General features: G+C 46.4%; 3 protein-coding genes across 3 annotated transcripts in view; all 3 read right to left on the bottom strand.

Annotated features, from left to right (window-relative positions):
• LOC121001443 (mucin-5AC-like) overlaps positions 1 to 6244 on the bottom strand; it is a 22447-nt gene extending 16203 nt beyond the window's left edge. Inside the window, exon 1 of the mRNA XM_040432511.1 lies at positions 4807 to 6244. Within this exon, the coding sequence (XP_040288445.1) occupies positions 4807 to 6184 (1378 nt within the window). The 5' untranslated portion in view covers positions 6185 to 6244. The remainder of the gene's footprint in view (positions 1 to 4806) is intronic.
• Positions 6245 to 27236: 20992 nt separating this feature from the next.
• On the bottom strand, positions 27237 to 38355 carry LOC121002155 (mucin-2-like). The gene is made up of 3 exons (XM_040433486.1): positions 37453 to 38355; positions 28379 to 28458; positions 27237 to 28067 (listed from the first exon to the last, which is right to left on the bottom strand). Exons 1-3 carry the CDS (start codon positions 38132 to 38134, stop codon positions 27960 to 27962), a joined length of 870 nt encoding a protein of 289 aa, XP_040289420.1. The 5' UTR covers positions 38135 to 38355; the 3' UTR covers positions 27237 to 27959.
• On the bottom strand, positions 38266 to 132152 carry LOC121002357 (flocculation protein FLO11-like). The gene is made up of 5 exons (XM_040433822.1): positions 131970 to 132152; positions 89606 to 89649; positions 87422 to 87573; positions 38944 to 40101; positions 38266 to 38270 (listed from the first exon to the last, which is right to left on the bottom strand). The coding sequence occupies exons 1-5, from the start codon at positions 132150 to 132152 to the stop codon at positions 38266 to 38268; spliced, it is 1542 nt and encodes a 513-aa protein (XP_040289756.1).
• Between the last annotated feature and the right edge of the window lie 12027 nt (positions 132153 to 144179).

Here is a 144179-nt window from a genome sequence, read left to right as displayed (position 1 = left end):
GGAGAGGATGACTGTAGGATAAGAGAATACAGTCTATTGCCCCCTGTTATCAGCCATTTCAGGGGACAGGATGACTGTAGGACAGGAGAATACAGTCTATTGCCCCCTGTTATCAGCCATTTCAGGGGAGAGGATGACTGTAGGACAGGAGAATACAGTCTATTGCCCCCTGTTATCAGCCATTTCAGGGGAGAGGATGACTGTAGGACAGGAGAGTACAGTCTATTGCCTCCTGTTATCAGCCATTTCAGAGCAGAGGATGACTGTAGGACAGGAGAATATAATCTATTGCCCCCTGTTATCAGCCATTTCAGGGGAGAGGATGACTGTAGGACAGGAGAATATAATCTACTGCCCCCTGTTATCAGCCATTTCAGTGTAGAGGATGACTGTAGGACATGAGAATACAGTCTATTGCTCCCTGTTATCAGCCATTTCAGGGGAGAGGATGACTGTAGGACAGGAGAATACAGTCTATTGCCCCCTGTTATCAGCCATTTCAGGGGAGAGGATGACTGTAGGACAGGAGAATACAATCTATTGCTCACTGTTATCAGCCATTTCAGGGGAGAGGATGACTGTAGGACAGGAGAATACAATCTATTGCCCCCTGTTATCAGCCATTTCAGGGGAGAGGATGACTGTAGGACAGGAGAATACAGTCTATTGCCCCCTGTTATCAGCCATTTCAGGGGAGAGGATGACTGTAGGACAGGAGAATACAATCTATTGCCCCCTGTTATCAGCCATTTCAGGGGGGAGGATGACTGTAGGACAGGAGAATACAGTCTATTGCCCCCTGTTATCTGCCATTTCAGGGGAGAGGATGACTGTAGGACAGGAGAATACAGTCTATTGCCCCCTGTTATCAGCCATTTCAGGGGAGAGGATGACTGTAGGACAGGAGAATACAGTCTATTGCCCCCTGTTATCAGCCATTTCAGGGGAGAGGATGACTGTAGGACAGGAGAATACAATCTATTGCCCTCTGTTATCAGCCATTTCAGGGGAGAGGATGACTGTAGGACAGGAGAATACAGTCTATTGCCCCCTGTTATCAGCCATTTCAGGGGAGAGGATGACTGTAGGACAGGAGAATACAGTCTATTGCCCCCTGTTATCAGCCATTTCAGGGGAGAGGATGACTGTAGGACAGGAGAATACAGTCTATTGCCCCCTGTTATCAGCCATTTCAGGGGAGAGGATGACTGTAGGACAGGAGAATACAGTCTATTGCTCCCTGTTATCAGCCATTTCAGTGTAGAGGATGACTGTAGGACAGGAGAATACAGTATATTGCCCCCTGTTATCAGCCATTTCAGAGGAGAGGATGACTGTAGGACAGGAGAATACAGTCTATTGCCCCCTGTTATCAGCCATTTCAGGGGAGAGGATGACTGTAGGACAGGAGAATACAGTCTATTGCCCCCTGTTATCAGCCATTTCAGAGGAGAGGATGACTGTAGGACAGGAGAATACAGTCTATTGCCCCCTGTTATCAGCCATTTCAGGGGAGAGGATGACTGTAGGACAGGAGAATACAGTCTATTGCCCCCTGTTATCAGCCATTTCAGGGGAGAGGATGACTGTAGGACAGGAGAATACAATCTATTGCCCCCTGTTATCAGCCATTTCAGGGGGGAGGATGACTGTAGGACAGGAGAATACAGTCTATTGCCCCCTGTTATCTGCCATTTCAGGGGAGAGGATGACTGTAGGACAGGAGAATACAGTCTATTGCCCCCTGTTATCAGCCATTTCAGGGGAGAGGATGACTGTAGGACAGGAGAATACAGTCTATTGCCCCCTGTTATCAGTCATTTCAGGGGAGAGGATGACTGTAGGACAGGAGAATACAGTCTATTGCCCCCTGTTATCACCCATTTCAGGGGAGAGGATGACTGTAGGACAGGAGAATACAGTCTATTGCCCCCTGTTATCACCCATTTCAGTGGAGAGGATGACTGTAGGGCAGGAGAATACAATCTATTGCCCTCTGTTATCAGCCATTTCAGGGGAGAGGATGACTGTAGGACAGGAGAATACAGTCTATTGCCCCCTGTTATCAGCCATTTCAGGGGAGAGGATGACTGTAGGACAGGAGAATACAGTCTATTGCTCCCTGTTATCAGCCATTTCAGGGGAGAGGATGACTGTAGGACAGGAGAATACAGTCTATTGCCCCCTGTTATCAGCCATTTCAGGGGAGAGGATGACTGTAGGACAGGAGAATACAGTCTATTGCCCCCTGTTATCAGCCATTTCAGGGGAGAGGATGACTGTAGGACAGGAGAATACAGTCTATTGCCCCCTGTTATCAGCCATTTCAGGGGAGAGGATGACTGTAGGACAGGAGAATACAGTCTATTGCCCCCTGTTATCAGCCATTTCAGGGGAGAGGATGACTGTAGGACAGGAGAATACAGTCTATTGCCCCCTGTTATCAGCCATTTCAGGCGAGAGGATGACTGTAGGACAGGAGAATACAGTCTATTGCCCCCTGTTATCAGCCATTTCAGGCGAGAGGATGACTGTAGGACAGGAGAATACAATCTATTGCCCTATTGCTCCCTGTTATCAGCCATTTCAGTGGAGTGGATGACTTTAGGACAGGAGAATACAGTCTATTGCCCCCTGTTATCAGCCATTTCAGGGGAGAGGATGACTGTAGGACAAGAGAATACAGTCTATGGCCCCGCTAAATAAATATAACACGTCCTATTCTTGTCCGTGCTTTTTGGACAAGAATAGGCATTTATATTGAAGGCCATGCCGTTCCGTAAATTGCGGAACACGCACGGACGCCATCCGTGTTTTGCGGATCCACGATTTGCGGACCGCAAAACACACCACAGTCCATTAGAGGGAGCTCAGCAAATTACTGGAAACCCATACATACAGCTGTCACTGGGAGAGGGAGGCTACAGATATTTACAACTGCTACAACGGGACACTTAGGAGATTATTGCATACAGATATATACAGACACTACTAGAGGGAGCTCAGATTACTACATACAGATATATACAGCCACCACTAGAGGGAGTTTAGGAGGTTACTGGATACAGATATATACAGCCACCACTGGAGGGAGCTCAGGAGATTACTGCATACAGATATATACAGTCACCACTAGAGGGAGCTCAGGAGATTACTGCATACAGATATATACAGCCACCACTAGAGGGAGCTCAGGAGATTACTGCATACAGATATATACAGCCACCGCTAGGGGGAGCTCAGAAGATTACTGCATACAGATGTATACAGCCACCACTAGAAGGAGCTCAGGAGATTACTGCATACAGATATATACAGCGACCACTAGGGGGAGCTCAGAAGATTACTATATACAGATATATACATCCACCACTAGAGGGAGCTCAGGAGATTACTACATACAGAGATATACAGCCAGCACTAGAGGGAGCTCAGGAGATTACTACATACAGATATATACAGCCACCACTAGAGGGAGCTCAGAAGATTACTATATACAGATATATACATCCACCACTAGAGGGAGCTCAGGAGATTACTACATACAGAGATATATACAGCCACCACTAGAGGGAGCTCAGGAGATTACTACAGACAGAGATATACAGCCAGCACTAGAGGGAGCTCAGGAGATTACTGCATACAGATATATACAGCCTCACCACTAGAGGAAGCTCAGGAGACTACTACATACAGATATATACAGCCACCATTAGAGGGAACTGAGTGGATTACTACATACAGATATATACAGCCACCACTAGAGGAAGCTCAGGAGATTACTGCCTACAGATATATACAGCCACCACTAGAGGGAGCTCAGGAGATTACTACAGATAGCTATATACAGCCACCACTAGAGGGAGCTCAGGAGATTACTACAGATAGATATATACAGCCACCACTAGAGGGAGCTCAGGAGATTACTACATATATATATATATATAAAGCCAATAATAAAGGGAACTCAGGGCCTTACTGCATACAGATATATACAGCCACCACTAGAGGGAGCTCTGGAGATTACTACAGATAGATATATACAGCCACCACTAGAGGGAGCTCAGGAGATTACTACAGATAGATATATACAGCCACCACTAGAGGGAGCTCAGGAGATTACTGTAATACATTTTTCATTGAGGCTTAGAACCTTCATGCTACAGTATGACTCTGGGTATTAGTAGATGTTGCAGTATGCAAAGAAGTATCTCGCTAATGCCATCTTGTGAAAGTGGCTCTTATGAATCAAAGTCTGACTTTTTGACTCCATTTGGACATGATGAGGGAAAATAGCCAAGCCAAATATCCATCTGTAGACAGCTGTTTTGGGGTGTTTGTCCCTTGTCAGTACTGAGTTTTAAGGAGACCTAGCACCCTGCTTAAGCTGGATCCAAGGCATTGCACTCAACCAACCAGAATGGGGCATGCACCCAAAAACAGCTGTCTATGGATTGATATTTAGCTTAGCTAGTTTCCCTTCTCATGTTCCAATGCTTGTTAAAAAGTCAGTTTTACCCATAGAGAGCCACTTCCACAAGTTGGTGTTAGCAAGATGGTTCTCTTTCCTTGGGATATGCCTCTTTGGATATTGTTTTTCCATGGATCATTGCCTATAAGTCTCCATACACAGCTGGTCTTTTTAATAAGACTTAGCAACCTGCCTTTTAGTTAAATGAGGCAGCGAGGACCACAATGGCCCACATTTCTCCAGTTAGTTACTAGTGCTTTAGATGTAACCATCTGATTTGATCAAAAGACATGTAATAAAATGTAGCAAATGTAAGAGATAGTAACATTACTCACTAATTGTATTCCTTCCCGGAGCAGAAGAGTATAACGTGCTACTGGTTTCAGTGGAAAGATTTGGCTTCATGCTACTAGAAGTAAGATTCGATATTGGAGTGGAAGTTTTCCATGTGGTTGTAGTTGGAGTAGTGGGTGATGTTGAGGTCCAAGGTGAAGGGATGGATGATGTTGTGGTCGTGTTAGGTCTTAGAGAAGAAGATAATGTTGAGGTCATTGTTGTACTGCTAGTGGCTGATGTTGATGTTATTACTGGAGTAGTAAATTCTGTAGTGGTATCAGCTGAAGTAGTAGTTGATGTTGATCTAGCTGCTGTAGGAGTAGTAATTATGCTTGTAGTGGTTACTGTTGGTATTATAATTGGATTAGTAGAGTTTGTACTGGTGTCAGGTGAAGTAGTAGTTGTCCCAGTTGCTGTAGGAGTAGTAGGTGTACTGGTAGTGGATGATGTTTGTGTTATGATTGGAGTACTGGCTGATGTTCTAATTGCTGTAGGAGTAGTAGATGTACTTGTAGTGGATGATGTAGGTGTTATACTTGGAGTAGTAGTTGATGTCCCATTTTCTGTAAGAGTAGTAGATGTACTTGTAGTAGATGATGTTGGTGTTATACTTGGAGTAGTAGTTGATGTTGTCCTAGTTGGTGTAGGAGTACTAGATACGCTTGTAGTGGATGATGTTGGTGTTATACTTGGAGTAGTAGATTCTGTTGTATCAGTTGATGTAGTAGTTGATATTTTCTCAGCTACTGTATAAGTAGTAGATGTGGTGGATGATGCCGTCACTGTTGCAGTAGTGGCTAATGTAGATGATTCAAATGTAGGTGTAGAATATGGAGTCATTGATGTTGATGCAGTTATGGTCGACGTTATTGGTTCGGATGTGTTGGTTACATACTCGGCCATTGATATTATAGACTCAGTGATTGCTGTAGACATGTTTTTTGATGTTATAGGTGGCTCTGTAGTTTCATTTGTAGATGTTGCCATAGTATCATATTCTGGTGGTGTTGGAGACTCAGTAGATGCTGTAGATACTATTGTAATTGCTGGTTCACTTGTGAAAGACTCAGGGGTTTCCACTGTTGGTGTATCAGTTGTAGTTGGTGTAAAGGTTGTTAATTTTATTTGTGTAGATTCAGATGCTAATGGCGTTATAGACTCTGAGGTTGGTGTAACAGGTGTATTTGTAGTTGATGAAGCGTGTTCTGATGTAGTAGATATTGTTAGTGTAGTTGATTTTGTAGCTGCTCTTGTAGATTCTGATAAATAACCTGTAGAAGTTATAGGTGCAGCTGTAGTTGATGTTGTTAGTTCAGGTGTAGTAGATATTGTTAGTGTTATTGATGATGTAGATTCTGTCACTGGTGCTGTAGACATGGAGATTGGTATGAAAGGTACAGATATAGTTGATGCTGTTGGTTCAAGTGTAGTAGATATTGTTAGCATTGATGTTGTAGAATCACTCATTGTTCCTGTGGACTGTTCACTTAATGTAGTTGTGGTTTGTTGAATTGATTCTGTAGATGTGGTTGGTATTATAGATGACTCCATACTTGATATTGTTTGTTCAGGTGTAGTCAATGCTGTTGGTTCAGGTGTAGTAGATATTGTTAGTGTTGAGGTTGTAAATTCGTTCATTTGTCCTGTAGACTGTTCACTTAATGTAGTTGTGGTTTGTTGAATTGATACTGTAGACATGGTTGGTATTATAGATGATGCCATAGTTGATATTGTAGGCTCAGTTGTAGTTGATGCTATTGGTTCAGGTGTAGTAGATTTTATTAGTGTTGATGTGGAAAATTCGTTTATTGGTTCTGTAGACTGTTCACTTAATGTAGTTGTGGTTTGTTGAATTGATTCTGTAGATGTGGTTGGTATTACAGTTGAAGTTGATGTTGTTGGTTCAGGTGTAGTAGATATTGTTAGCATTGATGCTGTAGCTTCATCCATTAGTCCTGTAGACTGTTCAATTAATTTAGTTGTGGTTTGTCCAACTGATGCTGTAGACATGGTTGGTATTATAGTTGATGCCATAGTTGATATTGTTGGTTCAGGTGTAGTTGATGCTGTTGGTTCAGGTGTAGTAGATATTGTTAGTGTTGATGTGGTCGATTCGTTCATTTGTCCTGTAGACTGTTCACTTAATGTAGCTGCGGTTTGTTGAATTGATACTGTAGACATGGTTGGTATTATAGATGATGCCATAGTTGATATTGTAGGTTCAGTTGTAGTTGATGCTGTTGGTTCAGGTGTAGTAGATTTTATTAGTGTTGATGTGGTAGATTTGTTTATTGGTTCTGTAGACTGTTCACTTAATGTAGTTGTGGTTTGTTGAATTGATTCTGTAGATGTGGTTGGTATTATAGATGACTCCATACTTGATATTGTTTGTTCAGGTGTAGTCAATGCTGTTGGTTCAGGTGTAGTAGATATTGTTAGTGTTGAGGTTGTAAATTTGTTTATTGCTCCCGTAGACTGTTCACGTAATGTAGTTGTGGTTTGTTGAATTGATGTTGTAGACATGATTGGTATTACAGTTGAAGTTGATGTTGTTGGTTCAGGTGTAGTAGATATTGTTAGCATTGATGTTGTAGCTTCATCCATTAGTCCTGTAGACTGTTCAATTAATTTAGTTGTGGTTTGTCCAACTGATGCTGTAGACATGGTTGGTATTATAGTTGAAGCCATAGTTGATATTGTTGGTTCAGGTATAGTTGATGCTGTTGGTTCAGATGTAGTAGATATTGTTAGTGTTGATGTGGTAGATTCGTTCATTTGTCCTGTAGACTGTTCACGTAATGTAGCTGCGGTTTGTTGAATTGATACTGTAGACATGGTTGGTATTATAGGTAAAGCCATAGTTGATATTGTTGGTTCAGGTGTAGTCAATGCTCTTGGTTCAAATGCAGTAGATATTGTTAGTGTTGATGTTATAGATTCGTTCATTGGTCCTGTAGACTGTTCACTTAATGTAGTTGTGGTTTGTTGAATTGATGTTGTAGACATGATTGGTATTACAGTTGAAGTTGATGTTGTTGGTTCAGGTGTAGTAGATATTGTTAGCATTGATGTTGTAGCTTCATCCATTAGTCCTGTAGACTGTTCAATTAATTTAGTTGTGGTTTGTCCAACTGATGCTGTAGACATGGTTGGTATTATAGTTGAAGCCATAGTTGATATTGTTGGTTCAGGTGTAGTAGATATTGTTAGTGTTGATGTGGTAGATTCGTTCATTTGTCCTGTAGACTGTTCACGTAATGTAGCTGCGGTTTGTTGAATTGATACTGTAGACATGGTTGGTATTATAGGTAAAGCCATAGTTGATATTGTTGGTTCAGTTGTAGTTGATGCTGTTGGTTCAGGTGTAGTAGATTTTATTAGTGTTGATGTGGTAGATTTGTTTATTGGTTCTGTAGACTGTTCACTTAATGTAGTTGTGGTTTGTTGAATTGATTCTGTAGATGTGGTTGGTATTACAGTTGAAGTTGATGCTGTTGGTTCAGGTGTAGTAGATTTTATTAGTGTTGATGTGGTAGATTTGTTTATTGGTTCTGTAGACTGTTCACTTAATGTAGTTATGGTTTGTTGAATTGATTCTGTAGATGTGGTTGGTATTATAGATGACTCCATACTTGATATTGTTTGTTCAGGTGTAGTCAATGCTGTTGGTTCAGGTGTAGTAGATATTGTTAGTGTTGAGGTTGTAAATTCGTTCATTTGTCCTGTAGACTGTTCACTTAATGTAGTTGTGGTTTGTTGAATTGATACTGTAGACATGGTTGGTATTATAGATGATGCCATAGTTGATATTGTAGGCTCAGTTGTAGTTGATGCTATTGGTTCAGGTGTAGTAGATTTTATTAGTGTTGATGTGGAAAATTCGTTTATTGGTTCTGTAGACTGTTCACTTAATGTAGTTGTGGTTTGTTGAATTGATTCTGTAGATGTGGTTGGTATTACAGTTGAAGTTGATGTTGTTGGTTCAGGTGTAGTAGATATTGTTAGCATTGATGTTGTAGCTTCATCCATTAGTCCTGTAGACTGTTCAATTAATTTAGTTGTGGTTTGTCCAACTGATGCTGTAGCCATGGTTGGTATTATAGTTGAAGCTGTAGTCAATATTGTTGGTTCAGGTGTAGTAGATATTGTTAGTGTTGATGTTGTAGATTCGTTCATTGGTCCTGTAGATTGTTCAGTTAATGTAGTTGTAGTTTGTTGAATTAAAGCTGTAGACTTTGTTGGTATTATAGTTGAAGTTGTAGTTGATATTGTTGGTTCAGGTGTAGTTGATATTGTTAGTGTTGTTGATGTTGTAGCACCTCTTGTTGGTCCTGTAGACTGTTCACTAGTTATTTGTTGAATTGATACTGAATACATGGCTGGTATCATAGATGAAGTTGTAGTTGATACTGGTATAGTTATAGATTCTGTTGTTCTGATTGGCTGTTCAGTTGTAGGCCTTGTACTTTGAGTTGATGGTACAGTTGCAGTTTCTGTTATTTCATTCATAGATTTTTCAGACTTTGTTGTTGATGTCAGTGTTACGGTCCCTGTAGTTTTTGAATAATTTGTTGTAGACATAAATGTTGTAAGCTCGTTTGTCAACTGGGAAATTGTTGAGTTTGTAGATGTGGTTGAGGCTGCTGTTGTAGGTTGTTTTATTGTAGGAGTAACTGTTGGTATTGTAGAAGCAGATGTGGTTTCAGCTGTTGTTGTAGACTCTGTTGTCGTCAGTTCAGCTGTTGTAGTAGGTTTAGGTGTTGGTGGATCTGTTACAGATGTGGTTGGAGCTTGAGTTTCTGATGCTGTATATCCAGTTGTCGATGACATGTATCCAGTTGTAGATACTGTGTATCCATTTGTAGGTGACTCAGTTACTGATGGTTGCTGAGGTTTTGTTGCTGCTAAAACTGAAGAAATAATTTAAATATAAAACAAAATAGTTGCAATTTTGATGATTTAAAAAAAAATATAATAATCTGATTAATTTGTGTCCATAACAACAAAAAATCAGTATAGGCAGAACGTGGATACCGATGTGGATGATGGATTGAATCCACAAAAGGTCTCCATGATAACTCTGCACCTCACAGACATCAGCTATTGGCGTGTAATATCAAGATAACATCTTATCATAAAGGTGTTAGAAAAACATGGCTGCTTTCTTCTACAAACAGTGCCATACACACCCACAGGTTGTATCTGGTACTGTAGTTCAGTTCAGTTCATGAATGGTTGTTGACTATCCTGGTACAGAACTGAACTATGCTTTCTGTTTTATTCAAAGTAATAGTTCAAGCACCAGAGGCTGGGGGTGTGGGGTGTGGTATTCCCCACTGATCGGATACATCATCAATAGCAGGAGCCTGGAAAACCCTTTTAAGATGATAATGGCTAAGGACAGTCTGTTTTTAGCATTCTACTGAGACCTGAAGATGACTATGTGCGCATACAGAGGTAAGCTTCTCAACCTGCCTCTTATCTAGCCGCCTATATGGGCCTTAACTATCACTGTGGTGTCTTTGCCAATGTGAACTGCTGTCAGCACTAACTGTTTGCCCTTCATAACTGAGTGCAGAAAAGAGAGAGTGGAATGGATCTGCCAGCGCAGTAAGTGCACATTAACATAGCACACTTATTGTCAGTGCAGAATGCTACAGCCCCGCTCCCCTCCCTGTCTTTCCAGGACTAGGAGACACACAACAGCTGTGCTACCCATGTCAATGGCAGATCCTGTTATTCTAGTTGATCTACCCTTGCTGGAATACCAGACACAGTCCATGGATCAGATCTGACTTTTTATTTTTTTAATCCTAGAAAACATAAAAAAATCTATGCTTGCACCTATACTGTTATGGCTATTGGTGGAGGACTATGCTTTCAGACCTCCACTGGTGGAAACCTTTTCATATCTCACATTTAGGGCTCATGCACACGACCGATGTGTTTTGTGGTCTGCAAATCGCGGATTCACAAAACATGGGTCCCGGCCGTGTGAATGATGCCATTTTTTTTTTTTTTTTCATTCAATAGAAATGTCCTATCCTTGTCTGGAAAATGGACACGAATAGACATGCAGAACAGACGTGCAGATGTGAACATCACACTGTGTTGTCCTCATCTTCTAAGCCACCATTTAAATAAATGGGTCCGAGTCCAATCTGCAAAAAATGTGGACCAAACATACGGCCGTGTGTTTGAGCCCTTTAGGACAGAATTGCCCATCAGGACACCTAAGGATCCTCCAGTGGGCCCCATTTGGAAGAGACTTTGGAGCCAATCACTTGCCACTAGGCATGTTCTGCATAGATGGTGGGTGGACCTTCGAGTCATCTCCTCTTAGGGGACCAAGGAACCTCAGTGTGACACTGCTCTCAGCTTACAATAGGTATAAATAGGAGTTGCCCTTTCTAGAGGTGGAATCATCCATGTCCTGACCCTACAGTGACTATACCAGGCCAAACATGAACTTACCGTGGAAAAGTAAAATCCAAAAAGTAGTCGTGCCTGCTCTGGAAGCCATGGTGCTGGGATGTAGGAGAGTGAATTAGATTCTATGCGTAGTGATGTCTCTGCTGTTCATTGTGTTCTGGAGACAGTTGCTCCTCGTCTCACACTAAAACCTTCCTTCAGGGTGGGACTTGGGGAGTGGAGGGAAGTGTCATTCCTCATCAATTACTGCTATGCAAAAACATGCACAATAACAATGAGGGGATTAAACTGACAACATTCTTGACTCGGAACTAACATGAGTGCAAACATAAAGCCAGAAGACAAGCAATCTATTGTGTCGGCAGCCACGTACTGGAGCATGGACTAAACCAAAACACTTTCAGGAATGATTGTATTTTTTATTTATTTTTACTTTATCAATATTTTGCTCTGTGAGCTCTTTGCCCAGACCGTGCACAAAGCGTCTCTTTCTCCTCCTCCCCCAGTGGGAAGTCACAGCACCATTTCATAAAGCAATCAGATCGTTTTTTTGATGTTTCTGAAGCTAAAGAGACTCCGTCAATGCTGATGATAACCTCTACCACAGATTCTAAAACCCATCTGTTATGGGAAAGTAATCTTTTTTGATTTTGTGATGGACTGGAGCTCGGGGCTGGAATTAAAGGGCGGGCACCCGGGGGCACTCACAATGCGGCCTCCAACACTATACAAGAAGGAGCTCCACAACTAACAGCCGGGGCCGTCATGTGAGGAGAACAAAGAAATCTTATCTTGTAACTGGGACCCACTGGGCCACATTCCTGAGGGGGATTTGCACTTGATTACACAGTTTCACCTGGAAAACATGTCATCAAGGGGATGGGTGGTGGGGGAGGGTGACTAAGAGCAAGGTCACTCAGCCTGACAAGCATAAGGCTAGGGCTACACACCGACGTGCGTCACACGACATTCCATATAATGTATCTCAATGGTGTCGCAATGCTCCATCCAAGTCAGATTTCTTAATGAAATGTCACGCAACAAACGTAGCCATAACCTTTTGTGCGGCACGACTTTGCTGCATCCTGCTGTTGCGCGGCACACATCGCAGTGTAGCCATAACCTAAGAGTATTAAGGCAAGCCCCGCTGTCAGCTTGGGGGAGGGATGAGGGACGTACAGTACCCCAGAGGATGGACTCATCATAGGGACAGATGGGGGTGTCAGGACTACTTTAATGTCCATCCTGACACCCCCATCTGTCCCTATGATGAGTCCGTCCACTGGGGTGCAGATACCTTCCCCTCCCAAAGTGATCCCCGAGACCCAATTCAAAATCCTTGAGGGGACAGACCCCCCACAGTGGTACCTGGAGCTAGTAAAATGTCTGCCGGGCCCCATTAAAGGGTTTCTCTAGGTTTTTGACATTGATGGCCTATGAGATCGGAGGGGGTCCGACTACCAGCACCTCCACCAATCAGTTTTTTGAAGAAGCCTCTTTCTAGGCTAGTAACGTCACATTCATTGGTCACATGACTAAGAGGCTACTTAGTCGATAGGGCCAAACTGCAGTACCAAGCACAGCCACTATCCAATGGACGGCGCTGTGCTTAGAAACATTTCCATTAAACCGTCCATGCAGATGTGAGATGGGGAAACAGCTCTCCTTGTCTGAACTCTGTTTGTATAGATTAAATTAAATAATCTGGGCTGACATTCTGCTGTTTGGCCACAAGATGCTGCTGTTTCAAAAACACAGCTAACAGACTGCATATATTTTCATATTCATGAGAGGTGGAGTTACACAGAGCCTGAAAAAGAAAAGGAAGCAGCCATCTTAGAGGGAGCTGAGACTGAGGAACTGTGTCAGCAGAGAATCCGACGGCATTCTGGTGTGGGCAGTGGTGGATCCAGAACCTGGTCTCGGGAGGGACACTTCCAGATTATTTTCTGTCCGCCATCACAAAACAAGGGTGCTTATAGAACAGACTTCACAGTGTAGCGGTATACTGTATATTGTGTGGCACAGTATAGAGGTATATTGTATATTGTGGGGCACAGTATAGAGGTATACTGTATATTGTGGGACACAGTGTTGAGGTATACTGTATATTGTGGGGCAAAGTGTAGAGGTATACTGTATATTGTGGGGCACAGTATAGAGGTATACTGTATATTGTGGGGCACAGTGTTGAGGCATACTGTATATTGGGTGGCACAGTGTAGAGGTATACTGTATATTGTGGGGCACAGTGTAGAGGTATACTGTATATTGTGGGGCACAGTGTAGAGGTATACTATACATTGTGTGGCACAGTGTAGAGGTATACTGTATATTGTGTGGCACAGTGTAGAGGTATACTGTATATTGTGTGGCACAGTGTAGAGGTATACTGTATATTGTGTGGCACAGTGTAGAGGTATACTGTATATTGTGGGGCACAGTGTAGAGGTATACTGTATATTGTGGGGCACAGTATAGAGGTATACTGTATATTGTGGGGCACAGTGTAGCGGTATACTGTATATTGTGTGGCACAGTGTAGAGGTATACTGTATATTGGGTGGCACAGTGTAGAGGTATACTGTATATTGTGGGGCACAGTGTAGAGGTATACTGTATATTGTGGGGCACAGTGTAGAGGTATACTGTACATTGTGTGTCACAGTGTAGAGGTATAATGTATATTGTGTGGCACAGTGTAGAGGTATACTGTATATTGTGTGGCACAGTGTAGAGGTATACTGTATATTGTGGGGCACAGTGTAGAGGTATACTGCACATTGTGGGGCACAGTGTAGCGGTATACTGTATATTGTGTGGCACAGTGTAGAGGTATACTGTATATTGTGGGGCACAGTGTAGCGGTATACTGTATATTGTGTGGCACAGTGTAGAGGTATACTGTATATTGTGTGGCACAGTGTAGAGGTATACTGTATATTGTGTGGCACAGTGTAGAGGTATACTGTATATTGTGGGGCACAGTGTAGCGGTATACTGTATATTGTGTGGCACAGTGTAGAGGTATACTGTATATTGTGTGGCACAGTGTAGAGGTATACTGTATATTGTGTGGCACAGTGTAAAGGTATACTGTATATTGTGAGGCACAGTGTAGAGGTATACTGTACATTGTGTGGCACAGTGTAGAGGTATACTGTATATTGTGTGGCACAGTGTAGAGGTATACTGTATATTGTGTGGCACAGTGTAGAGGTATACTGTATATTGTGGGGCACAGTGTAGAGGTATACTGTACATTGTGGGGCACAGTGTAGAGGTGTACTGTATATTGTGTGGCACAGTGTAGAGGTATACTGTATATTGTGGGGCACAGTGTAGCGGTATACTGTATATTGTGTGGCACAGTGTTGAGGTATACTGTATATTGTGTGGCACAGTGTAGAGGTATACTGTATATTGTGTGGCACAGTGTAGCGGTATACTGTATATTGTGTGGCACAGTGTAGAGGTATACTGTATATTTTGTGGCACAGTGTAGAGGTATACTGTATATTGTGTGGCACAGTGTAGAGGTATACTGTATATTGTGTGGCACAGTGTAGCGGTATACTGTATATTGTGTGGCACAGTGTAGAGGTATACTGTATATTTTGTGGCACAGTGTAGCGGTATACTGTATATTGTGGGGCACAGTGTAGAGGTATACTGTATATTGTGTGGCACAGTGTAGAGGTATACTGTATATTGTGGGGCACAGTGTAGAGGTATACTGTATATTGTGTGGCACAGTGTAGCAGTATAATGTATATTGTGTGGCACAGTGTAGCGGTATACTGTACATTGTGGGGCACAGTGTAGAGGTATACTGTACATTGTGTGGCACAGTGTAGCGGTATACTGTACATTGTGTGGCACAGTGTAGAGGTATACTGTACATTGTGTGGCACAGTGTAGAGGTATACTGTATATTGTGGGGCACAGTGTAGAGGTATACTGTATATTGTGTGGCACAGTGTAGAGGTATACTGTACTTTGTGTGGCACAGTGTAGAGGTATACTGTATATTGTGGGGCACAGTGTAGAGGTATACTGTACATTGTGTGGCACAGTGTAGAGGTATACTGTATATTGTGTGGCACAGTGTAGCGGTATACTGTATATTGTGTGGCACAGTGTAGAGGTATACTGTACATTGTGTGGCACAGTGTAGAGGTATACTGTACATTGTGTGGGACAGTGTAGAGGTATACTGTATATTGTGTGGCACAGTGTAGAGGTATACTGTACATTGTGTGGCACAGTGTAGAGGTATACTGTACATTGTGTAGCACAGTGTAGCGGTATACTGTATATTGTGGGGCACAGTGTAGAGGTATACTGTATATTGTGGGGCACAGTGTATGCTATATGTGTATAACATAAACATATTTCACATGAAAACTCACAATTACTTGGCTTGACCCTTGGGGATCTCGGACGCCACTTCCACACTTTGGCCGGGGGCTCGGCGGAGCTGATGTTGTGCTTTATCCTTATGAGAAAGATTTCATAATAAGGATTTGGAGAAGGGGCAGAGGGATAGCAGAGCAGGGAGAGGCTGGTGCTGCTACTAGGGGGTCATACCATGGGGGAGTAATAAAGTCCACCATAATGCCCCCCCCAGTAGAAATAATTCTCCTTATAATGTGACAGTGCACAAAATACCCCCTTGTAATGCCCCCAGTTGAGCTAATGTCCCCATAGTGCCCCCATGTGCCAGTATAAAATACCCCTATATAGTGCCCCCAGTAAATGCCCCCATAGTGCTTCTCTCCCCCCTTCCTCCTAGTGCCCCCCATAATGTACCAGTATAAAATGCCCCTATATAGTGCCCCAAATGATGCCCTCAGTGTCCCCCATAATTAGCAAGTATAAAATACCCCTTCTTAGTGCCCCCCGTAGATGACCCCATAGTACTCCTCTCTCCCCTTCCCCATAGTACCCACCATAATGTGTCCCAGTAGAAAAATGCCCCAATACAGAGCCCCCATATAAAATTCCCCTTCTTTGTGGCCTCAGTAGATGCCCTTATAGTGCCACCCAATAATGTGCCAGTAAAAAGTGCCCCCAATAATGTGCCAGTAATAAGTGCTCTCAATAATGTGCCAGTAATAAGTGCCCCCATAGATGCCCCCCAATAATGTTCAGTAAAATGTGCCCCCATAGATGCCCTCCAATCATGTGCCAGTAAAATGTGCCCCCAATCATGTACCAGTAACAAGATCCCCCCATCATGTGCCAGTAACAAGAGCCCCCCATCATGTGCCAGTTACAAGAGCCCCCCATAATATGCCAGTAACAAGAGCCCCCCCATCCTGTGCCAATAACAAGAGCCCCCCCATCATGTGCCAGTAACAAGAGCCCCCCCATCATGTGCCAGTAACAAGAGACCCCCCCATCATGTGCCAATACAAGAGCCCCCCCATCATGTGCCAGTAACAAGAGGCCCCCATCATGTGCCAGTAACAAGAGCCCCCCCATCATGTACCAGTAACAAGAGCCCGCTCATCATGTGCCACTAACAAGAGCCCCCTCATCATGTGCCAGTAACAAGAGCCCCCCCATCATGTGCCAGTAACAAGAGCCCCCATCATGTGCCAGTAACAAGAGCCCCCCCCATCATGTTCCAGTAACAAGAGCCCCCTCATCATGTGCCAGTAACAAGAGCCCCCCCATCATGTGCCAGTAACAAGAGCCCTCATCATGTGCCAGTAACAAGAGCCCCCCCCCCATCATGTTCCAGTAACAAGAGCCCCCTATTCATGTGCCACTAACAAGAGCCCCCTCATCATGTGCCAGTAACAAGAGCCCCCCCATCATGTACCAGTAACAAGAGGCCCCCCCATCATGTGCCAATACAAGAGCCCCCCATCATGTGCCAGTAACAAGAGGCCCCCATCATGTGCCAGTAACAAGAGCCCCCTCATCATGTACCAGTAACAAGAGGCCCCCATCATGTGCCAGTAACAAGAGCCCCCCCCATCATGTACCAGTAACAAGAGCCGGCTCATCATGTGCCACTAACAAGAGCCCCCTCATCATGTGCCAGTAACACAAGAGCCCCCCCATCATGTGCCAGTAACAAGAGCCCCCCTCATGTGCCAGTAACAAGAGCCCCCCCCATCATGTTCCACTAACAAGAGCCCCCTCATCATGTGCCACTAACAAGAGCCCCCTCATCATGTGCCAGTAACAAGAGCCCCCCCATCATGTACCAGTAACAAGAGCCCCCCCCATCATGTTCCAGTAACAAGAGCCCCCTCATCATGTGCCACTAACAAGAGCCCCCTCATCATGTGCCAGTAACAAGAGCCCCCCCATCATGTACCAGTAACAAGAGCCCCCCCATCATGTGCCAGTAACAAGAGCCCCCTCATCATGTGCCAGTAACAAGAGCCCCCTCATCATGTGCCAGTAACAAGAGCCCTCCCATCATGTGCCAGTAACAAGAGCCCCCCCCATCATGTGCCAGTAACAAGAGCCCCCCCCATCATGTGCCAGTAACAAGAACCCCCTCATCATGTGCCAGTAAAAGTATTGTACATATAATACATCATTGCGCCGCCTGCTCCGGCATCTGATAGGCTGCCACAATGGAAGCGCTCATCTCTCTGTTCCCTGCTGCCGCCGCCCCCCACTTTTCACCAAGGCTGCGCCGCCAGCTCGGGGGAGGGGGGGGGGAGGCAATTACCCCGTTGCCCCTTTCCCCCGGATTCGCCAGTTGGTGTGGGAACATACATCAGTGACCAGAGCTGCAGCTAAGTGAAGCTGATCGTGTCCAAGGCCTTGATCCTGTCCAGGGGAACGAGGATTGCTTCCAGGAACACTGATGAGAGCTGAGAGGAGCAAAGATACATACACTGCAGGACCGCATGCTTGTTGGAGAGGTATTTGTTCTGTTCAGAGTCACCAGCGGAGGCAGAGCAGACCCGGGTCGGTAAGATCGTGCACGCACCTCATTACAGTGTTGGCGCCTAGAGACTGAGATCAGGCCTGTAGTTAGTTAGGGTCTCTGTTTGTGTGAGGCCACAAGTGTTGCTAATGTCCATTGCAAAGACTCCACAATTTAAAGGGACATTTCACACCGGAGAGCTGATAAACTTCCCCACAAACTCAAGCCATGCTGGCGTTTTGCTCAGAAGGAATACTCAGGCACGTGCTACAGCACCAGTTAAGGGAGGGGAATACTGTAGATCTGTGTAAGATGGTAAGCAGTTATACTGCACCGCAGGCTAGCCCGCACCACACACCCATACAGTTATTCTTGTTTTTTGCAGGGTAATAACAGGTAAGGTGTGGCAGTTTAGTTGTGCCCGCCAGTAGGTAAGGGTCTCAGCCGTCGGGCTGGGTGTATGTAAATGTATTGTGTGTTCCCAGCATTTGTGGTTGTGTTCACATTTAAGTATTTGTTTGTTTTGGCAAAAGCTGGTGTTGGGGTTGCTTTCCTCGTTCGTGACTTCACTGTATACTGGGGAGCCCACCCCGTTACTAGTGTTAATCACGAATATTCGAATTGCGAATTTTTATCGCGAATATCGGCACTTTGAGAATTTGGATATTAAGAATATAGTGATATATATTCGTAATTTCGAATATTCTAGTTTTTTTTTGTTTAATCAGTACATATGATCCCTCCCTGCTTCTAGCTTGTGGGCCAATGAGAAGACTTTAGGTGTAGTGTTGATTGCGAATTTTTCAATTGCCGATTTCCGCAATCAAGAAAATAATGACTTGGCGATAACGAATTCTTGAATATATGGCGAATATTCACCCAAATATTAGCGAAATATCACGAATTCGAATATTGCTCCTGCCGCTCATCGCTACCCGTTACACGGCTTACACAGAAATGTCCATATGCCAATTGCCCAGATGTATATAGTCAATGGGCAGTCAGCAAGGGGTTAATACGAGCAGGTAGATTTGACATTCAGTAGTCCGCAGTGGGTAGGTTACTGGTGTCCATTTCAGTTGTCACCCAGCTTTCCCAGACTTCCGCTAGCCCCATACCAGTAAATGGAGCGGCGGACCCCGCGCACGCTACGGCTTCAGAGAGGGGACCCCTTGTTCTTGGGATTATGGGGGTCCCAGTGCTTGAACCCCCATCTCAATATTTACCAGGATAGGTTATAAGTAGTTTTCACGGGAGGACATGTTTCCCAGCACAGCTACATCCTGAGTGGACAGCCCCATGTAGCGGTGGAAGACATAGAAGATTAGGCAAAAACAGGCAAAAACATTCTCTGTATGTGGATGTTATCTGTATTACCGTCCTGATGAAGGGGACGTTCCGCCCCCTTGAAACGCGTTGACTGGAAAATAAATCACTATCTGCTTTTACCAATACTTACCTGGTACCGGACTCCTGCTGACAGCCCCGATACAAGGCGGTCCATTTTTTTTCTTCTCCTTTTCTCTGCATCGAAAAAATGGAAAATTGCGAGATCCTGAAGGGGTTAATTTTTACTCTTACCAAGATGAAAAGGGGCGGATTGTAGAGGAAGCCATGCACGTCCTGCCTAGAAGTGAATGGGATGTGGGAATAGGTAAAGAAACGACTAATCCCGAGAGATGTGACCACCTCTTTACCTCCTTCACGGCCCTAGATCACCGGGGATGCTATGATTAACCCCTTCATAACACTAGGCCACAATGGATGCTGTTGATATTAATCCCTTCTCTACACTAAACCACCAGAAATGCTAGCATTAAATCTCTTTACTACGGTTAACCACCAGGGATCCTGGCATTTAACCCCTTCATTGCCCTTGACCACAAAGGATGCTAGCATTAAGCCCTCCTTCAGATGAGACCACCAGGGATGCTAGCATTAAAACCCTTAATTACATTTGACCACCAGGGATGCTAGCATTAAATCCTTTCACCACAGTAGACCACAAGGGTTGCTTGTAGTAAATCCCTGCACTACACTAGACCACCAGGGATACCATTATTAATCCCATCATAACACTAAACCACAATAGATGCTGATATTAATCCTTTCTGTATACTAAACCACAAGGGATGCTAGCATTAACCCCTTCTTCAGATGAGACCACCAGGGATGCTAGCATTAATCATCCCCTTACTAAAACTAGACCACAAGGGTTGCTTGTATCAAATTCCTACACTACACTAGACCACCAGGGATGCAAATCCAAGTACCACTGATTTAAACAAATGGCATGAAGTAAACCTCATGATCATACACAGTGCTAACGGGTGTGGCCCCTGTTAAAAACCCAGTGTGAGCATGGTGCTAGTACTCCCTTGGAGCACCGCAGACTGATAACCTAAGCTCTAGACCACCAGGGATACTGGTAATAATCCCTTCATAACTCTAGGCCACAATGGATGCTGATATTAATCCCTTTTCTACACTAAACCACAAGGGATGCTAGCATTAACCTCTTCCTTACATTAAACCACCAGAAATGCTACCTTTAAATCCCTTTATTACAGTTAACCACCAGGGATCCTGGCATTCAACCCCTTCATTACACTTGACCACAAAGGATGTAGCATTAACCCCTCCTTCAGATGAGACCACCAGGGATGCTAGCATTAAAACCCTTAATTACATTTGACCACCAGGGATGCTAGCATTAAATCCTTTCACTACACTAGACCACCAGGGATGCAAATCCAAGTAGCACTGATTTAAAGGGAACCTGTCACCTCTTAAATACATGTAAGCCCGCCAGCAGTACCTCAGGGTAGCCCGCAGTGTGATCCTAATTATACATTTCATCCTGCAGTCCGATGCTGCATAAGGTCAGAAAACGACCTTTTACCCTCTGTCCGCGCTAATTTGCATGTCAGGTTGAAGTCAGGGGGGCAGCGGCCTCCTTGCTTCAAGTCAAGGTAACCACGCCCCCTCTTGCCTTTGAGTGACAGCCCGCAATTCGGCTTGGCTTTCCCAAGTCTCGCGCATGCGCGGTGCCCTCTGTTTTACTGCGCGATGCCATGTTAAAAGCCCAGCATGAAAACAGTGCCAGTACTCCCTTGGAGCAGATTGGCTGTATAGGGTTAATATGTGCATGATAATGGTGACTCCCAGCTGAATCAGCCTTTGTCCGGCAGGTACTGCATGTGTTTCCTCTATTACCAGAACCTGTTCTACAGGAGGAGTCTCCAGCTGTCTCTCTGTGACATTCACCTGATCCTTTGTTGCAGGTTTATGGCCCTTGTTACACTCAGGTCATAGTGTAAGTGATATAGGGATGGGGGGGGGGGGGGGGGGGGGTAACATTCCTTCACAGATCATATTTCCGGATGTTATGTGATTATTATTATTTTTTTTAAACATTTGCTGCTGATGAAGGAGGCAGAAGGTGCCTCGCGCCTCCCCACTCCTGTGTGTGTTTTGACTGTATTACAAAACTTCCTGAAGTCCTTGTGTCACCGGGTTAGTAAAGACAGAGGGGTGACATGATGGGACGAAGGGACTGACAGACTATGTGATACACAATGGTATCAGCAGTGTCCCCAGCAGCACAGAGGATGTCAGGAGAGGAGTGTGCTGATCTTGAGGAGGTCACAGGCCGAGAGTTACATAGTGGAAGGAGCAGGGCCCCAAGCAGCACAGAGGATTTCAGAGATGATCATAGGTGGTAACACAGTGAGTGATACATAATGGAGAGAATAGGGCTCACAGCAGCACAGAGTGTTTCAGGACATGAGTGTGTTTATTTTTTGGGAAGTCACAGACAGAGTTACATAGTGGAAGGAGCAGGGTACCCAGCAGCACAGAGGATTTCAGGAGAGGAGTGTGCTGATCTTGTGGAGGTCACAGGCCGAGAGTTACATAGTGGAAGGAGCAGGGTACCCAGCAGCACAGAGGATTTCAGGAGAGGAGTGTGCTAATCTTGTGGAGGTCACAGGCCGAGAGTTACATAGTAGAAGGAGCAGGGTCATCCCAGCAGCACAGAGGATGTCAGGAGAGGAGTGTTCTGATCTTGTGGAGGTCACAGGCCGAGAGTTACATATTAGAAGGAGCAGGTTCATCCCAGCAGCACAGAGATTGTCAGGAGAGGAGTGTGCTGATCTTGTGGAGGTCACAGGCCGAGAGTTACATAGTAGAAGGAGCAGGGTCATCCCAGCAGCACAGAGGATGTCAGGAGAGGAGTGTGGAGGTCACAGGCCGAGAGTTACATAGTGGAAGGAGGAGGGTCCCCAGCAGCACAGAGGATGTCAGGAGAGGAGTGTGGAGGTCACAGGCCGAGAGTTACATAGTAGAAGGAGCAGGGTCATCCCAGCAGCACAGAGGATGTCAGGAGAGGAGTGTGCTGATCTTGTGGAGGTCACAGGCCGATAGTTACATAGTAGAAGGAGCAGGGTCATCCCAGCAGCACAGAGGATGTCAGGAGAGGAGTGTGCTGATCTTGTGGAGGTCACAGGCTTAAGTTACATAGTGGAAGGAGCAGGGTCCTCAGCAGCACAGAGGATTTCAGGTGAGGAGTGTGCTGATCTTGTGGAGGTCACAGGCCGAGAGTTACATAGTAGAAGGAGCAGGGTCATCCCAGCAGCACAGAGGATGTCAGGAGAGGAGTGTGGAGGTCACAGGCCGAGAGTTACATAGTAGAAGGAGCAGGGTCATCCCAGCAGCACAGAGGATGTCAGGAGAGGAGTGTGCTGATCTTGTGGAGGTCACAGGCCGATAGTTACATAGTAGAAGGAGCAGGGTCATCCCAGCAGCACAGAGGATGTCAGGAGAGGAGTGTGGAGGTCACAGGTCGAGAGTTACATAGTGTAAGGAGCAGGGTCATCCCAGCAGCACAGAGGATGTCAGGAGAGGAGTGTGCTGATCTTGTGGAGGTCACAGGCTGAAGTTACATAGTGGAAGGAGCAGGGTCCCCAGCAGCACAGAGGATGTCAGGAGAGGAGTGTGCTGATCTTGAGGAGGTCACAGGCCGAGAGTTACATAGTGGAAGGAGCAGGGCCCCCAGCAGCACAGAGGATTTCAGAGATGATCATAGGTGGTAACACAGTGAGTGATACATAATGGAGAGAATAGGGCTCACAGCAGCACAGAGTGTTTCAGGACATGAGTGTGTTTATTTTTTGGGAAGTCACAGACAGAGTTACATAGTGGAAGGAGCAGGGTACCCAGCAGCACAGAGGATTTCAGGAGAGGAGTGTGCTGATCTTGTGGAGGTCACAGGCCGAGAGTTACATAGTAGAAGGAGCAGGGTCATCCCAGCAGCACAGAGGATGTCAGGAGAGGAGTGTGGCGAAACCAACCTCGCCACTGGGTTTTGGAGAGGCCTGTTTATCAACCTCTTGCCTCAGGATTATGGCCCATACTAACTTTTAAACCCCTGAACCTATTCAAGTGAATTTTTGATAGGTTTGTCCCCAAGTTATACTGTTTAAATTGATGTAAGTTATATGTATGGCCAATGTAAACTCACAAAGTTGTAACAATTTATAATAAGTGTAACTTGTCAGCTTGGGAGGAATATGCTGGGTGTGTTAATATTGTGCCATTGTCCCATTGTGTGTTTAAATGGTGATGTCTGTCCTGTTATATCCACATGTGTATTGGTGATTTCTCTTTGTCTTGAGAGATAATTGGATTACTCCTCGGGTGTCTCCAGGGCAGAGAGGAGGAAACCATGATGCATTGTGGGGATGTATTGTCTCTGTGTATCCTACAGTGCTGCATATCTGTCCTATGTCACAGTCTTCATTCTGGTCCCCTAGGAGCGTGTACACCAGATGGGCTTGGTTGTTTTATACCTCCCTGTGGGCGGACCTGTATTTGCAAACAACTGTAATAAAAACCAGGCTGGGTGTGCCAGCACCTCAGACCACTGCTTGACCCTCAACACGGAGCCTTGTCTCGTTATTGGGGGGATCCGCTGTATGCTGTTGGAGACTGATTGCCAGGAGTGTAAGCTGATTCCTGTTCGTCTGCTAGCAGCTATTCGTGAGGTTCCAGTTTGGAGTGCTACTTTGTATCCAGTTCAGGAGTTGGTGTTCTGCAGTAGCTGGGCCTGTCTCTCAGAAAGGGGCATATTGCCTAAACGGATTTTAACCCCTTGTCTGCTGAAACGGTCCGTTACATTGGTGGCAAGCAGCGGGATCGTTCCTACAGCCAGAAGGACAGCTACAGGAGACACCATTTCTTTGGATTTTACAACTTAAGGGCAACGCATGTCTCAGTACAGCGACCCTAAAAGCACCAGGATGGAACCAGCAGTGGAGTACAGATACTCTGTGGAGGAATTTGACCGTATGATGTGGTTGCGGCTGAACTTCTTCGGACCCAATCCAGCTGAGAAATACGTGAAGTTCGTGAGGAGTCTAGTGTTTAAGACCCTACTATACCGGGCAGAAGGTGACGGTCAGCTGCCACGTTGGGTGGACCTTCACCGGAAGTTACAGTTGCGGGACAGAGAGAGCTCAATCTCCCCTCCCCAGCGGCAGAGTGTCCAGCAGGGAATCGGGAGCCTAGTCTCCATTCCCCAGCGGCAGTGTGAAGTGCAGGGAAAGGAGAGCAGCGTCCTCCCTCCCCAGCGGCAGGCTGAGTTACAGGGGGCAGAGGTAGTTGTTCCTGCCCCCCAGCAGCAGAGTGATATGCCGGGAAGGCAGTGTGAAATGCAGGGAAAGGAGAGCAGCGTCCTCCCTCCCCAGCGGCAGGCTGAGTTACAGAAGGCAGAGGTAGTTGTTCCTGCCCCCCCAGCAGCAGAGTGATTTTTTGGGAATTGGGAGCCCAGTCTCCATTCCCCAGCGGCAGAGTGTCCAGCAGGGAATAGAGAGCCCAGTCTCCTTTCCCCAGCAGCAGGACACTGTATTGGGAGCGGAGACGGTCGGTCGCCCTCCCCAGCGGCTGGAAGTATGTATGGGACAGGAGCTCGTTACCCCCTCTCCCAGCGGCAGCTTAACGCACCAGGGGCAGACAGTAACCCCCACAACAGTGCAGATGGGACCGTAGTCTCTGCACTTACAGCACAGGGGGTAGAGACAGTCGGTCTCCCCCTCCAACAACCAGACTCTAAGCCAGGGAGCAACACAGAGACCGGGAGTACCAGTGTCCAACATAACCTTGGTGGACTCACTGGACAGAGACAGGCTACCAAATGCAACAGGTCCAGTATTGGGTTGTGGGTGGGCTGCCAGACTAACTCAGGTACCGACCGGCGTGAGGTCAGGTGTCTGGTTAGTCTTCCCTGGGGGGGGAGGGATGTGTGGCGAAACCAACCTCGCCACTGGGTTTTGGAGAGGCCTGTTTATCAGCCTCTTGCCTCAGGATTATGGCCCATACTAACTTTTAAACCCCTGAACCTATTCAAGTGAATTTTGGATAGGTTTGTCCCCAAGTTATACTGTTTAAATTGATGTAAGTTATATGTATGGCCAATGTAAACTCACAAAGTTGTAACAATTTATAATAAGTGTAACTTGTCAGCTTGGGAGGAATATGCTGGGTGTGTTTCTATTGTGCCATTGTCCCATTGTGTGTTTAAATGGTGATGTCTGTCCTGTTATATCCACATGTGTATTGGCGATTTCTCTTTGTCTTGAGAGATAATTGGATTACGCCTCGGGTGTCTCCAGGGCAGAGAGGAGGAAACCATGATGCATTGTGGGGATGTATTGTCTCTGTGTATCCTACAGTGCTGTATATCTGTCCTATGTCACAGTCTTCATTCTGGTCCCCCAGGGGCATGTACACCAGATGGGCTTGGTTGTTTTATGCCTCCCTGTGGGCGGGCCTGTATTTGCAAACAACTGTAATAAAAACCAGGCTGGGTGTGCCAGCACCTCAGACCACTGCTTGACCCTCAACACGGAGCCTTGTCTCATTATTGGGGGGATCCGCTGTATGCTGTTAGAGACTGATTGCCAGGAGTGTAAGCTGATTCCTGTTCGTCTGCTAGCAGCTATTCGTGAGGTTCCAGTTTGGAGTGCGATTTTGTATCCAGTTCAGGAGTTGGTGTTCTGCAGTAGCTGTTACCTGTCTCTCAGAAAGGGGCATATCGCCTAAACTGATTTTAACCCCTTGTCTGCTGAAACGGTCCGTTACAAGGAGTGTGGAAGTCACAGGCCGAGAGTTACATAGTGGAAGGAGGAGGGTCCCCAGCAGCACAGAGGATGTCAGGAGAGGAGTGTGGATGTCACAGGCCGAGAGTTACATAGTGGAAGGAGCAGGGTCATCCCAGCAGCACAGAGGATGTCAGGAGAGGAGTGTGCTGATCTTGTGGAGGTCACAGGCTGAAGTTACATAGTGGAAGGAGCAGGGTCCCCAGCAGCACAGAGGATTTCAGGAGAGGAGTGTGCTGATCTTGTGGAGGTCACAGGCTGAAAGTTACATAGTGGAAGGAGCAGGGCCCCCAGCAGCACAGAGGATTTCAGAGATTATCATAGGTGGTAACACAGTGAGTGATACATAATGGAGAAAATAGGGCTCACAGCAGCACAGAGTGTTTCAGGACATGAGTGTGTTTATTTTTTGGGAAGTCACAGACAGAGTTACATAGTGGAAGGAGCAGGGTACCCAGCAACACAGAGGATTTCAGGAGAGGAGTGCGCTGATCTTGTGGAGGTCACAGGCCGAGAGTTACATAGTGGAAGGAGGAGGGTCCCCAGCAGCACAGAGAATGTCAGGAGAGGAGTGTGGATGTCACAGGCCGAGAGTTACATAGTGGAAGGAGCAGGGTCATCCCAGCAGCACAGAGGATGTCAGGAGAGGAGTGTGCTGATCTTGTGGAGGTCACAGGCTGAAGTTACATAGTGGAAGGAGCAGGGTCCCCAGCAGCACAGAGGATTTCAGGAGAGGAGTGTGCTGATCTTGTGGAGGTCACAGGCTGAAAGTTACATAGTGGAAGGAGCAGGGCCCCCAGCAGCACAGAGGATTTCAGAGATGATCATAGGTGGTAACACAGTGAGTGATACATAATGGAGAAAATAGGGCTCACAGCAGCACAGAGTGTTTCAGGACATGAGTGTGTTTATTTTTTGGGAAGTCACAGACAGAGTTACATAGTGGAAGGAGCAGGGTACCCAGCAACACAGAGGATTTCAGGAGAGGAGTGCGCTGATCTTGTGGAGGTCACAGGCCGAGAGTTACATAGTGGAAGGAGCAGGGTCCCCAGCAGCACAGAGTGTTTCAGGACAGGAGTGTGCTTTTTTTTGGGATGTCACATACAGAGTTACATAGGGGACGGAGCAGGGTCCTGCCAGCAGCACAGAGATATCCGCAAATATGCCACAAATGTGCAGTCTACAAGCTTTCGGCCATCTACAACTGATCCCAGCTATGGCAGGAGGGGGAGTCCTATCCTCATTCCCAAAACAGCCAAGCGAGCGCCGACAACGGCCTCCATATCTTCCATTCATTTTAGAGGAGCTCTTGGAGATTTCACTTGATGACCCTGAATAGGACAGAGCTGCAGACACCACAGACGTGGAGCTCCAGAGGCTTTGACCCAAAACAACTGGTAATTGGTGGGAGTCCTGAATGTCCATTTAACCTGACCATGTCTCCGTCATGAAGGGGGGCAGATGCCCTCTTCCTCAGTATTGGGGGAGTACCATTGGTCAGATTCCCATAAAGCGGAGATGTGTATAATATTGGAAGCTCTGCAGATAGTAGAAGCCAAGTGAAGGCTCCTTAATGTTCACAATGGTGGCCTCTGTTCATATAAGTCCTCGGCGGTTCAGGACTATTTCTAGACTAGAAGATGAAATATCTGAAATTGTGACCAGTCTAAAACACTGTTCCTGTGATGGAGACGCATGGCAGGAACATCTTATTCTGAGCCCAGGACAAAGTCACATCTTCAACTGGAATATCCTTAGCAAGCCGGAGACAAACCTAAAAATAAGAATACTCCATTATCAATTTCTCAATGCCTGTACTGTAATAAGTTATTATTGTACAGTTGCTGACCACAGCCTTTAACACTACAGTTCACATCTGCGTTGGAGTCTCCGATAGGAACCTTCATCGCAGATTCCTTATCTCGAGGTAGTGCTGCCTCCTGCTGGTCACCAAAATGACTGCAGCTTTAATCTACAGCAGTTATTTCTGCTCAGAACGCACTCAATAAACCGTCATTAACTGTAGAATTTCTGATCTCATCAAATTTCCAGACTTCTATAACAAATCATCATCACTAGACTTACCTGCTGTAAAATTTTTTGCATTGCAATAGCAAAGTTTGTGGTAGGAGAAGTCTCCAATGTCAGCCTTAAGGTTAATGAGCCTGCAGAGAAAAAAGCAAAATTTTAATCATCTCAGATAATAATGAAAAGTAATATCAACAAATAATATAAAGCTATAAAATAAAAACAAATATGTATAATAATACTGCTCCTATGTACAAGAATATGACTACTATAATACTGCTCCTATGTACAAGAATATGACTACTATAATACTGCTCCTATGTACAAGAATATAACTACTATAATACTGCCTCCTATGTACAAGAATATGACTACTATAATACTGCTCCTATGTACAAGAATATGACTACTATAATACTGCTCCTATGTACAAGAATATAACTGCTATAATACTGCTCCTATGTACAAGAATATAACTACTATAATACTGCTCCTATGTACAAGAATATAACTACTATAATACTGCCTCCTATGTACAAGAACATAACTACTATAATACTGCCTCCTATGTACAAGAATATAACTACTATAATACTGCCCCCTATGTACAAGAATATAACTACTATAATACTGCCTCCTATGTACAAGAATATAACTACTATAATACTGCCTCCTATGTACAAGAATATAACTACTATAATACTGCTCCTATGTACAAGAATATAACTGCTATAATACTGCTCCTATGTACAAGAATATAACTACTATAATACTGCTCCTATGTACAAGAATATAACTACTATAATACTGCTCCTATGTACAAGAATATAACTACTATAATACTGCTCCTATGTACAAGAATATAACTACTATAATACTGCTTCTATGTACAAGAATATAACTACTATAATACTGCTCCTATGTACAAGAATATAACTACTATAATACTGCTCCTATGTACAGGAATATAACTACTATAATACTGCCTCCTATGTACAAGAATATAACTACTATAATACTGCCTCCTATGTACAAGAATATAACTACTATAATACTGCTCCTATGTACAAGAATATAACTACTATAATACTGCTCCTATCTACAAGAATATAACTACTATAATACTGCTCCTATGTACAAGAATATAACTATTATAATACTGCCCCTATGTACAAGAATATAACTACTATAATACTGCTCCTATGTACAAGAATATAACTACTATAATACTGCTCCTATGTACAAGAATATAACTATTATAATACTGCCTCCTATGTACAAGAATATAACTACTATAATACTGCCTCCTATGTACAAGAATATAACTACTATAATATCGCTCCTATGTACAAGAATATAACTACTATAATACTGCTCCTATGTACAAGAATATAACTACTATAATACTGCTCCTATGTACAAGAATATAACTACTATAATACTGCTCCTATGTACAAGAATATAACTACTATAATATTGCTCCTATGTACAAGAATATAACTACTATAATACTGCTCTTATGTACAAGAATATAACTACTATAATACTGCCTCCTATGTACAAGAATATAACTACTATAATACTGCTCCTATGTACAATAATATAACTACTATAATACTGCTCCTATGTACAAGAATGTAACTACTATAATACTGCCTCCTATGTACAAGAATATAACTACTATAATACTGCCTCCTATGTACAAGAATATAACTACTATAATACTGCTCCTATGTACAGGATATAACTACTATAATACTGCTCCTATGTACAAGAATATAACTACTATAATACTGCTCCTATGTACAAGAATATAACTACTATAATACTGCTCCTATGTACAGGATATAACTACTATAATACTGCTCCTATGTATAAGAATATATCTACTATAATACTGCTCCTATGTACAAGAATATAACTACTATAATACTGCTCTTATGTACAAGAATATAACTATTATAATACTGCTCCTATGTACAAGAATATAACTATTAAAATACTGCCTCTTATGTACAAGAATATAACTACTATAATACTGCTCCTATGTACAATAATATAACTACTATAATACTGCTCCTATGTACAAGAATATAACTACTATAATACTGCCTCCCATGTACAAGAATATAACTACTATAATACTGCCTCCTATGTACAAGAATATAACTATTATAATACTGCCTCCTATGTACAAGAATATAACTACTATAATACTGCTCCTATGTACAAGAATATAACTACTATAATACTGCTCCTATGTACAAGAATATAACTACTATAATACTGCTCTTATGTACAAGAATATAACGACTATAATACTGCTCTTATGTACAAGAATATAATTACTATAATACTGCCTCCTATGTACAAGAATATAACTACTATAATACTGCTCCTATGTACAAGAATATAATTATTATAATACTGCCTCCTATGTACAAGAATATAACTACTATAATACTGCCTCCTGTGTACATGAATATAACTACTATAATACTGCTCCTATGTACAAGAATATAACTACTATAATACTGCTCCTGTGTACAAGAATATAACTACTATAATACTGCTCCTATGTACAAGAATATAATTACTATAATACTGCCTCCTATGTACAAGAATATAACTACTATAATACTGCCTCCTGTGTACATGAATATAACTACTATAATACTGCTCCTATGTACAAGAATATAACTACTATAATACTGCTCCTGTGTACAAGAATATAACTACTATAATACTGCTCCTATGTACAAGAATATAACTACTATAATATTGCTCCTATGTACAAGAATATAACTACTATAATACTGCTCTTATGTACAAGAATATAACTACTATAATACTGCCTCCTATGTACAAGAATATAACTACTATAATACTGCTCCTATGTACAATAATATAACTACTATAATACTGCTCCTATGTACAAGAATGTAACTACTATAATACTGCCTCCTATGTACAAGAATATAACTACTATAATACTGCCTCCTATGTACAAGAATATAACTACTATAATACTGCTCCTATGTACAGGATATAACTACTATAATACTGCTCCTATGTACAAGAATATAACTACTATAATACTGCTCCTATGTACAAGAATATAACTACTATAATACTGCTCCTATGTACAGGATATAACTACTATAATACTGCTCCTATGTATAAGAATATATCTACTATAATACTGCTCCTATGTACAAGAATATAACTACTATAATACTGCTCTTATGTACAAGAATATAACTATTATAATACTGCTCCTATGTACAAGAATATAACTATTAAAATACTGCCTCTTATGTACAAGAATATAACTACTATAATACTGCTCCTATGTACAATAATATAACTACTATAATACTGCTCCTATGTACAAGAATATAACTACTATAATACTGCCTCCCATGTACAAGAATATAACTACTATAATACTGCCTCCTATGTACAAGAATATAACTATTATAATACTGCCTCCTATGTACAAGAATATAACTACTATAATACTGCTCCTATGTACAAGAATATAACTACTATAATACTGCTCCTATGTACAAGAATATAACTACTATAATACTGCTCTTATGTACAAGAATATAACGACTATAATACTGCTCTTATGTACAAGAATATAATTACTATAATACTGCCTCCTATGTACAAGAATATAACTACTATAATACTGCTCCTATGTACAAGAATATAATTATTATAATACTGCCTCCTATGTACAAGAATATAACTACTATAATACTGCCTCCTGTGTACATGAATATAACTACTATAATACTGCTCCTATGTACAAGAATATAACTACTATAATACTGCTCCTGTGTACAAGAATATAACTACTATAATACTGCTCCTATGTACAAGAATATAATTACTATAATACTGCCTCCTATGTACAAGAATATAACTACTATAATACTGCCTCCTGTGTACATGAATATAACTACTATAATACTGCTCCTATGTACAAGAATATAACTACTATAATACTGCTCCTGTGTACAAGAATATAACTACTATAATACTGCCTCCTATGTACAAGAATATAACTACTATAATACTGCCTCCTATGTACAAGAATATAACTACTATAATACTGCCTCCTATGTACAAGAATATAACTACTATAATACTGCTCCTATGTACAAGAATATAACTACTATAATACTGCTTCTATGTACAAGAATATAACTACTATAATACTGCTTCTATGTACAAGAATATAACTACTATAATACTGCTCCTATGTACAAGAATATAACTACTATAATACTGCTCCTATGTACAAGAATATAACTACTATAATACTGCCTCCTATGTACAAGAATATAACTACTATAATACTGCCTCCTGTGTACATGAATATAACTACTATAATACTGCTCCTATGTACAAGAATATAACTACTATAATACTGCCTCCCATGTACAAGAATATAACTACTATAATACTGCCTCTTATGTACAAGAATATAACTATTATAATACTGCCTCCTATGTACAAGAATATAACTACTATAATACTGCTCCTATGTACAAGAATATAACTACTATAATACTGCTCCTATGTACAAGAATATAACTACTATAATACTGCTCTTATGTACAAGAATATAACGACTATAATACTGCTCTTATGTACAAGAATATAATTACTATAATACTGCCTCCTATGTACAAGAATATAACTACTATAATACTGCTCCTATGTACAAGAATATAATTATTATAATACTGCCTCCTATGTACAAGAATATAACTACTATAATACTGCCTCCTGTGTACATGAATATAACTACTATAATACTGCTCCTATGTACAAGAATATAACTACTATAATACTGCTCCTGTGTACAAGAATATAACTACTATAATACTGCTCCTATGTACAAGAATATAATTACTATAATACTGCCTCCTATGTACAAGAATATAACTACTATAATACTGCCTCCTGTGTACATGAATATAACTACTATAATACTGCTCCTATGTACAAGAATATAACTACTATAATACTGCTCCTGTGTACAAGAATATAACTACTATAATACTGCCTCCTATGTACAAGAATATAACTACTATAATACTGCCTCCTATGTACAAGAATATAACTACTATAATACTGCCTCCTATGTACAAGAATATAACTACTATAATACTGCTCCTATGTACAAGAATATAACTACTATAATACTGCTTCTATGTACAAGAATATAACTACTATAATACTGCTTCTATGTACAAGAATATAACTACTATAATACTGCTCCTATGTACAAGAATATAACTACTATAATACTGCTCCTATGTACAAGAATATAACTACTATAATACTGCTCCTATGTACAAGAATATAACTACTATAATACTGCTCCTATGTACAAGAATATAACTACAATAATACTGCTCCTATGTACAAGAATATAACTACTATAATACTGCCTCCTATGTACAAGAATATAACTACTATAATACTGCCTCCTGTGTTTATGAATATAACTACTATAATACTGCTCCTATGTACAAGAATATAACTACTATAATATTGCCTCCTATGTACAAGAATATAACTACTATAATACTGCCTCCTATGTACAAGAATATAACTACTATAATACTGCCTCCTATGTACAAGAATATAACTACTATAATACTGCCTCCTATGTACAAGAATATAACTACTATAATACTGCCTCCTATGTACAAGAATATAACTACTATAATACTGCTCCTATGTACAAGAATATAACTACTATATTACTGCGTCCTATGTACAAAAATATAACTACTATAATACTGCTCCTATGTACAAGAATATAACTACTATAATACTGCTCCTATGTACAAGAATATAACTACTATAATACTGCTCCTATGTACAAGAATATAACTACTATAATACTGCCTCCTATGTACAAGAATATAACTACTATAATACTGCCTCCTGTGTACATGAATATAACTACTATAATACTGCTCCTATGTACAAGAATATAACTACTATAATACTGCTCCTATGTACAAGAATATAACTACTATAATACTGCCTCCTATGTACAAGAATATAACTACTATAATACTGCCTCCTATGTACAAGAATATAACTACTATAATACTGCTCCTATGTACAATAATATAACTACTATAATACTGCTCCTATGTACAAGAATATAACTACTATAATACTGCCTCCTATGTACAAGAATATAACTACTATAATACTGCTCCTATGTACAATAATATAACTACTATAATACTGCTCCTATGTACAAGAATATAACTACTATAATACTGCCTCCTATGTACAAGAATATATCTACTATAATACTGCTCCTATGTACAGGATATAACTACTATAATACTGCTCCTATGTACAAGAATATAACTACTATAATACTGCTCCTATGTACAAGAATATAACTACTATAATACTGCTTCTATGTACAGGATATAACTACTATAATACTGCTCCTATGTATAAGAATATATCTATTATAATACTGCTCCTATGTACAAGAATATAACTACTATAATACTGCTCTTATGTACAAGAATATAACTATTATAATACTGCTCCTATGTACAAGAATATAACTATTAAAATACTGCCTCTTATGTACAAGAATATAACTACTATAATACTGCTCCTATGTACAATAATATAACTACTATAATACTGCTCCTATGTACAAGAATATAACTACTATAATACTGCCTCCCATGTACAAGAATATAACTACTATAATACTGCCTCCTATGTACAAGAATATAACTATTATAATACTGCCTTCTATGTACAAGAATATAACTACTATAATACTGCTCCTATGTACAAGAATATAACTACTATAATACTGCTACTATGTATAGGAATATAACTACTATAATACTGCTTCCTATGTACAAGAATATAACTATTATAATACTGCTCCTATGTACAAGAATATAACTACTATAATACTGCTCCTATGTATAAGAATATAACTACTATAATACTGCTCCTATGTACAAGAATATAACTACTATAATACTGCTCCTATGTACAAGAATATAACTACTATAATACTGCTCCTATGTACAAGAATATAACTACTATAATACTGCCTCCTATGTACAAGAATATAACTACTATAATACTGCTCCTATGTACAGGAATATAACTACTATAATACTGCTTCCTATGTACAAGAATATAACTACTATAATACTGCCTCATATGTACAAGAATATAACTACTATAATACTGCCTCCTATGTGCAAGAATATAACTACTATAATACTGCTCCTATGTACATGAATATAACTACTATAATACTGCCTCCTATGTACAAGAATATAACTACTATAATACTGCCCCCTATGTACAAGAATATAACTACTATAATACTGCTCCTATGTACAAGAATATAACTACTATAATACTGCCTCTATGTACAAGAATATAACTAGTATAATACTACTCCTATGTACAAGAATATAACTACTATAATACTGCTACTATGTATAGGAATATAACTACTATAATACTGCTTCCTATGTACAAGAATATAACTATTATAATACTGCTCCTATGTACAAGAATATAACTACTATAATACTGCTCCTATGTATAAGAATATAACTACTATAATACTGCTCCTATGTACAAGAATATAACTACTATAATACTGCTCCTATGTACAAGAATATAACTACTATAATACTGCTCCTATGTACAAGAATATAACTACTATAATACTGCCTCCTATGTACAAGAATATAACTACTATAATACTGCTCCTATGTACAGGAATATAACTACTATAATACTGCTTCCTATGTACAAGAATATAACTACTATAATACTGCCTCATATGTACAAGAATATAACTACTATAATACTGCCTCCTATGTGCAAGAATATAACTACTATAATACTGCTCCTATGTACATGAATATAACTACTATAATACTGCCTCCTATGTACAAGAATATAACTACTATAATACTACCTCCTATGTACAAGAATATAACTACTATAATACTGCCTCCTATGTACAAGAATATAACTACTATAATACTGCCCCCTATGTACAAGAATATAACTACTATAATACTGCTCCTATGTACAAGAATATAACTACTATAATACTGCCTCTATGTACAAGAATATAACTAGTATAATACTACTCCTATGTACAAGAATATAACTACTATAATACTGCTCCTATGTACAAGAATATAACTACTATAATACTGCTCCTATGTACAAGAATATAACTACTATAATACTGCCTCCTATGTACAAGAATATAACTACTATAATACTGCTCCTATGTACAGGAATATAACTACTATAATACTGCTTCCTATGTACAAGAATATAACTACTATAATACTGCCTCATATGTACAAGAATATAACTACTATAATACTGCCTCCTATGTGCAAGAATATAACTACTATAATACTGCTCCTATGTACAAGAATATAACTACTATAATACTGCTCCTATGTACAAGAATATAACTACTATAATACTGCTCCTATGTACAAGAATATAAATACTATAATACTGCTCCTATGTACAGGAATATAACTACTATAATACTGCTCCTATGTACAAGAATATAACTACTATAATACTGCTCCTATGTACAAGAATATAACTACTATAATACTGCCTCCTATGTACAAGAATATAACTACTATAATACTGCCTCCTATGTACATGAATATAACTACTATAATACTGCCTCCTATGTACAAGAATATAACTACTATAATACTACCTCCTATGTACAAGAATATAACTACTATAATACTGCCTCCTATGTACAAGAATATAACTACTATAATACTGCCCCCTATGTACAAGAATATAACTACTATAATACTGCTCCTATGTACAAGAATATAACTACTATAATACTGCCTCTATGTACAAGAATATAACTAGTATAATACCGCCTCCTATGTACAAGAATATAACTACAATAGTATGGCCTCCATTAGTTACATATTGACCATTATAGTATATTAATTTCTTTATAAGAGACTAATATGGCTGCTGTTGAGGATGAGGACGCATACTATATGGTTGCAGTGTTTTCTGTTACTTACTGCTGGACTTCCTCTCTGTGATTGTGGGGGGTAAAGTACATGTATTCTCCATGGATGTAGAGTCAGGTGACGTGGTGATGTCCATACTGAATTGTGTAGATTCTGGCAGTTCTGATGTTACACTAGAATGGATGGAATTGTTTGTGGTGCTTGGTGGTGTGGTGATAACCATTTCAGTCGGCATAGATGACGATGGGGTATTTGTCCCAGTTGTGTAGTTTGATGATGTGTTACCAATAATGGTAGAAGACGGTGGGGCAGTTGTGTAATTTGATGAAGTGATTTGTGTCATGGTAGAAGATGGTGGCCTAGTTGTGTAATTTGATGAAGTGGTGCCTGTCATGGTAGAAGATAGTGGCACAGTTGTAGTTGATGGTGGTGAGGTGGTAGAGACACTAGGACGTACAGGATAAGTTGTTGTATCCAGTGATATATTGGATTCCATACTGTATGGTAATGTGATGGGAATTATTGTTGCAGACACTGGTGACATTGTCATAGCTGAGGTAGTGATGGGTGTTTTATCAGAACGTATTGGTGAAGTGGGCAATGGACGTGTCATGTTTGTTATACTGGTAGTAGTATTAGTAGGCTTAATGGGTGGTTTGGTGGCAGTCAAACTGGGAGGCATTAGTGAAGGTGTTATAGCTGGTGGAGTAGTGGCAGACATATTCAATGGCATGGGTGTAGATGTGGTAGAGGTTGGTGCCTCAGTTACTTTAAAAGATATCAATGAAGTTTTGGTAGCTGATGTTCTGGTGATTATACTTGTTGGAATCGGTGACAATGTGTTGGGTGGTGGTACGGTGGTGGTCACTCTAGAAGTTATTGATGCAGCTATGATATCTAATGGAGTGGTAGACACACCAGGAGTTATCAGTGCAGATTTGATATCTAATGGAGTGGTAGACACACCAGGAGTTATCAGTGCAGATTTGATATCTAATGGAGTGGTAGACATACCAGGAGGTATCGGTGCAGATTTGGTATCTAATGGAGTGGTAGACATACCAGTAGTTATCGGTGCAGATTTGATATCTAATGGAGTGGTAGACATACCAGGAGGTATCGGTGCAGATTTGGTATCTAATGGAGTGGTAGACATACCAGTAGGTATCGGTGCAGATTTGGTATCTAATGGAGTGGTAGACATACCAGGAGGTATCGGTGCAGATTTGGTATCTAATGGAGTGGTAGACATACCAGGAGGTATCGGTGCAGATTTGGTATCTAATGGAGTGGTAGACATACCAGGAGGTATCGGTGCAGATTTGGTATCTAATGGAGTGGTAGACATACCAGTAGGTATCGGTGCAGATTTGGTATCTAATGGAGTGGTAGACATACCAGGAGGTATCCGTGCAGATTTGGTATCTAATGGAGTGGTAGACATACCAGGAGGTATCGTTACAGATTTGGTATCTAATGGAGTGGTAGACATACCAGTAGGTATCGGTGCAGATTTGGTATCTAATGGAGTGGTAGACATACCAGTAGGTATCGGTGCAGATTTGGTATCTAATAGAGTGGTAGACATACCAGGAGGTATCGGTGCAGATTTGGTATCTATTGGAGTGGTAGACATACCAGGAGGTATCGGTGCAGATTTGGTATCTAATGGAGTGGTAGACATACCAGGAGGTATCGGTGCAGATTTGGTATCTAATGGAGTGGTAGACATACCAGGAGGTATCGGTGCAGATTTGGTATCTATTGGAGTGGTAGACATACCAGGAGGTATCGGTGCAGATTTGGTATCTAATGGAGTGGTAGACATACCAGGAGGCATTGGGGCAGGTGTCGTCGCTGGGGACTGAGAACTAGTCACATTAAATGTTTTTGGGGAAATTGTCATAGCTGGTAAAATTGTACTAGTGCTATTAGGGCCTATTGATAAAGATATGGTTAAAGGCGTCATGGAGTCAGGGACTTTAGACTTTAGTGGCAAAATTGTGTTGATTGGAATATTGGGTGTCATTCGCACAGTTGTAGTAGCCTCTGGTGCAGTTGTGGTGGTAGTGGTATTACTTGTGAGTGGTGCAGTTGTGTAAAATGGTGATGTAATATTTGGAATAATTGGTGGATTTCCTGTAGATCTAGATGGGGAACCCATTAGCGGAAATGCCTCTTGAGGACTTTCTGCATAAACAGTGGTGCGCGGTACATCGATGACGTTACTGGTGAGCGGTGGTGGAATACTGGTGACATCTGTTGTCATTGATGTGATTATGATGTTAGAGGGCCCTGCTGTAACCAAAGCTGTGGTGGAGCTCGTCTCCTGATGGATAGCTGGCAGTGATGTGTTGGCAGGTGGGTTTGGGGTTGGAGCTAAGGTATTGGTTCTTACAATAGGCTCCATAGTTGAAACACTTCTGAGAGGTTCTACACTGGTGAGTACGGGTGTTGAGGGTTCTTGTATTGACTGGACACCGGTTATTTCCCTCATACGTCTGCTGGTTGGAGGGTCTGACATTTTTGTCGGAAACTGACTTGCATCCATCAGACCATTCTGATAAACTGTGGGAACAGAAGAAAGTCCAGGATTGGCTGGTGCTGGTCCTGCACTGATGTTACTTGACAGGGTGCTCTTTATTGGAGGCATGGAGGTGGCCTCACTGTTGGGGTTGTCTCCATTGCTAAGTGGTGCTCCTGTAGGGGTTAAATCAGAAACACAAACTAAGAAACCAGCGCAGGTGCAGGAGAATTAGGTGCAACTTACACAAATGTCACTCAGTCAACAAAAAAGTTGCTCTGTCAGTATTAAACCTTTTACCATGGTCTTACCTGGCACAGGATGAACAGCAGCTGGCACAGAACACGTGCCACATGCTTGGTAGAGCTGAGACACTTGAGAGGGTGAATGTGTTTGTATAAAACATTTGCATCAATAGCAGCCGGTCCTGACGCGCCAACTGCCTGCAAATTTCCAGGCAGCAGAGACAGAGTCTGCAGTAGCTGTGCCCTCCCACTGTGCATGGCACCACTGCCCTACGTATCTCTGCCAATGAGTCCGCACATGTGTGGTCAGTATCACCGCAAAGTGTATCTCCAAAAGTGCCTCCTACTGGGCGCTGCACACACTGCACCTCTGCTCCAAGGGGAAAAAGGCAAAATCTCACCTCATTTGTGAGTATATATGTATGTGTGCCAAACTATTCCGGGATTACATGTACCCAGTGAGGCTGCCACGCCATCCTTTTCCTATATAATAGATATACACACACACTGTCATGTAGTGTCATTGTATAATACTGTTGTGGGGGTCCTGTCAAAGTCATAACCCTCCTCCCATGCAACCCCCACACTCCTGTGACTATTCAAGATCCCCCCCCATCCCCCCACGCATCCTAGGGGGGCGCAGATAAGGGCCAGGGGCTGCACTGAAAGGGCCAGGGTGGCACACACAGGGACCAGGACCCAGGGGCACAGACAAGTCCCAGAGGGGGGCAAATAAGGGTCAGGGAGGCACAGACAGGGGCCAGGGGCTGCGCTGACACTGCGGCCATAAAGCGGGCAGATTTTTTTTTTTTATATGAAGCCATTGATGTCTGCAGATTGTTATCCCTCTGTGCACAATGGCAGGCGACGGGTAATGAAATGTCCCTGCGGCGGTACCTGTACCCGTCCTCATCACATCCGTTATCTGCCGAGCTCGATCTGATCGCAGCCTTCCTGCCAATATCCGCCCAAAGGCTGCTTGCCGGGGCTTGTGGTTCTCCGCGGAAGCTTCCCCGCCTATTTGTATCTGAGCGCAGGCAGCGCTTAAAGGGTTGACAGCATGCCCGTCACTGCGCAGGAACTCCTTCCCTTAACCCTTTAAGCGCTGCCTGCGCTCAGATACAAATAGGCGGGGAAGCTTCCGCGGAGAACAACAAGCCCCAGCAAGCAGCCTCTGGACGGATATTGGCAGGAAGGCTGCGATCAGATCGAGCTCGTCAGATAACAGAGGTGATGAGGACGGGTACAGGTACCGCCGCAGGGACATTTCATTACCCGCCGCCTGCCATTGTGCACAGAGGGATAACAATCTGCAGACATCAATGGCTTCATATAAAAAAATATCCGCCCGCTTTATGGCCGCAGTGTGCTAGGAAATGCACCCAGTGAAAGTTCTCCCTCCTATTAGCTCCCACGCTGCCTGTGTGCCCCCCTTGCCCTCGTCAGCGCAGCCCCTGGCCCCTGTCTGTGCCTCCCTGGCTCTTTCAGCACAGCCCCTGACCCTTATCTGCCCCCCTCTGGGCCTTGTCTGTGCCCACCCTGGCCTGTGGCCCCCAGGCCACTGTCTGCACCTCCCTGGCCCCTGTCTGCGCCCCTGGGCCCTGGCCCTTATCTGTGCCTCGTCCCTGGCCCTTGTCCGCGCCCCGGCCCTTATCTGCGCCTCCCCCTGGCCCTGGCTTGTGCCCCCCAGGCCACTGTCTGCACCTCCCTGGCCCCTGTCTGCACACCTGGGCCCTGACCCTTATCTGTGCCTCGTCCATTGTCTGCGCCCCTGGCCCTTATCTGCGCCCCCCTGGCCCTGGCTTGTGCCCCCCAGACCACTGTCTGAACCTCCCTGGCCGCTGTCTGCACACCTGGGCCCTGACCCTTATCTGTGCCTCGTCCCTTGTCTGCGCCCCTGACCCTTGTATGCCCCCCCCTGGCCATGGCCTGTGCCCCCCCCTGGCCTCTGTCTGCGCCTCCCTGGCACTTATCTGTGCCCCGTCCCTGGCCTTTGTTTGCGCCCCTGGCCCCTGTGTGTGCCACCCTGGCCCTTTCAGTGCAGCCCCTGGCCCTTATCTGCGCCCCCCTAGGATGCGTGGGGGGGATGGGGGGAATCTTGACTAGTCACAGGAGTATGTGGGTTGCATGGGAGGAGGGTTATGACTTTGACAGGACCCCCACAACAGTATTATACAATGACACTACATGACAGTGTGTGTATATATCTATTATATAGGAAAAGGATGGCGTGGCAGCCAGGTCTGGACTAGATCGTGACTAGCCAAAGGAGTGGAGTTTACACAGGAGGAGGGAGTTGCGAAGAGCGCGCGTGGGCATACAAAAATTTGCTGTGGTGCCCAGTCACTTCTAGCTACGCCCCTGGTGGTGATCGTGCGCATGTCTTACTCATTATATGTAGTGAGCAGAGATGAGCTAATTTTTCAAAAATTTGATTCGCCGAATTTTTTGTAAAAAATTAGGTTCGATCTGAATTTATTTGCGGCGAATTTCATTAAAAAAACGTCTAGTTCCTGGCTGCAGAGAGCCTGTATAGTGGTGTAGAACACTGTGCCTGTATAGTGGTGTAGAACACTGTGCCTGTATAGTGCTGTAGAACACTGTGCCTGTATAGTGGTGTAGAACACTGTGCCTGTATAGTGGTGTAGAACACTGTGCCTGTATAGTGGTGTAGAACACTGTGCCTGTATAGTGGTGTAGAACACTGTGCCTGTATAGTGGTGTAGAACACTGTGCCTGTATAGCGGTGTAGAACACTGTGCCTGTATAGCGGTGTAGAACACTGCGCCTGTATAGTGGTGTAGAACACTGTGCCTGTATAGTGGTGTAGAACACTGTGCCTGTATAGTGGTGTAGAACACTGTGCCTGTATAGCGGTGTAGAACACTGTGCCTGTATAGCGGTGTAGAACACTGTGCTGTATAGTGGTGTAGAACACTGTGCCTGTATAGCGGTGTAGAACACTGTGCCTGTATAGCGGTGTAGAACACTGTGCCTGTATAGCGGTGTAGAACACTGTGCCTGTATAGCGGTGTAGAACACTGTGCCTGTATAGTGGTGTAGAACACTGTGCCTGTATAGTGGTGTAGAACACTGTGCCTGTATAGTGGTGTAGAACACTGTGCCTGTATAGTGGTGTAGAACACTGTGCCTGTATAGTGGTGTAGAACACTGTGCCTGTATAGTGGTGTAGAACACTGTGCCTGTATAGTGGTGTAGAACACTGTGCCTGTATAGTGGTGTAGAACACTATGCCTGTATAGTGGTGTAGAACACTGTGCCTGTATAGTGGTGTAGAACACTGTGCCTGTATAGTGGTGTAGAACACTGTGCCTGTATAGTGGTGTAGAACACTGTGCCTGTATAGTGGTGTAGAGCACTGTGCCTGTATATCGGTGTAGAACACTGTGCCTGTATACTGGTGTAGAACACTGTGCCTGTATAGCGGTGTAGAACACTGTGCCTGTATAGCGGTGTAGAACACTGTGCCTGTATAGCGGTGTAGAACACTGTGCCTGTATAGAGGTGTAGAACACTGTGCCTGTATAGCGGTGTAGAACACTGTGCCTGTATAGCGGTGTAGAACACTGTGCCTGTATAGCGGTGTAGAACACTGTGCCTGTATAGCGGTGTAGAACACTGTGCCTGTATAGCGGTGTACAACACTGTGCCTGTATAGTGGTGTAGAACACTGTGCCTGTATAGTGGTGTAGAACACTGTGCCTGTATAGTGGTGTAGAACACTGTGCCTGTATAGCGGTGTAGAACACTGTGCCTGTATAGCGGTGTAGAACACTGTGCCTGTATAGCGGTGTAGAACACTGTGCCTGTATAGCGGTGTAGAACACTGTGCCTGTATAGGGGTGTAGAACACTGTGCCTGTATAGTGGTGTAGAACACTGTGCCTGTATAGCGGTGTAGAACACTGTGCCTGTATAGCGGTGTAGAACACTGTGCCTGTATAGCGGTGTAGAACACTGTGCCTGTATAGCGGTGTAGAACACTGTGCCTGTATAGTGGTGTAGAACACTGTGCCTGTATAGCGGTGTAGAACACTGTGCCTGTATAGCGGTGTAGAACACTGTGCCTGTATAGCGGTGTAGAACACTGTGCCTGTATAGCGGTGTAGAACACTGTGCCTGTATAGCGGTGTAGAACACTGTGCCTGTATAGCGGTGTAGAACACTGTGCCTGTATAGTGGTGTAGAATAGTGATGTCGCGAACATAAAATTTTCAGTTCGCGAACAGCGAACGCGAACTTCCGCAAATGTTCGCGAACTGGCGAACCGGGCGAACCGCCATAGACTTCAATAGACAGGCGAATTTTAAAACCCACAGGGACTCTTTCTGGCCACAATAGTGATGAGAAAGTTGTTTCAAGGGGTCTAACACCTGGACTGTGGCATGCCGGAGGGGGATCTATGGCAAAACTCCCATGGAAAATTACGTAGTGGACGCAGAGTCGGGTTTTAATCCATAAAGGGCATAAATCAACTAACATTCCTAAATTGTTTGGAATAACGTGCTTTAAAACATCCAGTGTGTGTATACGATCAGGTATGATGTTGTATCGATCAGGTAGTGTAAGGGTTACGCCCGCATCACAGACATTGACAGACCAAACTCCCCTTTTAATGCACCGCAAACAGTTCATTTGCACAACCGCAAACTCCCCATTTGCACAAGGTTGGATACCAAGCTAGCCACGTCCCGGTGATGTCATTGAAGGTTTCTTCCTCCACCCAGCCACGTACAACACCAAGGGTCCCCGAAAGGTCAATTGAATTGATTTTTCGAACGGGGAGATGGTTAAAAAAACGCTGGCTCCCTCCCCTTTGTTTTTATCCACGGTGACTGCGTCTGCGCCGTGCAATTTACTGTCACACCCGATATGAGTGGTATTTTCTGTAGTACTATTCTCATCAGTTTAATCCCTCTAACGTCCCCAATCTGGGTGCCATTTATTGAATAGATTTTTCGAACGGGGAGATGGTATCAGTGGTTGGCACTGGCAGTGGGCACACTACAGTCAGTAGAAGCGGGCCTGACACACACTGGCAGCAGGCAAGCAACTGAAATTACACTAAAGTGTAAAAATTAAATGCCTTATTTATCGGCAAGCTACTGTGCCACCCGGTATGAGTGGTTGGCACTGGCAGTGGGCACACTACAGTCAGTGGAAGAGGGCCTGACACACACTGGCAGCAGGCAAGCAACTGAATTTAGACTACTGTCTAAAAATTAAATGCCTTATTTATCGGCAAGCTACTGTGCCACCCGGTATCAGTGGTTGGCACTGGCAGTGGGCACACTACAGTCAGTTGAAGTCGGCCTGACACACACTGGCAGCAGGCAAGCAACTGAAATTACACTAAAGTGTAAAAATTAAATGCCTTATTTATCGGCAAGCTACTGTGCCACCCGGTATGAGTGGTTGGCACTGGCAGTGGGCACACTACAGTCAGTGGAAGAGGGCCTGACACACTGACTGGCAGCAGGCAAGCAACTGAATTTAGACTACTGTCTAAAAATTAAATGCCTTATTTATCGGCAAGCTACTGTGCCACCCGGTATCAGTGGTTGGCACTGGCAGTGGGCACACTACAGTCAGTTGAAGTCGGCCTGACACACACTAGCAGCAGGCAAGCAGCTGAAATTACACTAAAGTGTAAAAATTAAATGCCTTTTTTAAGCAAAGTCCTGTGCCACTCGGGATGACAGGGGTGGGCACTGGCAGTGGGCACACTACAGTCAGTTGAAGTCGGCCTGACACACACTGGCAGGCAACTAACCTTAGATTAAAGTGTAAAAATGAAGTGCCTTTTTTTTAAGCAAAGTCCTGTGCCACACGGGATGACAGGGGTGGGCACTGGCAGTGGGCACACTACAGTCAGTTGAAGTCGGCCTGACACACACTGGCAGGCAACTAACCTTAGATTAAAGTGTAAAAATGAAGTGCCTTTTTTTTAAGCAAAGTCCTGTGCCACACGGGATGACAGGGGTGGGCACTGGCAGTGGGCACACTACAGTCAGTTGAAGTCGGCCTGACACACACTGGCAGGCAACTAACCTTAGATTAAAGTGTAAAAATGAAGTGCCTTTTTTTTAAGCAAAGTCCTGTGCCACACGGGATGACAGGGGTGAGCACTGGCAGTGGGCACACTACAGTCAGTTGAAGTCGGCCTGACACACACTAGCAGCAGGCAAGCAGCTGAAATTACACTAAAGTGTAAAAATTAAATGCCTTTTTTATGCAAAGTCCTGTGCCAGCCGGTATGAGTGGTGGGCACTGGCAGTGGGCACACTACAGTCAGTGGAAGTCAGCCTGACACACACTGGCAGGCAACTAACCTTAGATTAAAGTGTAAAAATTAAGTGCCTTTTTTTAAGCAAAGTCCTGTGCCACACGGGATGACAGGGGTGGGCACTGGCAGTGGGCACACTACAGTCAGTTGAAGTCGGCCTGACACACACTAGCAGCAGGCAAGCAGCTGAAATTACACTAAAGTGTAAAAATTAAATGCCTTTTTTATGCAAAGTCCTGTGCCAGCCGGTATGAGTGGTGGGCACTGGCAGTGGGCACACTACAGTCAGTGGAAGTCAGGCTGACACACACTGGCAGGCAACTAACCTTAGATTAAAGTGTAAAAATTAAGTGCCTTTTTTTAAGCAAAGTCCTGTGCCACACGGAATGACAGGGGTGAGCACTGGCAGTGGGCACACTACAGTCTGTGGGCCTGCAGCTCCTCACACACAGGCAGGCCAGGCAACTGCAATATGTATATAAAGGAAAAAAAAAGAAGCAGACTAATGTTGCAGCCCTAAAAAGGGCTTTTTGGGGTGCTGTCAGGACGCTGTCCTTACAGCAGAGATCAGATGAGTCTTTCAGGACTGGAGTGGACACTGAATTCACTAGCCTAGCTATCGATTTCCCAATTAAATCAGCAGCAGTTACAGTCTCCCTCCTCTCACTAAGACTGCAGCTTCAGAATGAATCTAAAATGGATGCTGTGCAGGAGGTGGGAGGGTCTGGGAGGGAGGGTATGCTGCTGATTGGCTGGAATGTGTCTGCTGACTGTGAGGTACAGGGTCAAAGTTTGCTCAATGATGATGTATAGGGGGCGGACCGAACATCGCATGTGTTCGCCCGGCAGAGGCGAACGCGAACAAGCTATGTTCGCCGGGAACTGTTCGCCGTCGGATAGTTCGGGCCATCTCTAGTGTAGAACACTGTGCCTGTATAGCGGTGTAGAACACTGTGCCTGTATAGTGGTGTAGAACACTGTGCCTGTATAGCGGTGTAGAACACTGTGCCTTACAGTAACACACACAGGGAGTCTGCTGTGGTAGTGAAACAATACTGTGAGTCCGTATGACATGCAGATGACAGGCGTCGCTCTTAGAATCACTGGCTGGTGTAGTGAGCTGCATTTATATTTATATAAGCAGATATATAACGCGAGTTTGACCGCGACGCGTGGTTGATTAAGTGCGGTTGCGTAAGTGTGTGACTTAAGATTAAGTGACTTTAGATTCAGGGACTTCAGTGGGGACTGCAATTAGCCAGTTTCTTAGTACTACATTATATTGTATTTTTCACTTTTGTGGTGTAATCCCCATTTAGTATGTGTTGCACAATTGACAGCGCCGTCCAGTGCACATCTTGCATGATGTATGCAGTCCTGGAACAGGCGTTTGAGGGTGTATATCTTTGTTCAAGATGTGAGCAAATTACCCGTTTGGAATCGCTGATCGAGTCTCTAAACGGGCAAGTTGCAACACTGAGAGGCATTGACAATTTGCAAAAGAGTTGGCTTCTCACCGAGCAAGCACTCTATGGGGTAGATGAGGGGGAGGGTGACAGAGAGGAGGCTGAGGAAAGTGAGGTAGCTAGCTGGGTAACAGTTAGAAAGCGGGGTAGAGGGAAGAGGGCCATGGAGGCTAGCCCTGATCTGACACACCCCAACAAGTTTGCACGTTTGGCAGAGGAGGGGATGTCAGTCCAGGGACGGCACTGCCGCAGCCGGACCCTTCCTCTGCCAGTCAGGGGAATGTCAGGTCCACTAAGCAGGGGACCAGGAGAGCAGGGCAGGACAGACAGGTGCTGGTAGTGGGAGACTCAATTAATAGGGGAACAGATATGGAAATCTGTCACAAAGACCGGGATCGCCGAACAGTGTGCTGTCTTCCTGGCGCTAGAGTTCGAAACATCGCGGATCGGGTTGACAGATTACTGGGAGGGGCTGGAGAAGATCCAGCGGTCATCGTCCATATCGGAACCAATGACAAAGTTAGAGGTAGGTGGAGAGTCCTTAAAAATGATTTCAGGGATTTAGGTCAAAAGCTTAGGGCAAGGACCTCAAAGGTAGTGTTTTCCGAAATACTACCTGTACCGCGAGCCACAAAAGAAAGGCAGCGGGAGATTAGGGAAATTAACAAGTGGCTCAAGAACTGGTGTAGGAAGGAGGGGTTTGGGTTCCTGGAGAACTGGGCCTCTGTTGGCTACAGGCTCTATCGTAGGGACGGGCTGCACCTCAATGGGGAAGGGGCAGCTGTGCTGGGGAGAAAGATGGCTAGAAGGTTGGAGGAGTGTTTAAACTAGGGACTGGGGGAGGGAAATTACATTATAGGAGGGGAAGATAGTGCAGATAGAGACCGGGGGCAGGTAGTGGGACTGGGGGAGGAGTGGAAGGAGGGACTAGAGCAGTTCAGAAGGAAAGGTGTAGGGTAAAAAATATACATAAACCTCTCAAATGTACAGTACAGACCAAAAGTTTGGACACACCTTCTCATTCAAAGAGTTTTCTTTATTTTCATGACTATGAAAATTGTAGATTCACACTGAAGGCATCAAAACTATGAATTAACACATGTGGAATTATATACATAACAAACAAGTGTGAAACAACTGAAAATATGTCATATTCTAGGTTCTTCAAAGTAGCCACCTTTTGCTTTGATTACTGCTTTGCACACTCTTGGCATTCTCTTGATGAGCTTCAAGAGGTAGTCCCCTAAAATTGTTTTCACTTCACAGGTGTGCCCTGTCAGGTTTAATAAGTGGGATTTCTTGCCTTATAAATGGGGTTGGGAACATCAGTTGCGTTGAGGAGAATTCAGGTGGATACACAGCTTATATTCAGTCCTACTGAATAGACTGTTAGAATTGGTATTATGGCAAGAAAAAAGCAGCTAAGTAAAGAAAAACGAGTGGCCATCATTACTTTAAGAAATGAAGTCATGCGGTCATGGGGTGCTGCGCCAGATGACCTGGCCTCCACAGTCACCGGACCTGAACCCAATCGAGATGGTTTGGGGTGAGCTGGACCGCAGAGTGAAGGCAAAAGGGCCAACAAGTGCTAAGCATCTCTGGAAACTCCTTCAAGACTGTTGGAAGACCATTTCAGGGGACTACCTCTTGAAGCTTATCAAGAGAATGCCAAGAGTGTGCAAAGCAGTAATCAAAGCAAAAGGTGGCTACTTTAAAGAACCTAGAATATGACATATTTTCAGTTGTTTCACACTTGTTTGTTATGTATATAATTCCACATGTGTTAATTCATAGTTTTGATGCCTTCATAGTCATGTAAATAAAGAAAACTCTTTGAATAAGAAGGTGTGTCCAAACTTTTGGTCTGTACTGTATGTATATTAATGCCAAAAGCCTGACTAATAAAACTGGGGAACTGGAATTAGTGATGTGTGAGGAGGACTATGACATAGTGGGAATAACTGAGACATGGCTGGATGATAGCTATGACAGTGGGAATAACTGAGACATGGCTGGATGATAGCTATGACAGTGGGAATAACTGAGACATGGCTGGATGATAGCTATGACTGGGCAGTTAATGTACAAGGTTACAGTCTGTTTAGAAAAGATCGTCAAATCCAGAGAGGGGGAGGGGTCTGCCTTTATGTAAAGTCCTGTCTAAAGCCCACAGTCCGTGAAGAAATAAGTGAGGGACATGAACATGTGGAGTCACTGTGGGTAGAGATACATGGAGCTAAAAACAACAATAAATTACTAATAGGAGTCTACTATAAACCACCTAATATACCAGAGTCCACAGAAAATCTACTAGTAAATGAGATAGACAAGGCGGCAAATCATAATGAGGTGGTTATTATGGGGGACTTCAACTACCCAGATATAGACTGGGAAACTGAAACTTGTACATCTCATAAAGGAAACAGGTTTTTGGCAATAATCAAAGACAATTACCTCTCCCAACTGGTTCAGGACCCGACTAGAGGAACGGTCATACTGGACTTAGTATTAACCAATAGGCCTGACAGAACAACAGACGTGCAGGTCGGGGGACACCTGGGAAATAGTGACCATAAAGTAATAACCTTCCAATTATCATTCAAAAGAGCGTTTCTACAGGGAGGAACAAAAATACCAAACTTCAAAAAAGCTAAATTTAGCCAACTAAGAGAGGCCATAGGCCTAACTAACTGGCACAAAGTCCTTGTCACGAGGGTGTCGAGGACCACGCCTGACTCCGTTATACCCGGGGTCAGGAAGTCGCAGCGGTTGGCTGCACGCTCTATTTAAGATAGGGCTGTTTTCCTTATGGTAGCTTTCTGGGTTTGCTTAGCAAACCCTTTTGGCTCACTCAGGGATCCGTAGCTCCTTCTCCTCAGCTGTTCCTTGTCCAGCACTCCCAGACCTCCTTAGATTTCTCTCTCACACTTCTCTGGTTGCCAGAGATAGAGCTTCCTGCCTGGACATCTATTCTGACCTTCTGGAGCTGTGTTGCTGCGTTCGCAGTTGGTCCAGTACGTAGTTGGTCCAGTACGCTACCCTCCAGATCCCTGTTGGACCTTTTTGGTTTATTGTGGTCGCCCACCTGGGTGTATGTGTTTGTATGTTTTGTCTGTCCTCTCCCTGGTGTTTCCCTCTTAGTGATAGTGGTGTGGACTAGCGATCCCACCGGCCTGTTCACTATCCAGGGCTCATATTAGGGAAAGCCAGGGTTTAGGCACGCGATCGCCGCACGGGTGAGGAACCCGTCTAGGGACGTCAGGGCAGTCAGGTGCCAGCCGCAAGGTGAGTTAGGGGTCACCACCTTTCCCTCTCCCTTGGGCAGGGCTTTCCCTGTTTTCCTCCCTGTGCGTGTCGTCGGTCGTTACAGTCCTCAAAAATAAAAATACAGCCACAAAATGGGATATCTATAAAAGCATCCTAAAATATCATTGTGAGAGGTACTGTCACGGATGTAGTAGGGGAGAACACCAAAAGACAACAAGAAGGAAGGGAAAAAGACACTAGGCCTCACCACTAGGGAAGGAAAAGGGTCACCACCTATAAAACCCTGCTCCTGGCCCTAACTCCTATCCATATGGGCACCTCTCGATGGTAGAGATGCCCATGCACAGGAACCTAGAAAACCCTGGTGGCCCTCGGATGCCCTAATGTTAATGACAGGGCAGAGACTACCTGCTCCTTCCCTGGTGAAGGAACCAGCGTCTCGCTGAGGCCTAGTAAACAACAAAGTTGGGGGGAAATACAAAATACAACAAATGGAACACTTAACTTCTGAGGCTGATGGATGATGGATGAACAGGACTTGAACTAGAACCACACTCCAGCTCTTCCAAAAACCAAATGAAGCTATCCAGAGCAAGGAGTGATGGGTAAAGTCAAACTAAGTAGGGGGAGGTGAAGGCCACATGATCCACACCTGAACAGGAGGTGTGGACATACAAGCAACACACAGACAAAGTGAAACCAAAACCAAAAGAGGCTGTCAGATCACTAATGTGCAGATAATCTTTCAGACCTTCTAAAACCTGTCACCGGTGTGACAGTACCCCCCCCTTCTACGGGTGACCTCCGGGCACCCAGGACCGACCTTATCAGGATGAGCTCTGTGGAATGCTCTCACCAGGCGACTAGCATTAACATCGGTCGCTGGAACCCACATCCTCTCCTCTGGTCCGTACCCTCTCCAATGAACGAGATACTGGAGGGATCTCCGGAGAACTCGGGAGTCTAGACATGGTCTCAGGGTACCATCCTTTTTCTTTACAAAGAAAAATCCAGCAGCCACTGGGGACTTGGATGGTCTAATATGTCCCTTTGCCAAACTCTCTGTGATATACTCTCGCATAGCCTTTCTTTTGGGTTCCGAAAGATTATACAACCGAGATTTGGGCAATTTAGCTCCGGTAATAAGATTGACGGGACAGTCATACTCCCGGTGCGGAGGCAACTCCTGATTACCACTCTCAGAAAACACATCAGAAAATTCAGAAATGAATGAGGGTACAGTTTTAGTGGTAACCATAGAGAACGATGCATTAAGACAGTTGTCCATGCAAAAATCACTCCAAACGAGAATCTGTCTCGTTTGCCAATCGATGTTAGGGTTATGTTTGTTTAACCATAATAAGCCCAACACCAACGGAGCAGGCAGACCCTCCAACACATAACAGGAGATAGATTACTGATGCAAATCACCCACTCTTAAATGAATGTCATTCACTACCTGCGACAGGCATTCATGGGCAAGAGGTGCTGAGTCAATTGCAAAGACAGAAATACTATTCTCTAATGCATTAGTAGTCAACCCGTGAATGCGTACAAACTGTCCATCAATCAAGTTAACTCCTGCCCCACTGGCGATAAATGCTTAGATTTTCACAGTTTTGGACTCTAGCGCTACCTCGGCAGACAGGAGAAAACGGGTACTACCAGTAAAAGACAAAAGTAGGTTTTCTTGTTCCCCACCCACACTACCAATAGTAATTTGGGGATTAAACTTTTTTTTCTTTTTGTTTACACCTTGATGCTGCAAGTACGGACAAATATTCACAAAATGTCCCTTCTTGCCACAACAAAAGCAGACTCCTTTCACATGACCCAAGATTTTGCCAGTAGTTCCAGGAGTAGCTCCTCCTAACTGCATAGGCTCATCACAAGGCACAACCACCCGTGTCTCTCCACCATAAGTGTCAAAGGAAGCAGTACCCTTATTGGACAGTACGTCCTGAAGGTGAGGACCCCTAGATCTCTCCCTCAGGCGTCTATCAAGACATACAGCAAGGGAGATAGCTGCTTCCAATGACTCAGGATTTTCATGAAAAGCCAATGCGTCCTGCAGTCTCTCAGAGAGACCCTGGCAGAATTTGCTACGGAGAGCAGAATCGTTCCACTCTGTATCCGTAGCCCATCTCCTAAATTCAGAGCAATAGGTCTCCGCAGAACGTTCTCCCTGCCGCAAACCCCGTTACTTGGTCTCGGCCTGAGATATCCGATCCGGGTCATCATAGATAAGACCCAAGGCTCTAAAGAATTCATCTACCGACCGGAGGGATGGTGATCCAGTCGGCAGAGAAAAAGCCCAAGATTGGGCGTCCTCTTTAAGCAATGAAATAATCATACCCACACGTTGACACTCATCACCAGAAGAGTATGGACGCAGCCTAAAGTATAATTTACATGACTCCCTGAATGAAATTGTCACTACCCCTGGAAAACCTGTCCGGGAGAGTTGAATTCGGTTCAGGGCAGGCCTGGAACCCACCACCGGAACCAGCAGCTTGTGGATTCAGAATCTGCAAAACCATCAAACGGAGGTCTGCTACCTCCAAAGTCAGATTCTGCAGCTGTTCGACCAGTGCAGTCATAGCATCCATAGCTGCACAGATCAGAACAAAAAATGGTGGTATGGGCTCTGGTTAATGTCATAGATGTAGTAGGGGAGAACACCAAAAGACAACAAGAAGGAAGGGAAAAAGACACTAGGCCTCACCGCTAGGGAAGGAAAAGGGTCACCACCTATAAAACCCTGCTCCTGGCCCTAACTCCTATCCGTATGGGCACCTCTCGATGGTAGAGATGCCCATACACAGGATCCTAGAAAACCCTGGTGACCCTCGGATGCCCTAATGTTAATGACAGGGCAGAGACTACCTGCTCCTTCCCTGGTGAAGGAACCAGCGTCTCGCTGAGGCCTAGTAAACAACAAAGGTGAGGGGGAATACAAAATACAACAAACGGAACACTTAACTTCTGAGGCTGATGGATGATGGATGTACAGGACTTGAACTAGAACCACACTCCAGCTCTTCCAAAAACCAAATGAAGCTATCCAGAGCAAGGAGTGAAGGGTAGAGTCAAACTAAATAGGGGGAGGTGAAGGTCACATGATCCACACCTGAACAGGAGGTGTGGACATACAAGCAACACACAGACAAAGTGAAACCAAAACCAAAAGAGGCTGTCAGATCACTAATGTGCAGATAATCTTTCAGACCTTCTAAAACCTGTCACTGGTGTGAGAGGTACATACCATATGGGAATAAAAGGTTAAGGAACAGAAAGAAACCAATGTGGATAAACAGAACTCTAAAGAAAGCAATAAATGACAAAAAGAAAGCATATAAAACACAAAAACAGGAGGGTAGCACGGAAGCACTGAAAAGCTATAAGGAAAAAGATAGAACATGTAAAAAACAAATAAAAGCGGACAAACTAGAGACCGAGAGATTAATTGCCAAAGAGAGTAAAACTAACCCTAAAATGTTCTTCAATTATATAAATGTTAAAAAGTATAAATCTGAAGGTGTCAGCCCTTTAAAGAGTAATGAGGGGGGATTCGCAGAGAGCGACGAGGAGAAAGCAAAGCTGTTAAATATTTTTTTCTCCAATGTATTCACTGAGGAAAATAAACTGTCAGATGAAATGCTGAATGTAAAAATAAATTCCCCATTAAAAGTGTCCTGTCTGACCCAGGAAGAAGTACAACAGCGACTTAAAAAGATTAAAATAGACAAATCGCCAGGGGTGGATGGCATACACCCCCGTATCCTAAGGGAATTAAGTAATGTCATTGCCAGACCCTTATTTCTGATATTTGCAGACTCTATACTAACAGGGAATGTCCCACAGGATTGGCGCATAGAAAATGTGGTGCCAATATTCAAAATGGGTCCAAAAACAGAGCCTGGAAACTATAGGCCGGTAAGTTTAACTGTTGTGGGTAAACTGTTTGAAGGTTTTCTGAGAGATGCTATCTTAGAGCATCTTAACGGAAATAAGCAAATAACGCCATATCAGCATGGCTTCATGAGGGATCGGTCATGCCAAACTAATTTAATCAGTTTCTATGAGGAGGTAAGTTCTAGACTTGTCAGCGGCGAATCAATGGATGTTGTATATCTGGACTTCTCCTAAGCATTTGACACTGTACCACATAAAAGGTTAGTATAGAAAATGTGAATGCTCGGACTGGGAGAAAACGTCTGTAAGTGGGTAAGTAACTGGCTGAGGGATAGAAAACAGAGGGTGGTTATTAGTGGTACACACTCAGATTGGGTCACTGTCACTAGTGGAGTACCTCAGGGGTCAGTATTGGGCCCTATTCTCTTCAATATATTTATTAATGATCTTGTAGAAGGTTTGCATAGTAAAATATACATTTTCGCAGATGACACTAAACTGTGTAAAGTAATTAACACTGAAGAGGACAGTATACTACTACAGAGGGATCTGGATAGACTGGAGGCTTGGGCAGATAAGTGGCAGATGAGGTTTAACACTGACAAATGTAAAGTTATGCACATGGAAAGGAATAATGCAAGTCACCCGTACATACTAAATGGTAAAACACTCGGTAACTCTGACATGGAAAAGGATCTAGGAATTTTAATAAACAGCAAACTAAGCTGCAAAAACCAGTGTCAGGCAGCTGCTGCCAAGGCCAATAAGATAATGGGTTGCATCAGAAGGGGCATAGATGCCCGTGATAAGAACATAGTCCTACCACTTTACAAATCATTAGTCAGACCACACATGGAGTACTGTGTACAGTTCTGGGCTCCTGTGAACAAGGCAGACATAGCAGAGCTGGAGAAGGTCCAGAGGAGGGCAACTAAAGTAATAACTGGAATGGGGCAACTGAAAGATTATCAAAATTAGGGTTATTCACTTTAGAAAAAAGACGAGGGGAGATCTAATTACTATGTATAAATATATCAGGGGTTAGTACAGAGATCTATCCCATCATCTATTTATCCCCAGGACTGTGACTGTGACGAGGGGACATCCTCTGCGTCTGGAGGAAAGAAGGTTTGTACACAAACATAGAAGAGGATTCTTTACGGTAAGAGCAGTGAGACTATGGAACTCTCTGCCTGAGGAGGTGGTGATGGTGAGTACAATAAAGGAAATCAAGAGGGGCCTGGATGTATTTCTAGAGCGTAATAATATTACAGGCTATAGCTACTAGAGAGGGGTCGTTGATCCAGGGAGTTATTCTGATTGCCTGATTGGAGTCGGGAAGGAATTTTTTATTCCCCTAAGGTGGGGAAAATTGGCTTCTACCTCACTTTTTTTTTTTTTGCCTTCCTCTGGATCAACTTGCAGGATGACAGGCCGAACTGGATGGACAAATGTCTTTTTTCGGCCTTATGTACTATGTTACTATTTTACTAGGGCCCCCCCCCCCCCGACAGAGTGGAGAGAATGTCAGCAGTAAGTTTGTGTTGACGTCACCTATTTATTTTGCCCTTCCTCTTCTCCGTCAGAACAATAACCCCCCAAAAAACGGATCCTGTCTGTGGAGCATCCGCCTTCACTCGGCCAGCATTTGGTCAGTAATCCATGTCTTCTTTGTTTTGTACCCACTCCTGCTTTTGGCTACCAAATCATAAGCCAATTCTGATGGGACCATACAAGCCTTACAGCTGCTACACAGACAGGATCCGTTGTGCGTCTCATTTTCCCTTCCTTCTGACAGCTCAGAAGAAAGGTCAAATAAATAATGATGTCAGCCAGGCCGAAAGGCAAAATAGTGGCCCAGTCATGAAGTGAGAAGGGTGGGAACAGCATGAGAAGTCCACAGAGTGGACCTATGACATAGTGATGAGGTGGAAGCACCATGAGGAGACCACAGAGTGGCCCAATGACAGAGTCTGGAGGTGGCGGCAGCATCAGGAGGTGGCCACAGAGTGGCAAGGTGTCATAGTGTGAGGTGGCAGCAGCATGAGGAGACCACAGAGTGGAAAGGTGACATAGTATGGAGGTGGCAGCAGCATGAGGAGACCACAGAGTGGCAAGGTGTCATAGTGTGAGGTGGCAGCAGCATGAGGAGACCACAGAGTGGCAAGGTGACATAGTGTGGAGGTGGCAGCAGCATGAGGAGACCACAGAGTAGCCCAATGACAGAGTCTGGAGGTGGCGGCAGCATCAGGAGAAGGCCACAGAGTGGTAAGGTGACATAGTGTGGAGGTGGCAGCAGCATGAGGAGGCCACAGAGTGGCAAGGTGACATAGTGTAGAGGTGGCAGCAGCATGAGGAGGCCACAGAATGGCAAGATGACATAGTGTGGAGTTGACAGCAGCATGAGGAGACCACAGAGTGGCAAGGTGACATAGTGTCGAGTTGGCAGCAGCATGAGGAGACCACAGAGTGGCAAGGTGACATAGTGTGGAGGTGGCAGCAGCATCAGGAGGCCACAGAGTGGCAAGTTGACATAGTGTGGAGGTGGCAGCAGCATAAGGAAGCCACAGAGTGGCAAGGTGACATAGTGTGGAGGTGGGCAGAGTCTGGAGGTGGTGGCAGCATCAGGAGGAGTCCACAGAGTGGCAAGGTAACATAGTGTGAGGTGGCAGCAGCTTGAGGAGACCACAGAGTGGCAAGGTGACATAGTGTGGAGGTGTCAGCAGCATGAGGAGACCACAGAGTGGCAAGGTGACATAGTGTGGAGGTGGTAGCAGCATTAGGAGGCCACAGAGTGGCAAGGTGACATAGTGTGGAGGTGGCAGCAGCATCAGGAGGCCACAGAGTTGGCAAGGTGGCAGCAGCATGAGGAGACCACAGAGTGGCAATGTGACATAGTGTGGAGGTGGCAGCAGCATGAGGAGGCCACAGAGTGGCAAGGTGACATAGTGTGGAGGTGGCAGCAGCATGAGGAGGCCACTGAGTGGCAAGGTGACATAGTGTGGAGGTGGGTGGCAATACCAGTACCCGCTGAAGATGGTGGGTAAAAGAAGGAGCAGTTGGCATCAGATGTGTGGCATCAGGTGGGTGGCAGCATCAGAATAGTAGCTGAGGCAGGTAGCCAGAAGAAACCGGTCTCTTTTGTCAAAGTGTTGGTGTGGCACCATGGATGATCTAGTCTGAAGCACCAGGCATTGGTGGATGGAAATCCTGGCTGATCCATGCCTGATTCATCTTGACAAAGGTCAGTCTCTCCACATTTTGGGTGGACAGGCAAGTTCTTCTTGGGGTAACTATGGCCGCCGCCGCACTAAACACCCTCTCTGATGCCACACTACTGGCCGGGCAGGACAGCTTTTCCAGGGCAAACTCTGCCAGTTGTGTCCACAAACCCAGTTTGGCTGCCCAGTAGTCCAGCGGATCTTCAATGACGACTGGCAGGGTGCACTCCAAGCATGCCACCACCTGCTGGTTCAGGTCCTGCTCCAGGTCTACCTGCTGCTGCTGGTGAGTAGTTTCTTCACTAGGCGGGCGAAGAAAGCTGCTCATCAGCAACTGTAGACTCAGGCTGCTGCTGATAGAACTAGTACTGATCCTGCCACCCCACCCCTCCCTAGCAGCAATGGCAGTGGAACGTGAACGCAGAGGGCCCCCCCGGTCAGACCTGCGAGAGGATGGACGGTGGCGCAGATAGGCAGCGGCCAACTGATTACATAGGATGTCTCTATAGTAGTTCAGTTTGTCTTCCCTCGCAGCGGGTGTAAAAAAGGCAGCCATTTTGGACCGGTAGCGAGGGTCCAACAAGGTGGAGAGCCAGAAGTCATCCGTCTGCCGAATGGTGACAATTCGGCTGTTACTATGCAAGCAAGTGAGCATGCATCAGGCCATTTGTGCAAGTGACTAAAAGGGTCTCCCTGCCTCCATCTCCACTGCATACTGCCATGGTGTGTATGGGTCCTCTGCCTCCTCTTCCTCATCGTTCTGTAGCTCCTCTGGCTGCCTGCTGCTCCTCCTCTCCTGTCACCTGTGTTGCAAAACCACCCATTTCGCTACACATTGCTTGTGCTCCAATGTCCTCCTCCTCCAGTTCAGCCCCCACAGGTCTCATGTGGCCGTGAGATCTAGGAGCCACGTCTCCAGTCCCCTGACCAGCCAGATTTACCAGCATCTGTTCCAGGACCTGAAGCAGTGGAATGACGTTGTTCATCCCGTAGTCCTGGCGACTGACAAATAACGTGGCAGGTGTCACACATGATCTGCCACTGGCTGACATCAAAGTTACACAGGGGAGTACTCCTGTCCAATTGGATCATCAAGAAATCGTTTATGACCTTTTCCTGTTTGTACAGTCGGTCCAACAAATGGAGGGTGGAATTCCAAAGGGTGGAAACGTTGCATATCAGCCTATGTTGGGTGATGCCGGTCTGCCGCTGCAGCTCAAGGAGGGTGTGCATTGCGGTCTACAAGTGGCTGAAGTGCATGCAAAGTTTCCTGGCCACTTTTAGGATGTCTTGCAGTTGGGTGGAAGACTTCAGGAACCGCTTGACAACCAGATTGAACACGTGTGTCATGCAGGGCGCATGGCTCAGCCCTCCTTGACACAGTGCCAACACCATGTTCTTCCCGTTGTTGGTCACTATGGTTTCGATTTTAAGTTGTCGCAGAGAAAGCCAGGATTCGATTTCTTGATGAAGAACATGGAGCAGTTCCTCCCCTGTGTGACTCCATTCGCCCAGGCAAACGAGGTGTAGAACAGACTGACACCGCCGTGCCCTGCACATGTGGTATGCTGGAGGGGCACTGTGAATTTTCCCTGGAGTGGAGGCTGAGGACACGGTGGAGGATGAGGAGGCGGAGGCAGACATTGTCGCAGGACCAACAGCGTGAGAACGTGGAGGCGGATGCAGCGTCACCTGGCCAAGTTGCTGGTGTGGCTGTGCAGGAACCACATTCAACTAGTGGGCCGTAAATGACATGTATTGTCCCTGACCGTAGCCACAGCTCCATACGTCGGCGCTGCCGTGTACTTTGGCAGACACCGCTCAAGGACTGGCCCACCTTCTGTTCTACATACGTGTGCAGGGCTGGTACTGCCATTTTGGCAAAGAAATGATGGCTTGGGACTCTCCACCTCGGCTCGGCACAAACCATCAGTTCTCTGAAAGGTGAAGTGTCCACCACTTGGAAAGGAAGGGACTGCAGCACCAGCAACTTGGACAGGAGCACGTTTAGCTTCTGCGCCGTTGGATGAGTGCACACATACTGTTGTCTCTTGGCAAATGCTACGGTGATTGATTGCTGACGGAATGACTGATGAGGAGTAGGAGTGTGAGGAGCAGGAGCATCAGGACCAGCAGATGATGGGCAGGACAGACTTTCGGCTGAGGTGGTGGAGCCTTGACTGTCTGAAATCAGCTGCGTGCCACTGGGTGATGCTGTGGCAGGCTGGACCACCACATCGGAGCCACAGTTCTCCCAGGCCACTGTCACGGCTGAGGATGGGGGAAATCCTCAGCTGTGCGGTGAAGGAAGATGTCCAGTCGCTACTCGCCAGGAACACAGAATCAGGGCGCAGGTCACCTCCTATTGCGTCCCTAACGCTGACCCTGTCTCCTACCTGCATGGGCCGACCTTGATGGTAGGAGGACCCATGCGCAGGAACCTCGGATCCCTGACTTACCCTCCGACCGGTCCCTGGGCTAAGGAGCAGGGTAAGACAACCCACTCCTCCTAGGCACGGAGGAGCAGGAGTCTCACTGACCAAGCAGCAAGAAGAAGGGGATACATAAACAGGACTATGGATAAGACAGGTGAACCAAACAGTTCCACACAAACCTGTCTCAGCCTTGCTGACTGGAACCTGTGCTAAGGAAAAGGCTGTCCACACAGACAAATGTAAACAGCACACACATGAAGACACACAGGGACCAGGACATCCATAGCTGCACAAAAACCAAAGACACAAGACATCAATAACACATCACGGTATTAGAACTTATGACCGGAAGGGTGGCCCTTACAAGAAGATGGAAAACACAGGAGGCTGCTACAGCAAAGCATGACTGAAGCAACCTACTGAGCCATGCCAAAGTGAGAGGCTTTATAGGCCTAAGAGGCCACACTTAACGGTCAGACACACCCAGTGACATCACACACACTGGGAAGGGAGTTAACCCTTCCAGCACCACCGGAAAGGGAAAACACCAACTTAAAGGGAAAGTGTCCAACACAACAAACACACTGTGGTTGTTGCCGCAGGCAACGACATGGGTGGCAACCGTGTCCTGGGAGTCAGCCCCAAGGCCGGGACACTGCCACCACATGTACACAACGACAAACGTTGCCACGGGCAACCACAGTGCAGGAAAGGTGTCCGTGCACACCACACACTACACAGAGTGCACACAGACAAACGACAGTGCATAGATACACGCACACAAACTCCAAAGGGACCGCACACATACCTGTTGTCCGCGGCAACCGCACTTGAGGCATACAACATCAAGCCTCAAGCTGTGGTTGAAACAACAACCCAAACCGCGGGCAACTGTATGCGGCTCCCAAGGAGTCACGGCCAAAACCATGGCCGTGACAGCCACTTTATGGTGACGCGCCAGATGTTGACGTAGGGCTGTGGTGCCAACATTGGTGCCAAGATTCTACATATGGCCATGTTCACCTCCTCCGGCGGCTTAACAAAAAACTGCCACACCGACGAGTAGGTGATTTTACTACTTACTGACTGACTGCTACCTCCGCTGCCTTCGCGAACCCATGCACCCCTACTTCCCGGGCAGGTAGGCTCCTGTAAAGCGGGTGGTCTACCCCGGGAACGTTTTGTTCCCGACCTCCCACTGCTGCCACCCTGCTGACTCCCGGCCATGCTAGCGACTTTCTGGCTCACGGGCAAGCTGCCACCCTCTTCTCCCAATGATGAAGAAGCCCCTTCGTCACCCGACTCCCAAGTGCGATCAGCTACATCATCATCATTGAGTACTGTCTGCACGTCACTGATTTCCTCCTCAACCGTATCTGGGTCAGGAGCCTGACCCCTCGCAATACCAGCTCCCACGCCACTGTCCTCAGCACTACTAGCCCGCCTAGCAGAGGAAGCGACGGATGTCTCCTCCAGATCTTGGCTTGGCAGTAGCTGCTGACTGTCCTCTAGTAGCTCGTTCTCACTGTATAGTGGAGCTGAGCCCACAGCATACAGTACTTCTCTGGCTGAGGGAACAGAAAAGGAGAGAGGCATGTTGAGGTCAGGTGAGGGTACAGGGCCATGCTAACTTGTGTCTGACGAACCCACCGACTCTTGGCTGGGTTGCTGGTCAAGACTCGACCGCTAGATGACACCGGGAGCTCAGGCCTCTCTCTGCGACTCCTGCTGCCACGCCCCCTTACTCTGCTGTGACCTGTGCCTGCACTAGAAACATTTAGGCCCTTTTCTGACTGACATACTGTTAGATCAAATAAATAAATAGGAAATTAAAACACCCCAAAAAAGTCTGTAATTTTCTCACTTCCCCACACAACGTCAAACACTATTTTGTGCCACTAAGGCCTCCTGCACACGACCGTTGTGTGCACCCGTGGCCGTTGTGCCGTTTTCCGTTTTTTTTCACGGACCCATTGACTTTCAATGGGTCCGTGAAAAAAACGGAAAATGCACCGTTTTGCAGCCGCATCCGTGAGCCGTGTTTCCTGGCCGTGAAAAAAATATGACCTGTCCTATTTTTTTCACGGCCAACGGTTCACGGACCCATTCAAGTCAATGGGTCCGTGAAAGAACACGGATGCACACAAGATTGGCATCCGTGTTCGTGATCCGTGGCCGTAGGTTAGTTTTTATACAGACGGATCCGAAGATCCGTCTGCATAAAAGCTTTTTCATAGCTGAGTTTTCACTTCGTGAAAACTCAGAACCGACAGTATATTCTAACACAGAGGCGTCCCCATGGTGATGGGGACGCTTCTAGTTAGAATACACTACAAACTGTGTACAAGACTGCCCCCTGCTGCCTGGCAGCACCCGATCTCTTACAGGGGGCCGTGATCAGCACAATTAACCCCTTCAGGTGCGGCACCTGAAGGGGTTAATTGTACTATCATATCCCCCTGTAAGAGATCAGGGCTGCCAGGCAGCAGGGGGCAGACCCTCCCCCCCTCCCCAGTTTGAATATCATTGGTGGCCAGTGCGGCCCCCCCCCATCTATTGTAATAATAGGTTGGTGGCCAGTGCGGCCCCCCCCTCCCTCTATTGTAATTATTCGTTTGTGGCACAGTGTGCGCGCCCCCCCTCCCTCCCTCTATTGTAATAATTCGTTGGTGGCACAGTGTGCGCCCCCCATCGGCCCCCCCTCCCTCTATAGCATTATCAACATTGGTGGCCAGTGTGCGGCCTCCCATCCCCCCCCCCATCATTGGTGGCAGCGGAGTTCCGATCGGAGTCCCAGTTTAATCGCTGGGGCTCCGATCGGTAACCATGGCAACCAGGACGCTACTACAGTCCTGGTTGCCATGGTTACTTAGCAATAGTACAATAGTAGAAGATTCATACTTACCTGCTGCTGCGATGTTCGTGTCCGGCCGGGAGCTCCACCTACTGGTAAGTGACAGGTCTGTGCGGCGCATTGCTAAATGAACTGTCACTTACCAGTAGGAGGAGCTCCCGGCTGGACGCAGACATCGCAGCTCCCAGGTAAGTATGAATCTTTTACTATTGTACTATTTCTAGTAACCCGCTGCCACCAATGATCGGGGGGGGGGGGAGATGGGAGGCCGCACACTGGCCACCAATGTTGTTAATGCTATAGAGGGAGGGGGGGCCGATGGGGGGCGCACACTGTGCCACCAACGATTTATTACAATAGAGGGAGGAAGGGGGGGGGCGCACACTGTGCCACCAACGAATTATTACAATAGAGGGAGGAAGGGGGGGGGGCGCACACTGTGCCACCAACTAATTATTACAATAGAGGGAGGAAGGGGGGGGCGCACACTGTGCCACCAACGAATTATTACAATAGAGGTAGGAAGGGGGGGGGCCGCACTGGCCACCAATGATATTCAAACTGGGGAGGGGGGGGTCTGCCCCCTGCTGCCTGGCAGCCCTGATCTCTTACAGGGGGATATGATAGTACAATTAACCCCTTCAGGTGCGGCACCTGAGGGGTTAATTGTGCTGATCACGGCCCCCTGTAAGAGATCGGATGTTGCTAGGCAGCAGGGGGCAGTCATGTACACAGTTTGTAGTATATTCTAACTAGAAGCGTCCCCGTCACCATGGGAACGCCTCTGTGTTAGAATATACTGTCGGAAATGAGGTTTCACGATCTAACTCATATCCGACAGTATATTCTAACATAGAGGCGTTCCCATGGTGATGGGGACGCTTCAAGTTAAAATATACCATCGGATTGGAGAAAACTCCGATCCGATGGTATAAAAGGGACTCCAGACTTTACATTGAAAGTCAATGGGGGACGGATCCGTTTGAAATGGCACCATATTGTGTCAACGTCAAACGGATCCGTCCCCATTGACTTGCATTGTAATTCAGGACGGATCCGTTTAGCTCCGCACGGCCAGGCGGACACCAAAACGATTTTTTTTTCATGTCCGTGGATCCTCCAAAAATCAAGGAAGACCCACGGACGAAAAAACGGTCACGGATCACGGAAAAACGGGACCCGTTTTTGCGGACCGCAAAAAAATATGTTCGTGTGCAGGAGGCCTAATACATGAAAAAAAGAGCTTTAAAACATATAACTGCACCACTGAACAGCAAATATATTTTTCTTTTGCCACTAATACATGCAAAAAAGGGCTTTAGAGCATATAACTGCACCGCTGAACGGACATAAATAGTTTTCTTTTGCCACTAACACACACAAAAAAGGGCTTTAGGACATATAATTGCACCGCTGAGCTGCAAATATATTTTTTCTTTTTCTACTAATACACGCCACAAAAGGCTTTAGATCAGAAAACTGCACCACTGAACGGCAAATATATTTTTTCTTTTTCCACTAATACACGCCACAAAAGGCTTTACAACAGATAACTGCACCGCTGAGTGGCAAATATATTTTTTATTTTTCTACTAATACACGCCACAAAAGGCTTTAGAACAGATAACTGCACCACTGAGCGGCAAATATATTTTACTTTTGCCACTAATACAAAACAAAAAGGGGTGTAATTTTAGCACTTCACCACACAACGGCTAATAAGCCCTTTTTTCCCACTAATACAAGCCAAAAAATGTTTTAGAACATACAGTTGCAAGAAAAAGTATGTGAACCCTTTGGAATGATATGGATTTCTGCACAAATTGGTCATAAAATGTGATCTGATCTTCATCTAAGTCACAACAATGGACAATCACAGTCTGCTTAAACTTATAACACACAAAGAATTAAATGTTACCATGTTTTTATTGAACACACCATGTAAACATTCATAGTGCGGGTGGAAAAAGTATGTGAACCCTTGGATTTCATAACTGGTTGAACCTCTTTTGGCAGCAATAACTTCAACCAAACGTTTCCTGTAGTTGCAGATCAGACGTGCACAACGGTCAGGAGTAATTCTTGACCATTCCTCTTTACAGAACTGTTTCAGTTCAGCAATATTTTTGGGATGTCTGGTGTGAATCGCTTTCTTGAGGTCATGCCACAGCATCTTAATCGGGTTGAGGTCAGGACTCTGACTGGGCCACTCCAGAAGGCATATTTTCTTCTGTTTAAGTTATTCTGTTGTTGATTTACTTCTATGTTTTGGGTCGTTGTCCTGTTGCAACACCCATCTTCTGTTGAGCTTCAGCTGGTGGACAGATGGCCTTAAGTTCTCCTGCAAAATGTCTTGATAAACTTGGGAATTCATTTTTCCTTTGATGATAGCAATCAGTCCAGGCCCTGACGCAGCAAAGCAGCCCCAAACCATGATGCCCCCCCCACCATACTTCACAGTTGGGATGAGGTTTTGATGTTGGTGTGCTGTGCCTCTTTTTCTCCACACATAGTGTTGTGTGTTTCTTCCAAACAACTCAACTTTGGTTTCATCTGTCCACAGAATATTTTGCCAGTACTGCTGTGGAACATCCAGGTGCTCTTGTGCAAACTGTAAACGTGCAGCAATGTTTTTTTTGGACAGCAGTGGCTTCCTCTGTGGTATCCTCCCATAAAATCCATTCTTGTTTAGTGTTTTACATATCGTAGATTCGCTAACAGGGATGTTAGCATATGCCAGAGACTTTTGTAAGTCTTTAGCTGACACTCTAGGATTCTTCTTCACCTCATTGAGCAGTCTGCGCTGTGCTCTTGCAGTCATCTTTACAGGACGGCCACTCCTAGGGAGAGTAGCAGAAGTGCTGAACTTTCTCCATTTATAGACAATTTGTCTTACCGTGGACTGATGAACAGCAAGGCTTTTGAGATACTTTTATAACCCTTTCCAGCTTTATGCAAGTCATCAATTCTTAATCGTAGGTCTTCTGAGAGCTCTTTTGTGCGAGGCATCATTCACATCAGGCAATGCTTCTTGTGAAAAGCAAACCCAGAACTGGTGTGTGTTTTTTATAGGGCAGGGCAGCTGTAACCAACACCTCCAATCTCATCTCATTGATTGGACTCCAGTTGGCTGACACCTCACTCCAATTAGCTCTTGGAGATGTCATTAGTCTAGGGGTTCACATACTTTTTCCACCTACACTGTGAGTGTTTACATGGTGTGTTCAATAAAAACATGGTAACATTTAATTCTTTGTGTGTTATTAGTTTAAGCAGACTGTGATTGTCTATTGTTGTGACTTAGATGAAGATCAGATCACATTTTATGACCAATTTGTGCAGAAATCCATATCATTCCAAAGGGTTCACATACTTTTTCTTGCAACTGTATAACTGCACCGCACAAGGGCAAATAAGACATAGAAATATTTCCTTGTAATAACCCCTGTTAATAGCCGTATCACACAGCACTTGCACCCCAATAACAAGAACGGTTTGCTGGAATTACAGAGCTGTATAATGGCAATTTGGATCCGCAGTCAGTGCAGCAAGGTATAATAGGATTGTTCCTATCACCCAGGCTGTAACCTCCCCTACTGAACCCTGTTCAACATAAATACTGTGGAATGATTCCTCCCTATCCTTTCCCTGCACTTGTAAATAGCTTTTTTTAGCACAATGAAGTCTTTCCTAGCACTGTCCCTAGCGCCTGCTGACGTCTCTCCGTGCACTAACTACACTGGAAAATGTCAGAATCTAAGATGGCTGAGGCTATTTATAGGGCTGTGACATCACAGGGCTGGCTGGCTGATGATTGGCTGCATGCATGGCATTGTGGGTGATCCTGCCTTCCCAGAGGTCCTTTCTCCATGTCCTCACACGTGCAGCAGCCATTTTAGGAAAAAATGTGATTCGTCACCATGAATTGCGAGGAAATTGAATTTTTCCTAAAATTCGGATCGAATTCCACTTCGTCAGCTTCGATTCGCTCATATCTAGTAGTGAGCATGCACATGTATTATGCCTCATTTACACGTCAGTGTTCGGTCAGTGATTTCCATCAGTGATTTTGATCCAAAACCAGGTGCGGCTCTATACACAGAACAGGTGCAGATCTTTCCCTTATACCTTATGTCTGTGGAGGCTCCAGTCCTTCTTTTGGCTCAAAATCACTGATAAAAATCACAGACCAAAACACTGACGTGTGAATGAGGCTTTACTGATTATATGTAGTGAGTGTGCATGCAGCGCCCCACATATGTGTGTAAAAGGGACACTTTAAACATCTGCCTATTTATTTAATGTATTTGCAATGTATGGTAATTCCTATTATGAGACTGGCAATGTCATTACACCCATTCGCCCCTAGGTGGTGCTGGCGACACTCATTTATATAGCTTGGGGTGTGTTAAGAACAGGAAGTGAATTCAGTTAGTTCAGATTGTAGTGATTCCTAGGAAAGCAAGTGTATGGAGGAGAGAAACAGGCCTTATCCACTATGTAGCTGCAATTTCTTTCCTCTGGGACCTGATCAATCCTGGAGAGGACAAAATAAGAGTAGTTACAGCAGCTTAGCACTGGACAGTAAGTCTACAGCCTAGTGAAGGTTAGAGCTGAGTCCTGCCTATGGACTTCACAAGCACAAGTGACCAAGAGTAACTTTCCAAGTTCCTGGACACGACTGGATGATTGAAGGCCATAATTATCCTTATTCACTAGAAGCCTTCCGGGATATAGTGAACCTGAATAGTTCAGGAGAGCATCCTGCAAATAATGTCACAGAGAGTTTGCCTGCCACGAGGGAGAAACGCCCTTATTGGATAGCTCAAGATAAGTAGAAAACAGTATATTTAGTACCTGAGTGCTATGGAAAGTGGTCTTAAAGTAAAACTAATTATTCTTCGCCTGTAAAGCTAAAGTACTAGAAAACTCCCTAACTGACAATTGCCTAAACCTAATAAAAGGAATAATACTGAACCTATTTCTGAGTCATCACTCATGCCATACAAATGAACTGTATCTGTACTGACTACCTGAAGACAATTGATTCAGTAAATGTTCAACTGTTTGATTACAACCGACCCCTTTATAATTTCTACTACTACACTCAACATTTGCACCTTATGGTGCTGGCGTCACAAACACAGAGGCCCAGCCACCAAGGCACCTTAAACACATACACCATCAAGGGCACCTCAACTTCCATCTGGCTGGTGTTCCCTGCAATAGAGAGTTCCCCGGTGGATTTAGTGCTGTCTTCCCATCCACTGCACTGCCGACCCAGGGAGGCTCTGCTACCGTGAGTACAACCAACTACTACCCCCATCGGCCCACAGTCACCTCAATTGTATCCCATGCGGTCCGTCTCGTTGCATGAATTGGCGTCACGAACAGGATACAAAATCCTCTGCACCTTATGCTAATAAGCCCCACTCATTTACCATGCATGTGCTTTAATACTGTGGATTACAAATGGCATGGGCATACTATACAGGATCCCTACTATTGAATCACTGTGTTTAAAGTGGAAAAACTGCATGTTGCTGTGTCACTATCACTGTTTGCTGTCAGTGAATAGACTGTAGCTCTTAAACCTAAAATGGCAGCCGGAGGCCTCTTGATTAATTTGCTTCGCCATTACTTTGAGCTACACCCCGTTCAGAGCGGGAAAATCTATTGTGCCACCCCTTTATGCAAAGTAATTAATAATGTGCCTACCTCCAATGTTGTACTGCCCAAGAGCCGGCACCTCCCCTATGCAAAGCGGACCCAGGGGGAGGGTTGCTCATCAGAAGAGCGTGACGTACGCGTGCACGCTGAACACGTCAGTAGACGCAGCGCACACTGAGAACTGGGACACCATGGAAAGAGACCGCACGGCTGAAGAAGAGCTAGCACCGGGAGCTGTACCCAAGGGAGCGGGGAGTGCCCACTCTACTGCGCAGATGACGACCCGTGCATTGGAGGCTCGCATCCAGGACCTTTTGGACCGCCATTGGAGGGAGAATGGTGTGGACCCACCATCCAGACCGATTATCACTGCAGGTCAGAGCACCCCTGAACAGGGTATTGCACCCGATGTAGCCGAAAAGGTCCGATTCGGACCCGGTTGCATGTGATCTTATGTGGCCAGCTGTTTCCCATACAGAGCTCTGGTCAAAACTGTTGGCCGAAATTAAAATGGCACGACTATCCAGAACGCATAAATGTAAGCGATACGATGAGGCTATTACTTGCAAAATGTTGGAGAAGCCCGTGGACAATTTCCCAGCCCCGTGAGAAGGCTGGGCCGGGTTCTCTCATTCTGCAAAGAACACGGATTTGGCTTCATACACGATTTGGAAACTAACAGAGACTATTATGTAAATAGCTCCCCAGTTGGCTACAAGGCCTGTATGCCAATGAGACTATAGAATTCACCCCCGTAGAGGTCACACGTGGCCCCTATGCCACAGCAGTGATTCGCCCGGGACAGCCCTGTAATCAGGGAAATATAAAAGATCCCGAAGCCTGGGAACCTGCTGAGGATCCAGAGGTTGAAGAGGAGCTAGAACCAGAACCCCCTGCCACCTCTGTGAGGCCTGATGCGAGATACTCACCCCGTTCTTTACCAAGCCGGAACCAGTATGCTACTGGCTTTGCAGGCACTAATATTTTGTGGCAACCTGCCAATGCCACCAGTTTTTCCCTCCAAACCTAAGCAGAAGCGTCCAAGGGCCAAGCTGAAATCCGCATTTACAAGTGAAGACTATGCACATCTCCTGCAGCAGCTTACTCTGCCACACTGCCAGGAGATTCCTGTCCAACCTCCTGTACTGAGGCCATTTATTCATCCTCCTACAGAGATCGTTCCTGTTACCAACCAAAGACCCACAGTTACAGTCGTACCAGCTCTTGTTGAAACAGAGCACCTTATTGCCGAAAAACCCGTTGGTGGACTAGAGCCCATTGTCATCAAGGGAACAAAGGAACCCTCCATTTTTGATGAGGTCAGAAAGAAACTGGGTCTGCCTTTTGCATCTGTTAAGCGCCTGCCAGAAGGAGTACCTGAAGGTTCTTCCCCAGATGAGTGGGAATCGGGATCTCCCCTGGACACTGATGTCCCCTCCAGTCCAGATCCATATCCCTAAGTAGGCCGGTTGGCCAATATTAAAATGGAGCAAGACACTGTTGCAAAATGGACTCTGATGTTTGTTGTTTTGGTGGCAGTTCCTCCTTCTAAAGACTCTATTATGGACTCCACTATTCAGAAAAATTCCCAGTTGCACCTTGAGTTTTTATGCCTTTTTATTCCCTTTTTACCCCCTTCTCAGGTTGTCTGGGACTTTGAATAAAATGGTTTTATGCAACATTCAGCTGTACCCAGAAAGAGATGTTTCTGTGCCTTATCCTATGCAACGCACAGCCTCTTAAATCAGAAACTTTTGCACTTTAACCTATTGGGTTACAAATTATTTATACCCCAAATCAGGGATGGACTTTGTCTCAGGAATATGTCATAGACTTCATTCCCCCAAATGTGAGATCACCGCCCATTTTGTCCCCGTAAAGTAAAGAAGAAGAACCAAGCCCATTTTTCCTTTTTGCTATCTTGTGCAAAACCTTTATGCACCGGAATTAACTCCCTGCTGACCCAGGGAGGCTCTGCTAACCGTGACTACAACCAACTACTACCCCCATTAGCCCACTGTCACCTCCCGTGTATCCCCTGCGGTCCGGCTCATCGCATGCACACGTTGTACTGATTATATGTAGTGAGTGTGCACACGTTGTACTGATTATATGTAGTCAGCATGCACACATTGTACTGATTATATGTAGTGAGCATGCACACATTGTACTGATTATATGTAGTGAGCGTGCACACGTTGTACTGATTATATGTAGTGAGCGTGCACACATTGTACTGATTATATGTAGTAAGTGTTCACACGTTGTACTGATTATATGTAGTGAGTGTGCACACGTTGTACTGATTATATGTAGTGAGCGTGCACACGTTGTACTGATTATATGTAGTGAGCATGCACACGTTGTACTGATTATATGTAGTAAGTGTGCACACGTTGTACTGATTATATGTAGTGAGCGTGCACACATTGTACTGATTATATGTAGTAAGCATGCACACGATTTACGGATTATATGTAGTGAGCGTGCACACGTTGTACTGATTATATGTAGTGAGTGTGCACACGTTGTACTGATTATATGTAGTGAGCATGCACACGATTTACTGATTATATGTAGTGAGCGTGCACACGTTGTACTGATTATATGTAGTGAGTGTGCACACGTTGTACTGATTATATGTAGTGAGCGTGCACACGTTGTACTGATTATATGTAGTAAGTGTGCACACGTTGTACTGATTATATGTAGTGAGCGTGCACACGATTTACTGATTATATGTAGTGAGCGTGCACACGTTGTACTGATTATATGTAGTGAGCGTGCACACGTTGTACTGATTATATGTAGTGAGCGTGCACACGTTGTACTGATTATATGTAGTGAGTGTGCACACATTGTACTGATTATATGTAGTGAGCGTGCACACGTTGTACTGATTATATGTAGTGAGCGTGCACACATTGTACTGATTATATGTAGTAAGTGTTCACACGTTGTACTGATTATATGTAGTGAGTGTGCACACGTTGTACTGATTATATGTAGTGAGCGTGCACACGTTGTACTGATTATATGTAGTGAGCATGCACACGTTGTACTGATTATATGTAGTAAGTGTGCACACGTTGTACTGATTATATGTAGTGAGCGTGCACACATTGTACTGATTATATGTAGTAAGCATGCACACGATTTACGGATTATATGTAGTGAGCGTGCACACGTTGTACTGATTATATGTAGTGAGTGTGCACACGTTGTACTGATTATATGTAGTGAGCATGCACACGATTTACTGATTATATGTAGTGAGCGTGCACACGTTGTACTGATTATATGTAGTGAGTGTGCACACGTTGTACTGATTATATGTAGTGAGCGTGCACACGTTGTACTGATTATATGTAGTAAGTGTGCACACGTTGTACTGATTATATGTAGTGAGCGTGCACACGATTTACTGATTATATGTAGTGAGCGTGCACACGTTGTACTGATTATATGTAGTGAGCGTGCACACGTTGTACTGATTATATGTAGTGAGCGTGCACACGTTGTACTGATTATATGTAGTGAGTGTGCACACGTTGTACTGATTATATGTAGTGAGCGTGCACACGTTGTACTGATTATATGTAGTGAGTGTGCACATGTTGTACTGATTATATGTAGTGAGTGTGCACACGTTGTACTGATTATATGTAGTGAACATGCACACGTTGTACTGATTATATGTAGTGAGCGTGCACACGTTGTACTGATTACATGTAGTGAGTGTGCACACGTTGTACTGATTATATGTAGTGAGTGTGCACACGTTGTACTGATTATATGTAGTGAGTGTGCACACGTTGTACTGATTATATGTAGTGAGTGTGCACACGTTGTACTGATTATATGTAGTCAGCATGCACACATTGTACTGATTATATGTAGTGAGCATGCACACATTGTACTGATTATATGTAGTGAGCGTGCACACGTTGTACTGATTATATGTAGTGAGCGTGCACACATTGTACTGATTATATGTAGTAAGTGTTCACACGTTGTACTGATTATATGTAGTGAGTGTGCACACGTTGTACTGATTATATGTAGTGAGCGTGCACACGTTGTACTGATTATATGTAGTGAGCATGCACACGTTGTACTGATTATATGTAGTAAGTGTGCACACGTTGTACTGATTATATGTAGTGAGCGTGCACACATTGTACTGATTATATGTAGTAAGCATGCACACGATTTACGGATTATATGTAGTGAGCGTGCACACGTTGTACTGATTATATGTAGTGAGTGTGCACACGTTGTACTGATTATATGTAGTGAGCATGCACACGATTTACTGATTATATGTAGTGAGCGTGCACACGTTGTACTGATTATATGTAGTAAGTGTGCACACGTTGTACTGATTATATGTAGTGAGCGTGCACACGATTTACTGATTATATGTAGTGAGCGTGCACACGTTGTACTGATTATATGTAGTGAGCGTGCACACGTTGTACTGATTATATGTAGTGAGCGTGCACACGTTGTACTGATTATATGTAGTGAGTGTGCACACATTGTACTGATTATATGTAGTGAGCGTGCACACGTTGTACTGATTATATGTAGTGAGCGTGCACACATTGTACTGATTATATGTAGTAAGTGTTCACACGTTGTACTGATTATATGTAGTGAGTGTGCACACGTTGTACTGATTATATGTAGTGAGCGTGCACACGTTGTACTGATTATATGTAGTGAGCATGCACACGTTGTACTGATTATATGTAGTAAGTGTGCACACGTTGTACTGATTATATGTAGTGAGCGTGCACACATTGTACTGATTATATGTAGTAAGCATGCACACGATTTACGGATTATATGTAGTGAGCGTGCACACGTTGTACTGATTATATGTAGTGAGTGTGCACACGTTGTACTGATTATATGTAGTGAGCATGCACACGATTTACTGATTATATGTAGTGAGCGTGCACACGTTGTACTGATTATATGTAGTGAGTGTGCACACGTTGTACTGATTATATGTAGTGAGCGTGCACACGTTGTACTGATTATATGTAGTAAGTGTGCACACGTTGTACTGATTATATGTAGTGAGCGTGCACACGATTTACTGATTATATGTAGTGAGCGTGCACACGTTGTACTGATTATATGTAGTGAGCGTGCACACGTTGTACTGATTATATGTAGTGAGCGTGCACACGTTGTACTGATTATATGTAGTGAGTGTGCACATGTTGTACTGATTATATGTAGTGAGTGTGCACACGTTGTACTGATTATATGTAGTGAACATGCACACGTTGTACTGATTATATGTAGTGAGCGTGCACACGTTGTACTGATTACATGTAGTGAGTGTGCACACGTTGTACTGATTATATGTAGTGAGTGTGCACACGTTGTACTGATTATATGTAGTGAGTGTGCACACGTTGTACTGATTATATGTAGTGAGTGTGCACACGTTGTACTGATTATATGTAGTGAACATGCACACGTTGTACTGATTATATGTAGTGAGTGTGCACGCGTTGTACTGATTATATGTAGTGAGCGTGCACACGTTGTACTGATTATATGTAGTGAGTGTGCACGCGTTGTACTGATTATATGTAGTGAGTGTGCACACGTTGTACTGATTATATGTAGTGAGTGTGCACACGTTGTACTGATTATATGTAGTGAGTGTGCACACGTTGTACTGATTATATGTAGTAAGTGTGCACGCGTTGTACTGATTATATGTAGTGAGTGTGCACACGTTGTACTGATTATATGTAGTGAGTGTGCACACGTTGTACTGATTATATGTAGTGAGTGTGCACACGTTGTACTGATTATATGTAGTGAGCGTGCACACGTTGTACTGATTATATGTAGTGAGTGTGCACATGTTGTACTGATTATATGTAGTGAGTGTGCACACGTTGTACTGATTATATGTAGTGAACATGCACACGTTGTACTGATTATATGTAGTGAGCGTGCACACGTTGTACTGATTACATGTAGTGAGTGTGCACACGTTGTACTGATTATATGTAGTGAGTGTGCACACGTTGTACTGATTATATGTAGTGAGTGTGCACACGTTGTACTGATTATATGTAGTGAGTGTGCACACGTTGTACTGATTATATGTAGTGAACATGCACACGTTGTACTGATTATATGTAGTGAGTGTGCACGCGTTGTACTGATTATATGTAGTGAGCGTGCACACGTTGTACTGATTATATGTAGTGAGTGTGCACGCGTTGTACTGATTATATGTAGTGAGTGTGCACACGTTGTACTGATTATATGTAGTGAGTGTGCACACGTTGTACTGATTATATGTAGTGAGTGTGCACACGTTGTACTGATTATATGTAGTAAGTGTGCACGCGTTGTACTGATTATATGTAGTGAGTGTGCACACGTTGTACTGATTATATGTAGTGAGTGTGCACACGTTGTACTGATTATATGTAGTGAGTGTGCACACGTTGTACTGATTATATGTAGTGAGCGTGCACACGTTGTACTGATTATATGTAGTGAGTGTGCACACGTTGTACTGATTATATGTAGTGAGTGTGCACACGTTGTACTGATTATATGTAGTGAGCGTGCACACGTTGTACTGATTATATGTAGTGAGTGTGCACACATTGTACTCATTATATGTAGTGAGCGTGCACACGTTGTACTGATTACATGTAGTGAGTGTGCACGCGTTGTACTGATTATATGTAGTGAGCGTGCACACGTTGTACTGATTATATGTAGTGAGTGTGCACACGTTGTACTGATTATATGTAGTGAGCGTGCACACGTTGTACTGATTATATGTAGTGAGTGTGCACGCGTTGTACTGATTATATGTAGTGAGCGTGCACACGTTGTACTGATTATATGTAGTGAGTGTGCACACGTTGTACTGATTATATGTAGTGAGTGTGCACACGTTGTACTGATTACATGTAGTGAGTGTGCACACGTTGTACTGATTATATGTAGTGAGTGTGCACACGTTGTACTGATTATATGTAGTGAGTGTGCACACGTTGTACTGATTATATGTAGTGAGCGTGCACACGTTGTACTGATTATATGTAGTGAGCGTGCACACGTTGTACTGATTATATGTAGTGAGCATGCACACGTTGTACTGATTATATGTAGTGAGTGTGCACACGTTGTACTGATTATATGTAGTGAGCGCGCACACGTTGTACTGATTATATGTAGTGAGCGTGCACGCGTTGTACTGATTATATGTAGTGAGCGTGCACACGTTGTACTGATTATATGTAGTGAGTGTGCACGCGTTGTACTGATTATATGTAGTGAGCGTGCACACGTTGTACTGATTATATGTAGTGAGTGTGCACACATTGTACTGATTATATGTAGTAAGTGTGCACACGTTGTACTGATTATATGTAGTGAGTGTGCACACGTTGTACTGATTATATGTAGTGAGTGTGCACACGTTGTACTGATTATATGTAGTGAGCATGCACACGTTGTACTGATTATATGTAGTAAGTGTGCACACGTTGTACTGATTATATGTAGTGAGCGTGCACACATTGTACTGATTATATGTAGTAAGCATGCACACGATTTACGGATTATATGTAGTGAGCGTGCACACGTTGTACTGATTATATGTAGTGAGTGTGCACACGTTGTACTGATTATATGTAGTGAGCATGCACACATTGTACTCATTATATGTAGTGAGCGTGCACACGTTGTACTGATTACATGTAGTGAGTGTGCACGCGTTGTACTGATTATATGTAGTGAGCGTGCACACGTTGTACTGATTATATGTAGTGAGTGTGCACACGTTGTACTGATTAGATGTAGTGAGCGTGCACACGTTGTACTGATTATATGTAGTGAGTGTGCACGCGTTGTACTGATTATATGTAGTGAGCGTGCACACGTTGTACTGATTATATGTAGTGAGTGTGCACACGTTGTACTGATTATATGTAGTGAGTGTGCACACGTTGTACTGATTACATGTAGTGAGTGTGCACACGTTGTACTGATTATATGTAGTGAGTGTGCACACGTTGTACTGATTATATGTAGTGAGTGTGCACACGTTGTACTGATTATATGTAGTGAGCGTGCACACGTTGTACTGATTATATGTAGTGAGCGTGCACACGTTGTACTGATTATATGTAGTGAGCATGCACACGTTGTACTGATTATATGTAGTGAGTGTGCACACGTTGTACTGATTATATGTAGTGAGCGCGCACACGTTGTACTGATTATATGTAGTGAGTGTGCACGCGTTGTACTGATTATATGTAGTGAGCGTGCACACGTTGTACTGATGACTTAATAGGATGGAAGAATCTCCTCCGTCCGTACCACTAACCTGCTCTTCAATAAACCACACCGACACCGACTTGATTGGAGAAATTGACCGTGATGGCCGAACTTTATTATTCACATATAATAATAATAAATAATCACAACAATAATGACAATAATAATAACAACCGACACATTAACACAACCTTCAATGTTATGACCCACTGCACCGTAACAAAAAGGATCCTGGAGGGCAACCCAAACCAGCGCCATCTTCCTTAACCGTCTCACCTTGTACTTCAAGCTTACCCTCGGCCGCACTCACCGACCCAAGAGCACCAACTGCTTGAAGTAACCAAGTATCTCCTCCTGTAGGCCTTTTAGCCCAGACAGGAGCCCCCATCCTCGGCATTCAGAAACCACATGAGATGCAGGCTCCAACATGTCCCGCATCTCTTAACCATTGAATCGCTCCCCCAGGATCCCCTAACAATCAGCCACGAGAAGACCACCGGTGACACCTCACCTGTGGGCGTCCCGCCAAACCCTCAGGGCCGTCTCCAAACCCTCCTGAATGCTCAAAGCCCACATGTCAATACCGACATCATTAAGGTGCACACCATCCGCTCTCAAGAACTGAGGCGATGCCGCCTCCAATTCCCGATGGCGCACCACTATACCACCTTGCCTGCGAACAAAGCGCCCCACCTCCTTGTTCAATTTCGCCCGCGCCTTATTGATCCGCTCAACCGACCTGGCGAACCTCCAACTACTTCTCGCCACCACCTCCGACCAAACCAGCAAAATCTCAGGAAAATCCGCCAGCAAACGCAACACATCCAACTTAATATCCCGGATCACATCCCGGGACCGACGTACCCCCAAATCATTCCCGCCGACATGAAGAACCAACACGTCCGGCGGCCGATCCAACTGTACATTCAAATAGATCTCCGGCAAGACTCTCCCCCAAAGAAGCCCCCGCAAACCAATCCACCTAATCCGCATGTCCTCCGCCGAAAAACCCAACTGGCGTCCGTTCCGCCTGACGTCCGCTCGCAAGGCCCCCCAATGAACATACGAGTGCCCAAAAATCCAAGTCAAACAAGGAGCCGACCCTGCAACAAAACAAACACAGTTAAAACACACCCAAGATTGTCAGGTACTTTAACAACTTCCCCACCTCAGAACCCTCACTAGCCATTCACAGCAAATGGGGCCGGATATATGACCGGAAACAATCCGACTCCCAACGTCCTATACGCCGAATGACCTCCTCACCTAGGCCCCACCTAGCCGCCTCTGTCGCGGCACCTATCCGAAAAGAGTGAGAAGCGTACTCCATAGCGGGCAAACCAGCAGCCACCAAGCACTTCCTGAAAACAGCGACAAATTGGAAACGAGACAACCGCGACCCATCCTGGTGAATCAACAACGTCCCCTTCCCACTCGGCCGCACCTAAAAGAAATCCTCCATACAACGCACAGGACAAAGCACAGACCCTACCAACGGCCTCAGCCATAAAACAACCCCTTTACCCTCCTGGTCCGTCTTAGACCTGCGAATGCAACACCGCAAAACACCATCCACCAAACCAACATCTTCCCATAACAAACCCCCAGTGCTCGTGCGACTCGCTGCCACCAACTCTGAGATGCGAAACGCTCCAAAAAATGCCAGAGAAAAAGCCGCCCTAAACAAGCACACTTCATATGCCGACATACACACCGATCCCGCCTCTGACCATAACTTCTGCAACACCGCAAATGAAACCGGCCTGCGAGTGTCCCTCCGTACCCCGCAACGGCGGTATCCCTTCAAAGCCTGCCGTACCATAAAACACTTAGACACATCGGCCATACCTCGCAACCGCAACCAAAAGGCGACAGCCGCTAACCTCTTTGACGCCACTGAAAAAGATAAACCTGCCGCATAAAACGTTCCTAACCAGAAAACCAATAACGTTCGAAATTCCTCCAGCGAGCTACAACCCCCAACTTGCTCAATCAATTCCTCCCACAAAGACCACACCGAAGAATAAGCAGCCCACGTACCGTTACTAAGTGACCGCCTAATCAGGCCCGCTGACACCCCAAGGCCACGCTCCAGAGCCACTGAGGACAGGGCAACCCCCGAATTTCGGCACCCGGCGCCAAGCCGCGGAAACGCTCCCACTGAAAACGAGAAAGGGAATCAGCCAATGAGTTATCCACTCCTGGGACATGCTCCGCCACAAAACAAGCATTCAATCGCAAACCCCTCAGCACAAAGTACCTCAGCAAATTCAACACAGGCGGTGAATTAGCCGACTGACTATTAATTGCTTGCACAACTCCCATGTTATCGCAGTAAAAACGCACCCGCCGATTCCTCAGCCAGTCCCCCCACAACTCAGTGGCCAAGACAATAGGAAAAAGTTCCAACAACACCAAGTTTGAAAGTAAGCCAGCCTGCCTCCATTCCGCCGGCCAACCACCTGCACTCCATTGTCCCTTACAAAATACACCATAACCACAAGAACCAGACGCATCCGAAAACAACTCCAAATCCACATTGCTAACCACCGCTTCCATCCACACCGACCTACCATTATAATCCAACAAAAAATTCTCCCATACCGCCAAATCATCCTTCACAGCCCCTGGCAACCGTAAATAATGAAAAGGCGCAGTAATGCCCGCAGTGGCTAACGCCAAGCGACGGCAAAAAACCCGCCCCATTGGCAAGATGCGACAAGCAAAATTCAATTTTCCCAAAACTGATTGAACCCGCTTAAGTTGCACCTTCCTAGCCTTCCTCAAAACCCCGACCTCCTGCAAGAGATCACGCACCTTATCCTCAGGCAAACGACACTCCATAGCCAAACTGTCAATCTCAATACCTAAGAACTTAATGACCGTGGCAGGGCCTTCCGTCTTATCCGCCGCCAACGGAATTCCGAAACGCGCCGCAACCCTCTCCATCGTATGCAGCAGCACTGCGCACACCCTAGATCCAGCCGGACCCAGAAACAAAAAATCATCCAGGTAGTGCAAAACCGAGCTCCATCCCGCCTCCTGTTTCACCACCCATTCTAAAAAACAACTAAACGACTCAAACAAGGAGCACGAGATCGCGCACCCCATCGGTAAACAACAATCAACATAAAAACAACCATCCCACTTAAAACCTAACAAATGCAAACTGTCAGGGTGAATGGGCAACAACCGAAAAGCAGCCTCAATATCAGTCTTAGCAAGCAGGGCGCCCTGCCCGAAACGCCGCACCCACCGCACTGCCTCATCAAAAGACGTGTATGACACTGAACATAACTCGTCCGCTATCCCATCATTCACCGATCCACCAAGCGGATAGGACAAATGATGAATGAGCCTGAACTTATTGGGCTCCTTCTTAGGAACCAAACCCAATGGGGATACCCATAACTCCGGCAAAGGACACTCTGAAAAGGGGCCTACAACTCTGCCAGCCGCAACCTCCTTCACAATTTTATCCCTCACCACATCAGGGTAGCGCAAAGCTGAAATCAAATTCCGGGAAGCAACCCGCTTCTCCACCAAACTACACGGGATAACAAACCCCGCGGTAAACCCCTTCAACAACAACCGAGCCGCCTCCCTATTTGGGTACATCCTTAAATACGGCTCCATCTCTTCCACCCTCACCGGTGTCACCCCTCTTTTGCATAACCTCGGATCCCTTACCTTTCCCCCTCCGGAAACACCTGGACAAGCTATGGGAACCTCCGCAACCGGAGCACTCATGCTTAAACCTGCAGTCGGACAAGAACCGGCAATGTCCTTCATTGAATTGCCAGCAATAACCCTTTTTTCCCCCAACCTGAGACTCCGCAGCCGAGGCACCCCCGGCCGCTCCACGAAAGGGCTGAGACCCTCCACCCCGAGGTGCTGCCATCAAACGCATCCACAGACCAATATCCTTATGGTCCCAACGAATGCTAGGCCTGACCGCCTTCCGCTGCCGGAACTGCTCGTCGTACCTAAGCCAAGCCACACCCCCATACGTCCGATGAGCCTCCCCAATAGCATCCATATAGCAGAAAAGAGCCGAGCAGTGCTCTGGCGTCTTTTCCCCAATGACGCTGGCCAAAATTGCAAAAGCCTGCAACCAATTCTGAAAAGTACGCGGAATCAACCTAAACCTCCTCCTTTCTTCCTCCTCCTTCTTGCTCTCATCCAGTTTACCCCTATCCAAATTAAATTTCTCCAAAGGGAGCATAGAGAAGATCTCCACATATTCATCCTTCCATATCTTCTCCCTGACCTCCGGCTTCAAATGAGCCCCCAGCGGCCCCTCAAAACATACGTAAATCTCACCCTTTGCTGAATCCGCCAACCTAACACCGTCAACCACATCACCTTTCTCCCCAGCTACCCGCCCAGAACCACAGGCCTGGCCACCGGCCACCGCACCCCCACTCTCACTCAGTAAACCCTGCGCCGCCCCCGGAACCACCGCCAAATCAGCCGCAGGGGACCACACAGCCGCCGGATTCCCCACTGCACCCGGGCCCAACCGTGATAACAAAGCAAGCATACCCGATAATACATCCCTCACCAAAGCTTCAGAACCCCCCCCACTATGCAACCCTGAATTCCCGACCCCCCCAACATGCATTTGACACGCCGCTCTCTCACCTGGCCGTCCCCGGGCGGTGTCCCCGGCAGCCGCAGACCTCCCTTCTGATACCACGCACGAGACGTCACCTCCAGATGGCCCAGCGTCGTCCATACCACCAGCCGCAGACTCTTCTCCAGGATCCACCTCGCCTTCCTCCAACTGGAACGACTCCTCCTCTGACTCCTGTTGCAAAGGGCCAACGTCCGCAGCCCCTTGTGAAGAAGAGGCCCTCACTCCTGGCCGCACACCTCTCATCACGGCGACTCCCAGTGAAGCTGGCTCCACAGCACCGGCACTGTGAGCCGCGGTCCCATGCAGCCGTTCCGGGGGCTCATCCTCTACCGCATCTCCTGAGAAGGCGCCATGTCGCCGACCCACCACCAGGGGTCGCGACGCGCTTCCTCTCCCAGCATCATCGCTCTGCACCTCAGGCCCTCCCTGATGACGTCGCCGATCAGCAGAGACTGACCGCGACGCAGGGCAACTCCTCACACCGACATCCAAGAGGCCCAGGCCGTGGAGCGACCCGGCCGCAGCAACACCGCCGCCGCCTGCAGGTAATTCAGACCCGGCTCGTCTCCCCTGCACCGCCTCTCGCGGGGAGACAGCCGCACGCGCCTGCCTTCTTCCTCTCGTCGGCCGGGAGACGGGACCCGCACCAGACCGTCCCTCTCCCGCTGGCCTGCCATCTCTCCTCGCCGTCCTCCCGCTGCGTCTGCGAGCCGAATCAGCCACCGGCATCGCAGGCTGCAGCGGAGGGTTGCTAATGGGGCTCCGCATTCGCCGACGCAGTCTCGGAGTCGTCTCAGGGCTCAGGCGCTCAGGGGGAACAGAGCGCCTAGCCCGTCCGGAACGCACCGCCTCACCGGTCGCAGACGGGGGGTTCAGGACCGACTGCATGGTCGCTTGTAAACGGGCCGCACCATGTACCTGTACAGCCGCCCTAACCGCCTCCATTAGCTCTTCCAGCGACGACATCTTGGCCCTGCAAACGCGCTTCACTATGCCAGCCACTGACTGACGCCCCTCCTCCAGCCTACATATACTGCCCGCCAAACTGCACGTCCTCCCCTTCCTTCCTTAGGCCCACCCCTACCCCACAACATTAACCCCTTACTGTCCTACGGTCTTCCCCCCAAGTCAATTCGCACTACATTATGGCTGCGCCCCATTCCGTCGCTTTCATTATATGTAGTGAGTGTGCACGCGTTGTACTGATTATATGTAGTGAGTGTGCACACATTGTACTGATTATATGTAGTTGAGCGTGTACTGATTATATGTAGTGAGCGTGCACACGTTGTACTGATTATATGTAGTGAGTGTGCACACGTTGTACTGATTATATGTAGTGAGTGTGCACACGTTGTACTGATTACATGTAGTGAGTGTGCACACGTTGTACTGATTATATGTAGTGAGTGTGCACACGTTGTACTGATTATATGTAGTGAGTGTGCACACGTTGTACTGATTATATGTAGTGAGCGTGCACACGTTGTACTGATTATATGTAGTGAGTGTGCACGCGTTTTACTGATTATATGTAGTGAGCGTGCACACGTTGTACTGATTATATGTAGTGAGTGTGCACGCGTTGTACTGATTATATGTAGTGAGCGTGCACACGTTGTACTGATTATATGTAGTGAGTGTGCACGCGTTGTACTGATTATATGTAGTGAGCGTGCACACGTTGTACTGATTATATGTAGTGAGTGTGCACGCGTTGTACTGATTATATGTAGTGAGCGTGCACACGTTGTACTGATTATATGTAGTGAGTGTGCACACATTGTACTGATTATATGTAGTAAGTGTGCACACGTTGTACTGATTATATGTAGTGAGTGTGCACACGTTGTACTGATTATATGTAGTGAGTGTGCACACGTTGTACTGATTATATGTAGTGAGCATGCACACGTTGTACTGATTATATGTAGTAAGTGTGCACACGTTGTACTGATTATATGTAGTGAGCGTGCACACATTGTACTGATTATATGTAGTGAGCGTGCACACGATTTACACGATTTATATGTAGTGAGTGTGCACACATTGTACTCATTATATGTAGTGAGCGTGCACACGATTTACACGATTTACACGATTTATATGTAGTGAGTGTGCACACGTTGTACTGATTATATGTAGTGAGTGTGCACGCGTTGTACTGATTATATGTAGTGAGCGTGCACACGTTGTACTGATTACATGTAGTGAGTGTGCACGCGTTGTACTGATTATATGTAGTGAGCGTGCACACGTTGTACTGATTATATGTAGTGAGTGTGCACACGTTGTACTGATTATATGTAGTGAGCGTGCACACGTTGTACTGATTATATGTAGTGAGTGTGCACGCGTTGTACTGATTATATGTAGTGAGCGTGCACACGTTGTACTGATTATATGTAGTGAGTGTGCACACGTTGTACTGATTATATGTAGTGAGTGTGCACACGTTGTACTGATTACATGTAGTGAGTGTGCACACGTTGTACTGATTATATGTAGTGAGTGTGCACACGTTGTACTGATTATATGTAGTGAGTGTGCACACGTTGTACTGATTATATGTAGTGAGCGTGCACACGTTGTACTGATTATATGTAGTGAGCGTGCACACGTTGTACTGATTATATGTAGTGAGCATGCACACGTTGTACTGATTATATGTAGTGAGTGTGCACACGTTGTACTGATTATATGTAGTGAGCGCGCACACGTTGTACTGATTATATGTAGTGAGTGTGCACGCGTTGTACTGATTATATGTAGTGAGCGTGCACACGTTGTACTGATTATATGTAGTGAGTGTGCACGCGTTGTACTGATTATATGTAGTGAGCGTGCACACGTTGTACTGATTATATGTAGTGAGTGTGCACACATTGTACTGATTATATGTAGTAAGTGTGCACACGTTGTACTGATTATATGTAGTGAGTGTGCACACGTTGTACTGATTATATGTAGTGAGTGTGCACACGTTGTACTGATTATATGTAGTGAGCATGCACACGTTGTACTGATTATATGTAGTAAGTGTGCACACGTTGTACTGATTATATGTAGTGAGCGTGCACACATTGTACTGATTATATGTAGTAAGCATGCACACGATTTACGGATTATATGTAGTGAGCGTGCACACGTTGTACTGATTATATGTAGTGAGTGTGCACACGTTGTACTGATTATATGTAGTGAGCATGCACACGATTTACTGATTATATGTAGTGAGCGTGCACACGTTGTACTGATTATATGTAGTGAGTGTGCACACGTTGTACTGATTATATGTAGTGAGCGTGCACACGTTGTACTGATTATATGTAGTGAGCGTGCACACGTTGTACTGATTATATGTAGTGAGCGTGCACACGTTGTACTGATTATATGTAGTGAGTGTGCACACGTTGTACTGATTATATGTAGTGAGCGTGCACACGTTGTACTGATTTATATGTAGTGAGCGTGCACACGTTGTACTGATTATATGTAGTGAGCGTGCACACGTTGTACTGATTATATGTAGTGAGCGTGCACACGTTGTACTGATTATATGTAGTGAGCGTGCACACGTTGTACTGATTATATGTAGTGAGTGTGCACACGTTGTACTGATTATATGTAGTGAGCGTGCACACGTTGTACTGATTATATGTAGTGAGCGTGCACACATTGTACTGATTATATGTAGTGAGTGTGCACACGTTGTACTGATTATATGTAGTGAGTGTGCACACGTTGTACTGATTATATGTAGTGAGTGTGCACACGTTGTACTGATTATATGTAGTGAGTGTGCACACGTTGTACTGATTATATGTAGTGAGCGTGCACACGTTGTACTGATTATATGTAGTGAGCGTGCACACGTTGTACTGATTATATGTATTCAGCTCTTGTTTATTGTACTTTTCTATTGTGTTCATATAAAGCACTGCACCAATAAGACTCCACATGTTACTGCAACTATAACCCCTATTATCCCAGGACTGATCTCATTCCTCTGCAGAAAGCCAGCAGGTGATTCCCAGCAGCTCCATACACTGCCGGCACAGGAGCTCCACACACTGCCGGCACAGGAGCTCCATACACTGCCGTCACAGGAGCTCCATACACTGCCGGCACAGGAGCTCCATACACTGCCGGTACAGGAGCTCCATACACTGCCGGCACAGGAGCTCCATACACTGCCGGCACAGGAGCTCCATACACTGCCGGCACAGGAGCTCCATACACTGCCGGTACAGGAGCTCCATACACTGCCGGCACAGGAGCTCCACACACTGCCGGCACAGGAGCTCCACACACTGCCGGCACAGGAGCTCCATACACTGCCGGCACAGGAGCTCCATACACTGCCGGCACAGGAGCTCCATACACTGCCGGCACAGGAGCTCCATACACTGCCGGTACAGGAGCTCCATACACTGCCGGTACAGGAGCTCCATACACTGCCGGCACAGGAGCTCCACACACTGCCGGCACAGGAGCTCCACACACTGCCGGCACAGGAGCTCCATACACTGCCGGCACAGGAGCTCCATACACTGCCGGCACAGGAGCTCCATACACTGCCGGCACAGGAGCTCCATACACTGCCGGCACAGGAGCTCCATACACTGCCGGTACAGGAGCTCCATACACTGCCGGCACAGGAGCTCCACACACTGCCGGCACAGGAGCTCCACACACTGCCGGCACAGGAGCTCCATACACTGCCGGCACAGGAGCTCCATACACTGCCGGTACAGGAGCTCGTAGAGCAGCCCACGCCCAGCTGAGGAGGAAGGGATTCTGGTCAGAAAGGGAATTGTTATTTGTCCGATCTCCTTGTTCTTACCTTTTGGTTATTTTCAAGTTGATCTTTGATATGTTCTGCTCTAGTCACATCCCAAGTGAAATCAGATTCTGCTGCTCTTTCTTGGAAGCATTATCCACCTTAGATTTGGCGCTCATCTGGTAAACTTTGCACCATTTTGGCTAAGAAAAGGGAATCTTTTTCTGAATGTGAACCCACATACTGGTGGCATAAGGGCTGCCGCATAACTTTCTACGCCGGGCGCCCCCAGGGTCGTGGCAGAGCACGCAGCATGTGCCGGAGGGAAAACAGACAGAGAAGCAGCTATACTCACCGCAGAGCAGCAGGGCCAGGAATGGCGGCATGTAGAGCAACATGGCGCTGGTGGCAGATCCTGCGATAGACGGGATGGAAGCGTGTCCGCAGCTCCTGCCATGTGCAGCCTCCCGGAGATCTGTGTCTGGGTGTGACCCTCGGATGACACAACTTCATACAATAGACAAAGAATAAAGGACATATAAAACGAGACCAGGAAGCAGCACAAGATCCAGCGCTCCTCCGATTTCTCTGCTTCCTCCTTGGATTTCACATAGAAATGGCAAACAATTGCGTTGTCACTGGCATCGTCCACCATTTTTTTGTGTCCCCCAAATTTTTCCCCTGCAGCTGTTTAACCCTTTCACTGCCAACTGCCGATCTGACACCTCTCAGCTATTTAGCCCCTTCATAGTTCTGCATTGTAAAGACTCTATGTGATCCTGTTTAACCCTTGAAATTCCCACTGATCCCTCTTAGGAATGCCCCCTAATCGCCTGCTGTTCAGTTCACTGACCGGCAGCCTGGACACACTGCTACCCCAGCAAATCTGAAGCCCTGTGTCTCACTTGGGCCCCTTCCTTATTCTCGTCTTATTTTATATCTTTCCTAGGGGTGATTCACACAACCGTGATCCGTCCGGGAAACATGGTCCATGCGTCGTGCACTGGAGCAAGGGAACTATGGACGCTTGTGGAAATTTGCCCTTATTGCTACTACACAAAGCCATCAACTCCCTACTTTATTGCACGTTGAAGGGTTAACGTGCGCTGTGATTTCTGCTGTTGTGTGCACTTATACTGTTTCATTTAGTTGAACTGCATTTAGACGTTTATCTTAGATGTTTATGTCTGCAGACATGTTTATGTCTGGAAAAGCTGTTTAGTCATTCCTATAGACTTGCATAGTAACTCCATATACACTCACCTAAAGAATTATTAGGAACACCTGTTCTATTTCTCATTAATGCAATTATCTAGTCAACCAATCACATGGCAGTTGCTTCAATGCATTTAGGGGGGTGGTCCTGGTCAAGACAATCTCCTGAACTCCAAACTGAATGTCAGAATGGGAAAGAAAGGTGATTTAAGCAATTTTGAGCGTGGCATGGTTGTTGGTGCCAGACGGGCCGATCTGAGTATTTCACAATCTGCTCAGTTACTGGGATTTTCACGCACAACCATTTCTAGGGTTTACAAAGAATGGTGTGAAAAGGGAAAAACATCCAGTATGCGGCAGTCCTGTGGGCGAAAATGCCTTGTGGATGCTAGAGGTCAGAGGAGAATGGGCCGACTGATTCAAGCTGATGGAAGAGCAACGTTGACTGAAATAACCACTCGTTACAACCGAGGTCTGCAGCAAAGCATTTGTGAAGCCACAACACGCACAACCTTGAGGCGGATGGGCTACAACAGCAGAAGACCCCACCGGGTACCACTCATCTCCACTACAAATAGGAAAAAGAGGCTTCAATTTGCACGAGCTCACCAAAATTGGACTGTTGAAGACTGGAAAAATGTTGCCTGGTCTGATGAGTCTCGATTTCTGTTGAGACATTCAAATGGTAAAGTCCGAATTTGGCGTAAACAGAATGAGAACATGTATCCATCCTCTGATGGCTACTTCCAGCAGGATAATGCACCATGTCACAAAGCTCCAATCATTTCAAATTGGTTTCTTGAACATGACAATGAGTTCACTGTACTAAAATGGCCCCCACAGTCACCAGATCTCAACCCAATAGAGCATCTTTGGGATGTGGTGGAACGGGAGCTTCGTGCCCTGGATGTGCATCCCTCAAATCTCCATCAACTGCAAGATGCTATCCTATCAATATGGGCCAACATTTCTAAAGAATGCTATCAGCACCTTGTGGAATCAATGCCACGTAGAATTAAGGCAGTTCTGAAGGCAAAAGGGGGTCCAACACCGTATTAGTATGGTGGCACTAATAATTCTTTAGGTGAGTGTAAGTCTACGATAGACAGAAATTGTAACATTTTTCTGTTTAGGCTGTGCTTCTCCACTTCATCCCTCCCACTATAAGGTTCTAGTTCAGCTAGAGACTGTATATAAGGAGAGCAGTCAGAGACCTTTGTTGTCTGTGAAAAAGGACCAGTGCTTAGTAGCAGAGATTCTGCCAGACTGACCAAAAGAAGATGGGGATACACAGACCCTGTGATTAGAGAGCCAGCCGGATAACTGTGCCACAGACACTGGGGCACCACCTTTTTCCAGGGTACCAGCCTTCAGAGAGAAAGAGAGCAAGAGAGAGAGAGGGACAGCTAGCTCAGACCTTTTCATATTTACCATTGGGTGCACCTCGCCTTACCATCCCTTCCAGAGAGCAGAAACACATGGTGACACTTCAATGGTGTCTGGGGGATCCAGCATAGACCACCCCAAACCCGGCCACTGCAGATGTGTCAGCCACATCTCCTTCAGATACAAACTGGCTGTATCATAAATCTCTGTGACGCATTCAGCTTGGATCAGGGGAGCCGCGGTTGGTCCGGCAGATGCAGTTTACGTATGAACTGTGTTTCCCAGGCTGATCATTAATGGTCATATTTTTGGATTTGCGCCCATATTTAGGGGTTTTATAATATAATTTATGGAAGGGGATGATACTGCTTGGATTTGTCCCATTTGGTGAGTTGGTTTTAAACTTCTTGGTCTGATTGTTACCCATTTATAGGACTGTGTGATTTGATCCTAGCGCTGTTTTTTATGACAGTCTTTTTGGCATCATTTAGTGCACCCCTTTTTCAAACGGCTTACTGGGTGACTAAAGGGTGTTGCCTGACTAACATCTATGCCGATGCTCCAAGCAGAACGCAGTGCAAATTTACTGCGCTAAATGCAGCATAATTCTGGCTTAATTTGCACAAAAATTTTTGCTCTGCACCATGTTTTTAGATGGGTTTAAGACACTTTTTGCATCACAATCAAGGGGCATGGTTTATGTGGAAAAGGGCTTGGCTTCAGATGTGCCAACATGTACCAAAAGATGGTACAAAGTTAGACTAAGGATGAACCGACTGTATCATCCACCCCGAGCCACTGTGGCAAATTTGCCCCATCTGTAGTTGACATATTAGATAAGATTCGGAAATCTTCTGCAGTTTTTCAGCTTTGGCCTAAATGTTCCCTTAAAGGGGTTTTCCACTTTTATAGTAATGATAGTTAATCCTCAGGATAGGTCATCAATATCTGATCAGTGGGGGTCCGAAGATAAAGCTTGGAGCAGCGCTGCAGTAACCAGCTTCATGCTCCAGCATTTTCTGTGGTCCCAGGAGGGCCGATGTATGTCCCGCTCTCAACCCCTCTGGACGCAGAGACAGTTTACTGGAATGGTGAAGCAGGAAGCTGTCTACTCGCTTGTTCACCACTCAAATCCAGTGCTGGCGGTCCCCAGCAGACAGGACTGTGCGGGGGGAGCGTGCGGCCGGGAATCAACATGTGTGCTCCTCCTACACAGCCCAGCAGTGGTAAGATGTGACTGCATGGTGCCTGCTGGGGTGCGCAGGAGGTGCTCCGATCACTGGGGGAACAGGTGAATATTTATTGTTTTTATTGTATTAATGGAGGTGGAGCTTAACTACTGTGAGGTCACAATGTAGGTATGACTTCTGTGTGTGGGGGTACTAAGGGGTCCGGGCAGGATTGGGCGTGGATAGATATGCAGTGGGTGGAGTTAGAGGCGTGGCTTAGCATAAAAAAACTTGCTATTGTCCCCTTTGCGATTTTCAAATGTTGGGATGTATGCAGATAGCGCTACTTCAGAACAGCAGGGGTGCGGGGAGTCAGACCCCTGCCGATCAGATACTCATGGCCTATTAGTATTAAAATCCAGAAAAATCCCTTTGTGATTACATTCCATAGGATGAGGCTACACCTAGACTTTTTCGTTACATTACATGAAAATCGCTTCCAAATGGCTGCAGTAGTAGTTTGCGATTTCCAAGCTTTAATAGAGTAACATGAAACTCTCTAGCTTAAAGGGAACCTGTCACCATGAAAACGCAACGTAATCTGCAGGCGGCAGGTTAAAGAGCCGGAGGAGCTGAGTACATTGATATTTAGTTTTATGGGAAAAGATTTAGAAAAACTTGAATTTCATTCACTTAAATTCCTGCTCATTGTGGGCTTTGTAAGTCCAGGTGGCGGTCCTATCAGTTATTGACAGCTCTCTCTATGAGGAGGTGGTCCTATCAGTGATTGACAGCTCTCTCTATGAGGAGGCTGTCCTATCAGTGATTGACAGCTCTCTCTATGAGGAGGCTGTCCTATCAGTGATTGACAGCTCTCTCTATGAGGAGGCTGTCCTATCAGTGATTGACAGCTCTCTCTATGAGGAGGCGGTCCTATCAGTGATTGACAGTTCTTTCTATGAGGAGGCGGTCCTATTAGTGATTGACAGCTCTCTCTATGAGGAGGAGGTCCTATCAGTGATTGACAGCTCTCTCTATGAGGAGGCTGTCCTATCAGTGATTGACAGCTCTCTCTATGAGGAGGCGGTCCTATCAGTGATTGACAGCTCTCTCTATGAGGAGGAGGTCCTATCAGTGACCAGGGGCAATAGTGCCCCTCAAGCCACACCTTGTCACGGCGGACAGGATACAAGATACACAGAATATCAACAAACAAGTGTCTAAGCAAGAAGTTGGGGATAAAGATGACCTCCTGACAAATCCCTACCAGCTCTCCCTAGACTTCTATGCCCACTATCAGACCCTGAAGGTGGGAATAAACGTGACAGACAACCACAAGATAAACAAAACCAACTTATCTTTACTGAGCAGGAACAGCAAATCCTTCCTTCCTCTGAGCCAGACAGAAGCTATAACCCGCACAGAACACTGGGAGTGGGCGTAATTTAAACTCAAACCAACGACCCCACCCAGTGCACCTAAAGGGAGGCGGATATAGCTCTACTCCAAAACAAAAACAACAGGCTACAGACGTGCTGCTAACCTGGCAGACCTCCGCACATAGCTTGAGCAGAGCATGACAGTACCCCCCCTTCTACGGGTGACTCCGGACACCCAGGCCCAACTTTATCCGGGTGGGATCTGTGAATAGCCCTCACCAGTCGGCTGGCACTAACATCCACAGCTGGAACCCACATCCTCTCCTCAGGGCCGTATCCCCTCCAGTGTACCAGGTACTGAAGGGAACCCCGAAGAACTCTTGAGTCGAGAACCCTGGAGATCTCGAACTCAAAATTTCTACCAACCAGAACAGGGGGAGGAGGCAATGGCGATGGTTCCACCGGTTTCACATATTTCTTCAGTAAAGACTTGTGGAACACATCATGGTTCCTCCAAGTTTGCGGAAGATCCAGACAAAATGCTACTGGATTGACCCCACGCAGATATTTTGTAAGGTCCAATAAATCTTGGACCCAGTTTCCAAGATGGTACTCTCAGTTTAATATTTTTTGTAGATAACCACACCAGATCACCCACACACAGGTCCGGACCAGTCATACATCTCTTGTCAGCCATTCGCTTATATCTCTCACCCATCTTCTCCAAATTCACTTGGATCCTCCGCAAGATAGAAGACAAGGCAGAAGAAAATCTCTGGCATCCCAGAGGAACTAGTCCCAGAAAAGGTACCAAACTGAGGGTGAAAACCGTATACGCAAAAAAATAGCGACTTACCCGTGGACTCCTACCTACAGTTATTCAAAGCAAACTCTGCTAGGGACAAGAATGAGGACCAGTCCTCCTGATTCTCAGCCACAAAGCACCTCAAGTAGGTCTCCGGGTTTTGATTAGTACGCTCTGTCTGCCCATTCGACTGCGTATGAAAAGCCGAAGAGAACAAAAGTTGCATGCCAAGCCGAGAGCAGATCGCCCTCCAAAACCTGGAAACAAACTGCGTGCCCCTATCAGAAACCACATCCGAGGGAATGCCATGCAATTTCACGATATTATCAACAAAAATCTGAGCAAGAGTCTTGGCATTGGGCAGACTGGCTAACGATACAAAGTGAGCCATTTTACTAAAACGGTCAACAACCACTAAAATTACTGTTTTCCCGGAGGAACTCGGCAGATCCGTAATAAAGTCCATAGACAAGTGCGTCCAAGGACGAGACGAAATAGACAAAGGAAGAAGTGAACCAGCAGGTCGAGTATGAGCAACCTTTGACCGTGCACAGGTTTCACAAGCTGCTACGTAATCCTCAACACTCTTACGTAACCCGGGCCACCAGAACCTCCGGGACACAAGATCAAAGGAGGACTTACCACCAGGATGTCCAGCAAGGACAGTATCGTGATGTTCCTTGAATACCTTGTATCGCAGTCCATCAGGAACAAACAACCTCCCTGGGGGACAAGAACCAGGAGCCCCCTCCTGGGCTCCCAACACCTCCATCTCCAATTCGGGGTACAGAGAGGAGACCACCACCCCATCAGCCAAAATCGGAGCAGGATCCTCTGAATCACATCCCCCAGTAAAACTGCGGGTCACAACGCATCTGCCTTGACCTTTTTAACCCCCGGGCGAAAAGTAACCACAAAATTGAACCTGGTAAAGAACAATGACCATCTGGCCTGTTTAGGATTCAGACGCTTGGCAGATTGCAGGTAAGCCAAATTCTTATGATCCGTATATACAGTAACGGGATGAGACGCCCCCTCCAACCAGTGACGCCATTCCTCAAAGGCCAATTTGATGGCCAGCAATTTCCTATCTCCTACATCATAATTCCTCTCGGCGACCGAGAGCTTCTTGGAAAAAAAAGCACAAGGGACCCATTTGCCAGGAGATGAACCCTGCGACAGCACTGCTCCAACCCCCACTTCTGATGCATCAACCTCCACCACGAATGGCTGAGACACATCGGGCTGCACCAGAATGGGAGCAGACGCAAAACATTCCTTAATAGTCGAAAAAGCCTGCAATGCCTCATCCGACCAGACAGAGACGTCGGCACCCTTCTTAGTCATATCGGTCAGAGGTTTTACAATGGTAGAATAGTTCAAGATAAATTTTCTAGAATAATTAGTAAACCCCAAAAACCGCATCAAAGCTTTCTGATTCTCCGGTCGGTCCCATTCCAGAAACGCCCGGACTTTTTCGGGGTCCATTCGAAAACCGGAGTCAGAAAGCAGATATGCCAGAAACGGAAGCTCCTGCACAGAAAACACACATTTCTCCAATTTGGCATATTATTTATTCTCCCGAAGGATCGTCAAAACCTGTCTCACGTGATCCTGATGGACTGCGATACAAGGTATTCAAGGAACATCACGATACTGTCCTTGCTGGACATCCTGGTGGTAAGTCCACCTTTGATCTTGTGGCCCGGGTTACGTAAGAGTGTTGAGGATTACGTAGCAGCTTGTGAAACCTGTGCACGGTCAAAGGTTGCTCATACTCGACCTGCTGGTTCACTTCTTCCTTTGTCTATTCCGTCTCGTCCTTGGACGCACTTGTCTATGGACTTTATTACGGATCTGCCGAGTTCCTCCGGGAAAACAGTAATTTTAGTGGTTGTTGACCGTTTTAGTAAAATGGCTCACTTTGTATCGTTAGCCAGTCTGCCCAATGCCAAGACTCTTGCTCAGATTTTTGTTGATAATATCGTGAAATTGCATGGCATTCCCTCGGATGTGGTTTCTGATAGGAGCACGCAGTTTGTCTCCAGGTTTTGGAGTGCATTCCGCTCTCGGCTTGGCATGCAACTTTCGTTCTCTTCGGCTTTTCATCCGCAGTCGAATGGACAGACAGAGCGTACTAATCAAAACCCGGAGACCTACTTAAGGTGCTTTGTGGCTGAGAATCAGGAGGACTGGTCCTCATTCTTGTCCCTAGCAGAGTTTGCATTGAATAACCGTAGGCAGGAGTCCACGGGTAAGTCGCCATTTTTTGGCGCATACGGTTTTCACCCTCAGTTTGGTACCTTTTCTGGGACTAGTTCCTCTGGGAAGCCAGAGGAGGAGAGATTTTCTTCTGCCTTGTCTTCTATCTGGCGGAGGATCCAAGTGATTTTGGAGAAGATGGGTGAGAGATATAAGCGAATGGCTGACAAGAGACGTATGACTAGTCCGGACCTGTGTGTTGGTGATCTGGTGTGGTTATCTACAAAAAATATTAAACTGAGAGTACCATCTTGGAAACTGGGTCCAAGATTTATTGGATCTTACAAAATATCTGCGGTGGTTAATCCAGTAGCGTTTCGTCTGGATCTTCCGCAGACTTGGAGGATCCATGATGTGTTCCACAAGTCTTTACTGAAGAAATATGTGAAACTGGTGGAACCATCGCCATTGCCTCCTCCCCCTGTTCTGGTTAATGGAAATTTAGAGTTCGAGATCTCCAGGGTTCTCGACTCAAGAGTTCTTCGGGGTTCCCTTCAGTACCTGGTACACTGGAGGGGATACGGCCCTGAGGAGAGGATGTAGGTTCCGGCTGTGGAGGTCACCCGTAGAAGGGGGGGTACTGTCATGCCCTGCTCAGGATATGTGTGGAGGTCTGCCAGGTTAGCAGCACGTGTGTAGCCTATTTTTGTTTTTTTTCTTTAAGTAAACCTCTTTGTGATTCTTTCACATCAACATGCGGTTTAACAAAAGGACAAGCAAAAATAAAATGAGTATCACTAAATCAGTAATAACATAGTTTATGCAACCTCCTAAAGTTCCTACTACCAGAACGGAAAGATACCTGACCCAGCTGCATGGGTTCCTCCCCTACCCCAGAGTTACATGTCATATCACCCTGGGGGGCAGGTGAGATGAAGCCACTCACAGAAGGGATCCCTTGCGCGGAGGGAACCTTACACCTCTCTCTAATCCGTCTATCTAACCGTACTGCCAAAGACATAGAATTCTCCAATGTATCCGGGTACTCATGAAAAGCAAGGCCATCTTTCAATCTCTCAGATAACCCCTGACAAAACTGACTACGTAACGCGGGGTCATTCCACTCTGACTCGGTAGCCCATCTCCTAAACTCAATGCAGTAAGCCTCTGCAGTATGTTCACCTTGTAATAAATTACGCAATTTATATTCCGCCATCGAGACCCGATCTGGATCATCATAAATTAATCCCAAAAATTCTTCCACCGACTGGAGGGCCAGAGAACCAGACGGCAGAGAAAAGGCCCAGGATTGCGCGTCCCCTTTAAGCAGGGAAATGATTATCCCTACCCTCTGACTCTCATCACCAGACGAAGATGGACGTAGCCGAAAAAACAACTTGCATGACTCTTTAAAGCGGATAAAGTCATCCACACCCCCTGCAAATCTATCAGGGAGAGCGACTTTAGGCTCCCCATAAATTTGGCTTCCTCCTATTACACCTGATACCAGAGCATTCTGACACCGTGTGACCAAATTACGCAGATTCGCAACCTCTAGGGATAATCCCTGCATGCGATCAACTAGCGCATCAATTGACTCCATCTGAAAACAGCTGAGAAATGGCAGTTAAAGTATGGCGAGTTATAATGTCACGGCGGACAGAATACAAGATACACAGAATTTCAACAAACAAGTGTCTAAGCAAGAAGCTGGGGATAAAGGTGACCTCCTGACAAATTCCTACCAGCTCTCCCTAGACTTCTATGCCCATGTTCAGACCCTGAAGGTGGGAATAAACGTGTCCTCGTGCCTAGGCTGAAGATTCCCTAGAATCCCTAAGATGGTGAAAGGGGGAAAGAGGCAGCCTGCCCCCTCCAGGTCTAACAGCCTAGACAGACAACCACAAGATAAACAAAACCAACTTATCTTTACTGAGTAGGAACAGCAAATCCTTCCTTCCTCTGAGCCAAACAGAAGCTATTACCTGCACAGGACACTGGGAGTGGGCGTAATTTAAACTCAAACCAACGACCCCACCCAGTGCACCTGAAGGGAGGCGGATATAGCTCAACTCCAAAACAAAAACAACAGGCTACACACGTGCTGCTACCCTGGCAGACCTCCGCACATATCCTGAACAGGGCATGACACACCCACACACAGCCCCACCCACATATCGCACCGCCCACACAGTGGCGGATCCAGAGCTTGGTCTCGGGAGGGGCACTTACAGATTATTTTCTGTCCGCCACAAAACAATGGTGCTTATAGAACAGACTAGTAAAAAAAGGGGGTCAGTCAGCACATCCCATAGCACCGCAATATTGCAAATGCTATAGCAGCCAGTTAGAGATGTTTGGCAAATCATTTTGTACAAAATTATCTGAGCCCGTCTGCCGAACGTCAAGGCAATCTCTAGTTAGACGGGTTCCTAACACTATATACCTGTCATGTGCCATGGCGGCTGACATGCAATTCAGAAGGTGTAGGTTCCACTCACATGCTGGGCTCACCTGGATTTCTGTCATTTCCGGTGCCAAAATGGCCTCCATTGGATCCAGGGAAGACAAGAACCAGCATGCAAGCTGGGCCCACTCCACCCCACCCCCGGCGCCACACGGTCACCAAGGACTGCAATGAGAGTCCACACACTATCTCTCTCCTGGTGCCATATGGTTTCAGTGAGTGAGGGGGAGTGGGCCAAGCTATATACTAACACTAATTAAAATCACCCTGTGAGACAAACAAGCTGGTCAGGAGTGCACGACTGGGGAGGCAGCCACGCCTCCTAGGCAAACTGTGAAGTAAAAAAAGGGGGTCAGTCAGCACATCCCATAGCACCGCAATATTGCAAATGCTATAGCAGCCAGTTAGAGATGTTTGGCAAATCATTTTGTACAAAATTATCTGAGCCCGTCTGCCGAACGTCAAGGCAATCTCTAGTTAGACGGGTTCCTAACACTATATACCTGTCATGTGCCATGGCGGCTGACATGCAATTCAGAAGGTGTAGGTTCCACTCACATGCTGGGCTCACCTGGATTTCTGTCATTTCCGGTGCCAAAATGGCCTCCATTGGATCCAGGGAAGACAAGAACCAGCATGCAAGCTGGGCCCACTCCACCCCACCCCCGGCGCCAGGGAGGCGGATATAGCTCAACTCCAAAACAAAAACAACAGGCTACACACGTGCTGCTACCCTGGCAGACCTCCGCACATATCCTGAACAGGGCATGACACACCCACACACAGCCCCACCCACATATCGCACCGCCCACACAGTGGCGGATCCAGAGCTTGGTCTCGGGAGGGGCACTTACAGATTATTTTCTGTCCGCCACAAAACAATGGTGCTTATAGAACAGACTACACAGTGTAGAGGTAGAGCAGGGAGAGGCTGGTGCTGCTACTAGGGGGTGATACCATGTGGGAGTAATAAAGGCCACCATAATGCCACCCCAGTAGTAATAATTCTCCTTATATTAGACAGTGTAAAAAATACCCACTTATAATGCCCCCAGTTGAGCTAATGTCCCCATAATGCCCCCATAATGTGCCAGTATAAAATACCCCTATATAGTGCCCCCAGTAAATGTTCCCATAGTGATCCTCTCCCCCCTTCCTCCTAGTGCCCCTATAATGTACCAGTTTAAAATGCCCCTATATAGTGCCCCAGTAGATGCCCTCAGTGTCCCCCATAATTTGCAAGTATAAAATACCCCTTCTTAGTGCCCCCCGTAGATGACCCCATAGTACTCCTCTCCCCCACAGTACTCACCATAATGTGTCCCAGTATGAAATGTAATGCTACTGTACAGAGCCACCCATATAACATACTCCTTCTTTGTGGCCTGAGTAGATGCCCCTATAGTGCCCAACAATAATGTGCCAGTAAAAGTGCCCCCAATAATGTGCCAGTAAAATGTGCCCCCATAGATGCCCCCCAATCATGTGCCAGTAATATAAGCCCCCCCAATCATGGGCCAGTAACAAGAGCCCCCCCCCCCCCAATCATGTGCTAGGAACAAGAGCACCCCCCCAGGCCTTCAATCTTGTGCCAGGAACAAGAGCACCCCCCAATCATGTGCCAGAAACAAGAGCACCCCCCCCCCCCAATCATGTGCCAGGAACAAGAGAACCCCCCAATCATGTGCCAGGAACAAGAGCACCCCCATCATGTGCCAGGAACAAGAGCCCCCCATCATGTGCCAGTAACAAGAGCCCCCCCCATCATGTGCCAGTAACAAGAGCCCCCCATCATGTGCCAGGAACAAGAGGCCCCCATCATGTGCCAGTAACAAGAGCCCCCCCATCATGTGTCAGTAACAAGAGCCCCCATCATGTGCCAGTAACAAGAGGCCACCCAATCATGTGCCAGTAACAAGAGCCCCCCATCATGTGCCAGTAACAAGAGGCCCCCCCATCATGTGCCAGTAACAAGAGCCCCCCCATCATGTACCAGTAACATGAGCCCCCATCATGTGCCAGGAACAAGAGGCCCCCATCATGTGCCAGTAACAAGAGCCCCCCCATCATGTGTCAGTAACAAGAGCCCCCATCATGTGCCAGTAACAGGAGCCCCCCCATCATGTGCCAGTAACAAGAGGCCACCCAATCATGTGCCAGTAACAAGAGCCCCCCCATCATGTGCCAGTAACAGGAGCCCCCCCATCATGTGCCAGTAACAAGAGCCCCCCATCATGTGCCAGTAACAAGAGACCCCCATCATGTGCCAGTAACAAGAGACCCCCCCCCATCATGTGCCAGTAACAAGAGGCCCCCCAATCATGTGCCAGTAACAAGAGCCCCCCCATCATGTGCCAGTAACAGGAGCCCCCCCCATCATGTGCCAGTAACAAGAGCCCCCCATCATGTGCCAGTAACAAGAGCCCCCCATCATGTGCCAGTAACAAGAGACCCCCCCATCATGTGCCAGTAACAAGAGGCCTCTTCATCATGTGCCAGTAACAAGAGCCCCCCATCATGTGCCAGTAACAAGAGCCCCCCCATCATGTGCCAGTAACAAATGCCCCCCATCATGTGCCAGTAACAAGATCCCCCCATCATGTGCCAGTAACAAGATCCCTCCCATCATGTGCCAGTAACAAGATCCCCCCCATCATGTGCCAGTAACAAGAGCCCCCCATCATGTGCCAGTAACAAGAGGACCCCCCATCATGTGCAGTAACAAGAGGACCCCCCATCATATGCCAGTAACAAAAGCCCCCCCAATCATGTGTCAGTAACAAGAGCCCCCCCCCCCCCAATCATGGGCCAGTAACAAGAGCCCCTCCCCCCCAAGCATGTGCCAGGAACAAGAGCACCCCCCAATCATGTGCCAGGAACAAGAGCACCCCCCAATCATGTGCCAGGAACAAAAGCACCCCCCAATCATGTGCCAGGAACAAGAGCCCCCCAATCATGTGCCAGTAATAAGAGCCCCCCATCATGTGCCAGAAACAAGAGCCCCCCATCATGTGCCAGTAACAAGAGGCCCCCTCATAATGTGCCAGTAACAAGACCCCCCCCCATCATGTACCAGTAACAGGAGCCCCCCATCATGTGCCAGGAACAAGAGGCCCCCCCATCATGTGCCAGTAACAAGAGCCCCCCATCATGTGCCAGTAACAAGAGCCCCCCATCATGTGCCAGTAACAAGAGCCCCCCCATCATGTGCCAGTAACAGGAGCCCCCCATCATGTGCCAGTAACAAGAGCCCTCCCATCATGTGCCAGTAACAAGAGCCCCCCCCATGTGCCAGTAACAAGAGCCCCCCCCATCATGTGCCAGTAACAAGAGGCTCCCCATCATGTGCCAGTAACAAGAGGCTCCCCCATCATGTGCCAGTAACAAGAGCCCCCCCCCCCATGTGCCAGTAAAAGTATTGTAATTGTACATATAAAAAATATATATATAAACACTTATACTTACCTCCATGGAAGCGCTCATCTCCCTGTGCCCTGCCGCCCCCTATTTTTCACCAGGGCCCCGCCACAATTGCCCCGTTGCTCCCCCCCCCCCTGGATCCACCAGTGCGCCCACATCACCTACACTTGGTACAGAAGGGAGAAGTTTTCTGAAAACAATGGGAGAATTGTTGTAGTCAGTTAAAGAGGAACTTTTATGTGTCCGGACTTTGTTAACTATTTATCAGGACACGTAGAACGGCGCCCAGGGATGTCCCTGCACTTACTATTATATCTGGGTGCCGCTCTACATGTCCGGACCCATGAAAGTTCCTCTTTAACTGACTACAACAATTCTCCCATAGTTTTCAGAAAACTTGCATTCTTCAAAACAGCCACAAGAGGGCAGCAGAGCTCAAACACGCCAGTAAGTTTCTACAATAGGCGGCAAGGCCGCAGATCATGTCCTCCTCTGGACTGCAGCTGCAGCACTATTTCAAAGATGGAAAGCTGGCGCTGCTGCTCTACAAAATGTCTGTAGCCCCAGCCTGACCTGTAGCCATTAACTATAGAACATATCACCCGATTCAGCGTTCATGTATTGTGACTATTGTCACACACACCTTGGTGACCTTCACCAGGGTGTGTGTGTGACAATACATGGGCCGCTGACCATGCCCCCGGACAGGAGATGGCACAGGTGGATATGTATTACCCTAGTTAGTATTAACATAACAGTTACTGCTTCAATGCACAGATGAAATCACAAGGACACAAGCCTCATGTATCGGGTGATGACATGTCTGTTTTGATTTTCAATGATTTAATTCATTTTTACTGAGTATTGCTCTAGTACTCACTCTCACGCAGTACTATTAGTGTTGGCGTAATGGCGTTACGAACTTGCGTAGCAGCAGGCAGGCCGGACGGCAGCGTAAGCGTAAGTTCGTCACTCACTGCGTCACCCGCCTCCTGCTCCTCCCACTTATGGAGCATGCGCGTGACGAAGTGAGTGACGTTACGCTTACGCTGCCGTCCGGCCAGGCCTGCCTGCTGCGCCTGCGCTACTTTGATAGTGACTCGTCACGTCATGAATGAGTATTCAAGACCAAGAAAAATCCAGCTTCCAAGATGCAAAAGGTGGAATCTTTATTGTACGTTTAAAATCCAATTCAAGACATCACAGGTTACAGTAACGCGTTTCAGACCACAAGTAAATCATGGTCCTTCATCATGACCATTGATCATGGATTTTTCTTGGTCTTGAATATTCACAGCAATCAAGTCCGCAGGTTGCCATCTGTGCTCCAGGCAGGTGGACGGTGGGTGAGAGCTCTCTCTATGTGATTGACAGCTCTCTCTATGAGGAGGCGGTCCTATCAGTGATTGTCAGCTCTCTCTATGAGGAGGCGGTCCTATCAGTGATTGACAGCTCTCTCTATGAGGAGGCGGTCCTATCAGTGATTGTCAGCTCTCTCTATGAGGAGGCAGTCCTATCGGTGATTGACAGCTCTCTCTATGAGGAGGCAGTCCTATCGGTGATTGACAGCTCTCTCTATAAGGAGGCGGTCCTATCGGTGATTGACAGCTCTCTCTATGAAGAGGCAGTCCTATCGGTGATTGACAGCTCTCTCTATGAGGAGGAGGTCCTATCAGTGATTGACAGCTCTCTCTATGAGGAGGCGGTCCTATTAGTGATTGACAGCTCTCTCTGTGAGGAGGTGGTCCTATCAGTGATTGTCAGCTCTCTCTATGAGGAGGCAGTCCTATCGGTGATTGACAGCTCTCTCTATGAGGAGGTGGTCCTATCAGTGATTGTCAGCTCTCTCTATGAGGAGGCAGTCCTATCGGTGATTGACAGCTCTCTCTATAAGGAGGCGGTCCTATCGGTGATTGACAGCTCTCTCTATGAGGAGGAGGTCCTATCAGTGATTGACAGCTCTCTCTATGAGGAGGCTGTCCTATCGGTGATTGACAGCTCTCTCTATGAGGAGGAGGTCCTATCAGTGATTGACAGCTCTCTCTATGAGGAGGCGGTCCTATTAGTGATTGACAGCTCTCTCTGTGAGGAGGTGGTCCTATCAGTGATTGTCAGCTCTCTCTATGAGGAGGCAGTCCTATCGGTGATTGACAGCTCTCTCTATGAAGAGGCAGTCCTATCGGTGATTGACAGCTCTCTCTATGAGGAGGAGGTCCTATCAGTGATTGACAGCTCTCTCTATGAGGAGGCGGTCCTATTAGTGATTGACAGCTCTCTCTGTGAGGAGGTGGTCCTATCAGTGATTGACAGCTCTCTCTATGTGGAGGCGGTCCTATCAGTGATTGACAGCTCTCTCTATCAGGAGGCGGTCCTATCAGTGATTGACAGCTCTCTATGAGGAGGCAGTCCTATCAGTGATTGACAGCTCTCTCTATGAGGAGGCGGTCCTATCAGTGATTGACAGCTCTCTCTATGAGGAGGAGGTCCTATCAGTGATTGACAGCTCTCTCTATGAGGAGGCGGTCCTATCAGTGACTGACAGCTCTCTCTATGAGGAGGAGGTCCTATCAGTTATTGTCAGCTCTCTCTATGAGGAGGCGGTCCTATCAGTGATTGACAGCTCTCTCTATGAGGCGGTCCTATCAGTGATTGACAGCTCTCTCTGTGAGGAGGCGGTCCTATCAGTGATTGACAGCTCTCTCTATGAGGAGGCGGTCCTATCAGTGATTGACAGTTCTCTCTATGAGGAGGCGGTCCTATCAGTGATTGACAGCTCTCTCTATGAGGAGGCGGTCCTATCAGTGATTGACAGCTCTCTCTATGAGGAGGCGGTCCTAATAAGTGATTGACAGCTCTCTCTATGAGGAGGCGGTCCTATCAGTGATTGACAGCTCTCTCTATGAGGAGGCGGTCCTATCAGTGATTGACAGCTCTCTCTCAATATCACAGCCATTTTCTCTTAAATATCCAAGAAATACACCAGGTCTGACAAGTGCAGGCGGCTCTAACACCCTTTAAGTGAGACCATGGTGAGGATGTACAGTGATGAGGTCACGGTCAGTGGCAATAGCGGGATTATGCAGCCACCTACTGGCCAGTCACATTATTGTTGGATGATATGTGTGGGTTCAGAGACCTTTTGAAATGCGTGATAGTTGCATAAGGCCCTTAAACTTTCCTTAAAGGGACTTCAGGGACTCCATGATTTGGCCTCCTTTTACTTGAAGGGGTTATCCAGGAACTTGATATTGATGACCTGTCCTCAAGATAGATCATCAATATCAGGCCGGCAGGGGTCCGTCTCCCGGAAACCCCACGATCAGCTGTTTGAGCTCCAGTGAAAATAGCAGTAGCTTCAAAGCTTACCAAGCACAGTGCCATACCTTGGATAGTGGCCGCAGCTCAGCTTCATTCACTTGAAAGGGACTGAGCTGCACCAGGTTATGTGACCAAAGTATGGTGACATCACTGGCCACCAGCTGATCAGCGGTGGTCCTGGAAGTCAAATTCTCAGATAAACCCCTTAAGCTTTCTAGTAGGTGGTACCCAAGCCAAGAATCCATTTGGTGAATTACAGGCCTCAGCGGTAACATGTCCCCAAGCAGCACGTTACTGCAGCACGTTACTCCCAGCTGAGGATTATGTCCAGTTTCGGCCACTTCAAAGGACAGAGTATCATTAAAGATCCTCTGCCCTCGCTGCCGGAGATGTTTTGCATAACAGGGACAGGGGAACAAAAAGCTCCCCCGCCCCTGTATGCCGCATATCTCCACAGGCGGGAGGATGAAAGGATCCTTTGGGTTTCAAGGTGTCCAGACGAAAAATCCATCTGAGCTCCGTTTTTTTTTTTAAATAGTCAACCTATCTCCTCCTCTATCTAATGGTTTCACATGGTCCAAGATCATAAATCTCAGATCATTTTCCCTATGTTTTTTTTCACAAAAATGCTTAGACACCGGCAGGTCTTTTCTTTTATTTCTGATGGATTGTCTGTGATTGTTTTAACCTAGTTTTCATATCGCACGTGGTTTCACCCACATAGAGCATTTTGCACGGGCACCAAAACCTTAGGGAAAATGATCTGAGATTTATGATCTTGGACCATGTGAAACCGTTAGATAGAGGAGGAGATAGGTTGACTATTTTAAAAAAAACGGAGCTCAGATGGATTTTTCGTCTGGACACCTTGAAACCCAAAGGGTTAAATGTCGAATTCAAGGTAACAGGGGGAATGGTTAGTTAATATCCCTTCGTAGGGCCCATGCTTCGGTGTATCCAGCTTGCAGTACAGGGTGGAAGTAATAGAATGTTACGTGAAGATGTTCTCATGTGATTTCGAATCAGGCGCTTTACCTATGCGGGGAGGGTTACTGTAACTAAGAGGAAGCAATAGAGTCAGAAAGATGATGGATATTGTCATTGCCCAAAAGTTTGCCCTAATGTAAAATGGCGGAAGGAACAAATGAAGTGACGCCGGTGACTGGGATTTCGGGCGCACGGGCACGTGATGTGCGTAATGCGCGCCGGATCGCAGTAAACCGGACGTCATGACGCATGGTCTCCGCCAGTCAGTGACGTAAAGCGGTTATGTACCGCCTAACAGGAGTGGCAAGAGACAGACACATGCGCACTGACCAAGAGTAGACGCGGAGGAACGGCGTGCTTCCATAGAAGTTAACATGCCATCTCCTTCTACTCCACAAGGTATTAGATGTTTTTAGAGCACCGTGCACTTTAATGTATCACTGATGAAAACTATAAGCGATATTGGGGTTATAAATACACAGCATATATGTACGACAGCTGACACGTTGATGTTTATGTGAACATGTGTCGTCAAGGAAGGAATTGTAACATGTCTATAAAAGGGGAGTGCACTTTATTTGTATTGGTTGATGAAATAATTGGTAACAACCTGATGATGTATTTATACTGGCACCACTGCACTTTATGTTTCACCCGACTTGAGAAAGGTTCTGTGAGAGACCGAAACGTTGTCAACATTTGATATGTGTGAATAAAGAGCACATTTTATCTTTCAAGGAGTGCTGCGGATCTTCTTCTTTATATATATATTAAGGCAGATTGCCTGGATTTGTGGGAGGGGCTGAGGTCCGCCTCCAGCCTATTTAGGACACTCCCCTTACCTGGCTCCTGCACCGTCTGGGGTCTGAGCTTTGAGAGAGGAAGTCGCTTGTGGAGTTTCTGGAGAGTTACCTGCGAGCCGCTGAATTTCTGAGAGTTTTTCGTCGCCGTCTGTTTCTGGATTTGGAGCATTTCTGTTCTATTTTTCCGGCTTCACTCGGTTCACTGTGGGTCGCGTTTGCCCGTTGAACTGTGAGTCATTCATACGGTGCAGCCGGGGCCTCACGGTTGCCCCCTGTACCGGTTCATTTCATTTCACCAAACGCTGCACCAATGTCACGGTTTCTCGTACAAGTCACCAGTATTCATTTCTGTCACGCCTTGTTCATGCACAATTTGTCCACACGTACCACTATTCCGGTCAACACCCCTGCAGCATGCGGGCAATGGTTTTCTGGGCTAATCCCACATTTCTGTTCATTTCATTTCATAAACGCTGCACTAATGTCACGGCTTTCTCGCATAAGTCACCGGCATCTCATTTCTGTCATGTCTTGTTCAGGCAATCTTCCCACACAGTACCAACACTCCGGTCAGCACCCCTGTGGTTCCAGGCTCGTTCCCCATTTCTTGTTCAGTCCATATCACCCCACAATCATCCACATTCATGCCCCCCCCTCCTCATGTTCATGTGCACGGCTGCAGGAGCACAGATGCGGTGCACACGGTACATGTCCGCCTCCACTGGGCATACCGCGGCCACAAGCATCCCCTCCCCACCGCCTCCGGCCTGTTCAGCCGCTCCTCCTGCCGCGCGGCCGATGGCGCCCGGCCTCGTCCCGGTGCCTGGTCTGTGCACGCGCGGCCGGGATACTGCGCATGCGCGGCGATACGTCGGCGCATTCGCGGTGTCCCGGCGGCCGTTCGCGGCGCATCTGATGCGGGGGGCCACCGTTGGGCGGTCCGGCTCGGCTGGCCGGCGGAACTCCAGGGCGCGCCGGTCCCACAGCAGGCCCCCTCCTGCGCAGGCTGCAGCAAGGGGGGCATCCAGCACGCCCCAACTAAGCACCCTCCAGATAAAAATCACCCCAGCAGCCCCACATTAAACGAATAAAAAAAAAAAAAAGGGGCAAGGGAAGGGATGTCAATTGGTCTTCTGCTGCATGAAAAAAAAAAAAAGTGAACAGAGAATGGAGGCTATTGGTATTCCGCCTCATGTTAAAAAAACAAAAAAAAACAAAAAAAAAACATTTGATTGCAAACCGCACGCTCCCACGTTCTGCATAGGCAAACGGTCACGCCGCAGGTCTCTTTTTCACACCAGGCGCAAGCTGTCATTTCACTGACAACCGTCATGATCCTCGGGTCATGCTATATGTACCAAATGCATTTCACATTTCATCATACTATTTTATGTCTACCCTCCCCCTTTTTCAGGCGGTCAACCTATAATATATTTTGCACTACTGTGTATCCGGAGAATATTTTCTTACTACCAGGTACGTTCACCTGCTCATTAACAAGGTCTTCCTTACATTTCGGATGGTCCCGTTAGGGTCAGCGTGCTGGCTTTAGGGGCACCATCATCCCACTAGGTTACCCCCTTCTTGGCTTCGCCATCAGTTAGTGGTCCCGCGAGGCCGACACCCCGCCTCAAACGTTCAGAGGCAACCGCCCATCGCGCCACTCGTTAGTAAGCCGCCTCGCGTGTTGCATAGAGAGGGCCTCACCTGTCACTCCCTTCCCCTAGTCCTGTCTTACAGTCACCGAGAGGCCAACACTCCTGCCACTACGACAAGTGGCCTCATTAACCCCTCGCGCCAACTCATAGATAGAGCCTCTCAAGCCGCTTGGCAAATTAGCAGGGCCTCATCTGTCACCATGCAAGTGTAATTTTTCGCCATCCGGCCTAGCTAGCTTGCCAGCACGATCCTGTGTTTCCTCAAGATAATCAACTGTTCTATTTTAGTATGTCTCTGGATGGGTTAGAAAACTTCTCCCTGCCTGGCACCCCTGCTAGATCCGTCACTGCTACCCTGGGAGACGATCTAGCCAGTCCAGCATCCATCAGATCCTGGACAATTCCGTGCATTACGGCGGAGTTGAGGAAACGGCATGTTCCCTTGCCCGCCACGGCAAGGAAAGCGGAGCTGTTCCGGCTGCTGCGCGCATCAACCGATAATAGGGATGCAGGGGAAGGACCCAGCCAGTCCGGCACCGGGGACATCCATGCCATGCTGGCCTCTCTGATGACATCCATGTCGACAGTCAACGCCAGGTTGGAGAGGCTGGAATCGGTCACCACGACCCTTTCCTTGGCAGGTCCGCCACCGGCGGCATCACCGGCACCGGCTGGATTACCGGTGATCACGCCGTCCGTTAGCCTGGAGGACCAGGAAGTCAACCCGGCGCATATGATACCAGAGCACTTAAAAAGGGATATCCTGGAAGGTAAGGATGTAAACCTGGCCTCCCTTCTGATTGCCTCCCAGGATGTGGTCGAGAACACGACTTATGCCTATGACGAGGTTTCAGTTGTGGTCAAGTCCAGGGATGCCCGGCTCTATAGGAAATTGAAGATTCCCGAATTCGTTTTGGCTTTCGGAATCTATAAAGAGGTCATCTGTGCGGTCTACCCCAACAGAAGGGAGGAATTTGACCTCTACATGCACAAACTGGTGGACCTGGGCAACAAATACGGAGGATCAGCGTTTTATGACTATCACAGGTCTTTTTCGGCGAAAGTGGCGGGGGCTTTCTCCCAGTACGGAGTCCGCTCCAAGTGGGCGAGGATCGACACGGTCATATTCTGTCGCCACTTCGCAGGCCTTAGGACCCCAGCCTGTGCGCACTGCTCCTCCACGGCCCACACCACCAATTTCTGCCCGAACACGTCGCACAGACAGGGCCTCTCCCAGGCAGCTGGTCCCTCCGGGGTCCCGGAAAGATCAGCCCGGGACAAGCTGGGTCGGCCGATCAAATTTCTGGGCAAATCCCAGATTTGCAATAATTTCAATGAGGGGTCCTGTAATTACAGCGGGTGCAAGTTGTTACATATATGTACCAAATGTTTCCGGGCGCATGCCAAATCCATGTGCCCAAATAAAATGTTTGCAAAACCGTATCTAACAACCATCAACATGCCAGTTTTTACCGCGTTCATGTCACAACACCCATCCAGGCATCTCTCAGATTTCCTTGTTTCAGGGTTGACAGAAGGCTTCCACACGGGCATCCTGTACATGCCAACTGGCACCCTGGAGTGTCCCAATCTTTTATCCGCTCTACACAACCCCACCGCCATTGACGCCCTCATAGCCCAAGAAGTAACGGAGGGCTTTGTGTTAGGGCCTTTCAAAACCCCCCCATTTGCCACATGGCAAACCAACCCCATTGGCATCGTCACTGGGAAATCTTCCCAGAAACAGAGGCTCATCATCGGCCTATCGGCGCCACACGGTTCAGCCAACCCCAGTCTCAACTCCCTCATTCCCTCGGAGGAATTCTCTCTGCAATACACCACCATAGATCACGCCATCACCGCCATCATACAAGCAGGGGTGGGGGCATGGCTCAGCAAAACCGACATCGCCAACGCCTTCAAATTGCTACCAATTCACCCTACACTGTGGCACCTTCACGGCATCAAGTGGTCCGGGGACTATTATTTTTTCTCCCGGCTGACTTTCGGTTCCAAGAGTAGCCCGGCCATCTTCGACATATTTGCAGAAGCATTATGTTGGTTGCTTTTGAATGTAGCAAGGTGCCCGTTGGTTTTACATTACCTTGATGATTTCCTATTGGTGGAGGAAAACACTTACCCCCCCTCCAGCCTCAGAGCCACCATCGAGCTGTTCAAGGAACTGGGGGTACCCCTCTCCACCAAGAAGACAGAGGGGCCAGACACGATCATCACCTTCCTGGGTATCCAGTTGGATTCAGCCTCAATGCAAGCCAGTTTGCCATCCGGGAAGATCCAGGATATTCTCACCCACATAAACAACTACCTTCAACTCGGCACCTGCAACCGCAAAGAACTACAGTCCCTGCTGGGCTCCCTGAACTTTGCCATGCGCATCATACCCCAGGGACGCTCATTCATATCACGGCTTCTGCACCTCTTCCCCTTGTTCCTACATGACTCGCACAGATTGTCCCTGGATTCCCACGCTGCGGCGGATCTGGGCATGTGGAGGAGGTTTCTGTCCACCTGGAATGGCGGGAGCTTGTTTCGCCCTCAGCTGTCGGACTCTTCCCCCTCTATCTGGTCAGATGCGGCATCTACCACAGGCTTTGCGGCCATATTTGGGAACGATTGGCTGTGGGGCAGCTGGCCTCCTGCGGTCCGGGGTCTGGAAGGATTCTCCACTACCTCAGCGCTTTTTGAGATCTATCCCATCGTAGCGGCTGCCGTGGCGTGGGGTCATTTATGGGCGAACATGTCGGTCCGGTGCTACTCAGACAACCAAGCAACCTGCCAGATCATCAACAAAGGTCGTTCTAAATCCCTCACGATCATGAGGTTTATGCGAAGACTTACTTGGCTGGCCGCCTGCAATAATTTCTTCTTGCATTGTTTCCATGTCCCGGGGGTGTGCAATTCGGCAGCTGACAATTTGTCTCGCTTCAAATTTCAGGCATTTCATCAGGCTCTCCCATCAGCATCACCCACGGCCTCCATCACTCCAGCATTTCAACAACTCATTCTGGACTAGAGGTCATCATGCGGCAAAGCCAGTCTTTGTCCCGCTTAGCACTGTCAGACAATACACATAGAACATACAACAGAGCATTCACACTATTCAACAAGTTCATGTTGGAACACAACATCACGCACCCTTTCGTCATGATGTCTCTTTTGGGCTTTGCTTCTTTCTGCCACCTCAAACTCAAAATGTCATACAATACCATCAAACTATATCTTACTGGCATTCAACATCATATGCTAATCATGCATCCCAACAACATCAGCTTCATGGCCTCACACCAGATAAAAACCATACTCAGAGGCATTCAGAAGACGGAACCCGCACGTCCAGCTCAGAGGCTACCCATCAACAGTCATATCTTCAAGGCATTATCCGACTTTTGGAACAGATACCAACTCCGTCATCAAAACTGCAATTTACTTAGCCTTCTACGGGTTCCTGAGACCCGGGGAATTTACTACAACCTCCACGACCCAAACCTCACCTTGTCTTCTTGTCTCCCACTTGACGAAACACCTGGACCATTACATCCTGACCATACCTCACTCCAAGAATAGTCAGCATTCACCCGTCTACATTTCATATTACCCCACGCACAACAAATGGTGTCCAGTAAGGGTTCTGGACACCTACAGTCAGCTTCACAAGTGGCTACCCTCGCAACCACTACTTCAACTTCATGGGTCGGTACTCACCACCACCACCACCTTCATGACCCATGTCAGATCATTTCTCACCCAACTGGGCCTCAACGCAGCCAACTACTCAGGGCACTCCTTTCGCATCGGAGCTGCATCCACGGCCTCCAGTGCCAACATCCCTACTCATGTCATCAAGAAATTGGGGCGCTGGAAGTCATCCGCTTACGCACGATACATTCCCAATCCAGCACAGGAGTTGAGGGTGGCTTTCCAAAACATGTCAGGTTGAGCTATTCATGTATTAATTGGTTACAATAAACTGGTTTATTTCCATTTTTGCCCTCTTCTTTCTCAGGCCTACCTCATCCTCGGTTTCGGCACACCACAACCGACTGCATTTCTTTCCCTGCATCCCAGGGCTCTTCACTGTACTACCGTAAGCGCCTAACACAAGTATTAAGGCATTTGCCTGGATTTGTGGGAGGGGCTGAGGTCCGCCTCCAGTCTATTTAGGGCACCCCCCTTACCTGGCTCCTGCACCGTCTGAGGTCTGAGCTTTGTCCCTCCCACCACTCCACTCATTTACAACTCATTTCTTCTATGTCTTTTCCTTGGGTGGGCCCTCTTCTTTCTCAGGCCTACCTCATCCTCGGTTTCGGCACACCACAACCGACTGCATTTCTTTCCCTGTATCCCAGGGCTCTTCACTGTACTACCGTAAGCGCCTAACACAAATGTATATATATATATATATATATATATATCAATCAAGATATAGATATTTAGAGAGGGCTCACCTGTATACTCAAGAATGGAAATGGGTGCACCTACCAAGAGGATTCACCCAATCCTCAAAAAACAATAGTATAATCAAAAACGAGAAATGGTAGGGCACACCAAATATTCGGTACCACACGGATGATTAATATACCAATATTTTATTTATTAGTGATATATACTGTTGAATAAACATACATTAAAACACAGAAAAATGTGACAATCTTAAAAATAATAAAATGGTAAAATGGTAAAATTATTGAATACAATAAAACCCAATATAATTGTATAAATTAGCGGTATTGGATATTTGTGTCTGTAAAGTTTCAATAATTCGACTGTATATGCACAAAAAATCTTTGAGTGGTAAATAATGTCCTTCCAGATGGGTTCTTAACCCAATTAATGCCCCAAGAGATGAAGTGGGGACTGAATCTGCTTAATTGAATAAAGTCTTTTTGAATAGTCACTGTGGCTGTTACGACTCAATAGTCGCTATGTATATTAAATCGGTACAATGTTGCTGCTTGTTAATACAGGAAAGCCGAAGCTGATTATACTCACAATTTGTAGTGCAGTAATGTCGGCTTTTCGCTACATCACAGGTGGCGTCCCACGTGTGGTAAGCAGTGGTTACACAAATTGCAGCAAATAGGGATAATGCGGCTTTGGGATCCTCGGTGCTTTTATATAGCCGTGCTGTATTGGAGATCAGTCAGCGATGTGTTCCTTCTGTATTTAGACAGATGCTTTACAGAGATGGACTCTGCCACAAGGTCGACTCTCCAAACGAACTGATATCCGGCTTGTCTTGGATTTCTCAAGGTAGAATAATCACCGATCCCTTGTTTCTTTGATTCCTTTTCCTTTTAGCGCTTTGAATCCTCCGGTGAAGGCTTTATTCCATGGGGTAGTTACCAAACATGTTTCGGAGTTAGCTACGACTCCTTCATCAGTGGCTAAACTACCCATGGAAATGACTGGCTTTTATACACCTAGAGCAGGTGCTGATTAAATTAATTAACTTTAAGTCGGAAGTGACGTTCATTTTTTTCCCGATCAAAGGTGCAAGTACATAGCTTACACATACAATATAAGAGCAATAAAAATAAATTAAATATATAGAGTAAGTATATCACATTCGAACTAAAAGTTGTGGTAGTACATGCTTAAACAATTCACATATATATATATGTATATATATACGCGTGCATATGACACCGCAACACCCTCATGGATAATAGTCCATTTCTTGTTATTCGCTCCTACTAATAAAGGTAGGGTAATAAATAGACAATAAAAAATCATTAAATAATGTCAACAGCCGCACAGATTTTTTGTGCAGTTAAACGATACAATTTTTTATGTGTTGCGGTTTCATTGCGTTTTTATTTTTTTTTTTTTTTATATTTTAATTCAACATTATTTCAATGTCAATCCTATATCGGTAATTCTATTTACTACTTAAATATAGAGTCGGTATATAAAATGATTATGTTAGATTAAAAAATGTAAAATCTAAAAATATAAAATGCATATATTATCAATAATTATATATATCACCAAAATTAGGTAGGACAGATAGATATTTCGTATTAATTGATTTTTAGTTTGTTTCATAATTTATTTAGACGAGGAAGGGCTTCAACATTTATTTCTACCTTTGTAGATAGTGAGAGGGGAGTCCATCACCGGGGGAAGACCCAGGAAGTGTAAATACTCACGGGTCTCTCCCCGGTCAAGGACCCCCCCCCCCCCCTGGAAGGTGGCTATAGAAATCCATATATTTCAATTTCAGCGTTTAATCCGCATAGCGAAACATATTTCCAATATAAAGAAAGGGTTATCCCCGGGCGCCGCTCCGCTCTCCCGCTATGCCCTCCGGTATCTTCGCTCACAAAGTTATGGTAGGCGGAGTCTGCCCTTGTTCTTCTGTATCGCTGGCCAATCGCAGCGCAGAGCTCACAGCCTGGGAAAAAATAACCTTATATGTATATTATAGAGGACCAGGCATCCTCTTTGGAACCTAGCACTCCGCGCCCATCCCCCACCCCTTGGTGTTTTTAATCAGAGTAACAATGGAGCTGGACCCTCCGTGTTAGAGTAGGTTCCACCTGATAAGAAGCTACCTTGTCGTCTGGTAGGTGGGCTCGACATATTATTGATCAATAATATGCGCTAAGAGCTTCATCACTGCTTTGCAGTAAATAAAGGGTTAGTTCACAATGTCATAATGGGTGAAAGGTCCTCTTTAAGTGACAGTTAGATAACACATTTTACAGAGAAAGAAGCCTTTTATATTATTATTATTATTATTAATAATAATGGTCTCCTCCCTAGTTTAATGATGTATCTTTATAGGGGGGGCATCAGGTTAACCAAATTTTGAGCCCAATTTCATCTTCATTGGTGGCACTCTGAGAGCAGAGTTCAGGGAGATGGGTGCAACTCAAACCAGAGGGAGAGTTGTTACCTCTTAAAGGGACAGTGTCATATTTGTTTCCTCAGAAACAGTGTACCAAATAAACCTGTTGCCTCTGAGCCTTTGCCTTCACTAAGCCTGCAGACTGTTGTAACCAATACCCACATGAGTCAAGTAAAGACCCCCTTGTTTAAGTTATAACTGTGTCCGCTTGATTCGTTCCATCATCTTGGAGTGGGGAGACATGTATACCCCTCAGGTCCAAAAACATTGCGACACCAATGCAGGATTGGTAGTGGAAGGAAGGAATATTTCTCAAAGAGTCCTCTCCTATGTGAAGTAGCACCTGTGAGGTAATGAATGAATCAGCACAGATGGTGGGGATATAACAGAACCAGAAGGTCAGTCACTGCCTGGGGACACAGAAAGTCTGTCTGAGCCAAAAGTGAGTGGGAGGTTGCTGAAAGCCTTATTTTATGAGCTGACAGGGAGAAGCCCTCTAGCTTGTAGACAGGGAGAATCCCTCCAGCTGGTAGACAGGGAGAAGCCCTCCAGCTGGTAGACAGAGAGAAGCCCTCCAGCTTGTAGACAGGGTGAAGCCCTCCAGCTGGTAGATGGGAAGAAGCCCCCAGCAGGTAGAAGGGGAGAAGCCCTCCAGTTAGTAGACAGGGAGAAGCAGTCCAGCAGATAGACAGGGTGAAGCCATCCAGCTGGTAGACAGGGAGAAGCCATCCAGCTGGTAGACAGGGAGAAGCCCTCCAGCTGGTAGACAGGGAGAAGCCCTCCAGCTGTTAGACAGGGAGAAGCCCTCCAGCTGGTAGACAGGGAGAAGCCCTTCAGCAGGTAGACAAGGAGAAGCCCTTCAGCAGGTAGACAGGGAGAAGGCCTTCAGCAGGTAGACAGGGAGAAGCCCTCCAGCAGGTAGACAGGGTGAAGCCCTCCAGCTGGTAGATGGGAAGAAGCCCCCAGCAGGTAGAAGGGGAGAAGCCCTCCAGTTAGTAGACAGGGAGAAGCAGTCCAGCAGATAGACAGGGAGAAGCCATCCAGCTGGTAGACAGGGAGAAGCCCTCCGGCTGGTAGACAGGGAGAAGCCCTCCAGCTGGTAGACAGGGAGAAGCCCTTCAGCAGGTAGAAAAGGAAATGCCCTTCAGCAGGTAGACAGGGAGAAGGCCTTCAGCAGGTAGACAGGGAGAAGCACTCCAGCAGGTAGAAAGGGAGAAGCCTTCCAGCAGGTAGACGGAGAGAAGCCCTCCAGCAGGTAGACTGGGAGAATCCCTCCAGCACGTAGACAGGGAGGAGCCCTTCAGCAGGTAGACAGGGAGGAGCCCTTCAGCAGGTAGACAGGGAAAAGCCCTCCAGCAGGTAGACAGGGAGAAGCCTTCCAGCCGGTAGACAGGGAGAAGCCCTCCAGCAGGTAGACGGGGAGAAGCTCCCCAGCAGGTAGACAGGGAGAAGACCTCCAGCTGGTAGACAGGGAGAAGCCCTCCAGCAGGTAGACAGGGTGAAGCCCTCCAGCTGGTAGATGGGAAGAAGCCCCCAGCAGGTAGAAGGGGAGAAGCCCTCCAGTTAGTAGACAGGGAGAAGCAGTCCAGCAGATAGACAGGGAGAAGCCATCCAGCTGGTAGACAGGGAGAAGCCCTCCGGCTGGTAGACAGGGAGAAGCCCTCCAGCTGGTAGACAGGGAGAAGCCCTTCAGCAGGTAGAAAAGGAAATGCCCTTCAGCAGGTAGACAGGGAGAAGGCCTTCAGCAGGTAGACAGGGAGAAGCACTCCAGCAGGTAGAAAGGGAGAAGCCTTCCAGCAGGTAGACGGAGAGAAGCCCTCCAGCAGGTAGACTGGGAGAATCCCTCCAGCACGTAGACAGGGAGGAGCCCTTCAGCAGGTAGACAGGGAGGAGCCCTTCAGCAGGTAGACAGGGAAAAGCCCTCCAGCAGGTAGACAGGGAGAAGCCTTCCAGCCGGTAGACAGGGAGAAGCCCTCCAGCAGGTAGACGGGGAGAAGCTCCCCAGCAGGTAGACAGGGAGAAGACCTCCAGCTGGTAGACAGGGAGAAGACCTCCAGCTGGTAGACAGGGAGAAGACCTTCAGCTGGTAGACAGGGAGAAGACCTCCAGCTGGTAGACAGGGAGAAGACCTCCAGCTGGTAGACAGGGAGAAGACCTCCAGCTGGTAGACAGGGAGAAGACCTCCAGCTGGTAGACAGGGAGAAGACCTCCAGCTGGTAGACAGGGAGAAGACCTCCGGCTGGTAGACAGAGAGAAGCACTCCAGCAGGTAGACAGAGAGATGCCCTCCAGCAGGTAGACGGGGAGAAGCCCCTCAGCAGGTAGACGGGGAGAAGCCCCTCAGCAGGTAGACGGGGAGAAGCCCTCCAGCTGGTAGACGGGGAGAATCCCTCTAGCTGGTAGACAGGGAGAATACCTCCAGCTGGTAGACAGGGAGAAGCCCTCCGGCGGTTAGACAGGGAGAAGCCCTCCAGCTGGTAGACAGGGAGAAGCCCTTCAACTGGTAGACAGGGAGAAGCCCTCCAGCAAGTAGACAGGGAGGTTATAGTCAGACCACACATGGAGTACTGTGTACAGTTCTGGGCTCCTGTGAACAAGGCAGACATAGCAGAGCTGGAGAGGGTTCAGAGGAGGGCAACTAAAGTAATAACTGGAATGGGGCAACTACAGGACCCTGAAAGATTATCAACATTAGGGTTATTCACTTTAGAAAAAAGACGACTGAGGGGAGATCTAATAACTATGTATACATTTATCAGGGGTCAGTACAGAGATCTATCCCATCATCTATTTATCCCCAGGACTGTGACTGTGACGAGGGGACATCCTCTGCGTCTGGAGGAAAGAAGGTTTGTACACAAACATAGAAGAGGATTCTTTACGGTAAGAGCAGTGAGACTATGGAGCTCTCTGCCTGAGGAGGTGGTGATGGTGAGTACAATAAAGGAATTCAAGAGGGGCCCTGATGTATTTCTGGAGTGTAATAATATTACAGGCTATAGCCACTAGAGAGGGGTCGTTGACCCAGGGAGTTAGTCTGATGCCTGATTTGAGTCGGGAAGGATTTTTTTCCCCTAAAGTGAGGAAAATTGGCTTCAACCTAACAGTTTTTTTTTTGGCCTTCCTCTGAACCAACCTGTAGGATAACAGGCTGAACTGGATGGACAGATGGCTTTTTTCAGCCTTATAAACTATGTTACTATGTGTATAGTAAGTGACGGACAGGCTAGGTTTTCTTTTGCTGTTTTTTATTTTATCTGCAACCTTATCAATAAACCTGGCTACAATCAGCTTAAAACTTCTTCCCCAGCGTTTGGTCTGAATTGGATGAAACAGACAAGTGTCCTTTGACCCCAGCAAAGGCGATCCCAAGCATAACCCCTCACAACATCCATTCTGTAAGAACTCGCCCTCTTACAGATTCACTAAGGATTTGTTGCACCAGAAAAACTCTCCTATGTGTGCCCTTTTTGTCATATGCTGTCAGTATTCTCTTTGTGCACCATGTGCTACAGGAAGCCCTAAAACAGCCCCATGCTAGTAATGGATTCAGTGTGCAGGGCTGCAGGCTAAACTGGCCATAATTTAGGTTAATGGTTTCCATTGACAAAAGCTACAACCTACTGTATGTAATGTGTGGACAGCACATCTGATTCTTAGTTTCGGCTACATTATTGTTGGCTGAATCTGTATGGCTTGTTTCATTCTCTAGATCTTCTCTGATGTGTTTGTGCAGGTCCAGACTACAGTGCATCTTCTCTGCTTGTGCAGGTCCAGACTTCAGTGGGCTTTCTTTACTTGTGCAGCTTCAGGTTAAGATTTCAGTGGGTATTCTCTGCTTATGCAGCTTCAGAATTAAACTTCAGTGGGTGTTCTTTGCTAATACAGGTTCAGACTTCAGTGGCTGTTCTCTGCTTGTGCAGCTTCAGGTTCAGATTTAGTGGGTGTTCTCTGCTTGTGCAGCTTCAGGTCCAGACTTCAGTGGGTGTTCTCTGCTTGTGCAGCTTCAGGTCCAGACTTCAGTGGGTGTTCTCTGCTTGTGCAGCTTCAGGTCCAGACTTCAGTGAGTATTCTCTGCTTGTACAGCTTCAAGTCCAGACTTCAGTGGGTGCTCTCTGCTTATGCAGCTTCAGATTTAGACTTGAGTGGGTGTTCTCTGCATATACAGCTTCAGATTTCAGGGCGTATTCTCTGTGCAGATTGAGATTTCATTGGGAATTCTCTGATTGTGCAGGCTCAGGTCAGTAGGTGTTCCCTGCCTATTGAGCCGCAGGTTCAGGCATCAGTGGGTGTTCTCTACTTGTTCAGACTTAGGGCTTGTTCACACGACTGTGCCGTGTTTTGCGGTCCGCAAATTGCGTATCCGCAAATCACAGATGCCGCCCGTGTGCCTTCTGCAATTTGCGGAACGGAACGGATGGCCCTTTATAGAAATGCCTATTCTTGTCCGCAAAATGGACAAGAATAGGACATGACAGGAGCAACGGATGCAGACAGAACACGAAGTGCCGTTCGCATCTTTTGCGCCCCATTGAAGTGAATGGGTCCGCACCCGAGCCGCAAAAAATGCGGAACCAAACCTTGGTCGTGTGAATGAGCCCTTATGTGGATGTTTTCTACCCGTGGAGTTGCAGAGTCAGATGTCAGTGGATGTTTACTAGTTGTGCAGCTTCAGATTCAGACTTAGGGCTCATGCACACGAACATATTTTCTTTCCGCATCTGTTCTGTTTTTTTTGTGGACCGTATACGGAACCATTCATTTCAATAGGTCCGAAAAAAAAAAAAAAAAGGTTACTCTGTGTGCATTTCGTTTCCGTATGTCCGTATTTCCGTCCCGCAAAAAAATAGAATATGTCCTATTATTGTCCGCATTATGGACAAGGATTGTACTGTTCTATCAGGGGCCAGCTGTTCTGTTCCGCAAAATACGGAATGCACATGGACGCCAATTGTATTTTTTGCGGATGCGTTTTTTGAGGACCGCAAAATACATACATGTGCATGAGCCCTTACATAGTTGTTTTCCCTATGAAGATGACATGACACCCCCCCCCCATCTCTATATTTTCCTAATTATATGATTTCCTGTGTTTTCTCTCAGGGTTTGTGAACTGTCTTCAACTATGAGATCTGCATAACAGCTGCCAAAGATAAAAGATTTTTAATTCAGTATGTTTCAAATTGCATCATTTTTCTATTCCTATAGGTGCATTGAACAATAATACCATATTTATTGCAAAAGTATTCACTACCTGTTAGAGCTTGTCTTGCCAGTCTCTATTGCAGGATCAGCAGCAGTTTCTTCTGCTATATCGTTTGATATGCAAAATATATGCCTGTCCCTTTAATATGACATTCTGATAGTTCCCATCCATTGTAAGATTGATAATAACTTGATAAATTAAGTAATAAGGTTGTCATGAGATATAATCCACCTGAGTCACTTGAGACCTCCCACCTCACACATTGCATTCACATGGTATATAGACATGATAGTGCGAGCAGTATTTAGAAAATAATCGGCTGCACAGTGAACGAGTTCCACCGCATTCCATCATTTACGGCTTATCGTAACTATTTACAGTCATCCGGGGCTGGCCCAGGGCTATACAGCTCATTAGTAATGTGTGCATATACTGATTGCAGGACAAGGAGTGGTTCTGTGCAGTGTCCATATATACAGAATAAGAGCAGATACTGAGGAACTCTTTTTTAATTTTATACAAAAATACAAAAACGTTGCCATAAAATTTTCCAAACAAGGTATAAAGTATATACACTTACCCTACTGGCCCAGCTACATGCATACTATCTCATTCATACCTACTAAAAAAAGGAGAAAATGAAACCTAGCCTAACGTAAACATCCGATCCGGCTGAGCCCCGACTATATACAAATTTATACAAATTGCTCAGAACAGAAAATAAATTACAACTTCTTACAATAAAAAAATTATAAACATAAAATAATCACAATACAAATATCAAATAACTATAATAATTTTTATTTTATTTTTATATATATATATTTTTAATATATATATATTTTTTATATTACACACATATATGAGAAAACACAAACCTATACTAACCCTACCAATCTATCTATCCCATCACCTTCACCCAGGGCCAACCTCCGCCTCTTGTCCCTCCATGAGGCCAGCCCTTCCACCACCACCCACACCCAGCCTCTCGCCTCATGTCCTCCTATGTCCGCATAGTCCAGGACTGGATGCAGGCCTCCCCACACAAAAATGTGAACCTCCCCACCCCATCCCACCCAACCTAACTACACCCCACTTACCCTATCATACAATATATATAACTTATAACAACCAAATCAATCTTTACAAACCAATATTAAAATACACCCGAAGGCCCAAGTTCAGTCATTTGCAAATTTTTCTTCAAAAACTCATCTTAAATACAAAACAAAAACCTAATGTGAAAGCCTCAGCCCAACACCAGGAAAAGTGCTACTGAGGTTAAGGCACATCAAAGGTGAAGCCTCTCCAGAGGTAAGAGACCCCATCCGTACCCACCTTCTCGCACTCAAAAGAGCGAACCTTCGCCAGGTCACCTAGAATGTTCCTACACACCTCTTCCACAGGGAGGACTTTCTGCTGGGTTGAAACTAAACACAGTGCGTTCCATGTGAAGTACCTGATCACTATGCTAACTATAAAAGCTGTGCATGGGTCCCTTCTTCCCAAACCTTTGAATGCTCCATAAGCCCATTCCGCATAGGAAAGGTTGGCTAGCCTAGGCCAGCCAATGGATGCACCCACCCGTTTGTATACCTCTGTATTAAAGGGACACTGAAGCAGGAAGTGCTCCATACTTTCCAGTATGTTGCCACACTCCTCCCGGGGACAACCCCTTTCATCAGAGTTCCTGTACTTCAAGTTGTCCCTTACATACAGCTTCCTGTGAAAGCAGCGCCAAGCCAAGTCCCAAAACTTCAAGGGGATCCTTGCAGAATTTAACAACTGTAACCCCTTGTCTAGATCCCGGCTTGGGCAATCCTTAAGGGCCAGGGGCTTCTGGAAGTGGGTCAACAAGACCCTCTCGTCAAGGGATCTCCTTCACTGGGTCTTGATTTCCCTCACTCCCAAACCCCACCGGCGGATCACCTTCAGAATCGGGGTGACATAAGCCGGAAGATATCCGTGAGGTGTACGCAAATCCTTCACTTGCCCTCCTGTCTCCCACTCCTGGAAGAGGCCGAAACCAACCCCTGCAAGAGACTACCCACAGAGGAGCCCTCTATTTCCAGAGGTTTGCCAGGTTGATCTGAACAAAGGTGTTCACAAGGAACACCACGGGCTTGACCATATCCAACCCCCCTAATCCCCTCGTACGGTATGTCACCTCTCTCTTGATTAGGTTCAGCCTATTCCCCCATAACATTTGGAAGAACAGACTGTAAACCTGAGTCCAGAGAGGTTCTGGCAAGACACATACACTGGCTAAATAGATAAGCAAATGGAGAAGGTAAGTCTTGATCAGGTTCACCCTTTCCCTGAAGGTCAAAGACCAACCCTTCCACTGGTCAACCTTCTGAGCGGTGATCGTGAGCCTGCTGTCCCAATTTTGGGTGGGATAATCCCCATGGCCGAATTGAACGCCTAGGACTTTGGCTGATGACTGGGGCTCTGGGAGGGTGTCCGGGAGACCGAAAGATGGATCACCCCCTCCCAGCCAGAGACTCTCACACTTATCCCGGTTAATCACGGACCCGGAGACTTCCGAGTAGCGTTCTACCTCCGAAATCACGTATTCCACCTCCCCTCCCGAGGACACGAAAACAGTGACGTCATCAGCATACGCCACCACCCTCAGAGTGGCTTCTGGCTCCTCCAGACTCATCCTGACTTCCGCTAACGGTCCTCGATCAATCCTCTTAATAAAAGGATCAATCGAAAACACGTATAAGAGCGGGCTCAATGGACAACCCTGGCGGACTCCAGACCCAACCTCAAAAGGGCTGCCAGACCAACCGTTCACCAGCGGGAAACTCTCTGCCCCTGCATACAAGATCTTTAACCAATCGACAGACCCTCCTGGCAGGCCATATTTCAGAAGGACTGCCCAGAGGTACTCGTGGTTAACCCGATTAAAAGCCTTTGCCTGATCTAAGGCCAGCATGTACCCCTTCCAGTTACCCGCCCTACTCCGTTCCACTGCCTCTCGGACACCGAGCACAGCACTAAACGTGCTTCGGCCTGGAACCGAGCAATGTTGGGTCTCCGAAAGGAGCCGGGGCGCAAACTGCACCAACCGATTAAACAGTATCTTGGCCAGGATCTTTCTGTCCGTACTGAGAAGCGCTATGGGACGCCATTTCTCAATACGGCTAAGATCTTTACCCTTTGATATAAGGATCAGAGCTGACCTCCTCATTGACTTCGGCAGAGCACCCGAGGAAAGGCACTCATTGAATACCTTAGTCAAGAAGGGAACCAAGGAGTCCTTAAAGGTCTTATAAAACTCAGATGTTAAGCCATCCGGGCCTGGCGACTTCTTTAGGGCAAGCCCTTCGATCTCCAGGCTGACTTCCTCTTCTGTGATTTCTTCTATCAAAATGTCAAGAGAGCGGTCTACTCTTGACTCAGGGATGGTTTCAGCCAGGAAAGCCGAAATCCTGTCCCGATTCAGATCCTTCTTCCTCAAGAGGCACGAGTAGAAGGACTTGACGATTTCCAAGATCCCTGATCTGGACCTATCCAGAGATCCCGTACCATCGACCAGTCCCATCTCCAACTTACTTTTCATCTTACAGTTTCTGTAAGGGTCTGGCGAGCGGTACTTCCCGAAATCCCTCTCAAAAACCAAACATGTGTGCCTATCGTACTGGCACCTCTTAAGCAAAGATTTCACCCTGGAGATATCCTCTCGGCTACCTCCATTCGAGACCAGTTGTTCGAGTTTCCTCCTCAGACCCTGATACAAGCGGTACCTGTCCAGGGACCTGAGGCTCGAGAACTGGCGGAAGAATTTTGCCACCCGATCTTTGAATATCTCCCACCACTCTGACTTAGTGTCACAAAGATCTAGCAACTCTACCTGACTCTGAAGGAAGTCCTCAAAGGATTGTCTCAACTCTGCTTCCTCCAGGAGGGCCGAATTTAGCTTCCAATAGCCTCTTCCCATTTGGGGGGATTCTGCAACATTCAAAGAGAACATAATCATACAGTGATCAGAGAATTCCACCTCTACCACCTCTAAGGGTGAAAAAGTAGTCTCCTCCTTTAATTAAAACCTGTCTATTCTAGACCTAATCTGACTACCTCTATAATAAGTGAAACCACCGTGGCCTGGGGTGTGCCTAATGTGGACATCCACCAGGCGAGCCTCGCTAGCTATGCTATTCAGGGATACACTATCATAAGCCAGCTGGTCTCTGGCGCCTCCCCGGTCTTGGGACCTTGTGACTGTATTAAAGTCCCCGCCAAAGACCACCTGCCGACTCGTAAAAAGGAAAGGTTTGATCCTCATAAAGAGACGCTTCCGATCCCACCTGGTTTGGGGACCATAGATGTTTATCAGGCGAAGCTCTTGACCCTTCATGAGGACATCTAAAATCAAACACCTCCCCATTTCTAACTCAATCACTCGTCGGCTTTCTACTGGTGCGGTAAAAAGAACCGCCACTCCGCTATACGGCTCAGCCGCAAGAGACCAATATAATGGACCACACCTCCACTCCTTTTTTGCTTTATATACAGCCGCCAAATCTGGCAGCCTGGTCTCTTGCAAAAATAAAATGTCAGCTTCAACCTGCCTGAGAAAATCAAAGGCTGCAAACCTAGCCGCATCCAATTTAATACTGGCGACATTAATGGTCGCCAGCGTCAACGGAGTGAGTGCCGCCATACAGAGTGATTAAGTTAGAAGGCCTTCTTCCTTCCCTTCCCCTTCTTCTTCTTACCCCTCTTGGGGCTACCCCCTAAGGTGGCACGATTTCTTTTGAGAGAGACAGTGGTGTCCATCTCATTAGTCACCACCGCCTCCCCCTTCGCACCACCCTTGTTATTCCCATTCCCAGTGTCTGGACCCGCCACACCTCCCGAGGACCTTGCATCCTCACCGGAGGGAGGCGCGGGCCCTTCCAGAGGCTCCTTCTCTTGCCCCTCCGGCTCCCCACCTTCATCCTCCTCCCCGGAAGAAGAGGAGGCGGAGATCTCATCCAAGGTGAGGTACCGGTTGGAAAGATCCAGGGGAAGAGAGTCAGGATTAGAGAGGTCCAGGGGGGAGCTGGCTTTGCCTTCCACAGGCACTGTAGTCGGGCTAGATCTTTTTTTGGTCAGACGTTTCCTTCTTATTCTTTTAGACTCTGTCTCACTCCCCTCTGTTGCACTCTCGTAGCAAGAGGACAGAGTCACCTCGGAACGGTCTAGTCTCCTGAGTTCCTCATTCACCTCGATATCCCCCAGGGTCTCAGCTCTAGGAGAGGCATTCTCTTGGGAGGGCACAGGCATCACCCCAGAACGGGGTTCCACCTGCCCCCTCTCCATTTGACGCCTCTCCCTCCGCCTCTCCGGGGCGAGCCGTCTTTTTGTAGTGTACGGGGACTGTAATGCCCGTCACTACAAAGTGTCACTTGGTGTGCTGTCGTCCCTCCTTAATTATGGGGAAGTTGGTATATGTCAGTTTTATAAAATGTCATTTAATGTAATGCTATGTATTTCCCTGTTACTGTGAAACTTGCATGTACAGGCCTGCTAGGGGTGTCATTCCAGCTCTTAGTCACTTGGAGAAAATTCGCTATATTCCAGGATCAGACAGAAATAGAGTGCAAGCTCCTGTACTGCAAGTCCTGTGTTTAACACTCTGTAATCACCTTGCTCAAGCCGTATTGCCTGCATCAACCGTATTGAAAAATCGACTGTATGCTAAGGAACTGCGATTCCGTAAATGTCTCTATGAAACCTACTAAAGTTGGAGTTCTGTTTTAAGATCACGTGGTCCCTCATTTATTCCTGCTATCCGCAAACGGCGTGCCACCGTTTACTTGGCACTGGCGTCACAAACAATTTCCATCATCACCTGCCTTTGCAGAGAGTCAGCCGTACCAGGTTAGTGTCTATTGCACTACATCACCCAGAACACTTCTAAACACAACTTGCGTATGCTGCACCTCTCTTTTGGCGTCACGAACAGGATTCGCACGCTTTCTAGTGCAAGAAGCGTGAACTTTGTGCCTTATACAGTTGCCCTGTGACCAAAGTGACAAATTACCTGTTTTATTAGAGTGGACTTTGTGGACTGAAAAACATACCCAAAGTGTGCCTAAAATCTCCAGAAAGCGCTGTGCAGTGTTGCGCTACCCAGAGGAAGAAAATCGCCACATTGGAGTGTGGTTTTATAGACTTTTTATCATCCTGCTTGCTGTCAGTGAATAGACAGCGTTTCTTGCTAAAGATGGCCGCTGGGCTTGCTGAATTTACTGCTGCGTCATCTTCATCCCGAAAAGGCGGGAAGGAGTTCAAGGTCAGGCGCCACTGCTTATCTGGACATTTGCATGTCTGCCAGCATGGACACCGCCTTCCATATACTGGAATACCTGGGGGGCGGCCTCCCAGTGCAATGGGAGGAGCTGGCTGCTTTAATTGACGCGACCCTATCGCTCTCCTCAGAAGGATCGAGCATGTTGGAAACTGAGCAGAGCGTTGCTGCAGCGTCCGCACCTGAGATTGCAAAAATGACTGACATCGGTGTCGAGCCAGAGGAGGCTCCACCGGCCTACTCTCCGGGACCGGAGAAACCCGCCTGCCGCCCAAGGGAAAAAGAACCAGAGCCCTACTATGGCTCGTGGAGGGACTTCTTTCAGCCCTCTTTCAAATGGTCCTCACTAATGGCGGAGATCCGGGAGGCCGCTATAAAGCGGAATACCAAGACCAAAATCGTTTATGAAGAATTGACTAAAACAATCCATGAAAAGCACACTAACACCCAACCCCGCCTGGAAAGGAGAAAGGGAGTGGTGGTGTCCTTCGACAAAATCCGTGGCTACGGGTTTATCCAAGACTATCTGACTGGCAGAGACCTATATGTGAATAGAAGGTCTGTCAAAAGAGACTACCTCCCGTCTTATCAGCACAGCCTCCGTGAGGGAGAGGAAGTGGAGTACACCCCTGCCGAGAGCCTGCGAGGCCCTTATGCCACTGCCGTGACCCGTCCCAAACGAGCACCTGAGGACTGGGAGGCAGAAGAAGGAGAAGACTACTCTGGCTGTGAGCGGGAACTTGAACGCTCTCCAGAGCCGGCCCATCACGCCTTTCAGGAGCGGAGCTCCTTCATTGGGCCTAACGTCTTCTGGCAGCCAACCGTGTTGGAGAAATGGGTGAGCCCCTACCCTTCCCCCGAGCTGCCTCGTCGGGAGAAGACCATACAGGAACTGGAGAATTTAAAAGGACTTCAAAATACCTTTAAGAACATCCGGACGGGTCGGAGACCAGACGCATCGCCAGAACCTGCAAAGGCCGAGTCCGCGCCATCGGTGACTGTACCTGCGCCGGCGGCGCCAGCAGATGACAGCGACTCCGACACAGAGAGCATCGGTGAGCAGATTGTCCGGCTGGAGGAGAAGTTGCGGGAGCTGCGCAAGATCGCGACCGCCAGGATCCAGACGCCGCCAAAGAAGGACGAGGTAAGGGTGCCTGTCACCACCCGTAGACCACCTTCTGCTGTCACCGCTCCGTCAGTGCCCCAAAGGAGACCCCCGGTTGTTGTGAATAGCTGCGCAGAGCCTACCGGACCGCTTGAGACGGCGGTAACCACACCATTCCACCCCACAATCATTATGCCGGGACCGGTACGGTCCACCCAAGGGTTTACCCCTAGGCCCATGGGGCCAATACCTATTAGGGGCCCCTTCACCTTGCAACTGCCCCCCAATACAGTTATGTGGGCCCATCCTCCTGTAGAGGACTACTACAGGCCGTACTTGCCAGCAGAGCCAAGTGGTTATGATATGCCACTGTGAATCAGCCTGCTAGGCCTTTGATTTGTTTCACCGCAGAAATATGGTGTTAACCCTTCCAGGACAGGAGTCCTATGTTTCCTGGTCCTTTGTTGCGGCTGCCAGTTCATCCACGGCTCAGTGGTAGGTGTTGACCACTGAAATCACAAAGTCAGCAAGGCCAAGTTTGTTTCCAGGATCTCCTGCCTGCTTTTGCTACCCCACGCCAAGTTGTGCCTGTTCCTTTGTTGCACCTTTTACCCTTCACCCCCTTTTCAGGTTGATCAGGGGTATTACAGCACTTGTCTTTGCTGTCCTTTTATTGTGCAACTTGATACTAAGGAACCGTGCCCGGAGACAGACTCAAAAGAACCTGAGCCTCTGAGATTTTTGCTCTTTTAAAAGGAAATGTGCCCAGAGATGGACTCCACCGCATGAGAGCCTCTGTGATTTAATATGAAAATAACCTGGGTACGGACTCATGTTTGTTCTTTGAGCCTCCAAGAACTTTTATACTGTTTTATCTATTTCACTGTTCTAATATGGACTTATTCATTGTCATGGACTATCCTGGTTATAATGTTACGCTGTGCCAGGTCAGCGCCCCCGTTCCATTCACTATCCTGAGAGAAGAGAACGACGCCCCTTGTCACTACCCTTCACCTTTGCCAATTGGACCTGATGTAAATGTAAATGCAGATGAATTACATGAGTGTATGCCTGCATGTCTCTTTTTCTATTTCAGGTAGAGATTCCAGTTGGGCGACCCATGATGGAGTACGAGGTCGTACTCAGCTTAAAGCAGTGGGGTATGTAGTGTACGGGGACTGTAATGCCCGTCACTACAAAGTGTCACTTGGTGTGCTGTCGTCCCTCCTTAATTATGGGGAAGTTGGTATATGTCAGTTTTATAAAATGTCATTTAATGTAATGCTATGTATTTCCCTGTTACTGTGAAACTTGCATGTACAGGCCTGCTAGGGGTGTCATTCCAGCTCTTAGTCACTAGAGGGAGCTGGGGAGCCCTAGTTTATATAAGGCCCAGTCAGGGAAGGGAAAGTCAGTCTAAGGAAGGAGTCTAGTCTAAGTGCCTGTCTAAAGCTGCAGCCTGTAGTCTGAAGCTGGAGCTTAGACTATGTCAGAGACAAGTCCAGGCCTGAAGCCTGCGGACCAGGAGAGGGTATTGCAGTCCCTGTAACCGGGTTCCAGATCTCAAGAGAAGGTTCCCCTCCTGAATATGTCTATATGCAGAAGCAGGAAGACCACGGTGCAGAAGTTTCTAGAGCCTAAGGGAGCTGAGAGGGACAGAGGCAAAGTGCAGAAAAGCAAGAGGTACTCAAAATAACAGAGGAGGTACTTTATAAAGCTACAGCCAAGGATATAAAGCCAGAACTAGGTTATTGGGCCTTGGAGAAAATTCGCTATATTCCAGGATCAGACAGAAATAGAGTGCAAGCTCCTGTACTGCAAGTCCTGTGTTTAACACTCTGTAATCACCTTGCTCAAGCCGTATTGCCTGCATCAACCGTATTGAAAAATCGACTGTATGCTAAGGAACTGCGATTCCGTAAATGTCTCTATGAAACCTACTAAAGTTGGAGTTCTGTTTTAAGATCACGTGGTCCCTCATTTATTCCTGCTATCCGCAAACGGCGTGCCACCGTTTACTTGGCACTGGCGTCACAAACAATTTCCATCATCACCTGCCTTTGCAGAGAGTCAGCCGTACCAGGTTAGTGTCTATTGCACTACATCACCCAGAACACTTCTAAACACAACTTGCGTACGCTGCATTTTCTCTTCATCGACCCCACTGCCCTGTCGCCTTCGCCAGCACTCGCCTCGGCGGTGGGGGCCTCCCGGCTCGCCTCCGCGCACGCACGAGCCACGTTGGCGACAGAGCAAAGGCAACGACTGAACAGGTGCCCTAGCTCACCACACAGGTTGCATCTAATCTGCCCACAAGATGCAGCTAGATGGCCTTCACCCCCGCACAACGCGCACCTCTGCACTTGGCAGCTGGCGCTGAAGTGCGAAGGGCTGCCGCACTTGTAACACAGCTTAGGCTGCCCCCTGTAGAACACCATGATCCTATCCCGACCAAGGAAAGCAGATGATGGTATGTGGGAAACCGACCCCCCTGAATGTTTCAACTTAATCTGAAACGTCCAGGCACCCGACCAGATGCCAAACTCATCCATGTTCTTGCTAGGAAGACCCTGGACGTCCCCGTACCTGCTCAACCAGGTCAAGATGTCAACACAAGAAAGTGACTCATTACGGGTGAGAACGGTCACTTTCTTGACCTCATTCTGGCGGGTTATCGCTTGCACAAAAAACCCCTGCCAGTCCGGCTGGTCTTTTGCCAGTTCATACCCAGACCAGAAAAGTTCAAGACCCTCTGGCCGGGCAAAACTGACATCAAACTCCCGGGTGCCATACGGATGTATCAGGGCAAAGATGTCACATGCCCTGATGCCCATCCGAAAGAGAAGCTCTGCCACCCTCTTCCTGGTAGGGCACACTTCATTGCCTCTCCATTTCAGACAGACAACATTCCGTCTGGTTGACCCGGGGCCGGTTGTGGGTGAGGACCAGGTGGTCTCGCCCCCGCCTTGCTCTCGGAAGGCACGCAGGCCATGCCTGTCTATCCAGAAGGATAGATCCACCTGCTGCCCCCCTACTGTAATGGAATTCTCCCCTCTCCTAAGAGCCTCTAAAAGTTGCCGCTGCAAGTTACCATCACCAGACATTGGTAATGGGGAGGACAATGGGGACCGCCGCCCCCCCCCCCCCCCCCCCGCGCGCCGGCAACCACACCAGCATAACTTCTGCCAGGCGTAACCGACGCAGGAGGGGCAGCCGGACCGGGCCCACCCCCACCCCCCCCAGACCTATCTACAGCAGGTGCCACTCCAGACCTCTCTGAAGGGGCTACATGAGGTGCACCGGCCACTTGTACAGTGGGCGGCCGACCTCCAACATTCACCCCTCCATCAGGGCCCGGGGCAACACCACTAACAGAAACTGTATTTACACTACTAGAAGTGACCACTTCTTCAGTGGCCACTACCACACTTTTTCCTCCCCCCACACACACTGCTGGGCCAGAGGGGACAGAGGTCTCATTATTCATTTTGTCCAGCATCTCCTTGCTGGACACATTTTTAACAGTCTTTCCTGATTTTTCGGGCCGGCGGGCTGTAGAACCACTGGTCCCAGCCACGCTGGCCTTATCCACTTGACGGACAGTGCAGGAGGGAGGGGCGGTGCACACCACACTCGCATCAGGACCGCCCCCTCCCTCTCTGCCTACAGACACACTGCTTTGAACTCCTTTCTGAATATCCAAAGCCCCACCCCCTCCACCCCCGACCACTCCCACTGCGCCTCCACTCCCCGCCGCCACAACAATACCAGCTGAAGGGACTGAAGCGGAGCAGACCGGGGCAGAGGAGACCGGAACCCCGGCAAGGACTTGAGCATACAAATTGGGAGGGGCGGAGGCAGTCACCTCGAACCCTCCACCTGCAACTCCGGATCGGGACACTGCTGTACCCGCGGAAACACCCCCTCCACCCACAGTTGCCCCCACTACCCCCACCCCCCCGTCCCCCACCGCCATGCCAAAACCGGCAGGGGGGGCTGCAGGGCGCACTCGAGCGGCGAAGCAGACCGGGGCAGAGGAGGCAGACCCCAGGACAGGGATCCCGGCAATGACCTCTGCAAGGGGGGCAGTGGCAGCCACACCGTCCCGCCGCACCTCCACCTGGCACTTGTCCAGTGCCCCAGCAGAGGCGGGCGGAGCCATCCGACCACCAACCATGTCCCCCTCGCCGCCCGCCTCGGGAGCCTTCCGGTCTGGCCCCTGCTGCTTCTCCTCACCGCCCCTGTTACCGCAAACAGGGGCGGCGTCCTGCGCCATCTTTGCCACGTCTGTCTCCCCACTCCTACGTACCGGTCCCACAGCAGAGACCGGGCCAGGGAGGATGGTGGGGTTCGTGCCCTGAGCTGGCTTTTCAGCCGGCCCAGGGCACGCAGGGTGGGTCACATAGACATACCTCACCTCTGGCTTTAATGTCTTTGTCTTTCTTCTCTTTCCTATCGGCTCATCTTCAGGTAATTCATCACCAAAGCAAATGTCCTCACGAATTTTGGGGGACTCCAGGTGGCGTATCTCGGCCATAAGCTGCCCCCCAACTCCGCTGTTCTCATAGTACTCTCCTTCATCATCAGAACTAGTGGGGGGCAGGCATACCTGCTCTGCGGTGATACCTGTGGTGATACCAGTTTCCGCAGGTTGCCCCCCTATGTCCGACTCTTCCTCCTCACTAGAAGAGTCATCTTCTTGCTGTTTTTGGCTTCCAGCCATTTCATTGAACCTTTCGTCATTCATGAGCTTTTCTTTAAAGGGACCACTGTTTTCCAGAATGGCCGCCATTCTCTCCTGCAGCTCTTTAATAATTTCTTTTAAGCCTTTTATTTTATTTGATATTTCTGGCCTGTTTTTTTTTGCCGCTTTGTCCACCTTCCCCCTCTCAAGCTTTAAGTTCTACCTAATCTTCTTGAGGGTCCTATTCGCTTCCTCATACTCCCGGAGGTAGGCCGTGATCCGGGAGCTGTAAACGGCGATTAGTTCCTGGGGCTTCATGCTGCCCCAGTCAGCCTCAACCGGAACCGGCCCACCCCCAGGAGCACTCCGCATACCTCTTGGAGGGCTACTGTCCGCCCTCCTGGAACTGCCGGCGATGGACACGGCTTCACCTCCGGGGGCTGCAGGGGCCTCTGCACCACGACTGCTGCTGGATCTTCTGACCCCCGAGGCGGAAGATGGAACTGAGGCCGGTAGCTCACCTCCCCTACCTCCCGCCGGCCTACCCCGGGAAGTAGGATCCTGGGTCTTCAGTCGCTTCATTGCCCAGGACCCCACCACCTCCCTGGGGAGAGGCAGGGCCTGGGCTGGGAAAGATGGAAAAATCCCTGGAAGTCTGTCAGCAATTAGCAGGACACTGGCTCCTGCACACGGAGGATTACACCCAGTATACAGGACAGGAGAAGTGGTACTGTGCAGTGTCCATATATACAGAATAAGAGCAGATACTGAGGAACTCTTTTTTAATTTTATACAAAAATACAAAAACTTTGCCATAAAATTTTCCAAACAAGGTATAAAGTATATACACTTACCCTACTGGCCCAGCTACATGCATACTATCTCATTCATACCTACTAAAAAAAGGAGAAAATGAAACCTAGCCTAACGTAAACATCCGATCCGGCTGAGCCCCGACTATATACAAATTTATACAAATTGCTCAGAACAGAAAATAAATTACAACTTCTTACAATAAAAAAATAATAAACATAAAATAATCATAATAGAAATACCAAATAACTATAATAATTTTTTATTTTATTTTAATACACACATATATGAGAAAACACAAACCTATACTAACCCTACCAATCTATCTATCCCATCACCTTCACCCAGGGCCAACCTCCGCCTCTTGTCCCTCCATGAGGCCAGCCCTTCCTCCACCACCCACACCCAGCCCCTCGCCTCATGTCCTACTATGTCTGCATAGTCCAGGGCTGGATGCAGGCCTCCTCACACAAAAATATGAACCATCCCACCCAACCTAACTACACCCCACTTACCCTATCATACAATATATATAACTTATAACAACCATATCAATCTATACAAACCAATATTAAAATCCACCCGAAGGCCCAAGTTCAGTCATTTGCAAACCTTTCTTCAAAAACTCATCTTAAATACAAAACAAAAACCTAGTGTGAAAGCCTCAGCCCAACACCAGAAAAGGCACATCAAAGGTGAAGCCTCTCCAGAGGTAAGAGACCCCATCTGTATCCACCCTTTCTCACTCAAGAGAATGAACTTTCGCCAGGTCACCTAGAATGTTCCTACACACCTCTTCCACAGGGAGGACTTTCTGCTGGGTTGAAACTAAACACCGTGAGTTCCATGTGAAGTACCTGATCACTATGCTAACTATAAAAGCTGTGCATGGGTCCCTTCTTCCCAAACCTTTGAATGCTCCATAAGCTCATTCCGCATAGGAGAGGTTGGCTAGCCTAGGCCAGCCAATGGATGCACCCACCCAATTGAATACCTCTGTATTAAAGGGACACTGAAGCAGGAAGTTGTCACGGGGCGCTAAAGGCGCACTCGGTCTCCCATCAGCCGCAGACCTGCTGCTTAGCTTCGGGAGCGAGGATCTGTGTTTGGCCTCATTCCCAGGGCGGCTTTGCTAGCTGGGAGGCTCCCTGTTCCTAGGTCTCCCTTGAACGCCGAGCTGATCACTCGGTGCTCGACTTGTCTGTCTGTCGGTCATGTGACGCTGGCCACGTCACGTGACCCTCAGACCCCACTATAAATACAGGCAGCCTGCTGGCCACAGGTTGCCTGTTAATTCTAGGTTCCTGGCTATTTGTTGGACTACTGAATACTTACCTGATCCTGTTCCCTGACGATCTTTTGCCTGCTCCTCCTGTACTGCGCATCCCTCCTGGTATTGTGACCTCGTCTCCCACCTGACTACTCTTTGCGGACTCCTCTGGTACTTCTCTACTCTCCTGGTATTTGACCCCGTCTTCTCCTGACCATTCTTTGCTTAACCCTTTGTACTGCGTAGCTCTCTTGGTTCTGACCCAGTCCGTTCACGTTCCGTATTTTGTCTTGTCTGTCTTCCCTGCACATATCCTAATTAAGGGACTGTCGTCCAGTTGTCCCATGTCATCAGGACTCGTGAGCAGGGCCGTCTTTACCAAGGGGCAAAAGGGGCAGCTGCCCCGGGCCCAGTTGCTCCTGGGTGGCCCAAGGCATCTGCCTCTTGAGCACTGCTAGCCACTGTCCCGGGTGTCAGGCTGTCAGCTACACAGGGGGTGCTGCCATGTCATGCCTGCCGGCACTCCAGGCAGCGTACTGTGAGCTGTGATTCTCTAGGACCTTAGATGAAATCATCACCATGTGACCAGTAACCTAGCAATATTACTGGTCACATGGCTATGAGGTCATCAAGGTCCTACCAGGAGTGTTGTGACAGAAGTTTGCCTTAACTGTGGAGCTTTTTTTGTGAAGATTACATCAGAAAAAGGTGACAGGGGCTGTTATGCTAATATACTGTAAACTACTGTATAGTGGGGTGCTGTATAGTGTGGGAGACTGTATACTGTGGGGGGCTGTATACTGTGGGGGGCAGTATAGTGTGGGGGGCATTATAGTGTGGGGGGCTGTATAGTGTGGGGGCTATATACTGTATACTGTGGGGGTCTGTATACTGTGGGGGGCTTTATAGTGTGGGGGGCTGTATACTGTGGGGGGCTGTATAGTGTGGGGGGGCTGTGAACTGTGGGGGCCTGTATACTGTGGGGGGCTGTATAGTGTGGGGGGCTGTATACTGTATATTGTGGAATGCTATACTGCTGTACTGTATACTGTGGGGGGCTGTATACTGTATATTGTGGAGTGCTATACTGCTGTATTGTATACTGTGGGGGGCTGTATACTGTGGGTGCTATATATTGTGGAGTTCTATACTGCTGTACTGTATAGTGTGGGGTGTTGTATCGTGTATAGTTTGGGGTGCTGTATACGGTGAAGTGCTATACTGCTCTACTGTATACTGTGAGGTGTTGTATACTGTGGGGTGCTGTATACTGTGGGCTGCTATACTACTCTACTATATACTGTGGGGTACTGTATAGTGTGGGGTGCTATACTGCATACTGTGTGGTGCTGTATACTATAGGGTGCTATACTGCATACTGTGGGTTGCTGTATACTATAGGGTGCTATACTGCATACTGTGGGGTGCTGGGGTGCACTGTAACACTAGGGTGAGCCAAGCCCCGGTCTCCTTCCTGAACTGCAGAGCGGTGCCCACTTCCAGCCTGAGCCCAGCTGCCCAGAGCACTGATCCTGAGCCGCTGGAGTCTTCAGAACTGGAAGTATTTACAGTCATTCACTGTACTCTACCAGATGTGTGGATTTTTTGTGTGTGTGTTGTGATGGAGGGCGTGATTGCCTGCTAAGGTGTGGGAAGGCGGGATCCAGGGGGCCCAAGTAAATTTTTGCCAAGGGTCCAATCAATATTAAAGACGGCCCTGCTCTTGAGGCAAGTAGGCAGGGCCAGGGGTGAGGGTGGAGTGCAGTGGTCACTATCCTTCTCCCTGTGTGTGTGTGGACGTGACCGTTACAGATTAACAGGCCCAATAACCACTGTATCATGAATCCTCTTGTGACTCTGACTGACCATGTCTCTAACCTGACACAGATGGTGCAGGAGCTAGGAGAGAAACTCAGTTCTTTTGAGTTAGGGCAAGGTTCTTCCACTCCTCAGCCCTCAGTCCACATTTTGAGCCCCAGATAAAGCTCCCAGAACCCTTTTCTGGAGTCTGGAAGAGGTTTCTCTCCTTTAAGGAGAGTTGCAAACTCTTCTTCTGTTTGCGCCCCGTGTCCTCCGGTCCCGAGAGCCAACGCTTGGGTATTATCATTTCTCTACTACAGGGTGATCCCCAGGACTGGGTATTCTCGTTACCTCCTGGGGCCAGTTGTCTAACTTCTGTGGAGGTTTTTTTTCAGGCCCTGGGTACCCTCTATGACGAACCAGACAGGGCCCTGGTAGCCGAGACGGCTCTTAGGGCACTGGTTCAGGGCCATCTCCCTGCGGAGGAGTATTGCACCCAATTCAGACGGTGGTGTGTTCCCTCAAGATGGAATGAACCAGCCCTGAAGAGTCAGTTTAGGTCTGGTCTGTCTGATAATTTAAAAGATCTATTAGTCAGTTATCAAATTCCAGAGACCTTAGAGGAGATGATGACCCTAGTTGTCCGACTTGACCGACGAGTTAGAGAGAGACGACAAGAACGACAGTTCTGTTCTCAGATGGTGGTCCAGCCAGTGGCCTTTTCCAGGGACATCACTGAGGTCTCCACCGAGGAACCCATGCAGGTTGGCATGACCCGGGGTAATCTTCGTCGCAGACGCGGAGAGTGCTTCTACTGTGGAGATCCTGGCCATTGGATCAACAAGTGTCCTAAGAGGGTCCTCTCTGACAAGTCTCCTAAGGCAAGACAACCTAAAGACCAGGTACACCCTGATTTTTCTAAATGTAAGCTTTTGGTACCCATAACAATTTCTCTGGGGGTTAATAAGTGGCCGATAAGGCCTTTATTGATTCCGGTTCAGCGGCCAGCTTTATTGACTTTGAATATGCTAGTAAATTGGGTATTCCAATGTTTGCTTTACCTACACCTATCCATGTCATGGCTATTGATGCTACTCCCCTGATTGGTGGTACGGTGAGGTCATGTACCTCTGAAATTTCTCTAACCGTGGGTGTGTGCCTCTCTGAGAGATGTTCTCTTTTAGTCCTGGAGAACCTACCGGTTGAGGTGGTACTAGGGTTGCCTTGGCTCCGTTTACATAACCCCACAATAGATTGGTCCAAAGGAGAGTTGGTGAAATGGGGACCTAAGTGTGACTCATGCTTGTCCGTGGTCCCAATTCCCAATAACTCCCATTGCCGCTTCGGGACAGGACCCACTCTCTCTGCCCCCTGTAACTCAGCCTGCCGCTGGGGAATGGAGACTGGGCTCCCAATTCCCTGCAGGAGCAGTGGGGAGACCTCGGTCCCATCTCCACCGGCCACCTGGGGTTCTTCCCAGTAAACATCCACAATATCCTCCCAGCTGAAGGGCTCTGGACCTGTGTCTGACTTCTTGCTGTCCTGCTGAGCTTTCCCGATGGAGTGGAAGAGATCTCGGTAGTCCTGCTCCAGTTCCCACTCCAGGGTTGCTAGGTGAGCCAGGTCTTTCTCTACCTCATGGGGGTCATCCCAATCCTGCCTAGCCTCCCTCTCGTAGAAAATGTTCTGAAGTCTGGACTGTGCAGGGCTCCCGAAGTCAGGCTCTGCAAAGGATTCCAATAACAAGCCAGGACCATCAAACTCCTCTCCCCTGGCTTGTCATGCTCAGCTGTCCAGGGTATATACTGTGCCATATACCACCAGAGCGCCTGGTAGGCCTCCTCCAAACATAGCTCCTGCCATACCCGGTACTCTAGTTCCTTCACCCATTCCTCCCGGGGCTGCTCTCCCAGGAAGGGCATCCGCAGGGCCACTTGCTTCTGCAATCGCTGCTCTCCACTGGGGAGACTCTCACCTCGCTGGTATTGTACATTACCCAGGGCCTGGTACCAGATGCCTTTCCTTAACGCATCCCGGCCATCCAGGTCTTCCTCATCGTATGCCACTGCTGGTTCCATCCTGCTGCTGCCAGGGGCGCTGTACGGATACTAGCGTTGCCCTCAATATACTCCATGAACGGTGTCTCCGAGCTGCTTCTGCTCACACTAGGACGCCACCCCACTGCTTGCCACCAATGTAACGGATCTCCTAGCACAGATCTCCTAGCACCCCGACTGGGTACCTCCGTCGAATGATGCTCCTAGTGCTTCCCGAGGACTCCAAGCACTCCACTTGACACCGTAAGCGCTGCAGACCCCACGAACCGCCAAAACTTATTTGAGGTCTCGCCGTCTCCTACCCACCCTGGACCTATGACAAGGCTCCAGGCTCCAGTGGGTGAACCTCTCCTAAATCCAGAGAGCAGGAACAGCTCTTACAAGAGCCAGTAGTTATAGCCAGGGGAGTATAGCAAATCTTCAGCGTATAGCAATCCCCAGTGTCGATCAGTTACCCAAACACCAACCTCAACATGATGAAGGGTAAAACAGGAACTCTTTATTGAACACACAGCATTGACTTACAGTACAGACCAAAAGTTTGGACACACCTTCTCATTCAAAGAGTTTTCTTTATTTTCATGACTATAAAGGCATCAAAACTATGAATTAACACATGTGGAATTATATACATAACAAACAAGTGTGAAACAACTGAAAATATGTCATATTCTAGGTTCTTCAACGTAGCCACCTTTTGCTTTGATTACTGCTTTGCACACTCTTGGCATTCTCTTGCTGAGCTTCAAGAGGTAGTCCCCTGAAATGGTCTTCCAACAGTCTTGAAGGAGTTCCCAGAGATGCTTAGCACTTGTTGGCCCTTTTGCCTTCACTCTGCGGTCCAGCTCACCCCAAACCATCTAGATTGGGTTCAGGTCCGGTGACTGTGGAAGCCAGGTCATCTGGCGCAGCACCCCATCACTCTCCTTCATGGTCAAATAGCCCTTACTTTCAAAGTTTTCCAATTTTTTGGCTGACTGACTGACCTTCATTTCTTAAAGTAATGATGGCCACTAGTTTTTCTTTACTTAGCTGCTTTTTTCTTGCCATAATACAAATTCTAACAGTCTATTCAGTAGGACTATCAACTGTGTATCCACCTGACTTCTCCTCAACGCAACTGATGGTCCCAATGCCATGTATAAGGCAAGAAATCCCACTTATTAAACCTGACAGGGCACACCTGTGAAGTGAAAACCATTTCAGGGGACTACCTCTTGAAGCTCATCAAGAGAATGCCAAGAGTGTGCAAAGCAGTAATCAAAGCAAAAGGTGGCTACTTTGAAGAACCTAGAATATGACATATTTTCAGTTGTTTCACACTTGTTTGTTATGTATATAATTCCACATGTGTTAATTCATAGTTTTGATGCCTTCAGTGTGAATCTACAATTTTCATAGTCATGAAAATAAAGAAAACTCTTTGAATGAGAAAGTGTGTCCAAACTTTTGGTCTGTACTGTATATACACATGACATACTGAGGACAGGACATAGCAGCCAATCCTATACAGTTTAAACACAAAACTAACCCTATTCAACAAACACAATGGCATTGTCTGTGACACAATTAACAAACACACTGGCATTGTCTTTGACGCAATCAACAATTAACATGCAAACAGATATCTTCACCCCATCCATAATGAATGAATAGGGGACGAGGAGACACATGTGATGGGATTATCTCCTGAGTGTATAATAGGAGTCGGCTGCTATTATAATCAACTATCTTAATCCCATCACTAACACAATCAGTGGGAGTCTCAGTGCAGAGTTAACCCTTTTTGTGTTGCTGAATCCACACCATGCCTTTTTAATGGGCCACAGGAAATATGTGGCATATAAATTACACACATAAATCAGGGTTCATAGTTCCTTGTAACCCCAAAAGGTCTGAGGGGGTCTCCATTGTTCTCGGTCCATAGTCTGTAGGAAGGAGGCTAGCCCTCAGGCTCCTCCAGCAGCCCCAGTGACGGTTCAGTCCGTCACAGGTGGCATGGAGATTAGGGAGAGAGGTGATTTTGGGTTAGTTAACGTTAAGAAGATATCATCAGCAAATAAGGATATGGTAAAAGACCGGTCCCGTATTTGGATGCCCTTTAATGTTCAGGTTCACCCGGATCCAAGCGGCAAGGGGTTCTATGCTTAAAGGGTTTCTGTCACCCCATTAAACCGTTTTTTTTTTTTTTTCTTTAATAATAATCCCTATAGTGCGATCTCATGATACATAATCAAATTAATAATTTTGGTTCAGTAGATTTTGCTAAAAAACGATTTTTAAAATATGCTAATTACCTTGCTACCAGCAAGTAGGGCGGCTACTTGCTGGTAGCAGCCGCATCCTCCGATGGTAATGACGCCCCCTCGGCATGCTGATTGACAGGGCCAGGGAAGGTAATCCTTCTCTGCTGGCGCTGTTAGAATTTGAAATCTCGCGCCTGCGCCGTACCTGGCTTCAATCGGCGCAGGCGCACTGAGAGGCGGCCGCTCTGCTCGACCGCTCCATCCTCAATGCGCCTGCGTCGATGACGTCATCGCATACACCCGGAAGAGAAGACGTAACACCTTAGGGTAACACCTTAAAAAAAAAGATGGTGGATCTGGAAGACAGGTCCTCTATTATGCAATGTCAAAATTGTGGGCCTACCAGAAGGCATGGAAGGGGACAATATTGGTGATATGATACACAATAAAATTTTGGAGGGGTTTGGAAGGGAGCATTTATCTCCATTATTTTTTGTGGAAAGGGCCCATCGGGTTCCAGGGGGTAAACCAACTCCTGGAAGGTACCTGCGGATACTTTTTGTGAAGATACTACTTTCACGAGATAGGGACATGATCTTGAGAAGGGCAAGGGAGTGCCCTCCTATTCTATACAATGGAAATAGACTGTCCTTTTTTCCAGATTTTTCGAAGGATATTCAAGAAAAGAGACATAGCTATACCGAGGTTAAGAGACGACTTTGTGAAAAGAACATTAAATATTGATTTGTCTATCCGGCGAAATTGCGGATAATCTTCAATAGTGGGACTCACTTTTTTGATACTCCTGACCTTGTGGTAGACTGGCTTGATCAGAATAACATCTGATCCTTTTTGTTTTTTTCCATCATGGCGGGTGGGGGTGGAGGGGGATAGGTGGTCTTAGTTGAGAGATCTGTTCTAAGACAGAGGCGGATCAAGAGCTGGAGGGGTGGGGGGAGGTATGTAGTTTGTGGGGTGGGTTGCGATGCGTCCCCTAGGTTGAGACGGGAAGAGGTAGGAACTGTAATTTTATTATTTTTTTGGCTGATTGATGTTGGTTAGAATCCTAACCTGGAATGTTCGGGGTCTTGGTGATAATTTAAAAAGACAGGCCTTTTTGTGATCGGGTTCGGAGACATCCTCCATCGATTGTTAGTTTAGTAGAGACCCATTTTACTGAGGGGGAGATCCCTTGACTTGGTGGGGGTTGGGCTGTGAAGACTTATCATTCCACTTTTACTAGTTATTCAAGAGGAGTAACAGTATTAATTCATAAAGTGATTGATTTTGTCTGCCGGGCCTCCTCCACCGATAAGCAGGGGAGATTTGTTTTCCTTTATGGAAACTTATCTTGGAAACTATGCATTTTGGCTTTCATTTATATTCCTCCTCCTTTCTCTCTTTATGTACTTAACTGTTTACTAACTTTTATGGATCAGTGGCCTGAATGCCCTGTCATTAAAGACGCATTTGTGAAATATTTTCTGGAATTGTACAAATCAGAAAATAGTGTTTTAGATGAAGCGATTGATTCATATTTGGATTCTCTCTTCCAGTCCTTACAGATATACAAAGAGAATCCCTTGATGCGGACCTCTCCTTGCAAGAGTTAGAGGCCACTATGAAAGCTTGTGCGGAAAACTTCTCTCCAGGATCTGAAGGACTCCCATATGAATTTTATCGTAAATATAGGGAGGTTGTTCTTCCCCGCCTTCTGAAGGTATTTATTGAGGCAATAGAGGATGGTCCTCTTCCGGAATCAATGACAGAGGTGGTAATAGTACTAATATTGAAAAAAGGCAAAGATCCCTTAGATATGGGTTCATGTAGGCCGATTTCTTTACTTAATACAGATGTTAAGCTTCTCTCAAGAATTCTTACTACTAGGTTGTCTAAAGTTATTTAATCTATTATACATCCTCACCAAAATGGGTTTATTCCTAATAAGGGTACTCATTTTAATTTACACCGCCTTTTTGCTAATATTCAGTCCTCCCGGGGGGCTCTCTTGCTCCATTGTGGCTTTGGATGTTTCTAAGGCCTGAGAGAACCATTAATGATTTACTTTGGGGGAGAAGGTGAGTAAGGATTAAATTGGAGTATTTTTTATAACCCTTCCCTGTTTCAAGGGCTATTTTATGGCATCACAGTTGTGGCTGTATTATGAATGGGAGAAAAGCCCACTTTGTAGAATTTTGGCAAAGACCTCTTTACATGATAATATCTTTGCTTTATTGGAATCCGGACAATTACTCAATCCCCAACAGGATTATAGAGTTGCTGTGAAGCTACTTATTAAGTCCTGGAGTACTATTATAGATTGGTTTGGAATAAAGGGGTCCCTTTGTTGCACTCCCCTTTGGCATAATTATTATTTACAGGCCTTACTAATTGGGGATCAGTATTGGCAAAAGAACAATATTTGTTATCTTGCACAGGTGGTTGGGAACGGCCACATCTTTTCTTTTTTGGAGTTAGCACAAAGAGAAAATATATCAAATGTATCTTGGTTTCTGTGTTTTCAGCTACGTTCGGCACTTTTTGAATATTATAGACACGTCCACATTTTTGCATGATTTGATAGTAAAGCCGGCACAGAGGGTTAAGATTTCTCAATATTATAAATATCTACTTAAAGCACGATTTATTAATGTACACTCTCCTGGGCAAAAGGACTGGAGAAGGGATTGTCCAGTGATTCAATTGGATGATTAAGATAATATACTGGTGAATGAATTAGTTTCTCATAATTTTAATCATATATTGGTTCAGTTTAATATTTTACACAAAATCTATATTACACCTTTATGGCTTAATAAATGGGGTTTGAGAAACACTTCTAACTGTCCACCTGAGGCCGATCATCTACATATGTTTTGGACTTGTATAGAACTAAAAGAATACTAGGAGACAATACATAATTATACTATCCAAAAATTTGTAATTCCGTTTACGGTAGAGTTTTGATCTTTCCATGGTCGGGTGCCATAAATACAAAAGGATTCTTTTGGTTAAAATAATGTTTTTGGAAAAGCTTCTGATTGCACGGTCTTGGTTCTCATCTAATACTCCAAGTATAAATACTGTATAAGGTTAAATCTGGCTAACAAGATTAAAAGGTATGAAAATATCTTATAAAAACAAACAAATTCTGAGGAAAAATGGTTTAAGGTATAGGGAGAATGGAATTTAAAATTTTTCCTGCCCCAACCTTCTCACTTCCCCGTTCCGTCCATTTGTCGGGGGGGGATGGGAGACACATCGCAAGGGGGTGGGAGTTTGAGAGGTAATCAGGGGGGTAAGGTTTAAGGAAATGGAAATAATAATAATGATGTTTTATTTTGTATGGAAATATTATTGCTTAATAAAAGAAAAAAAAAAGGAAAAAAAAGAAAGAAAAAAAAGAAATGCAAAACGCAAACAATCGAATGACTTGGAGAGGAACGGTCGATGATGAATTGTTATGGTTTATAAAGGTTGGTCAGATTCCAGGGCGTGAACTTCATGTATTCTTCATTCTTAGATAAGAGGTGATAACCTACTCTGTGTAGAATACATCAATCTTGGTAAAGGTCACAGCAAGCACATGTGACGAGCCCAGCCCTATCCGGGAGGGACTCCGAGAGATTGTATTCACAAAGCTAAATACACTGGAAGTAAAGATGAGGGCGGGAATAGGGGCATATCTAAAGGCTCATGGGCCCTGGGGCAAGAGTTCAGCTGGGGCCCCCCTTCCCTCAGTGGCCAGGGGCAGGGAAGCACATACAGTTGCAAGAAAAAGTATGTGAACCCTTTGGAATGATATGGATTTCTGCACAAATTGGTCATAAAATGTGATCGGATCTTCATCTAAGTCACAACAATAGACAATCACAGTCAGCTTAAACTAATAACACACAAAGAATTAAATGTTACCATGTTTTTATTGAACACACCATGTAAACATTCA

Source organism: Bufo bufo, chromosome 5 (genome assembly GCF_905171765.1).
Source record: "Bufo bufo chromosome 5, aBufBuf1.1, whole genome shotgun sequence".
In the NCBI taxonomy this organism is placed as follows: Eukaryota; Metazoa; Chordata; class Amphibia; order Anura; family Bufonidae; genus Bufo; species Bufo bufo.
Note: the sequence above shows the minus strand (reverse complement) of the source record. Positions and strands in the feature narration are given on the sequence as shown.

Coding starts and splice junctions, on each gene's coding strand:
- LOC121002155 (XM_040433486.1), bottom strand. CDS start 38,134: ATGCCATTGAATATGTCTGCCACTACTCCACCAGCTATAACACCTTCA. Junction 28,459..37,452: donor CACAGAGAGGAAGTCCAGCA/GTAAGTAACAGA, acceptor TTTTCTCTGCAG/GCTCATTAACCTTAAGGCTG. Junction 28,068..28,378: donor TGCAAAAAATTTTACAGCAG/GTAAGTCTAGTG, acceptor TCTTATTTTTAG/GTTTGTCTCCGGCTTGCTAA.
- LOC121002357 (XM_040433822.1), bottom strand. CDS start 132,152: ATGGCGGCCATTCTGGAAAACAGTGGTCCCTTTAAAGAAAAGCTCATG. Junction 89,650..131,969: donor CAGGTATCACCGCAGAGCAG/GTATGCCTGCCC, acceptor TTCTCTCTGAAG/GCTGGTACCCTGGAAAAAGG. Junction 40,102..87,421: donor CCTGGCCCTGCTGCTCTGCG/GTGAGTATAGCT, acceptor TAACCCCTACAG/GAGCACCACTTAGCAATGGA.